Source organism: Crotalus tigris, unplaced genomic scaffold, assembly GCF_016545835.1.
Source record: "Crotalus tigris isolate CLP2741 ecotype Arizona unplaced genomic scaffold, ASM1654583v1 scf7180000017607.2124824, whole genome shotgun sequence".
In the NCBI taxonomy this organism is placed as follows: Eukaryota; Metazoa; Chordata; class Lepidosauria; order Squamata; family Viperidae; genus Crotalus; species Crotalus tigris.
Genome location: NW_024096509.1, coordinates 1,699,091 through 1,804,566, shown reverse-complemented (window position 1 = coordinate 1,804,566; position 105,476 = coordinate 1,699,091). Strand labels below are relative to the sequence as shown.

Below are 105,476 nucleotides of genomic sequence, written 5' to 3'. Positions count from 1 at the left end.
ATGTCATAATTGGAAGGAGCTGGTTGGGATGAAGACACGTACAATTATCACTTGATGATTCATAGATGAGTGAATGAACAGCCTCTGCAAAGGCATATCATAGTTGAGGTGATCTTGGTGATGTGGAAGTTCTTTCTATAGACTTAATTCTTCAACATTCATTTCCAGGTTGTTGTAATTGTCAAGGTCCATCTAGGATTCTTAGTTTAGAGCAGGGGTCTTCAAACTTGGCCCTTTTATGACTTGTGGACTTCAACTCCCAGAATTCCTCAGCCAACGTGCCTGGCTGAAGAATTCTGGGAGCTGAAGTCCACAAGTCATAAAAGGGCTAAGTTTGAAGATACCTGGTTTAGAGAATGGTTCACATTGAAGAGGCAAGAATTTCAAAGATGTAAAGGGATAATGTAAATAGTCATTGTTAGGATTTTCCTTTATTAATTTTTTTTTGGGGGGGGCGATTTGTTTTCTTTTTTTAACTGTGCTAAATGAACAATTTTCATGTGTTTCTTGCAAAACAGCAAAAAAAAAAAAAAAACCAAACAAACCAGAATTAGGCTATGCAAATATATTTTCAGCATGTTTGTGCTGATAACATCTTGATGGTTCCCATACCATTAACTTTCTCCATGAGTTTCAAGATCTTTCAGCCACAAAGTTTTTTCAGTTTTGCAATGCAGGGCAGGCATTTTGTAAGTTAACTTTCTTCTTACCTTGTGAGCCAAAACCTTTGTGAGGAATGGAACTACTTGAGCACTATGGGTTGTAGCAAAAGATCAAGATGATATTTGGAAAAACATTACCTTGAATATTCCTAAAAACATTTCATAAATTATGACTTTTCTGCCTTAGAGGTCTTACTTATTCTACATGTCAGTCCAGTCCTTTGAATATATCCTTCAATGCTTAGCATCAATTATGCTATTTATGTTGATGTTTGAACCACTCTACTACCACTTAAATCCTAAGGATACAAAAGGTTGTGGTTTAACAAGTGCTCTAAAAAACTCGCTAGTGCCTGGCAACCATATCCTATAAGAGGGTGTTTCCAGACATTTAATCCTTAACAGAGGATCATCTGGGATCATCTCCCTGTATCAGACTCTATTCCAATTGGACTAAGGACTCTCAAGAGAGGGGTTTGGGTGTTTCAGAAGAATCAATCTTCATCTCATTGATTTTTGCCACTAGTTTTAAAAAATGTCAATGGAAAATGTGGCAGGAAGATTTATTTGTTTGATCCACTGCACTCAAGAGAATATAGGTCCGCTATACCACATACGAGCTACTAAAATGGGACAAGCATTAGATGGAAGGACAAAAGAGAAAACTCTCTTTGCTGTCTTTCGAAGGTGATCCTTTTGCCTTTATGAATTTCCTACACACTCTAAAATGAGCCACGTTAAAGTGGGTTCCCCAAATTTGGGGGTGGTTTTAAAATCAGCTGAATCTGGACTCTACCATATCATAAGGAAAGAAATTATACACCTTAGTGAACAGAATTGATTAAGATGGTATCATTTTTCTTCCAAATCCTTCTCTTGGAAATACCTGAGCAGCAACATTTAACACTGCTGCATTTTAAATAACGAGACCCACACACTTTTCCTATTTGGAATGATGTCATTTATTCATATAATCCACAAATAATTAGGCAATACCTCAAATTCAATCTTGCTATGTAAGCAATTTCATAACCTACCCTATAACAGTCAGAAGGTTAAAAAAAAATCATGGTACTATGAAATACCATGGTAAAATCAACTGAGTGTAGATTATCCAGGGTGTCAAAGGGAACTGACAACAACCCAAATGGATTTGTTCCTCTGAAATTCCACTTTTTTAAAAAAAAGAATATTTGCATGAATCTCATGGAAAAGGTAATGCATCTACCAGTCATTTCAGCACAATTTTATGATAATGTTCTATACAGAATGTGCCCATTTCTTCCCTTAAATCCCTTTAATTGCTTAATAACCAGTTATGTTTACTCCTTTCACGACTCTTTGTTAATTCCTTTCAGCTAGGAACAAAGCTGATAATCCAAGCCCAAAATTCAGTAATTGAAAAATGAAGAAAATATAGCTTTGTCCCCTTAAAGCAACCAAAAACACACTCGCACACAATCAAATTGCATTCAGACATGCAGAAATACAACCAGTGAATTCTGCATTTTCAAAGTTTAGTTGAATACTGGGACCATAGTCCAGTATAAACCATTAATGAGATAAACCTCCTCTGTTCCTCCTCTCCAAAAGGATAATTTTTTATAATCATGGAGGTTGGAGATGAGAAGAACATCTAATGAGAAGAACAGTCCAGCACGTATGAAGGTAACCAAGTTATATAATGTTGCTGGAGACTTGCTTACATCCATGAATTCTATCAATTTAATTCATTCCCTCAAATTCATTCAAACTCCCTGCCATCATAGCCTCATTATAAATTCTTTATGTATGATAAAATTATTCACACATTTTTATTACAAATCTTACTACTGTTTTTTTTTCACGAAGCATGCATGTCTGCATGAGGGAGAAATTGTTACATGTAATGTATTTTGTCAAGTTTAGGCTTTATAAATGATATTCAAAAGCATGAGACCAGTTTAATGCTAGCATTTTTCAGTTCCCTTCACTTCAGTGCCATTGAGTTAAACAGGACTGAAAAAAGTTAACTTACATCTGGATCGTGCCCAGTTTTTAAAGAAAAGTTATCATAAAACAAAATGAATACGTTAAAAAGTTCTCACAGTACAAGTTTCCAACTAAACTATTCTGTGTATATAAACAACAACAAAAAAATATCCCCCACCCAGCTACAGAAATACAGTTCTTCAATTAAATGAAATATGCAGTAGCAAAGGGAAGAGATAAGAACCTAAAAAGTGTTTTCCAATCATGGCAGCTTTCAGATGTGTGGACTCCCAACTCCCAGAATTCCCCAAGCAGCAAGGGCTGGCTGGGGAATTTTGGGAGTTGAAGTCCGCGCATTTGAAAGCTGCCAAAGTTGAGAAACCTTGCCCTAAAGGAAGGGAAAGAAACACAGGACATCAATTCAAAATGTTTTAACACTGCAAAATATTGCAATATGAGCTCTCTTTGACAGTGACCAAACTCTCCATTGGAGCAGTGGGAGGCGGTTCCTGAAAGAGAGCGTGAGAAATGAATACTGCATCAAAAAACAGGCATGCACTTGCCGTGATCATTCAATACATCAGCAATTTATCTCTAGATGGTGGCGTAACACAAGAACCAGGCAGTGTTTCCAGATCAAACCATGGGGATGGCTACAGGTTGATTAAGCTTTCCGAGGCAGCAAAGTGAGGGCATAACGCCATATTCGGATTCTGCAGCTGCCTGACAATCCGTTTGTGGAATTTCTCTCGCACCCGGTTGAACTCCATTATGTCCAGGGGATCCTCTTCAATCCAGAATTTATGAAATTCATGCATCAAGTAGCCTACGGGGACAAAAAGTCAAAGGATTTGAATTCAAATGAATTGGGTTTTCCTTCGATGCATAAACGGTTTTACTATTCCTCTTCTACATGTAACCTAATCCAAATGTCATTTAATGCTATGACTTTCTTTGGCTATAGTATGGATGTGGGATAATATGAACCGCAAGGAGAGAAGGAAGTGCTGCTGAAGGCAGGACAGCCCAGATGGGTTCTCATAAATCTCTGCCATCGTGCATGCAAGACAGGTGAAAAGGACTAGTTTGGAAAAAGCCATGTGCTACTTTTTTTTTAAGCAGACAGAATTAGAGACATTTTAATGTTGCAGTATTTTAGTGCACACAATTACTTTTTTCACCTTTTCCAAGTGCCCCTTCTTTTTAATCAAAGGTATTTTGCTTCATCCCAAGAAAAAATGTTTTTTCTTATCATTCTTATTATCAGTATCTCTTCAAAAGGCCTTGTGTTGCTTCTTCAGTGCAATTTTTCTAGGTAAGAACAAAACCAAAACTAAATGGCTAAGTTACCTGTTTTAACCATCATTTTAAACTGTGCATATGAACACTGTAATTGCACTAACCTTTAATCCAAGCATATAAACTTGGAAAAGTGAAGTATAAGCCTGTGGCTGGAATGCTGGTACAGAAAAAGCTCAGAAGGTACAAGGATAATTTAGAAAATTAGTTCCTGGTAAAATGAGGCTAGAAAAAAAACAAAGCCTTCCCCCCCCCCCAAGTATGTTTGCAAAGATATTCCCCAGCTTTACCCAAACAGCATTTAAAAAAAACAAAAGCCTCCAAACTTGAGACTAGCAACGTTATCCTCTCAAATGATTTTTCTAGCAGAATTTATATCGAACTAGCAATGTAGGAAGCTTTCAAAAGCAAAGCAGAAGAACCATCTTTTGGGTAAACTATATAAAACCGAGGGTATGGGTGGAAAATGTACATCTGTAGTCAATGGAGAATTGTTGTACAGGGGAATTTTCAGTTCAGATATTGCAGCCATTTCTATCAGGGAAAAAATATATATGTGAATGTTATACCAAAAGTTCTTCCAAGAGATCAAGGGGTACCAAAATATATGATATATATCGGTGTTTCTCAACCTTGGTAACTTGAAGATGTTTGAACTTCAACTTCCAGAATTCCCCAGCCAGCACTGACATTGACAGACACTGACACTCACTCACTCGCTCTCTCTCTCTCACATACGTACACACAATTTTAACAGGTTTATTTATAATTAACTATAAGTATTCCTTGACTTATGATCCATCACTTAGTGACTATTTGAAGTACTGTCAGATCTCAAAAAATCTACTAACAACCCAGATTCAACGTTCTGCTAGCCAGCCCCCCCCCCTCGGAACCCTTAAATCCTTCTTTCCCTTTTCCGGTTCTGCCATTCTATGGGGGGGGAGGGGGCATATGGGCTTTCTGCAGTGTATTTCCTTTGCTTTGTTCTTTCTCTTTGAAATGTGCCATCCCTTTCTTGGGGTGAGAAAGGAATGTACCTCCGCCCCTCTGCCTTATCTTCAGGTGGAGGGAAGACTGTGCGAAGAGACCTGACAACCTTGACAATTTGACAACTTTGGATTGGCTCTATTTGAACCGATCAGATGGACAGTTGGGGTGGGGTTTTGGTTTCCTACTTGGAACCCTCAGATCCTGCCTTACTTTCCTGTAGTCAGCACCCCCAATAAAAGTTCATGTTGAAATGCTGCACATTTCAAGAGTTCTGCTTTCTTGGGAGGTTTAGCTAAGGCAGATCCTTATACCCCCACATGGTCACATGACCATATTTTGAGTGCTTAGCAATTGGCCTGCATTTGCAGCCTTAGGCAGTGTCCTGAACTCCGGTGACAGTATTTATTACTTTTTGCTGGTATTTACTTGTGATTTCTGGCAAAAAGCCTCCCAGAATCATTAATTAAGTTCGGAAGCTACAGCAATTGAATGAATGAATCAATGAATGAATGAAGAATACCCCAGAATGAGGTATGGATTTGTATGACAACAGAAGCATTCATTTAATGACCATGGCATTTGCTTAATAATTGCTGCAAAAAAGGGTTGTAAAATCAGGCTCAGTCATATGGTGACTTGCTTAATGACCAGATTCAATTATGGTCGTAAGTCAAAGACTACCTATATGCATGTTCCATTTTGAAAGTATGCATCAACCCTTCGTATTTAGCAATTTTAGATAAAAAGAAATTGGGGGAACCCAAAACTTTATTTCAGTTGTTACAGATGATGGCTAAGCTTCACATAGGAAAACGCAATAAAAGCGGGTGGGAATGAGGAATGCAAAACTAGTCAGAATTTGACCTGATTACTGCAAAGCAACATTATTTGACATTAGTCAAAATGTACCCAAGGAGACATTTTGAAAAAAGTTTTGAAGTGCATGACTTCTTTCTCTTGAAGCCTGGCTTGTGCTGAAACAACAGAGGAATTCTGCGATATGTTGAAATCCTGAGGTAGCCAAAGTCGAGAAAAAGTAACCAAGAAGCAGAATTAGAAGACAGAGTTAAAAATGAGTGTTTGATGATGGCAGAAATAAAACAGCACCATCTGCTGGCCTTGGCAAATCATAACAACCTTTTGTCCTGAATAATGTTAAAAATTCTCCAATGCTCACAAAGGATTTAATCATCAAAAAATACACAGAAGAGTAGAATCTGGAGGACATTTCAAAACTGTTTTCCTTTGGGGACAAGTCTACTTTAGCCAACATGGGGAAAATGTTCGTTTATTATGCGATTTTGCATAAAACAGATTGGCTTATTTTTCCTGAACCAGATCTATTACTGCCAAATATAGATCATTCTCAGACCCTAATATTAGTTTTAATATAAAGCATATATTTAGTCAATGGAATGCAACAACCTTTTGTATAATTGATCCCTTATGAATTGAAGAAAATACATAAATGCAATCATTCTCTCTTACACAGAGAAATCCTCTCTCTCTCCCCCCCCCCCTCTCTCTCTCTCTCACACACACACACACACACACACACAAACACAAATACTCACAAAATGTTTGCTGGAAATGGGCTAACGTTGGAGCTTCTGGAGCAACATTGTAGCAATGTGTCTTCAGAGCACCACTCACAAGCAGGTTGTATGCAAGTTCTGTTATGTTGATGCCAACAATAGCAAAGGAAAATCTGCAAGAAATACAGAAATGAGATTACAAAGAATAAAACTAAAGCTGAAGGAACTATTACATCTAGAAAATTCACAGTCGTTTCTGTTTCCAAAAACTCATGTTAAACAGATTGATTTTTATGTTCTTTTTTTCAGTTGCAATTGCATGCCATTATGAAAGTCTGAATTTGCCGTCTTTTGTTGAATGTCTACTTCCTGTCTCATGCTTTTTTTCAATATCACAGCATGACTGGCAAAGGAGTATACAGGTAGTCCTCAATTTAAGACCATTCATTTAACAACTGCAGTTATGACAGTGCTGAAAAATGGACTTACAACCAGTCCTCTCATTTACGAACACTGCAGCATCTCTGCAGACACACAATCAAAATTTGGGAGTTTGGCAACCAGCATGAATTTATAATGGTTGCAGCATCCCAAGCTCATGTGATCATCTTCTGCATCCTTTTCAGGGGGTTTTGACAAGCAAAGTCAACCGGGGGGGGGGGGGGAGTGGGATTCACAACCATGCTGATTCACTTAATGACCATGGCAAAAAAGGCCATAAAATTGAGTGAAACTTGCTTAAAGCTGCATTACTTAATGGGAGAAGTTCTGAGCCCAAACATGGTTGTAAGTCAAGAGCTACTTGTACTTGTTAAAAGTACAAAGAAATACACTTTAAAGAAAGGTGAGTAATACAAGGGTAATGAATGATTGTAACAGTTTTCATTTGCTCTGTTTATTTAATAGCAACTTTTACAGGAGTTGTTTAATATGGGACTATATCCCATAAGAATACTTCAGACAGCCAAGAAAACAAATCAATTGTCAGACAAATCAACCCAGAGTTCTCACATCAGGCAAAAATGACCACACTTAAAGTATCCAACTTTGGATGTATTATACAAAGACTTAACTCTTTGGAAAAGGCTCTAATTATAGGAAAGGTAGAAGGAAAGTGAAGAGGTTGACCAGCAGGAAGGTGCATGAACTCAGCTACGGTGGTGATGAGGGCACTATTGGAAGATTTCAACGGAAAGATATCATCATGGAAAGATATCATCATGGAGGAATATTTATGCAGATCCTAAGGGTCAACAACAACTTGATGGCACACAATCAACCAACCAATCCTGAAGAACTATAATAAATCTATTTTCATTACTGGACTGAAACAAACCTAGTAAGTGATTCCTATTGAAATAACAATGGTTGTAATAATAGACATGCCTCTATTGAAAGTTTTCTTGGTAATAACTCATCCTCTCTCAAGTCATAAATAAGGACAAGAAGTCTGCTTTATTTACAGGTGGTCCTCAACTTACATTTAGTGACTGTTCAAAGTTACAACACTACTGAAAAAAATGAGTTATGACCGTTAGAACCATTGCAACATCCCCATGGTCACGTGATCAAAATTGGGATGCTTAGCAACTGATCCATATTTATGACGGTTGCATAAAGGGTTATGTGATCACCTTTTGCAAATTTATGACAAGCAAAGTCAATGGGAAAGCAAAATTCCCTTAACAACGTGCCTCTAATTTAACAGCGGTAGTGATTTACTTAACAACTATGGCAAAAATGACATAAAATAGGGCAAAATTCACTTAACAATTGTCTTGCTTAGCCACAGAAATTTTGGGCTCAATTGTGGTCATAAGTCGAGGACTATCTGCATTAGATCTGCACACTACTCTTTTAACCTGGAGGTAGTGTTTTCTTTCATTGTAAACCTCCCACAACTGTGCAGTGGGCTGAGAGTGAGCAACTAATCCGAAGTCATCTAATGAACTTCTTTTCCATGATAACCATTATAATCATTCCCCAACAGAGACAGTATGGAGCTTATTAAAATCAACATCTAAGCAGAGTGTTCTTACCACATCGCACATCTTGTCTCATCAATGCCTTCAAAAAATAAAATAAAAAAAGAAGCAGAGGTATTTCTGAAAGATAAGAATCTCCTTCTACAATTCTATGGCAAACAGGGTGAGCAGGGATTTAATTACAAAATTATCAGCAAACGAGGGTGACTCTAATGAGATTTCTGGTTTGGAATGCTGCACTTACCCAATAGCTTTATCAAACTTTTTCTTCTCCCATTCAGTCTTGCTATATTTGCTGAAAAAGTTAAATAAAAGGATGGTTTACAAATGAAAAATGTTTGCCCCCTCCCCTACAGTATGTCACCTCAATGGAAAACCTAATCAATCTGATTGCATTTTATTCTGTCTTTTGAGATGGGCTTTTAAACTGTTTATCTCTGAAGCTAATTTAACTTGATTGGCTATCAGTATAATATACTTCTCCTTGTTAAAATATTTCTGAGACTGATCCCCTTGTGTCAGAGACACTGATTCTCCAAGCAGCCTAAAAAACAGAGTACACTGAGAGAGAGAAAAAAAATCCGTGTTCTATATTTCTTTTACATTTTTACAAGTCTGACTGCAGCCTAAGGCAGGTAAGACAAATCACTTGAAAAAGTAAGAGAAAATAACACTACTTATCGGAAGGAGAAAAGCAGAAAATGAATTGCCTTTATGTGGAGTTGTTTTTAAACATCTGAAAACTAGTCTACATGTGACGCCTCACATTCCTGATAATGTATTCATTTGATTTTGACAAGTGAATTCCCTAAATCTGGATGGAAAAATGGCAGTTCTCAGTATCATTAAAAATAAATAAATGGACAAATAACCCATCATCCCTTAAGTCTTCAAGCAAGATAGGTTGTGTCTCAGGAGGCTTCTTATGTGAGAAGGTTGATAAAGGAGAAAGGAGTGATTTTGAATCTATTTTCCTCCCCTCTCCCATCTTAACTTGCTTATGTACAGTATGTATGTATGTACAGTATGTAATTTAATCAATTTCTCTGGATTACTGGAGGAAAGGGGAGACACTAAGACAGAGAATGGTGTTTATATTAATTGCATGACAATTATTCAACACCTTCCTGGAAGAAAAGGTAACTGGGAGTGAAGAAGGAAAAGCTTGACATTGGTGAAATGGTAGAAACTACACTAAGCCATTTTGGATAGTTAAGAGTTAATATTAGAAGAGCTCAGTGGTGCTTCAACAGGGGGTTGGGCTCCAAGGTGCCTTCCAATTCTGTTATTCTGTTTCTAGATTACTAAAATTTCAGTTAGAGGAGATGCATTATACCATTTTCTTTAACTTTTAAACATCAATAAACCCCCAAGAATATTTGCAGCTCAGGACTGAACTGTGAGGTTCTTGGTGCCCTCTGAAATTGGTTATTTCTTGCAGACATTTCATTAGCTCTGATGCTATTACCTAGTTTGGTAATGAAATGTCTGCAAGAAAACAGTCAAGCTCAGAGAGCATCAAGGACCTCACAATTCACTCCTGAGTTGCAAATATTCTCTTCTGTCAGTTTGGTTTTAAGTCATGAGATGTCCATAGTCAACTAGAGTTAGGTGCTCTGCCTAGCTTCTCTCAACTAGAGTTAGGTGCTCTGCCTAGCTTCTCCCTCTCCCTCTCCCCCCCTCTCTCTCTCCCTCCCTCCCTCCCTCCCTCCTTCATGGATGCTTTTTATTGGAGAATTACATGCATGGCTATAAAACTAATTCTGAATTAAAATTTCTAGGACAGAGACATTTAGACAGAATAATAGGAAGATATGAAACTCCTGTTTGTCATTTGGAAGTTGGAATATGACTTTGTCTTGTTATGTGGAAAGAACTATATTCTGCTTTCTAATAAAGTCTAATTTATACTCTAAAATAAATAAATAGGCCAACATTTTCCCTTAAAAGCAAAACTGACAAGTCACATTCCACATTCAATATATTTTTCCAATATAATTTCTATATATTCTATATAGTAAGATTACTAATTGATATATTACAATGCAATGTAGTAGTTGTGGGGATATCTGAGATAGATATTCTGAGGAATCCTCTCTCCTACTATGAACCTGCTTGATTATTTCTACCAATAGGAAAGGTCCTTTTGAAGACGTCCCTGCTGCCCAAAGCTTGCTGATCTAGCACATGGAGAAGAGGGCCTTCTCCTGTTTAGCTCTCATTTGGTCCTCAGGAAGTGCCCCAGAAATCAATCCAACTCTGGGATTTGAAAAATGTACCCCCCCACACCAGGGGACTTATAAACAGTTATGAGAGAAGATCATGGAATCTACTCAAATCTCATAGATGAACAAAATCCTTAAAGAGAAGGATGTTGAGACTGTTGAAACTTCTGTTAAGAAGTTTCTCATATGATTAAGACAAAATCTAGCTTCCTATAACTGAAGTCTATTAGATGAAGACCTGCCCTCTTAGAAATAAGACTTTGCATTTTTTTAAAATCTGGGATATCTTCAGAATATTTACACTTTTACACATACACATACTCAAACTTTCATCATGTCATCACCTCACCCTTATCTATGGTCAACATGCTCATTTCTTTCAATCTTTGTTTCTTGGTTCTTTGTATTGCCTGCCTTTTTTCTTTGTCCTCATATGCAATCACTCCTTTCTCCTTCACCAGGGTCTTCTTGCAATGAAGCCTTCATGATCTTTAACAATATTAACAATAGGCACCTTGGGTGCAATTCCAAAAACACACGGAGAACCACTTGAACACCATCAGCACTGACAAAATCACCATTAGTCAATTACAAAAGCAGATTTACTTGGAACAGCTTATATCCTGGGACAATACTTTTTACATTATTAAACAAAATGGGAGTGACTCGATAGATGAACAAAAATGCCAAATAAACACCTCATTGGCTATGTGACCACCACCACTATCACCAATAGTAATTAATGTCAATGTTATATAATGTCTGAATCCAAATGACTGTAGGAGCCAACTTCTCAGATTTTGTTTTAATTTATCCCTCTGGATCTCCTTTATGTCGGTTTCCAAACTTTAGTTCAAAGCTTATAAAATAGAAAAAGAATATATGTATATATACCTTATTTCCTCTTTAGTGATTTCCCTTGATTGTGAAAGATGAAAAAAGAAAGGAAATTAAGTAAAAAAAAAAGTCTAAATGTGGATTAATGTTCATGATTTGTTAATGAAATAAATATGTAAAATCAAGGCATTTTATCCCATCCTCACCCCAACCCCCAAGTAAAAGAATGCAAGAAAAATGCAAGAGCATTTTATATCAATAATAAAAGGGATGCAAACTGATATTTCAAATGATTTATTAGATGCTGCTGCTAATTCCAGCTTCAAACATTACCTATATTTTGGCTGAAGAGAGTCTAAGAGAATTTGCTGAGCTGCAGGACCATCATGCTCAGCAAAGTATCTAGAAGGGAGAGAGAAAAACACACAATGTGTGCCAATATTGAATGACATCATTACATCACTTCAGGTATATTTTTCAACATCTGGTTATTCTTATAATGAACAGACAAACCACTGTGTGTAAGAAACTGTTCTTTCCGCTACAGTGGAAAGAGGTACACACCTGTTAAAAATGATCTAACCTAGTAATTCTCAACCTGTGTTCTGTGGACCCCTGGGGGGCCATGATGTCATCACAGGGGTCCGCAAAGGCTTGAAGAACTGTTATGATTTAAATCTTGAATTAAATCTTGGGGGGGTCCATGGCCATGGTCCGTGGCCACATAAGGTGTTAAGGGGTCCACGGTGAAGAAAAGGTTGAGAACCAGTCATCTAACCAAATGCATACTAGGAAATATTCTTAACTTGTCTAAAACATATACCAACTGAAAAATCAAATCATGATATATGAGCACCACAGGTGGAAAAGACAGAGATCTGATACTCCTATTATAAACCTGCTGACATTGTAATTGTTGTATTAAACAATTTAAACCCTGTTTTCTTCCATTGTGGGCACTATAGTGTTGATTTAAAGAAATTATCGTCTACAGGGACAGATAGTTGCAATGAACTGAATTCAGACGAATAATTTTCTTGACAAAGTCTGGATATTTAAAAAAAGAAAAAAAAAGAAAATACAATTTTTGCTTTTAAATTCATTACGTGAAAGAAAGAAAAATATACTTACAGCAAGTTATACAACCCCAGAAGCCCCATTCCTCTAAAATCTGTTTTAGGATCATCACCTTGGAAACCAATTTCACACCACTGCTTGGAAATCCGAGCTTCCAAAGGAGAATCAGGTTTCAAGCATTTCCATAGCTTTGGAAGTAAAAGAAAATCACAGGTCTATTATAACACAGGGCTTGTGTGCAATGATATATTTTTAAAAAATCCGTCCTTATTGGCTTTGCCTTTATTGTTATGCATGGCGTTGAAGGATCCTGGGGCAATGTGCCAACTAAAAATCAGCAAGGCTTTCTCCTTGACATTGCATTCATTTCAAACATGGCCCCTGGGAAATCTGATTTGCTTTAATACAGAAATGTGCAAGAATCCGGACCAGGTCTCCATAGTTATTTTCTCTAGCTTGGTACAAACCTCTAGGCAAAGCCGCAAGTAATAGAATGGCTGTAAACATCATTAGCCATAAAGGGAATTTTTTTTTTTCTCCTTTATACTAATTTTGTAAGAGCATATCAGGGCTTGTCAAACTGGAGACTCTTCTGCTAAAACAAAATGGATATTCATGCCTCAACCAGGGCTTAAGATTCAGATCCAGAATGTTGCTAGAATACCAGGCAAGCAAATGGCTATAATGTTTTCAGTTTCAGAGAACTGTTATGAACAAATACTTGGTAAGTTTTCATTTACTTTGGAACTTTGCTGAAGCTATTAATTACCAGCATCTGAACTGTGTCCAGGAGCTGTGGCAACAAGTAGACTGACTGCAAAATAGGTGTTAATCTGCTAAACCAATTAAAGGCAGGCAGGCAGCCACAATTTGTGCCAATGGGAACCTCTGAGTCATCTTCAAGTCAATCCAGTGTTAGTGGAATTGTAGTTATCTAATTGTGAGATGACAAGAGTCTATGTCATCATCATCTTCCATGCTTTCTTTTACTTATTTGAAAATCGCCCCAATTAACTGAGACTCCGAGTAATGTAAAACAAAGTGAGAATAAAACAGAGAAAACTATACAACAAAATTAGAATATCATGATAATGGTTCTCTACAGTTGTTCAAGGTCAAAGACCCAGTGGCATAAAGGAGATGTTGGAAATGGCTAGGCTGAGCCTGAGGGCAGGGTCAAATGCATCATCAGTTTGGAATCTCTATGCCCCTATTAAGGGACGTAAGCCCAGCTCCTCCTTGAAGTCCATTGATTCTTATCTGGCACCAATTTGCCCTGACCATTAGTAAATCAGAATCTTATGTCTAGGTAGCATGAAATAAACTTGTAGTGTTTTTGAACCCTATCCTGGCTTCTGACTTCTTGCACCTGACAAAAACTCTCTTAATGGCCTTAGGAAATTCAAGAAGGGATGGAGCCAAATGGACCTGTGTGGTAGCATGTTCCAAACTGTGGGGGTTACTAATGAAAAGGCCTGCCACTTGACTGTTGCCCTCTCAAAGAAGTGGACCCATGGATGGTCATCTCTGGAAGTTTGGACTGGTCAGAGCTAGAGTCAATTCTGGCACAGAATATATTCTGGCACTCTACTGTATAGGACTTTAGAAGTAATGATCAGCACTTTGAATTCAGTCAGTAAGTCTACTGGCATTTGAGCAATGACTTTAACATTGGTGTTCTTCTGCAAAAGCAGATTTGACCCATATTAATAAATTAAAATATTTTATATGTTGCTTACTTTAAGAGAAAACTTTCAGTTTTCAATGAAAGTTTCAGTTTTCAGTAAAAGTTGATCAGTTGTGGAGTCTCTTTACTATGAAAAGTTGTGGTCCTTGGAGAGACTTTATTTTAGATAGAGGAAGCCATACAGAGTAGAGTAGAGTAGAGTAGAGTAGAGTAGAGTAGAGTAGAGTAGAGTAGAGTAGAGTAGAGTAGAGTAGAGTAGAGTAGAGTAGAGTAGAACAGAATATTTTTATTGGCCAAGTGTGATTGGACACAAAAGGAAGGAATTTAATGTAAGATTCTATATAAAGATCTTACATTGGGGGAAGAAGTAGGATTAGCTCATGGGTGGATAAGTCACAGCATATACAATTCCAGAGCCCAATTTACAGGACTCAGTGTACCTCAATGTTGGTGAGGTCAATTTTTTCAAACATTTGTGGTTGATACAGAGATTTAGGACACCATACAAATGCTCCCAAAAGTCAGGTTTTCCCATTTTATCCTTTGTTTCCCTATTGCTCATAATATCAGATTGAAAATCTTCGTTATACTAATTTTAAGGATACCACATTGTTGCCTGCAGTTTTTGGAAGCTAAAGAAATAAGCAAAAAGCTATACCTTCCCACTCAGTTTAGCAGCTTTGCAATCACTCAATGAGTTTAGGAAGAACTGTACATTTAAATCTTTTTATCAGTACTCTAAGCATGTAACTTTATTCATGGCCTTCTTAAGAGACAAAGCTCACTTGTAAACACAGCTCTAGCACTTACCTTCAGAAGCATTTCTTCATGCTGATCCTCTTCAGAATCATACTGCTCTCGACGCAGCTTTTCCACCTCAGCAATCAGATTTCTGTATCCTACAATCTGCAAAAGGCAGGCTTGCAGGGATATACTTAGCCTAGAATGAAAAGATAAGCACGGCAAACTCAATAATTCAGCTTTGTAGGACTGATATTACCTTAGTATAGAATGGTGACCTATTTCCTTTTTTTCCCCTTCCAGATGATCAGCATTTTTTGAGACAGTGTGTATTGCTCAAAAATCTGACTTTCTAGGCATTCTACATCAAACTGCCTGCTTACTTCAGCAGAAAAGAAACTTTCTGCATGACTGTAAGGAACTTGTGGACATACAATCTTTCAATTCATCTTTACTGATTTCCTTGATGTTTGTCCTTACAGCTGATTTGCATCCTTCTTTAAGAGGTGGCTGAAAAGAAATCTTTTTTTTCTCTTTTGCTGGGGGCAAAAGAATATTTTGACTGATTAAAATAAAAACTTTTCTTTTTAAAAGCATTGCTTTGCTTCGTGAATAATTAAGAACTGAATGTGCACGCCAAGCATTATATATGGAATGATCATTGGATAATAAAGTAGATTGGGAGATAAAGAACTGGTTCCAGGGAAAGATGCAGCTGTGTCTGCTGTCCATCAACAGCTTTAGTAGAGAAATTATTTACCCAAGTTTGTGGCCTTGGTGCTCATGAGGGATCATGTCAAAGAATTACAGGCAGCTCCAGTTTTACGTTGCTACAGTCACAAATTGAAGCAACCTTGTGACAGGACCCCTTTTATGATATTTTCTGTGGTAGTCATTAAGCAAATCACTACTGTGGTCATTAAGTGAATAATGCAGCACTTAAGCAAATGGTAGAGTTGTTAAGAAAACTTCTGAATGGGATTTTTTTCATGAAAAGTGGCCAAATGTGCCCGATGCCGCAACCGGTCATAAAGGTAACTGGTTGCCAAACACCCAAAATGCAACCATGTGACCATGAGAGAGGACAGCCACATTTTACAATGGTCAGAAGTGCTGTGCAGGCCATAAAGCGCCTGTTCTGAGCCTGTCTCAACTCAGAACAATGGTAAGTTGAGCAATACTTGTATCTTTCACAAAATGTTTGCCAAAACCTGAACTATATTGGGAAATGCGTGGTAAAATCAACTTTAAAAGAAATACAAAACAAAGTCTAAAACATTCTCTCCCCCAATGCCACATATTTAAAACTTACTGAGGATTTACATCTGGATTAATCTTTTTCAGTTCTATGATGGCATCGACCGTTTTTTCAATTGCATCAGGAGGAACACTAACGGAATTTTGGAGCAACTGAAACAAAAGAATGATCACATATCAGTTTTCCCAAGTGCACTGGAAATAAATTATTGAAACTATTATGAGAAGTCCTAACAGGGATATTATCCTGATTTACTTAACTCTGATTAACCCTGCACTGAAATATTTCTGGGGGCGGGGGAATGAGATAGGCAAGGGAAGTTTTAAAAAATCAAGATGAGAGCTGTACCGTACAATCAAGGCTTCACTGCTTTTTATAAGTCATGCATGATGCATGTTAAAAAAAGGCAGCCATCATCTTTTTTTGAAAACCTCCTCCTATAGACACTTCTACATCATGGTGTCCAATAAGGATGATCATCTGTGTTATCTTTAACTGAATAACAATAAAAAAGAATAGTAATGAAAATCTTCAATGCACAAAGAACTTTCAAATTTCCATCTCATGAATATTCAACAGCTGTCAAAAGGATAGGGGTGAAAGACCCGTATTTATTAAGGCAAATCAATGAGCATCGATATTATCAGGCAATCAATTCCTGAACCTCTAAATATGTCAGGTAAGTATCTCAGAGCCAGTAAGATATAAAGGTTATATTTCAATTCCTTCCTTTTTACAGTATCATATTTTTCAGGTATCTGAAGATCTTGTTTCCATACTGCTGTTGCAGTATAGATCACAGAGTTAATATTGTTGCATCAAATGTACACAATACAGAGAAACTTTTACCCACCTTGTTTTTTGAATTCCTCAATGATGTCTCTGTTGGGAAAAATATTTGTGAAATGTTAATTTTTTTTACATTTTAGCCTTTTTAACAATGTGGCCAATAGAACCATATAATATTTTATCAATGGGCTTTCACCAGCGAGGAAAAGTGAAAAAGGAGGGATTTTATTAGGAAACAAAGAGGGTTGAATTTTTATATGTATACGAAATATTTAGGGGGAAGCTAAAGATTAATAAAATAAGTTTTTTTTAAAAAAAATAAGCTGTCTCAGTAATGTAAAATATATTTTTATTCAGCAGTACAATCTGTCTAATCTAGAATTTCTAAAGTCTTGAGGTAGGATGGCGAATCGGGACCCCCAAATCACCAAACATCAGAAAATACAATCAAAGTCATATTTAGGATGAACATCAGAACAAGCCAGAAGTTATTGCAGGATAGGTAGTCCTCAACTTACTACCAGAACTGGGCAGGCCATGTTGTAAGGATGCCAGATCATCGCATCCCTAAACAGCTCTTCTATGGTGAGCTGTCTCAAGGAAAGCGATCGCACGGGGGACAAAAGAAGCGATACAAAGACACGTTGAAAGCCTCTCTTAAGTCCCTGGATATTAACAACATCTCTTGGGAACTTCTGGCGCATGATCGACTGACATGGTGCACCTTGGTGTACCAGGGTTGCCAGACATATGAACACAGGACAATCTTGGCACAAGAGAAGCGAGCACTCCACAAAGCCAAAGCTGTAAATGCAGAAGTAACAGTGTCTACATTTCTTTGTTCAGTATGTGGCAGAACATTCTGTGCTAACATCGGTCTTATCAGCCACCTACGGACACATCGTTGATGGCCCATAACCCACAAGATGTCAAGGTCTTCATCGAAATTGATGGACGAAAAACATTACCAGAACTGGGACTGGAATTTCCATTGTAAGTTGATACAGTTGTAAAACATAATATCATGTGAACCAATTTTTTTTACAACCAGTTTTACTGGGGTTGTTAAGCAAAGCACATGTCCATTAAGCAAATTAAATGGTCATTAAGCAAATCCAGCTTCCCCAACTGAGGTTGCTTGCTGGAAATTGGCTGGAAAGATTTTAAATGGCGGACACTACAACGTGGTTGTAAATGCAAAGTGGTTGCCAACTGCCCAAATTGTGATCATGTAACTGTGGGGATGGTGTGACAGTTGTAAATATGAAGATAGATTGTAAATTGCTTTTTCCCAGGCCGTCATCATTTGGAACCATCCTTAAATGAAGGATAGTAAGTTGAGGTCTGCCTGTATTAGATCAAGTACTATGAAGAAAGAGAATTAATGATACGAAGCTACACGCTACACCAGAAAAGAGAACAAGTGGCTTTTGTTCCATTTGCCAGCTATCTTGTTAAATTCTGCAGGAAAAAAACAATAACTACTATGTGTAGTCCAAGGAAAGTTTGTTTTTTAATTATATCAACCACTGTTGGCTCCTAATAAGGAAACTGTTGTAATATGATAAATGAAACCCAACTTGATAAAATGTTTGCTTGCTTGCTAACTTTTGTCTTGTGTTGAAGACTGTCTTCTTGCCACAGATAATCAGAACTTTATGAGACTCTTCAGCGGCAAATTTCATTGCCTTTAATTGCAATTAAGGAGGTAACCTTTGTTTAAATCAATATCTCAGGAAGACAGCAGGATGAGGATGTCTAGGTCACAGAAACATGCTTTCCAATAAAACACAGGTAGTCCTTGACTTGCGACCACAATTGAGCCCAAAATTTATATTGTTAAGTGAAACATTTGTTAAGTGAGTTTTGCCCCATTTTACAACCTTTCTTGTTTAACAGTGTTAAGTGAATCCTTCCAGTTGTTTAGTAACATGGTTGTCAAATGAATCTGGTCTTCCCGTTGACTTTGCTTGTCAGGTGGTCACAAAAGCTGATCACATGTCTGACACACACACACACACACACACACACACACACACACACACACGATGCTGCAACAGTCATAAATATGAGTCAGTTGCCAAGCATCTGAATTTTCATAGTGTGACCACGGGAATGCTGCAATGGTCTTTCTTCCATGCTGTTGTAACTACTAACAATCACTAAATGAACTGTTGTAAGTTGAGGACTGCCTGTATTCTGAAACATCAGTTTTTATGATGATGTATAATAAATCATTTTAAAATAGATTCCATATACAATAAACCAGTCTAATCAAGGCTTGAGCCAATTCATGAACTGTCAACCAACCAACCAACCAAACAAGTCAACCATTTTAAGATTATTACGACGAATGAAAATACATATTAAGAGTTGCCCTAAAGTTGCTTACCAATTTTCAAGGTTCTTTCAGCTCCAGACTTGATATTATAGCAAATCCTTTGCAGCTCACATCGTCCAGTCAGTTTCCGCACCACAAATTTCAGGCAGCGCCATAAGCATTTGCAATAGAAGTACAGGCATACCTGGACAAGCATTCTGTCAAAAGAATCCTTAAAATGAGAAACCAGGAAAGCCTTTTTTTTTATCAGCAAAATGATCCTTGATGGCAACAACACGTCTGAACTTTGCTGAATTTAAGAACGATATCTTTACGACACAACTCTAGGTAAGACTTTCAAAAACAGTTTATCATGGTGAACAAAGCGCCACTAACACGAAATAATAATTCTTGAAAATTGCTAGGGCTACAGGGTCTAAACTAAGTAGGGACACTAATTGCATTGTTTATCACACCCATGACTTAATTTCTGCAGCAGTGCAATTGCTCTATATTATGGAGGAAAATTCTTAGCACATTCATTTATATTTTAGAGCAGAATGGGTAACTCATGAGCTATATTCAGTTCCTAAAACCCTCTTTTTAAGAACTCCAAAAATAATATTTTTGCTAAAATGAAGAGAAAAATAAGATTGTTAAATCTTCAAAAGGCTATAAATAAAAGCTTCCGCCAAAGCTTGAGCTTTATCTCTTCTGTTTTTTTTATCAAGCACTCTTATAAAATCATACAATTGAAGGGACTTAAAAGGTCATCGATTCCAACTTCGCACATGCTGCAGGATTCTCTACACTGATCTGTCTGACCTTGGAAACTTTAAGACTTGAGGCTCCTGATCTAGACCAGAGGTCCCCAATCTTTTGGGCACCAGGGACCAGTTCCGTGGAGAAAGGTTTTTCCACAGACCGGAGAGTGTGTGGTTTTGTGTACTGCCTGCATCCCACACATGGGACTTTGCTTGTTTGTGAGGACTAGTTGCTGGCATGCCATGGCCTGGTACCGGTCCACAGACTGGGGGTTGGAGACCCCTGACCTAGACTACAGAATGACACTACTTCCCAGCTATATTTGCATAGCATGTTTAATTTAACCACTGTCTTTTCAACTCATTGTTCACATGGTACAATAATTATGTAGTTAGTGGGCTGTACAAACACAGTTCCAGTAAGGGAACTGACCTCAATTACCCTATCATGCACCCATACTGGATGTGTTCATACCACATACTAATCCAGAAGTCCCCAAACCCTGGTTCACAACCTGGCACCAGTCCGCGGCTTGCAAGAACCCAGGCAAACAAGTGAAAGCCCATCTGCGCATGTGTGGGATGCAGAAAGTGTATGAAACCACGCCCCTTCTGGTCCAAGGAAAAGCCTCTCTCCACTGAACCGGTCCCTGGCACCCAAAAGGTTGCGGGGCTGCTGTACTAACCAATAGTTTGCCTAAGTATGGTGTAGTGATTAAACCAGAATGAAAGGGGTTCATTAAGCTATAATTACACTATGTGGGTTTGTCAAAATCCTAAACCTCTCAAGGGAATTCCATTTTGGCTTAGTATATTGTAAGGGCATTATAATTTGAATAGAGGAGGAAAGGAGCATTGTGTCTTAATCACTTATTGCAAGTGTGACGTTTGATGTATTCAGTTAACGCAAAAAAAGCTTCTTTCAACATGTAAAAAACAAGAAAAAAGTGAAGGAGATGATTGGTCCATTAGTGGGTGAAAATGGCAAGAAGGTGACAAACAATGGGGAGAAAGCAGAACTATTTAACTCGTTTTTTGCATCTGTCTTTACACAAAGGAAAAAAACAGTCTAATCTATCAAAAATAGTGCCATAAAAACAGTATAGAAACACAAGTTAAGATAGGCAAGAAAATGGTAAGTGAGCACCTGTCCAGCCTAGATGAGTTCAAATCACCAGGATCAGATGGATTACACCCCAAGGTTCTCAAGGAACTGGCAGATGTGATCTCAGAACCACTGAACTATATTTTTCAAAGACCCTGGAGCACTGGGGAACTACCAGAGGACTGGAAAAGAGCTGATGTAGTTCCCATCTTCAAAAAAGGAAAAAAAATGGATCCAGGAAATTACAGACCTATCAGCCTGACCTCAATACCTGGGAAGATTCTGGAAAAGATAATCAAACAACGAATCAGCGAACACCTAGAGGCAAACAAAATCACTACTAAAAGCCAACATGGGTTTGTCAAAAACAGATCATGCCAGACAAACCTTATTGCATTCTTTGACCAAGTGACAAAATTAGTGGATCAGAGGAATGCTGTGGACATAATTTACTTGGACTTCAGTAAGGCATTTGATAAAGTAGATCACAACCTACTACTCGATAAGATAGAAAAATGTGGGTTAGACAGCATTACCACCAGATGGATTCGTAGCTGGCTGACTGGCCGTACTCAGTGTGTGGTCCTCAATGGAACTGCATCTACATGGAGAGAAGTGTGTAGTGGGGTGCCCCAGGGCTCTGTTCTAGGCCCAGGGCTCTTCAACATCTTCATCAATGATTTGGACGAGGGGATAGATGGGGAACTCATCAAATTTGCGGATGACACCAAGCTGGCAGGAATAGCCAACACTCCAGAAGACAGGCTTAGGATACAGGAGGACTGGACAGACTTGAACACTGGGCGCTATCTAACAAAATGAAATTCAGTGGTGAAAAAAGTAAGGTTCTACATTTAGGCAAGAAAAACCAAATGTATAGGTATAGTATAGGGGGTACCTTGCTCAATAGCTGACTGTGAGAGGGATCTCGGAGTCCTAGTGGACAATCACTTAAATATGAGCCAGCAGTGTGCTGCAGCTGCCAAAAAGGCCAACACAGTGCTGGGCTGCATTAACAGAGGGATAGAATCAAGATCACGTGAAGTATTAATACCACTTTACAATGCCTTGGTAAGGCCACACTTGGAATACTGCATCCAGTTTTGGTCACCACAATGTAAAAAAGATGTTGAGACTCTAGAAAGAGTACAGAGAAGAGCAACAAAGATGATTAGGGGACTGGAGGCTAAAACATATGAGGAACAGTTGCTGGAATTGGGTATGTCTAGTTTAATGAAGAGAAGGACGAGGGGGGACATGATAGCAGTGTTCCAATATCTCAGGGGCTGCCACAAAGAAGAGGGAGCTAAGCTATTCTCCAAAGCACCTGAGGGCAGGACAAGAAGCAACAGATGGAAACTAATCAAGGAGAGAAGCAAGCTAGAACTAAGAAGAAACTTCTTGACAGTTAGAACAATTAACCAGTGAAACAACCTGCCTCCAGAAGCGGTGAATGCTCCAACACTGGAAGTTTTTAAGAAGAGACCAGACAGCCATTTGTCCGAAATGGTGTAGGGTTTCCTGCCTGAGCAGGGGGTTGGACTCGATGACCTCCAAGGTCCCTTCCAACTTTATTATTATTATTAAAAATGCTGAGTACGTAATTTATGGTTTCATATTGACTTTTTTCAAACAAACCACAGTTAAGTCTAATAATTGTTTATTGGTTTCAGACACACAGTACATGTAGCCAATCCTTACCCTCATGTTCTTCTGTGTTCTCTGGGTGTGCGTGCAATGTGTGAACTTAAGTTTTACTTTGGTTCAGGGTTTGCAGGCTCAGATGAATTACAGTTTGACAAATGAACACAAGATCTGGGCATATGGAGATGCTGTACATGCAACTTTGTTACATCTTTCACTGCATATTGCTTCCACATGCTCTCCTTTATAAACATTAAGTGCCCTTTGTCATTTAAAGACGTTATAAAGCTTGCTTACATAGGAACTCCATGAACTTTAGAAAATAAGCTTGAGGCAAGGATCCATCATGTTCTATTATTGCACTATATTTACTATAATACTTATGAACTACACAATCCTTTTCTCACAAGTCTCAGTCTTTGTTTATACAACATATTAGGTTAAAAATATGGTTTGGATCATTTATATTCTTTGGGTGAAGCCAGACAGAGTGGTTAATTTATGAATCAGCATATTAGGCATAGAGATAATGAGCTTCATTCAGTATTGTATGAACACTTCCCTACAGTATTTACTGAGGCTTACGCCCTGGTAAAGTGCACAAAGGGTTGCAATCTACATAAATTAAAATAATGTGTACACTTTAAAAGGCATGTACCAACAAGGAATTAGTTTATTCTTTCTATTTACATCCTCTTCTATGGAAGTAGAAAAATGAACGTTGCTTAGTTCTTAAGCATGTAATTCTCAGGGGACATATATGTTTACCGCAATTATCAAGAACACATTCATGTGAATTGATCTGTCTGCAGTTGGTTAAGAAACCTATGTGATCAGTGATGCTGTGTTTTTAAAAGAACCTGGTACAAGCAATCTGTACCCTATAATTATTATTCCTCAAGATCCACATTCCACTATATATCCAATCACATTTCCTAAGACCATTTTATTTCCAAGCTAACATTCAAAGGACTGATATTTCTGATCTTAGTCAAACTGCAAATTAAACTAAACAGAATTAGTAGGAAAAACCACATCACAGCCATAACACCAAAATTGATGGTGGAACATATAACTATATTACAGTGGGATACTACAAAGGAAATGTTACGTCTTAGAAAGGTTAACTGCAGGAAAGTGAACATTCATTTGATGGGTACCTTTAAATGATACACTACTCCTCCATCTTAAACTTATGGCATGGGAGATCTTCTTTAGGAGCAAAATGGTATTGACTTAAATACAGTTAAGGCTGTTATCATTTCAATGGTTTATTTATATATAGTATAAATTCTTGCTTGTAGAAATCCTGCAATAAAAGCACACTATGAAATGGATTAGGTTTTTAAGATGATCTGACTTTCCTAATTTTACCAAGATCACAAGATAATGCCCCTCTCTTTAAAAAAAATAGGAGTACAATTTTAATGCCAAATAATTATATTCGGAAAGGGACTCCTACATCATATGTGTATTGTGTTGTTTTAACCATTTAGTTGTGTCTGACTCTGGGCAACTTTATAGGCAAGTGTTCTCCATGCTACCCTGTCAAGCACAACTTCTTTCAATTGTTGGGATGTTCGTGTTTGTGGCAGATTTGATGTTATCAAGCCAGCGTGGTCTTTGATTGACCCTTTTTCTTCTTTCACTAACCATTCCTAGCACCATTGCCTTCTCGAATGAATCTGAAGACAGGTCATGGCCAAAGTAAATCAAATGTGTATCTAGTATGTTATTCCCTGGACAGATGGGGAGAGAACTGTCACCAGCCTAATTCTACTTCTACTAATTACATTTGAATCAGTAAGACTGATAAGGTGTGGTTTTTTTGTCAATACTGAGTTCTTTTTGCCTGGATGCCATTCCCTAGGAAAAGAATAGCTCTCCTTTTTTTTTTTTAATTGCAGCAAATAAAACTTCAACCTTACTATTTGAGGAACTTTTTAACTTGGGGTGAAAGGAGCAATGTAGTTGTTTCCTTGCATGTTAAAAATGGATTTTACTAAGTATATAAGAAGTCACACTGCAAATAACGTAACTTAATTTATTAAGGCCCTGAAAAACATTCTCTGAATATGTAAATGATGAGCATGGAGACATCATAGTGTTTTGGAAATGGATCCATTTGTCTCGGAAATATCTCTAGGACTCAAGCTTGACTCAGATTTTTTTTTTAACCTTTTATGTATCTGTTATGATGTTATTCTGATTGATCCTGATAAAGATATTATCCAGCAATAGATTCTGGATTTTTTTCCACCTTCCCTATTTAATTTAGAGGAGGTCTACCTATAGAAAGACGTATCTGCTTAGTGTCTAAACTCTAAAGCATAAGTGAAGGTAATCTCCAGTGAGATAATGATGGATTCTGGACTGAATGCAAAAATGTCTGTTAACTCATTACACCAGGGGTGGACAACTATGGTAACTTTATGACCAGCTGGTTTAGGAATTCTGGGAGTTGAAGTCCACAGGTCATAAAGTTGCCATAGTTGTCCACCCCTGCATTACACCCAGCCTTATGGAATACTAACAACAGTTGCTTTTCACAGTTACCAAAATGCAACATATAAATGCAAGCTTATTGTCTGCTAATAGAACCACACATGGGCAGAGACTAGAAACAAGGAAAGTTACCAAGGAAGAGATAAGGGGCCTGAACATTTGTGCAGCTTGGAATACATATTTTATAATACTTAACTGACACATAAGCTCAATAAAAATCCTAACTTAGATTCATTAAAACGAAACCACCACCTTTCTCTGTCTTTCACTGATGCTATTTTCATTCTCCTTGAATTTTCCCCAATAACAGTTAGATCTTTCAGATTAAAACAAGACTGGTTTTTCATTTTATCCATCTGTTTAGATAAAAAGCACCATGGCAACCAGAATTATTATCATAATAAAGCGTTCAAAAACACTGCAGACTCTGTAGATTGATCTCACGATTCAGCAACCTTTAACGATTCATTTCTCTAGATGTGAGTGGAATAAATATCACACCCACTACAGATATTTGTTGTCCCTTGTAAGGAATATATAAAATAGGTGTACAGAATGATAGTAAATGATGGTTATATGGATTCTAAGCATAGGCCCTCTTGAAAAAAAAGCACAATTAAAAAAAGTAGCTGAGTAACTTGGAATGTTATTAATTCCATCCATCAATTCCGTGATGAGCTTAAGTGTCACAAATTTCCCACCTAAAATATGGGTAGAGATGATTAGTAGAATGTATAACTGTTTCCCAGTTTCCCCAAGCCATATGAATTGGACTAAGTCTGTGACTACACCCTCATGAAGCTATGTGTTATCACTCCAACAAAATAGATGTTTTAGGAAACATTTTATTGTAACCATAACCTAAAAGTGCTTATTTAATTATTGAGCTTCAGCTTTAGATATATCCATAGCATTTCAGCTTCAGATCATTACCATTCCCTTTTAAAACGCTTCATTGGTTAGAATCTGATTTTTTCCTATGTTTCTTTGAACAACATAGCTCAATTCTCTCCAGAGTAGCCTCTAGAGAACAAATACAACTCCTCCACAACCTTAAGACTAAATTCTATTTAAAGCTTCTTGGCAACTGATTATAAGGTAAAATGCAACTATTAGCTCTTGTATTTTAATTTCCTTCCCTTTCTAGGCAGTTTTGTTCTGCTCTGAGTGCTTTTTAAAATAAATTAAGAGGCCTGATGGAATAGCTCTCATTTGGAGCTAAATAACTCCTTACTGTAGTTGGCAACAGGACCTTGGAGAGTACCAGAAAGACAGATCTGCAATGAGTAACTGACTGGGTCTGTTTTGCAAGCAACTCGTAGTTGAACACTCTAGACTAGAGACAAGGAAAGTATTTTCTTGTGATGATAGATTGGGATGACCAACTCAAATAGCAATCTCATGCCTTAGGACATATAGCAAATGTATAGTCTTCATTTCCAGCACTGCCATTCTCATATATATCAAATCCAGGATTTATTTCCACCACACACACCCCAGACTCCTGCATGGGTTGGATTTTGCTAAAAGTACTGACTTTTCATGAATTTTTGGTATCAATAGCAATGGCATTGTTAGCATAATGAGAAAGAGCTTGATTCTTAATTTTAACATGCACAGCTGCAGCAGCTGCAGATTCAGGGTCCAGGTTCTTTCTAACTCAATAAAAAAAACCCTAAAAAATATTCCCCATCAAAAACTGTTCCAAAATAAGAAATAATTTCAATCCTGTTGACATGTACAACAGGATTCCATCCATTCTGAATCCTCTCCCCACCAACTCCTCACCAACTACAGACAGCTGTATGGCCCTGAGGCACCAAAAGATTTTCATCCTGACACAGCGTAATACTTTGCTTTTATCATTTAGGTCGTAGCATCAAAGTAGAAGATTATGTATGAGCAGATCATTTCAATATGCCAGAACAAATATTCTTGCTTTGAGATACTTGGAAATAATGCAGCACAGAGGGGAATGTTCAAAAAAAGGAATATTATGACATTATTATAGGAATAATTCATAGATACATTATTTACAGTAATGTGTATGCAGGTCATCCTCGATTTACAACCACTATAGGGAACAGTTTATGTCTATTGCTAAGCAGGTGGTTATTAAGTGAGTGAGTTGCACCCATTTTCACCATGATCGGTAAGTGAATTATCAGAATTGTTAAGTAAATAACATGGTCACTAAGCGACTTCTGCTATTGACTTGTTAGAAGTCATCTAGAAAGGTTCCAAATGGCGATTGTGTGATCCTGGGATACTGCAACTATCATAAATACATGCTGGTTGCTAAGTGCCCAAATTTTAATCACATGAATGTGGGGATGCTTCAGTGTGAAGATTGGTCATAAGTCACTTTATGAGATGGGCAGCATATAAATTTAATAAATAAATATTTTCATGAATGAAAGCAAATAAATATTTTTTTCTGTACCATCATACCTTTGAATGGTCACTCAATGAATAATAAGTGAGGATCACCTGTAGTATATTAGAGGTGGTTTAAAAACAGAATGAGATCAATGAACTGACACTGGGAGGTTGACAATAATTTTGTTCTTTTAAGCAATAGCAACGTGAGTTCTCACTGAAACGAAAGTAAAAATTACCAGAAATGAGCATGTATTAAAAAAAAATAACTAGTGAGTTATGGTGCAAAATATAAATTCCTCAGTTCTAAAATGCCCAGTTCTAACAATAAGTCTTTTCTATCTTGCCCTGGTCACTGGGCTTCTGCATTCTAGTAAGAATAATCTCAACAACCCAAATTAGATCTGATGCTTGTACTCTTCCCAGCAATTTTAATGGTATCTTTCCTCCAGCTTATCAAAGATTACAACAGTACAAAAAAGACCCATAAAAAACAACAACAAAAAACCTTACTTCACCAGAAGCATAAAGTGAGGTTACTCTGGATTCAAGCTTAAAAAAGATTGCATTATAGTATTTTCATTAGTCTAAGAAACACAAGCTGCTTCTTTTTCTTCCTTTCCTCTTTTTGTGCTTGAACAGACTAATTTGTTTTTCCAAATATCCAAATTATGACATGCTTTCAAAATGTCTTAAACTGAGAAATTACATCCTAGGAATTTTACAACCATGAAATTACTTTAAACCCAGTGATTATTTCCAATTAACATCTTAAATCAGTGATATGTGTCAATTGTTTAAAGATGAGAGAAACAGAAACAGTATTTTACTATGGTTAATGACCAGCACAATTTTTAAAGACTGCTCAAGCATCAGAATTATACAGTCCAACAGGTGCACACAGAGACACAAAAAAATCAGAAAGACTGAATTACGACACCTAAATATTTCAATGACTTTATTCCTTCGTTATGGTACAGATCTTTTTCCATTATTTTTTTTGTTGCTTTCAAAATTGTATATTATAATACAATGCAATTTGTATTGTGCAACTTTAATTGTAAACTGCTTAGAAATGTGCCTTTATAGGAAATGCATTAAAAAAATAAAACTGGAGAAATCTTGGAGATTTGGAAATCATATAATCAACATGCTAATATTACACAGTCAGATTTTGCTGCATGCAAAATTCCAAGTAAAAGATATTTGAAATTTCCAGAAATTTTGCCTAAGGTGTAAGGCACAATCAGTGTCTTAATTTGATTTGTTTGCTTTTAATAACCGATAAGAGTCCAAACTAAACAGTAAATTTAGAAAAAGAAGCAATGCTTCTTGAGTTCATCATGCTATCAGTCTAATGCTATATCTGAGGACAGTCATAATCACAAAATCTCTGAACATTTTCATTATTTCTAGCAGCATTGAGTCATTTCTCCCCTTCTGGTTCAATCTTAAATTTCTGAGTCTCTCAATCTTTGTTCCTCAATGTTCAAGGTATTAAACCTCAAGGCTGCAATGATCATCTTGAAAATAAATAACCAATGCTTATAAGGAATTAAAGAATGAATGAAAGAGTGAGATTAAGAATTGTCACTGATTGGGAGATCAGTGCTGCAGTATGCTACAGAAAGGTATAATTGTATGAGATAATGAAATATAGCCAAGCTATGGTCAGAATCAGGTTAAAATTCTCATTCAGTCATGAAATTAATTGGGTGACTTCAACTCTCCCAGAGAATTGTTTTGAGGATAAAAGGAGCAAGTTCAGGTAGTCCTCGACTTATGACCGTAATTGGAATCAGAATTTTCATGGCTAAGCAAGGCAATTGTTAAGTGAATCTCATCTGGTTTTACAAACTTTGTTTTGCCGTGGTAGTTTAGAGATTCACTGCTGTTGCTATGTGAAACACGTGGTTATTAAGTGAATCTGACTTCCCCACTGACTTTGATTGTTGGAAGCTGGCTGGGAAGGTGGGAACTGGTGATCACAGGACCCTGGGATATGGCAACCATCGTAAATATACAGTGGTTGCCAAGCTTTCGAATTTTGATCATGTGATTGTGGCAATGCTGTGATAGTTGTAAGTGTGAGGATCAGTCATAAGTCACTTTCTTAGTGCTGTTGTAATTTGAGGACTACCTGTATGTTGCCTTCACAGAAATGTTGGAGAGAAGTATTAGAAGTATGTACGGTATAAGTTCTATAATACATAAATTAACAAGTAGTGAATAAATGAGGATTGATTATGTAATTTGCTCAACATCAAACAATGATATAATCCAGATTTTCTTGAGCAAACTGATTTCCTTGATGAAATATTTTAGAGCAGTCTCAAACCAACATCAATTGGAACTTTGTCTTAATCAAGGGCTTTCTATAAGCAAAGGGAAATTACCTGAGAAAGTGCTTCATGATGGCAATTTTATATTTCAGCTATAGCGATGATCTTCTGTTAGGCACAAGCAAGCAGCTTCTCCAGAAGTAATTGATGCTACAAAGAGAAAGTGAACATATTTGATCAATGAAAAATAAACAGCATCTTCTTTTCAAACATCATTCTACTGCTGAAGATCAAATATATTTTGCAGAAAACATTTACCTAGAATGTGAGGCACACTATATTAAATGAAGTTCAGTGTCAAATACATGAAGAACCTAACATATTTATTGTGCCTTTGAGTCAACTTTGACTCCTGGCAACTGCCTAGATAAGTCCCTGAAGCTTTCTGGGAAGATTTTTGGAACTGGTTTGCTATTGCCTTCTTCCTAGAGCTGAGAGTGACTTGTCCAAGGTCACTCAAATGGCTTTGTGCCTAACGAGGGACTACATCTGAGAGTCCTCTGGTTTCTAGCCTAATGCTAGATATTTCAGTTCCCAGAATCTTTCACTAATGTGGACTGATTTACCCCATCAGGAGTAGCTGGCCACACATTATCAATCCCTAATGATAAATAGCTGTCAGCTATGATAGCTATGTGGAAGCTCCCTAATTTGATCCACTCTACTTCATGAAAAAGAAATAATGGAAGGTCCTCAATTTTAGGTGCAACTTGTGAACTTGCTTCCCAGATACATTTAGCTAACCTAGCCTGAAATGTAATTACTGTTATATGACCTTACTATTAACCTTATTATTGTTGCTCTTCTTTGCACTCTTTCCAGTTACCTGGTGTCCTTCAGATATTATAATGACCAGAACTGGATCCAACTCTGAGCAATGTAACATAGCCAGCACTATCATTCCCAAAATCTTGACACTATATTTCTACTGATACTGCCCAAAATTGCATTAGCAGTTGCAGAATATTGCTATCTTATGCTTAATCCCTGGCCTACCAAAAACTAGATCTTTCTCACAATTGCTCTTGAGCCAGGTACCTATTACAGCCGAGGTGGTGCAGTGGTTAGAATGCAGTACTGCAGGCTAATTCTGCCGACTGCCAGAACCTAACCAGCTCAAGGTTGATTCAGCCTTCCATCCTTCTGAAGTCGGTAAAATGAGGACCCAGACTGAGGGCAATATGCTGATTCTGAAACTGCTTATAGAGCCCTGTAAAGCACTATGAAGCAGTATATAAGTCTAAGTGCTATTGCTATAGCTATCCTCTACCTGTGCATCTGGCTTTCTGTACCCAAGTGCAGAACCTTACAGTTTAGAAATTACTTAGGAACGTGATCTATAACTTCTACACATGTACAAATAAATGACACGTCCCACAGAAGCACAGAACTTTCATTTCTTATTCATGATAGATCAGCATCTCCTTCAGGCTTTGTCTTGTTGTATACATGTAGTCCTTGACTTACGATGTGTCATTTAGCGACTATTCGAAGTTGTGATGGCTCCCTACAAAGTTATTTACAACCCGGTTTTTAAGTTCTTTTATTGTCCTCCTCCCGTGGTCACATGATTGCATTTTAGATGCTTGGCAACCAGCCCGCATTTCCAGGTGTTTCCAGTGCCCCTGGATCTCTTGAATGCAATTCACAATGGCTTTGCAAAAAAACAGCATTTACTTCTGGTTCGGGCAAAAACCAGCCCATGGCAAACAATGAGTTTGCTTAATGACCACAAAGCACTTAAAATCGGCTTGGGTCATGTGGTCACCCTCTTTGTGACTATTTTGAGTTACAACCATAATTGCCAGTCTCAATTATGGTCATAAGGACTACCTCTATATGCTTACAAAAATCCCATTCTAAAAAGAATGGCTCAGTGCTAAATGTAAAACTGGATTCAGCTGAGTGCAACTTTCTGTAAAAATATTATCTAAGTAAGGCATTAAAAACCAAGTTCTAATCTATGCAGTGTTAATCTAGTCCTTCTTTTAGAATCAATAACAAGCACAGACACTTTCTTCTCAGGCACAGTTTTATTTGAAGCAAGCAGAGACCAGCTTTTATCTTGACACGATTCTAAATCCACTAGAATACATTTCTGTCTGTATCAAAACTTCTACATGCTTTCTCCTTATTACAATGCTGCAATTAAAATAATTTGAATGTGATAACTCATACTTCATAGATGGATTTTAAAGATCGGTTCAGGCAGAGAAATATTTGGGCACACTCAGTGCTAAGGACCCCATGTCATGAGCTGAAACTCCCATTCATTTAAGATTGTACAAACTGAATATAACACATAGCTGAATGACGCATCTCATTGCTCTTTTCAGAGTGTTTTAAAAGACCAATACTCCTGGGGAAATTGCACAATCAGACCGTGCAATCCAGTAAAGTGGGAGATTAAAGGCAAGCCTTTGTTCCACCTACCAATGTCTTTTCCTTTCATATTTTTTTTCAGAACATCTGTGAATGTATAAATTATAATGTCACCTGCTAAAAGCAGGCATTCAAAGAAACTTTTCTGTTGGCAAGTGGCCATTTAAAAACTAAGCAAGGTTTTGGGGCCCCAAGGGTGGCCCATATAACCCCAATGTTCTGAGGCTGTGCTGGCTGCTAGTTTGCTTCCGGGTGAATTCAAAGTGTTGATAATTACCTTTAAAGCCCTTCAGGGCCTCCGTCCAGGCAATTTGAACGACCATCTCATCCCAATGGGATTGGCTCACCCCACCTGTGCCAGCAGCAGAAGCATGGTATTGTGCTGCCCTGCTCCCCTCCCACACAACACTCAAGTCCTCAGGGTGGGATTAAGTAGATGGCACTGATGCAGCCCTTTAAGAGAGGCGAGGTTGCCTCCTCGTGAGTAGTCTAGCTGACCAGAGTTGTGCCTGTCTCCTCTCTGGCTGACATGTCTTTGGATCGGGAGGAGGTGTGGACTCACTTCCTCCTCATTGCAGCTGCTCCTGGTCCTCACCCAGAGCCTGCTTGACAACTTGCTGCAGCTGTGGCTCCCCTTACTCAGCCTCAGCCTATCGCTCGTCCGATCAACCCAGCTAAGGCTGCTCTGTCAGGTTCCGCTGTTTTTTCTGCCAACTCAAACTCCTCCTCCTCTGAATTTGTGTCCAAAGAGGAATCTGGAGGCAGATCCATGACAGATATGGGCCCCATAAGCCGGATTGTTCTGGTGCTGAGCCCAGGAGAAGGGCCTTCTCTGCCATTATGTCTGCCCTTTGGAACAGCTTACCCCACCACCATCTTGAATGAAGTCAGCTCCAACTCTCTTTACCTCCCATAAGATTGGCTCTGCCAGTTGACTTGGGGCTCCAAAGCAGGGATTTCACAGAGGGAGTGGTTGATAGATTGACAACAGTTCCCAACCCCTTCTCATCATATTCCCTCCCTCCCCGACTTTCTGGAAGCCAGGAAGATGATGATGATGATTGCTTCATAAGAAAAAGTATTTGCATATCCTTCTCAACTTATTTTAACTATCCCTCATTCTTTTACTTGGACTCTCCACCCTACACAAGTAGGGAAAGTGAGCTGTCTACTTGTATCCATCTGGTTTCAGGTTATTAGACCAATTCTATTAATAAAAAGTTGGTAAATCTCAGAAATGTGAATTTTAAATAAATAAAATTTATACCCCACTTTTTTTTTAGAATCTCAAGGCAATGTACACAGTGCTTCCACCTCGTATTTTCCCTGTGAGTAGGCTGGTAGGTTGTGTTGAGAAAAGTCTTCCAGTCTCCCAATGTGTTTCTATGGCCATATGTGGACTAGAAAATGACATCACCATTTCTAACTGAACATCTTAACTACTACACCACACAGGCAATTTTTAATCTTTGTAAACTACCTTTCATGTTATATGAACAGAAACAGAAAATTGTCTAGAATTAATAGACTAATCATGGGCAAGCAGATTAAAAAAAACAGTTTCTAGGTCAGCCTTCTCTAAATATGCTGCCCAGCCCAAACACACCTGAGAAGCAGATTGAGGAAAGCTGACTAAGATTCAAGATAAGTAACAGTGTAATCAGGAACAAAAATGGGCCCATAGATATAATCTGCAATGCATGGCAGGCTCTCTGCTCTATCTAACATCATTTGTTTAGGTTCTCCAGGTCTTCAAGCTACAACCAACATGCCACTTTCTACTATTTTCTTTAAGAAATGTAGCTACAACCCAATACTTCCTTTGATAATGCCCTCCCCCCCAAAGGGACAAAGCAATTGATGGAAGGGGTGAGTATGGTAGCTGAAATCCAGCATTTTTATTTATTACACCAATAATGCCCTTGTGTTTATTTCAGGAAGGTGGGTTGTCCTAGTTCTAGAACAGAAATTGGGAGGAGGAAGGAATCATTCCATTTCAAAATCATTCCACCTCTCTCAAAGACCTCAATTTCTCATTCAACTGTGTTACTCCAGTTTGAAATGTACAATCTCACAGCAGCCCTTGACACACATAGGTAAGAGTAAGCAATGCTATTTGAAAAGGCCATTAAAAGTTCCACATTTAGCAAAAAAGCAGGAACAATGCCAAATATCTGTACAACTTTTAGATGAGGCACTGAAGATACTCCAATTGCCAGCTGGAATGAGGCAAATAGTAATGCTCCCCTGTAAGCAGAAGGTTTTTGCAAAAGTGTCAAAGAGAAAAAAAAAACCCAGCCAACTTATGTAGCAACACATTAGCATTTTGCAGCTAGAATGCAGCTTGGCTGTCTAGTCCTATTTTATCTGTCAGCCAACTCCCCAGGCACAAGCAGTAAAGAAAAGGTATGTTGTCATTCGACAGACTTTAAACATACTTCTCTGGATCTTCTGGTGTAGCCTTATTTACTGCAGGCTCTGGTTTGTAAAACCAGATTTCTATGTAGTTCAATTAAAAAAAAAGAAAAAAAGTTTTTTTTCTGTAAATATATATATTTCCATTCATTTCGAAAAAGCTTTAACAATCTTGTGTCTTTCCTTAATAAATAGCACTGAACCATAAAAAAAACATGTGGAATATCTCTTGGGAGGACACAGTAGTTTCAATGACCTTAAGAGTGATCTTATTGGGGTTCTAAGGGGTTCATCTTTCTTGGTAAAGACAAAGAAGGGAACCCAAAAGTGCTTTTCAAAAGGCAACTGCGCTTTCTTGGTTTTTTCCTTGAAAACATTTCACTTCTCATCTAAGAAGCTTCTTCAGTTCTGTCTGAATGGTGGGGAATTATATTCCTTATCAATCACCTCTGAAGGTCGGTTGTTAGCCCTCTGAGAATCATTGAGGGCACTTGGGGCTTTATCTGTATCCTCAGAGCCACCTGAATTAGAGTACAAATGGATGTGGGACCTTCTTGGGACTGCTGAAAGGACTGTGTTGCAGACAGGGGATAGGTAGTGTTGTATTCCTCCACCTCTGTTGTTCAATTTTAATATAGATGGCCTCTTTGACCCTCTTTCAAACCAGTGGTCCTCTCTGTCCAAAATGAGGACTTTGCTGTCTTCAAAAGTGTTACCTTTGCTTTTCAGATGCAGATGGACTGTTGAATTTTGTCCCGATAGATTTGTCCTCCTATGTCAAGAGGGGAAGGGCAAAGCTACCACAAAGGGACTGTGGGCAGGTGACATCCCCTCCATAGACATTGGAGAAACCAACTCACTTAGGACAACAAACTTCAAACTTAAACCAAGAAAAAAAAAAGGAATAGCTCATTTCTCATTTAGTTATGCTACAGATAAGCCTTCCTTAATTTGACATGTTCTAGGGAAATATAGGTTGCTTTGAGAAATACTGATTTGCAAGAAACCAAGTAGTGGTCTTGTCTTACAGATAAATGGATGCATGCATGTTTGTGTGTATAGTTTTCATTCAGTCCTAGAACTGGAAAAAAATGTACAATCCATATGGCATCAAACTCCTCCACCTTCTCTTTTGAACTTTTATGAAAAGGAAACTTAGCAGCTCATAAATTCTACCATCAAGAGCTACAGCAAAATGTGTAATTTTTCACAGGATGAAACAATTGTTCTTGTTCTTAGAAGCTCCTGCTTGCTTGCTTTCTCATAGGGAGACAAACTCTCCCTAGAAGTGGAGCTCATATTTGGTATTGTCATAACTTAGATGGAGGCTGGTTCCATTCTATCTCACTGGAGCTTTTGTTACACACCCATCAACTGTTCCACTTAAGCTTGGAGATGCCACACCATCAGCACAATCTAAATACATCCAGCTGAACAAGATAACCTGGATACTGCCTTACTTACCTATTGCTTCTCTAAGAACATATGCAACTGTGGCTAGGGTGACCTTTGCACAAATTCATCAGATGTACCCTATAATGCCCTTTCCTGGATAGGGAGGCCTTGCTCACATTCACTAATGCCTTGGTCACCTCCCAACTGGATAACTGCAATGTGCTCTATATGGGGATGCCCTTGAAGATCACCCAGAAATTTCACTGGTCCAGAATACAGCAGAGCACATAGCAATGGGAGCTCCTAGGTTTGCCCATGTAACACTTCTGTTGCACTAACTGCAGTGGCTTCAGATTTCTATACGTGTGCAATTTAAGGTGCTGGTCATCATCTTTAAAGTCCTGTATGACACAGAGCTAGGATATCTACAGGACTGCCTTTCCCTAAGGACATCTCCCCGTCCTATCAGGTTAGATAGGACGAGCACGGTCCGAGTCCCTTCCACTAAATATTGCCACTGAATGGGGACTAGGAAGGATGCTTTTTCTGTGGCAGCCCCTGCCTTATGGAACACTATCTTCTGAAGTTTGTCAGGCCTCCGCTTTTTTAACTTTCTGTAAGGGTTGAAGACCTGACAAGCATTGGGAGATTAGATGATGGCACATTAGCATTGACTGGTACTGTTTTTAATGGTTGAATTTTATAATTTTTAAAATGATTTTTGACTGGTACATATTGACATAATTCATAGTGGTGGCCTAGAGGTGAAGATGCTCTCCTTCCATTCATTCATTCTTCTTCTTGTGCCATATCCTTTATCGGATGTTGGCAATCCTGTTTTATCGAAAAAGTGCTGCTGAGTTTTGTCCAAACCAATCCCTTAGATTTTGAAGCCACAATGTTCTTCTTCTGCCTGAACCTAGTTTGCCTTTAATCTTTCCCTGGAGGATTAAATGGACTATGCTGTATTTTTCTGGGTGTCGCATCACATGTCCAAAATATTCTAATTTTCATTTTTTAAGGTTGAGAATTCAATCCTAGGCAGTGACAGATATTTCTGTAGTAGGCCACAAAGAGAAAATATCTGCTGCGAACTCCACGTAGGTGTCAGGAAGGGCAAGTGGCCAGTAAATACTCAGCTCCCGACGTTATAATTTAGTTGGTGTTTGGGGAGAAATATTTCTTCACTATCTTCACTATCCACAGATCCAAGAGAAATTCTGAAGATTTCATCAGGTCTCCTCTGAAGGTCTCGTCATCAACAGATGTGAGGGAAAGTGCCTGTCAAAACTCCCTGTCAGAGGAACAGCCACATCTCTTCTGGGGACACTGAACTGTTGTAACTGAAGAATCCACACAGCTTGATACCCAGTTTTAAAGAACTGTAATATAAATTACATTCACTTCCCATTAAGTTTAATACTGGAATCTAAATTATTTAGGAATGGAATGCTTATAGCAGCTTAAAAAGAAGGAAGGCAGAAGCTTTGGAGGCATAAGTACAGAACCTCTGGCACCCTGCTTCCTGCCTATTCCTCAGCCCATGTCTTTGACAATTCTGGTTCTGCAGGGCTGGCTGTGGCAACTGAGCCCCAAACATCTGGATAATCACTAGATGATAGCAGAGAGAATTCTCCATTTCTCTTTGTTTCCTCAACATAATTTTATTGCAATGTTTAAAAACAAATGCAGAAAAGATCCTCAGCCATACAATAAACCCAGTTCATCACTGTGAACTGTGTACACTGTATTAGCTAATAAGTAGTTAATTTCAGAATAATGTTGCAATGTATATTTTCTGGTTAGACATGTCAAAATTATCACGGTTATATCGTAGAATCAAAGAATTATGGAAACTAATCAAGGAGAGAAGCAACCTGGAATTAAGGAGAAACTTCCTAACAGTGAGGACAATTAACCAGTGGAACAGCTGGCCTTCAGCAATTGTGGGTGCTCCATCACTGGAGGTTTTTAAGAAGAGACCGGACAGTCACTTGTCTGAAATGATATAGGTTCTCCTGCTTGAGCAGGGGGCTGGACTAGAAGACCTCCAAGATCCTTTCCAGCTCTATTCTGATTGATTGATCCTCTAGGGCAGTGATGGTGAACCTATGGCACAGTTGCCAGAGGCGGCACTTGGAGCCCTCTCTGTGGGCACACATGCTGTTGCCCCAGACTTGCCTCTGCCCACGACCCCCTCATCAGCAGCCTCCCTGGAGGAGAGTCGCCCCTGAGCGTGGTCCACACGGAGCAGCGCAACCAAGGACATGGCAACCAGGCAGCGTAGACAAAACTCTGCCTTCACGCCCCAACACACACAGTTGATACTGCAGGGCGTGGGCTGAGGGCATGGCCTCCAGGGTGCTGCTGGGCTGCCTGGGCGATCTGCGGCGTGCCCTGGAGGCGATGAGTGGCCCTGCGGGCAGGCAGGGTGGGGCAGAGTGGGTGTGGGGCAGGGACAGGGACAGTTTTTGGGCACTCGGTCTCTAAAAGGTTTGCCATCACTGTTCTAGGGTTTTATTTGTTCGGGTTTTATTTGCTCTGGTATTATGTTACTTCATAAATAAGTTTTTGCTTCCACACCTGGGAGTCACCTGGATTTCTGCAGCTCATATACTTAGTGCTGGAGTGGATTATGGAGAAAAAGAAACAAGTAGGAGTAAAGCTGCAGTTGGTATTACTTTGCCATCCACAACTGTTCTCAAGTCAGCTGTTGTTTCAGCAAGCAGAGCTCCAGCAGAGGCCAGGGAGGCCTTGACATCTTCCCAGGGATCACTAGTATTGGCCACTCTCTTCTTTTGTGTTTGTAAAGAGGAGTAAAACCAGGCACAGCAAAATTGGGATGTTAAGCAAAGAGACACATTTCACACTGCTTTGGGACCAATGTCAGGCACAAGGAATCAGAATCACATGTTAAGTTCTAGTTTAGAAGATTTATTGCTCAGGCCTATACACAAGAATCTGGTCAGCTAATGGTCAGCACTAAATTGGTGCTAGATAAGAGTCAATGGAATTCAAGGAGTGTTGGACTTGGATTGCTTGTGGCAACATAACGATTCCAGAATGATAACTCTCTTAACTCCACCTGAAGACTCTGCCTCTTCTTCTACACAGAATCTACCTCACTGAAGTTTAATTTATGGGTATGTCCCATTGAAATACACAGGATAGATAAGTTTATATTGTGACCAATGTGGGATTTAATTATCAGTAAACTGCCATAGGATTTAGCTGCAGTCCTACACAAACTTACCCAGAACTCTAGTTGATTGAACACCATTGAGCTAAGTCATATGTGGGATTTGACTGATTTTGGTTTAAGATATTGAGTGAACCCAATATCTTGACTTGTAACATTTTCAACCATGGTTTAGCTAAGTGGCTTACTGCAACATATGAATGCTTTGTATATTGTAAATTCAACCTATGTGGTTGATGTATGGTTCAAAAGTGGGATGTTACTTATCTGAACAAATCATGGTTACCTTACAGAACAATGTATTGTGAGAACACAGCCACCATTTCAGTTCTACAACAGAAGCTCTTCAGAGCCACTGCATAAACAAACCACCCAGAAATCTTGAGATAGCCATTTCACAACCAGCTATGGTATCAAACTATAGTTTAATTAGAACAACTGGATCTGAGATGCAAAATCCAGGAAACTTTAGATAGAAGCATTTATTTTGCTATCAAAATAAATTACCATTATTGGTAATCTAGATTTTTGCACCCCAGATCTGTTAGTCTTAGAACCTTTTCAGTATACTGATACAAAGTAAATGTCCTAAATAATTTTATGCAAAGCATGTCTCTTTTTCTCTTATGGCAAACAGGAGGAGGAGGAAGAAAAAAGATACTCTCCTTTGAGCACTAAAGTTGTCCTTTTTAAAAATCGGTTGAAACAAACGTAGTCAGGAGTCAGACAGCACCTTAAACTCACCTGCCTTATTGTGTTCCTGTCCCAATACCGTATTCTTTCTCTTGATGGGTTTTTAAGTCAGATCTGCTTTCTTTTATTCCTATTTTATTTTGTAGAGATCAAGTGTCACGTTATTTATTTCACAACCCCTCATCGGAATCAAGAGGCAATCAATAATAAATGAAAAACGTATTCATGACACTCTAACCTCCCCTGGCTGGAGGAAAATATTTATGCCACAGTGCTAGCACAGCCCTATCCACAGCTATCCAGAAGCACCTTGCATTGAAGATCAGGGATTTTCTGCCAGGTATAAAGCACGCCTAGGATCGCCTTCCGAAAACGGTCAGTTCTGACAGCGCCCCAGAAACGCAACGTGTGAATTAAACGGAAATAATAATAATAAAAAAACCCACCAGCAAATAATACAAAAAAGGAAGGTCCGTTTTCCCTCGGTACTCACCTTCCTCAGGGCCTCTTTCCCACCTTTGCTAAACGGCGGCGGCGGGGGGGGGGAATCTTTTGGAGGCAAAGTGTAATCCCTTCTTTTCCCCCCTCTCCCCCTAAGCACAGCCACGGTGAAAATCCGCCAATATCCCGGAATCGTCTAGGGAAAACCACTCTGCCACAGCGGGCCGTGCAGGAACGACGGATGCCCCAAAGCTACAATCAATAACCGCAATGCCCCCGCCGCCCCTCCTCCTCCCTTCTGCGGGCTCGGATGTCCAGATGGTGGAACCGGGCGCGGGGTGCACCGTGTGCGCCCCAGGAGCTCGCGCCGCTCCTTATGATTAATTGATTGCTGGTCGCTAGGCGACCAACGCTGGGGTTTAAAGTCCCCCCCGCCCGCCAGAGAGCAACACCATCACCAGCAACAGCAGCCTCAGCCTGCTCGGCTGCTAGAAAGAAAAGGAGGCGAAAGCCCCCCCCCCCCACCGCCTCCAATGCAAGCAACGCCAGCTGCGGTGGGGAATGAAATAGCTTGCGCTGCCCGCTGCAATAATGCACGCATCATTTCGACGCAGCGCTGAGATGCAAAGATGCAAAGAAAAAGGTTTAAAGGGGGGGGGGTATGCCAAGGGTCTGAAATCCAGGATTCAGATATTTCCGCAGCTGCAACGAGAAAGAAGGGGGGGGGGAATCTGAAGGAAAAGTGACCCTACCCCAGCCCCTGCCGCTTACTCACCCTCTCCTCAGCCACCACAGCGCCACCCCACCGCCGTCTCGGGAGCCCGCCTAGCCGCGTTTTCTCGCCGCAACGACGAGAGCCCGGTGGCGCCGTCGGAATGTGGGTCACCCGCAGGCTTCCAGGAGGAAAGGAAACGGCCGCCCCGCAGACAAGAGTCGCCGCGCTGGCCCAGGCAGGTGAGGCGCAATCGCTGCCAGCAGCCTGGGATAACGGGAGCCTCGTCTCGCCGCCTGCCGGCCAGCACGAAGAAATGCGAGGTCAGCGGAGAGCGCAGAGGGTGCCCGGGGAGCAAGGGTCGGGCCTGCTCTAGTGTGAAGGCACCCTGCTTAGGGTTAGGTAGGATCACTGAGGTAAACGGTGTTAGCCAAGGAGAAGCCGGTTGTGCGAACACAGCCTTTGCCGCCCTGGTTCTGAGAAGAGCCTAAGTTTGGACTTCTGTGTTTCCATGCTTCTCTCTCTGAAAGAAATTTCTGGCTGGAAAACAGTTTGCTTGGGAAATGAGTTGTGGTTTGACCTTTTCCTCCACATGATAGTTATCCAAACACCAGATATTTTCATCCTAAAAGCTAAATAGCCTACATTTCCAAGGATTGAACTGAAAATTCCTTTTCAAGGAAATGTCCTTTTCATGTATTACTTTACACAATACAAGGTTGCCCTGTTGGGGTTATATTCCTTTTCCTGAGTACATTTATTTTAAAACGCCCCTACAGGCAAGAATAAAAGGCACATCTATAGTCTGTAATGGGACAGACTCAAAAAATCTGAACTTGGCAGACTTGTCATTGAACTTGCAACGGTAAAACTCTTGACTACAGTCACACATGACAACCATCATGTGAATTACTTATTACAAATGCTAGTGCAGTTATCAAATCTCTAAATGACTCACAACAGCAACATAACGCACAATAAAGCAGTATACATGCAAATCATAATAATCCAATGAATGGAACAATAAGCAATCATAATATTCTGATCATAAAACCACAGAACATGAGTTGTGAGAACCTGGAACTCGTTACATACCCAGATCTTTCTATATGATCTCTGAATGCCCTTCAAAAGTGACAGGTTTTCAAAAAATTTCTAAATTCCAGTAGTAAGAGTGAGAAGCTTCTGTCTAGTTGTGCTTGCTGGTTGCACACAGTTAATTTTAGTATGCCATGTAAACATAGTGAAGGTTAATACAATGTATGAATCCAACCAGTGAATCCAACATTCTGTTACTGCAGCAGTGAATGTGAGTGCATTACGAAAAGTCCTCAATTTATAATCACAATTGCAACTGGAATGTTGAGTGTACCATGATGCCTTTATTAAGCAAGTCATGAACTGACTGGACTTGACTTTATGACCACTTTTACTACAGTTGTTAAGCAAATCATGTTAAGTGAATCCAGCTTCCCCAACTGACTTGTTGGAAGCTAACTGGGAAGATCATAAATCCTGATTACGTGACTGCAAGATGCTGCAACTATTGTAAAGGTGAGCTGGTTGCCAAGCGCTCAAATTGCAATCATTTGGCTATAGAGTTGTGTGACCTTCAGGACAGGTCGTAAGTCGCTTTTTCTAAATCTGTTATAACTTCAAAATTTCAATCCCAATTTTGATTATAACTTGAGTTCTACCTATAATGGGCTCATGTTCACTGCTGCGGGAACAAAATATTTGCTTTAGTAGTTGGGTTCACACATTGCATTAAGCCTCCATTCTGTTCATACACCATACTAAACATTACATTTGTCTATAAAGAAAGCTCCACTTGACATGCTCCTCAACTACCAGAATTCAGAAATTTTCTTGTGAATACCCATAGCATTCTTCTGCTGAGAAATTTAGCCTACATGTGCACATTTTTGCTAAGCCATAATATAGTTTGTTTTCCCTAGGCTTAATGCTCTCTGTGTGGCTTACATCTTTGCATATGATTGACCATACAATATTCCACACATCATGGTTTAGTTTAATGCAGCACGGTGTATGAATACAGGTTTATCCTCCATCAATTCACAATCTTGCAAAGCTTGACGCCTGTTCCATATACCCATACTTTCCTTTTAGTTGGTCCTGTCATTCTGGTCTTAAAAATCAACAAGACTTTTATCCCCATTGCAGTGTTTAAGTAGGAATGCCCCAGTCCTTTAAGTGCTCCACTTAGTTTTGCAGGGCTTCTGCCAACAGAACAGTTCAAGGACTGGGCAACCAATTTAGCACCTTAGAAGAAAAAGCAACGAGGGACTGCTTAACTTCTTAATTAAACTTGTAAGTAAATTAAACTTAAATGCTACTGTGGACTATAGCCAAAAGTACATTGCTCCAATCAATGGGATCTAAGCCAAAAGCCATCTAGGCTTTTAGGATATTCAGCACTTTATTCTTGCCTTAACAAGACCCACTCACGTGGGAACACAAGATAGGAAGGGCTTTCGCTGAAACCCACTCAATTACTTGTAGTACCCATGATGTTATCTCTTGTGACCTCCATGAAATCCTTGATCTCCAACTGCAGCAAGGAATCAGCTGCTAAGGGGAAAATATTAGTAATAAATGTTGCTATGATAGTTCAAACACAATGTTTGAGTTTCCGGAAATGTGGTTTGTCACAGCAGAAACAAAATAAACATAAGCAAAAATAGATCAATTATTCCTTATTTTATTTTAAGCTCTTTATTCTTGTTTTATTAAAGATACTCTGCAGGTGAATTTTGCTACAGGTAGCCCATCTCTTTGTGAAGGGAAGAGCCAGCCCTGTTCTTTGAATAAGGAAGTTGCTTAAGGTAGCAGGAGGTAAGGTATAGAGAAGGAATGCAAAGTGTTAAAAGAAAGGTATGTATAATGTAGGATTTGATTTGTTACCTGTTGCCATCAGGATGTCAGCCTTTTGAGATTGGCTAGGTCAAGAAACAGACACATTGGAATTGCAAGAATGCTATTTTATTTCAAAAATGCATTTAGCAGAATCTTAAAAGGACAACTAGGTCAAGGTGGGGCTGATCTGAGTATTTTTCTCATGCTTTCTACTTTCCCATGATTAATTATTTTCCCTCTCCCATCTCCTTTTCAAGGCCAGAGCCAAATTCCTCCATGCAGGTGTAATGAAGAATGCTATTCTTTTGCTAGCATTGAAGTAAAATTCAGTCATCAGTTTGATTAGTTTTTGCACATGGAATTGGGGGAAATCATGTGTTTTTTTTTCCAGAAATGCACAATATTGGGTTGGTCTTATTTGGGTTGGTCCCTAAAAGTTCTTACTTCATTACACTTTTTAATATCACAGAAGAGGGCATTTTAAAACACTTTACTGGAGAATACTTTTAATATTGTAATTAGATTTAATTTTGACTACATTTGAAGTAAACCAAAACAAATTTCTTTATTCAATAGAATTCAATCCATGAGCTTAGAAAAGTCGCACATCTCGATTTTACTCCATAAAAATGACCATCTCTTGATTTTTCATCTTATGTGGGTATTACCTACAAATCACTCTGATTGCCTAAATATCACCAAAGTGTTCTGAAACAGGATTAGTTTAACTTGCTCCCAGAAAGCAAGAAAATTGTAACTATTCACACTTCTTAGGATAAGATGTTCCCTAGAGTAGAAGCCACCATCAAAAGCCCTGTTGATTTGTCCATATCCCATGTACTTATCTCGTGCATTTTGCCTTTAGTTTCCTATTCTTGTACCTAACATTATGATTTTAATATTTATTATTTTAATTGTAAGCCATCCAGAGTCACTTTGCAGAGTGAGATATGTGTCATATAAATTTAATAAATTTATTTATTTATTTATTGAGAGGAAAGGGGCCCTCAACAGCTTCTCTAATGTCTGCAACAAATAGGCAGATTTTGTTTGGCAAACAATAATATATCATTTTGCCAAGCTATAATATATCATAGCCAATTGCACAAATGACACTAACCCATTAGTTTAACTGTGGTTAATTGACTAAATCAGAGATGGTTGCTAAACATGCATTTTTTAAAAAACACACATTGTTAAACATGCATTTTTTAAAAACACACATTGTAATTTTTAAATATGTAAATCTTGTAATACATTTCTATCAGACATGTCCTTGAATTCAGATGGCATAGAGAAAGATATATGTCATTCAAATACTTAACTTGTAGATTATCTCTCCCAGTGCTTTTTATAGATTTAGTTTGTAGTTTGAAACATCAGATTTAGAGTGAAAATGAGTCTAAACCATTTTGAATTGTATTATATTTCTATAGAAACCTTCTATAGAATAAGCCATAAGGCTTGTGTCTATTGACTGGTGAGATCAAGGTCAATGGAAGGAAGCATTGCTCTCTGCCCATTTATTGTGTGTGATAACATGAGGTGAAAGCAACTAAACAGAGGGGCAACAGACAAAGAGGGAAAGAAAAAGAAGGGGGCCACACATCAGGAGAGCAACTGTTGGAATTAGGGCAGCAGTTTGCCAGATTCAGCTGGGTATAAGCACAGATCACAAAGCTGGTCCATCACAGATGCTGAGATCATTGGCTCTAGACTGAGAAGAAATTGGGACTGTGTTCCCAGAATGAATGGACCAGGAAGTATCTGCACTTGAAGCCCTGCATTTAGCTGGAGTCACAGACAGCACAAGGGGTGGACCAGCTCTTTATCATTTAGCTATTACCCTATCATCACACCAATATGCTAAGTTTAATTTAGAAGTAGTCCAGAAACAAGTGACATAGAGTCCTCCCTCCCTTCCCATTCTTAGTCATGATTTTATTGCATTAACCACTCCCTGAGATTACACAGTCCACTCTGAACATCAACTCCAGTGACTGGACTTGCATAACATACTGAACTATAAACTAGATTATTTTCGTGTGAATCCATTCACGTATTTCTAGCTCTCCATTATATGTTTTATGTTAGCCACTCATAATTTTGCTTCAGGAAAACTTCTGTCGTAATAAATTTGGGTGTAAACTGTCACATATCTACTTCTTTAATAATGTGCTCAATTGATTCAAATAAATCTAGTTTTGAACAAATTCTTAGCCCTGAAATTCTTTATTCTTACCATAACTAACAGTTCTTATCAGGCAGAATGTTGTTGTTGTATTGTACTGCAAATACTGTCTGGTTGATGTCAGAAAACATACCAGTTACTATCCATGTCCATATGCTGGGGTGGGCATGGGGGGGGCACATGAAAAAAACAAGGTTGGAAGGAGGCGATGGATGAAAGAAGGTTAAGAAACACTGGACTAAAAATACAAATTTCCTTGCTCTTCCTAATTATGAGACAATGTGACACCTTGTTTCTATGATTAAAGAAGGTGAGAGACTCTCAAAATCCCATATAGTTCTTATATAATCTTCAAATGTGAAAGACAGCATGATGGAAATGTAAAATCAGGTGCTTTATTAGAATGGAAATTATTGGTATTATTCTTTCTGGTATTCATTTTTCTTTTATCTCTGTGGATTTTGTATGGAGAATTTGCCTTTCTTTCCTTCCTTCCTGGAAGCAGAAATACAATTTAAATAGGTCATTGCATATTTATTAGACCGCTTTCTACCTAGAACATAACTGTACTCCATAAAGAATTCTGTTACTTCCCATAATTTACATAATCCTGTAAAGTAGATCAGGGAACCATTGATTTTAATGAACTGTACCTGACATTATCTTTCCCAATTAAATTAATTTAAATCAGTGGGTTTAAAATAGATAATTTGAGGTAAATCATGCAGGGAATTCAACTGTTTTTGCAATCAAATTGTTTTAATGTGAAGTTTTAATGAGGAAGAACATCTATCTCAGGTGGATTTCGGATGCTGTAAATGTTGATATCTTATACACATGTACAGATAGACTGTGTAAGAACATTCTAACTAGGCTAAAACAGGTTTTGTGGTTCATAGAAAAAAAGGGTCTTGAACTCCCTTGAGTTTAAAATTCAATAATATCCCCATATTGCTTGTTCAGACTTCTAATCGAAGTCTTCTTTTCTTGCAGCATTTAATCATCCTTAAATGTTATGCCCAGAACTACTCGGTGTATTTGAGATGGGGTCTGAATAATGTAAGATACAGTGGAGTTCTGCATAATTATTTCTGCTTTGGGCTCACAACTCAATGCAGCTTAAAATGATAATTTCCTTTTTGGTAGGGAGATCACACTTTTGAAACGTATTAGCATATGATTAAGCACAATTCCAACACCTTTTTTACACCAAGGTGAGATAACACCATACTGTACCTATACATTTTGATTTTTCTCCCTCAAATGAAGAATTTCACATTTATATGTGGCAATTTCATGGTTATTTTTCATCCTAGATTCTTGATTGATCAGTTTTTTTGATGTATCAGACTTTCTTGTTTATTTGACACAGATCTATAGTTCTGAGTTATCTGCTAATACTTTGGGTTGGAAATGAAGAACTACTGATAGCAATGTTCTTGAGAAGCTTGCTTGCTCCTGCTGCCTAGCTCAACACAAGCAGAGGAAATTTTCTAATCCATCAGATGCCAAGTGGGCTTTCCATATGGGTAGCTGCGTTGCAATAAACAGAATAAAGAATTCGGGCACCTTAAGAACCAATAGATTTATATGGCTCAAATTTCCACCTGGCTATTTTTATGCCTCACAGAAAATAGGATAGGTGGGTTAGAAGGGCCAATTGTTGTTCTCTTGTTAAGTGTCAGAATAATTTATTTCATTTAGTTTTAGAATATTCTTTATTGGCTAAGTATGATTAGATACACATGGGATTTGTCTCTGGTGCATAAGCTTTCAGTAACATACAGGTCGTCTTCAACTTACAATAGTTCATTTAGTGACTGTTCAAAGTTACAACAGCACTGAAAAATGTGACTTATGACTGTTTTTCATACGACCATTGCAGCATCCCCATGGTCATGTGATCAAAATTCAGATATTTCACAACGGGTTCATATTTATGACCCTTGCTGTGTCCCAAGGTCATGTGATCACCTTTTGTGATGTGACCTTCTGACAATCAAAGTCAGTGAGGGAGCCAGATTCACTAAACAACTGGGTTACTAACTTATCAACTGCAGTGATTCACTTGACAACTGTGGCAAGAAAAGTTGCAAACTCGGGCAAAACCCACTTAACAAATGTTTACTTAACAACATGAATTTTGGGCTCAATTGGGGTTGTAAGTCGCGGACTACCTATAATCATAAGTTACCAATAGGAGACGAGAATAGGAAAGATGAGAAATATAATAGTAATACAGCCCTACTACATGGGTAAATATCCTTAGACATAAGATAGTGCTGGGGAATTAGGTGTTAAATGTTAAATTACGTATTAAATGTTTCATTTAATTTTAGTTGGGGAAATTGTCTGTCTGTCTGTATGTCTGTCTGTCTGTCTGTCTGTCTGTCTGTCTATCTATCTATCTATCTATCTATCTATCTATCTATCTATCTATCTAAAATTTGTATAGCTGTCCATCTCACTGAAGGTAAGTGTGGGCAATGCAGAAAAAATATAGATATACTGTACATAAAAATGTATAAAATCACATTAACAGTAAATATAAAAACAGAGATACAAATCTTAGACCAAGAGGAAATAAAAACAGATGGTTCAGCAATGGAATTATCTAACAAAATAATTTTGTTTCTCTGCTGTGGAAATAGATGATTCCGTTTCCAAAACATGAAATCGGAACACTGGATGTGTTTAAATCCAAGCTGAACATCCATCTCTTAAGGCAGGGTTCCCCAATCCCCAGTCTGTGGACCAGTACCGGTCTATGGCATGCCAGTGACCGATCTGCACAAACAAGGAAAGCCCCATCCACAGGATGCAGGCAGCACACAAAACCACGCCCCTTCCGGTCCGCAGAAAAATCTCTCTCCGCGTAACTGGACCCTGGTGCCCAAAAGGTTGAGGACTTCTGTCTTAAGGGATGTTTTCATTAGGGTTCCTACACTGAGTTGGACTCAGGGACCTAAACAGTCCCTTCTAAATTTGTGCTTACAATTTTAATTGGAGATAAACTCTGTTCAGTAGCAACATCCACAATTTGGGTACAATGTGGGATGTGGTATCTAGTGTGTTAATGATTTTATTGCTACAGATAGGCAAGAGGTTGGCAGTGTTTAATTATGGTTACTAGATATGAGCTGAAAAAATAAGATAAGCAATAGAGGTAGTAGAGATATGAAAAAATGCTCAGTTTTTATCATATGGATTTTTACAGCCCAGATTTGATAGATTTGGTTAAATAACTTTTGAATTTCAAGTTCATGATATTTTTCTTAAAGGGGCAATGCTTTAAATATATTATTAATTCAATTGCCGTATCCTTAATGATGTCACACTAGAAGATTGTGATTTAATTACTGTATATTAAAAATTTGCAGTTCAACCAAGAGAAGCAATGGTTCAGTAAATGAAATGTGTGGGAAACCCACTTTGGGTTCTGTCCATTTGATATAAGGATTAATTAGAATATTCAATATTTTAATTGGGGCTTTCTCCCTACATATGAGGCCCTACATATGAGGGCAGCCACAACTTAAGCTCTGGCTGTAACATGTACTTACTTTCATTTGATGCTAATTCCAAGTGCTCAAATAGAGTGCAAAGATAAGCCTAAGGGCTTGTATTAATTTTTTTAATGCAAATTTTATTTACTGTTGCTAGCCATTCACTAACTTTAAAGACATATACAAACCATTAAGTTTACAGGAATTTCCTTGCATTATGGTGTAATTAATAAAATACTCAGCTATTTCCGAGGAGGTTCTGGTTCAAATTCAACTTCAGCTCTGGGTACCTGGTGACTTTGTCTTTTAGGCCAATGTACCTTAAAGCAGGGGTCTCCAACCTCAGCAACTTTAAGACTTGTGGATTTCAACTCCCAGAATTCCCCAGTCAGCATGGAGACCCCTACCTTAAAGGCTTATTGCAGGTTGAAAAGAAGGAGATTTTTGTGTAAGCTACCTTGAATTCCTGGAGGAAATAACTAATTGTACATTAAATTTTAAACTTAAGCAAAAGTGTATTTCCATCCATCCAATCATCCTGTGGACAGTTAAGAAAACAAAGCAGTGGAGCATCAAATAAATAAATGCAATGTTCTTATTTGATGCACAAATTATCAAGCTCAAATTATCTTATTTTGGATACCTTATGCTAAGATCTAGCTTTTTGGAAAAGGCTCTAATACTGGGAAAGATGGAAGAAGAGATGACCAGCAGCAAGTAGAGATATGCACTATTGGATGTGCACTACTGAAATGCCAGGTTAGGGATAAGTCGTCATGGAGAAAATTTACCTATGTAGCTGCTGAGCTGAAAATGACTTGATGACACATAATCAATTAAAATCAATATTTGATAGCAACTTAGAAACTGATATACGGGAGAAAAGGAAGGACAACATCTAATTTTTCTCTATTAAAAAAATTACCTGTAAGTTCATTGAAAAAAAACCCCAGCATTAGTACGTTTTAAAACCAGGGTATACAATGAGTATTGTACAATATAAGCTTCAGGAGACTTCTACTAAGGGGTTAAATAGCTGGGCGTTCATAAGCATGATGGGAAATGTAGGCAACGAGGTTCATGGGAATTGCAGTTCTGCCCTCCAACATGGCTGCCTTCTGCTAGGTAAGGGGATCCTTATCTGCTGTGCTCCCTCTTGAATATTTTAAAAATAACTGAAAAAAGTTACTTTTTTCAGGGTAAGGGATAGAGTTTAGTTTAGGGAGATTTCTGTCTCTGACTAAAAGCCTGTAATTGCATCGGAGCTTTTGCACAATATATGTTGTATTTCAGTTACTGGAAATAGAAATATTGGCCAAAGCAGTTCCTCCAGATATCTGTCCAAATTTCTTAGCTCATCTAATCTGGTGTGGTTGAAAATTGTAATCAACTGTATCTGAAAGACTGAGAAGAAATAATCTAAGACGAAATAGTGAGTCTATCGGTACTGTGCTTGTTACAATAGTTGCGCTAAGCATATTTATTTACGGTAGTTAGAGGAAAAAGTTTCTCTTCTTTCTCTATAAAATACCCTTAAACAAGGATGTGGTTTTATATGGCCATGGTAAGGCACAAAAATTGAAAATCCTTATTAGCAGTCATAGAATGCTTGCAACACAAGTCTAATCACGTGTTGAGGAAGCATGCAAATACATCCCATGGAGCTCCTTGAGTTTCTATTTGTTTTCTGACATTGGCTGGGTTTGTCATGTTTGTTCTTCTTTAGCTTGTTTCTTTCTTTATTCACAGTGTACTGTTTTGCTATAAAGAGTAATTGAGAAGTTAGGTGGTGCCTAAATCAAAACTATGATGATGTTTGAAGGGAAAGGACTGAAAAGCTCCTGAAAGGCTCTTTGTTGCCAGGTATTATTTCAGCGGGGTATTTTTAATAATATATGCTGCTCGATTTCCTCTAGCTTGATGCTAATCATGTTTCCCCGAAGATCTACTTAATATAGCAGAGGTCTCCCATTTTTTTCCCTCACTGTAAATTGTGTTAATGATATATATAAAGCTAAAGATTGGTCTTTTCCCCAGGGGGGGAAAAAAATCCTGAAATTCAATAGTGGTATTCGTTGATTAAAATGTGTTATTTAGTCACCTGTACATAGCAACATGTACTATAAATTTAAAATCTTTTGTTCAATATGCGTGTTGACACACAAATAACACTCTTGATCCAGATGTCAAGGAAGCAAGCTGTATTTATTGTTCTTATCTGAAAAGGGATCAATCAAAATTTTATAACCAGTATTTGCTCTAACCTCATTTGAAAATAAGTTTTTAAAATCTGAGTAAAGTTAATAAAAGGCTGTGTTTATACTGAATTGTTTGTTCCCTCCAATTGTCAATTGCCTCTTCATAATTCTGTAGTAGTCTTTTCCAGACCTGCTACAGAAGAAAGAACATACTGGCCACTGAGTTGTTTGTGTTATGTTATATGTTTGTGTTATGTTTTTATATAAGAATCTAAATGCTAGTTATGTTTTCTACTGAAAATTACCCATTTATTCAACTACACTTGTCTTACTTATTAAATAATAGTGAAGTATAACAAGTAAAGCTTGAATTGTTGCTAACAGAAAAGTTACAGAGGCGTATTTATTTATGTTTAATCATCTTTAGCCTTGAAACTAAATGTGTAGAAATGAAATTGAAAATGGTTAGGTGAGAAATGATAAATAGTGGCATTGCACCATCTGCTGGTACACAAAAACAGTCTTTTAAAATGCTTTGAAGAAAAAAAGTTATTTCCTAGTGTGAAACCTAACCATATATGCATTTGTTATATGTTCAGTGAGTCTTTCTCACAGGTAAGCAACTAATTTTACTGTATTATAAAACACCAATATTATAAAACACCAGTTTTATAATAGGAATGACATGTAAGGAGCAAACCTAAAGATTTTTATAATAAAAAAAATGATTTTGCATCCTGAACACATTGCATAAATTAAATAGATTTGATTCTTTGAATGATTTATTGAGCTTTTATAATTTGTAATCAGGGAGAAAGCAAGGAACTGGCATTTTCATCATCTGCAAAAAGGTGTTTAGAGCTAATATTTTAGTTTTAATAGATTTTGTTTATAAACATATCTTTTTGTATGTTTTATATACATACATAATTTGTCTGTTGCAGAATATATTCAGTTTCAATAAATCCTAAGGTATAAAATTCCTTAATAAATACTAATTTATAATATATGTATGTGCACATTAATCCTTATAACAATCCTATAAAGTATGCTACTATTTTTATAAATATGAAACTTAACAAGTGATAAATCTTGTAAAAAGGTAAAATATCTGAATCAGCTTTGATTTCTAGTCACTTCAGGGAAGAATCCACTTTGTTTTCTTGACAACAATACAGGAACAGTTTGTCATTATGTTCTGGGATGATTTTTCGATTTTCCAGCTTAGAAGATAACTGTAAGACTTCCAGGGGTCTTCTATCCTAATGCTAACCAGATAAAACCCTACTTGGCTTTTTAGAATTAGCCATGATCAAACCTGCTTCATTTTTCCAGATAGATCCGTGGTCTGTTCGGTCTTACAGAATTGTTTAGGTATTAGCAATAGTTGTAGTTCAGGGTTGAAATTAGGGCCCTTGGATTTTAGAGAGCACCAAGGATCTCTTATGCTTGGCTATAATCTATATCTTGAGTGGGGCCATTATATGCATATTCTGATGTCTACAAATTCTGCTTCAAGTAGAAAAAGGTAGCCCTTGAGCTATTCTTATCCCAAAATAGCTAGCCACTTGTAAATCAAAACTGTTATTACAATAAATGGAAATAACCTGTGTTCACAGTATGGTTGAGTTTTCAGTAAAAAAAAATGGAATTATGTTTTTTTTTCTGTGCTGTTTCATATTTTTTTTTTTTTTTAAAGGAATCCCATTTTTGGCACTTCCTACTTGTTCCTTTCAGTATGGAACTAGATGACATCACTCTACAGAACAAGAAAATAAGCAAAGTAGAAAAAAAGTTGCGACAAAAACAGATGAAGGCCAGATACACCTTACTAAGGCATGAGGGTATTGAGTGTGTATCATACCCTACTAAGGTGATTAGAAACTGTACTCTTTATGAGAGTGTGCATTCTGTGGTTGAATTCACATATTGCATTAAGCATAGCTTATGATTTTACACAAAATAGGATTAAAGCATAGTTAGCTAGGTTTGTATAGCATCCTAAACCAAAACTCAACAAATCACGTTACTTCTTAGTAAGTTGCATGAACCAAGTCTGGAGCATGGTTTTAATTGACTATTTACATGCCATTATCTTGGTATCAATTCTTATCAAACACATGGTAGATCTCCGGAATTATATTTCTCCAGTCTGATTCTTAAAGCCTTTCAGTACCCATCACCACTGTAATCAAGTCTATCCCCCTAATCTATTGTGATCTATCCAACAAACTATAGCTTATACTTTGATATGTGACCCCAGCTGATGGTTCAAACTGATGCATATCCTAAATAAGCCATTTTTAATTGAACAAGTGATGATAGTCTTGTTTGCATAAAACACTAAGTTGGAAAATATGAGTTTGCATGAATCAATAAGACACTGTGTGAGAACCAGTGTGATGTAGTGGTTATGATGTCTTACTAGGACCAGAGGCCATTGGCTGACTTGGGCTGATTTGAGGTGATTCTCTCAGTCAAAACCTATGTTCTAGGGTTGTTGTAGAGCAGGGGTGTCAAACTCGCAACATCACGTGATGTAATGTAACTTTTTTTCCATTGCCGGCAATGGGTTGGGTGCAGTTTCGCCATGACGCATCCAGCTCGCAGGCCGCCAGTTTGACACCCCTATTGTAGAGGGAAAAATTGTAGGAAGAACAGCTATAAATGCTGCCTTAAGCTCTTGAAGAAAAATGGGATACAAATCTAGACGCTAGAAACCAATAAACCATATTGTGATCATGTTATGTGTGAAGAAGGCCAGTAACTTAAAAGATGCCTACGCAGATGTGCACAAATTTCATTGAGTGCATGAAAATTAATTGTAATATAAGACTATTTCAAATCTGAAGATTTTATATAGATATTTAGAATTGATCAAACAGAAGTTCTGGGCCAGTGGTCTCTTTTTCATTTGTAATTACTGTATTTACAGAATGCTGTTTCCAGATGAACTAACCAGTGTTGATTATTCATAGCTGTGTCTCTCTTACTCTCTCCTTCATTAGAGTCTGGTTATTGCCAATGGAGGTCTGGGTAATGGTGTTGGCAGATGCCAGTTGCACTCTGTGGTAGAAGAATGTGGACAAGTAGAAAGCCTCTTAATGCCTCCAAATAAACCCTATTCATTTGTGCAGTATGGAAGGATAGCTTACTCCAAGCAGGCCTATGACTCCCTCAATGGAAAGGAACTAATATTAGACAACTCCAGCCAAAAGGTTGTTCTGTACTTCAACTATATAGAAAAAGGTATTACTGAAGAAGCTTGCTTTTCTACTCTGTTTTTCTCAACATACTGTTCATGAACTTAGTTCATACCTCTTGAAGCTCAGGGAGACATTGATTAGTTTTGAAAAATTAGCCTGATGAAGCCAACATGAACACTTCTAAGGGCCATTTTATCATGAGATTTTCTGCTAAGCAGATCATAGATCTTCTTCACAACCAACAGTGAAGTAATAAAAGTTAACTTTGGCCAGCTTTCTTAACTTTTCTTCCACAGATGTGTTGGACTGCAATGCCTATAGCATGGGCACTGGCAAGGAATGATGGGTCTTTTAATCTTCCAATTTTGACTCACCTTTGGCTTAATTAATGATATAATTTTGCTCTGTATGGATATTTTTTTCTTTCTACCTGCATTACTTTACAGTATTTGTTGCCTATTAGCCACAGGCTATCAACAAATGTTATGTGTAATTGAAAGAGACCATTGATTGCAGTTGATTTCTCATCTGAAACAAATGTCCCAAGTAATGAACTTTTCTTTGAAAGAATGATCACAAAATCAATGACATCTTTGGGCCCCAAACAGAGAATATTTTGTGTAGCGCAGCAATGGAAACCAGTCTTGTTTCCCGGAGATCTTTAGTATGTCAAAAATTGTTTTGGGTATTACTATTTAATTCACCTAAAATTAAACAGGAATGTTGTTTTCCTGAATGTTTCCAGTTCCTTGGGAAGAAATGAGCCCTCCAGTCTTGCCCCCTGGTTTGAGAATAGTTGAAGAATTGGTTTCACCTGAAGAAGAAAAGATGCTCCTGGAAAACATTAATTGGACAGAGGATGATGTCATTCCCCTTGGTATGTTATTCTAACCAATTCTAACAGTAAGTAAGCCAGACTGTGGGTATTTTGCTTGTGCCTTAAGTTCTTGAAAGACAGGTAATTTTACACACACACACACACACACACACACACACACACATAAGCTATGATGTATTTATGATAATCTATGATGTATAAACTTAATAATAATAATAAATACATCATGGAGTATCATGATGTGTGATCTCAACAGCAATTGCAGTGGATGATAAAGTATTCTTAGGCACAGCAGAATACCTCCATGAGTAATCCACATATTTAGTCTAAAGTACTACATTACAAAAAAAAAAAAAAACAGCCTTGGGTATTAAACCATCCAGAAAACGAGGTGGAATCAGTGCTTTCCAATCTATCCAGGTTGCTTAAGTGTAACCTTTCAAGTGCAGCCAATAACTTGGAATAGTTGGTCCCAGCCAATTGGAGAGTTCTGACTTGGGGGAAGCTTAAGTGGCCAGGTGCAAGAAAACAGATCAAAAGTAGTTGTGCAAAACCAAGTGAATAGGGAGACATTGCAATTGGGCTGAATTGGATTGGAATCAACAGAAAGAGATTGTGTCATTCCCCAATTTTGTAAACACTTTCGTAGCAAAGTTGAACACTTTGCTATTTGGCCAGAGGTAGGTTTAGTCAAAAAATTCCCTGCTGCCTCTGGCTGTTATGAAAGTTGTAGTTTTAGCTGCTTTGGAGCTAATAGGCAGCAATGTGAAGCAAACATTGGCTCAGGCCATGCAAATGGGATGATTGGAATAATTGGGAAAAGAGGTCAGAATTATTGTGAGGATGAGGGGAAGATGGAGAGAACCAAGTATGCTATCTTGAAATAAAGGGCAGGAACATAAATACACATGTATACTAGTTTAAATTTTTAAAAGTTTGTTTAAATGGAGGTGGGTTATAAATATTGCAAAATAAATGTACTTATTGTGATTGGCAAATGTGAAATTCATCTCTGCATCTTCCACCTGCTAGTAAAGCAATTTGCAAAAATCACTGACTTTTATGATTTTAACAAAGCTAGTTTACCAGGTCAACAGAAGTATGAGTCAATCTTTCCTGTAGGCCCATGTGTCCAAATTTATCCTTTCAGGTGCTTGGAACATGCTATATGCATCTTTATGGCAGACAAATCTGTTTAAAAGGCAATGTCTCCTTTGAATTGAGCTGACCTTTTGTATTAGCACAGTGTTTCTCAACCTTAGCAATTTTAAGATGTCTGCATCTTAGTTCCCAGAATTCTCCAGCCAGTAAGGCATTCTAGGAATTGAAGTTCAGACATCTTAAAAGTTGCTAATGTTCAGAAACACAGCATTAATACATGCGTGTAGCTTTCTTGGCAACAATATGAAAAGGGTTTGTTGTTGGCTTCGGAGATTTTTTCTGTTTTCAGTTGATGATTATACGTTACAGTCCTGGGATTTCCTTGTTGCTTCCCATCCAAGTGCTCTCAGATCTGACCCTACTTAGTTTTTCCAAATCAACTGAAGTCCACCAGGTGTTGATTCTTGCTATAATAAGCAGATAGTTTCCAAGGATCTTTCAAGGATTACTTATGACCAAGAAGCAGGTTATCTATTCATATCTGAAACTGTATTACAGATCGTCCTCAACTTACAACCATTTGTTTAGCGACCCCATAAAAAAGTGACTTACGAATATTTTTCACACACTTTCAACCATTGCATCATCCCTTTGGTCACATGATCAAAATTTGGACTGTTGGCAACTGGCATGTATTTATCAATGTTTGCATTGTTCTAGGGCAGGGGTAGGCAACCTTGGCTCTTTTATGACTCGTGGACTTCAACTCCCAGAATTCCTGAGCCAGCACAGCTGGCTCAGGAATTCTGGGAGTTGAAGTCCACGAGTCATAAAAGAGCCAAGGTTGCCTACCCCTGTTCTAGGGTCATGTGATCACCTTTTGCCACCTTTTGACAAGCAAAGTCAAAGGGGGAACCAGGTTCACTTACCAACCATGTTTCTAATTTAATAACTGCAGTGATTTACTTAACAAGTGTGACAAGAAAGATCATAAAATGGAACACTTATCAGCTGTTTTGCTTAGCAACAGAAATTTTGGGCTCAATTGTCATAGCTCGAGGACTATCTGTAAAAGTCAGGATAGGGTAAAAAGGAAAAAATGGTCTCTGTTTTCATCTCAGGTTCCTTGGGAACAAGAAAAGACTTTCTTGGAAGTCTTTCTTGAAAATCAGAATAGAGGAATCTGTAGTCCTCCAGCTGAACTATATCTGCCGATGATCCTAATTCATCTACCCAGTAGAAGGGAAAACTGTAAATAACTTCTGAGGAGCTGTTGGTTACCCTTAAAGGTGTTGAGAGTATTCAGCTCCAAGGATACAGCAATCAGCATGCAATTCCACTTTTGCACTTATTACTATAATAGTAATGTTTACCACCAATGTAGTACTTTTAAATATTCAAAGCACCAGTTCAGTTTCATTGCAGATGTTAGAAGCGGGAAAACATGACTTCCCTGGGACTACATTGTGAGCTTATGGCAGAATCAGGATTTGAACTGAACACTGATTCATAAGCATAGGATTACATAGGCTCATAACCAATATTGTATTTACAATTATATTTTTAATCCCTTGTTTCTTTCTATTTCATAGCTCAGAAATCTTTAAAACATAGGAGGGTAAAACATTTTGGATATGAATTTCGATATGATAACAACAATGTTGATCGAGACAAACCATTACCTGGAGGTGGGTTATCTAATCAGAATCTCTTTATCAGTCTTCCTGTTTCTGTGAAATGGTTTTCATGCAAATGAGTAATAATTTCATTATATCTATACAAATGTGGCTGCATTTCTTTACAGTCCGATTGAAATCACTGAAACCTATAGGTAGTCTTTAACATGTGACTGTAATTGAGCCCAGAATTATGGTTTTAAATTGTGCTGATAAGGGGGTTACCCCATGTCACATCTAATTTTACAGCCTATTTTGTGGTAGTCGTTAAGTGAATCCATTGTCTGCAATGGGCATTGTTTGTCGGAAACAGGAAGTAAAAGTCATGGCAGTTTAAATATTATAGAAAGCTGTAAATAATACCCGAATACATTCTGTTTTTCAACTCAAACTTTATTGTATGTTTATTATACTGTATATTGTTTCTGTTAGGAGGAATTTCTGAGGGGACAAAAAAAGGTGGCAAAAATTTATCTTTGTTTTGAAATATCAGGTCTCCCAGATTTTTGTAACACAATTCTTGCAAGATGTCTGAAAATGGGATACATTAACCATAAACCTGATCAACTGACTATAAATCAGTATGAACCTGGACAAGGTATGTTCCTAGGTTCTATATCATTCTTACCTGATCTTCCAAGTTCAGATTTTCAAGCACTGTAAATGCAGTGTCGGGGGAAAATATTCAGTGTGGAAATGTAAGAAAACTTAGGGGAATTGGCAGTCCTTAGATATAAAGCAGTGGTTCTCAACCTGTGGGTTGGGACCCCATTTGGGGTCGAATGACCATTTCACAGGGGTTGCCAAACAACGCAGTCCACCATTTTTTCCCCCTTTTCCTTAGCTATGCTACTCCCTTTTATTCTGTTGGCTTTTGAAAGCCAATAGAATAGACTCTCTTGAATAGAGTCTAATTCTATTGGCTTTCAAAAGCCAATAGGAATTGTCCAGGCTGTCTCTCCCTTGCTGAGCCCGCCAAAAGTCCCATTCTGCAAACGGTGCTGCACCAGTTGAGTAGTCTTCGACTTACGACCGGTTGAGTAGTTCTCGACTTAGACCAGTTGGGGGTCGCGGCATTAAAAAGATTGAGAACCACTGATATAAAGGATAAGTTCCCAAGACTGTAACATAAAAGCAAGTATTCTGTATTAATAAGATCATAGGAGTGCTACCTTTTATCAGTTCAGATCAGCCAGCATGAACCTTGAACTGTGGGAGTTTTAATGCTGTACTTTTAGGCTGACATTGATACAGACTTCATATCTTTTACAAGCCTGCATGTTCTTTACTGCAAAGCTAGAGTTTTTGATCCCATAGAAAGAAGAAAGAAACAAACATATGCTCTGCATTACTGGATGCTAAACATATGACTATATAATCACAATAATGTGGTTTGAGTGAGAAATCCATATCTGCTTTATAAGATCTATTTCCCTATTTCATTTTGTGTAACTTTGTTCCCCAAATAAATGTCATCAGAGTAGCTGTATATTCTTATGTACTACGCTAGTATACTGAAGTAGGACTAATGATGAATAAAGGCTGATTAATTTCACTTATTTTTATGTATCTGTTTTTTTATTCATGTTATAGGAATCCCTCCTCATATTGATACTCATTCTGCTTTTGAAGATGAAATAATATCTCTAAGTTTAGGAGCTGAGGTAATTTTTTAAAAATCTTTTAAAGAGCAGATACGTTGCATTTCCTCTAGAGGTTGAGAGCACATTAATTTGTATTTGTTGCTTTATCTTGTTACCTATTCTTTGCAGAGTTTGCACTTTCAATGTGTAGACAGTTTTCTTGAAAATACATTTTCTTCTAGACTTGATTTTTCTGGAGTGAACACGAACAACTAGACAAATAATTTAACTTATACTGTAGGGAAGTGGTGTTTATAGTAATTCAGGAATGTTCTTCCCCAATGTAGTATCCTTTGCAAATTGTAGCCCCAGCACACCTTGAAAGAACAGGTTTGGGAAAACTGCTGTGAAGAACAGATACTGATTTCACCTCTTATTTAGCCATGGTTTCTTGAGCTACTGTGAGATCGCACCATCATTTTTACTAAGGTCAATAGCGCTTTAAAGTAGGATTTGTATACCTACATATATGGAAGTTAGCCCTTTTTCAACTCAGTGGGATCTTCTTATAATGTACATTATTGTCTGTCCGTCTATCTATCTATCTATCTATCTATCTATCTATCTATCTATCTATCTATCTATCTATCTATCTATCTATCTTGCTATCTATCTATCTATCTGTCTGTCTGTCTGTCTGTCTGTCTGGCTAGCTAGCTAGCTAGCTATCAAATGTATATTTGGAGATTCTACCAATGTCTGGAAAGGACTCGACTAAAAGACGGCACTGAGGCATTGATTATTACAGCACAGGGAAAGGCACTAAGCACCAGATCCATAGAAGCAGAGATCTGCCACGCTAGATAGGACCAGAGGGGCAGTCTGTGCAGATACAGCCCAACATATAGTGACAGGGTATAAGATGTAGGCAGGAACAGCATACACTGAAGGGTACAATCAAGTGGCATTGTGCTGGCATTGTGCACTTTTCCCAAATTTTCTTGTAAGACATGATTGTCTTAGTTTGAAATGAGAGAGCAAACCCAGATTGCAGTTCTTGGATTTGCTCTCAGGACATCAAAAAATATACAGCTTTCTTAGCTTAGCTGCTAAGCCAGGGGTTCTCAACCTTGGCAACTTTAAGACTTGTGGACTTCAACTCCCAGAATTCCTCAGCCAGCTTTGCTGGCTGAGGAATTCTGGGAGTTAAAGTCCACAAGTCTTAAAGTTGCCAAGGTTGAGAACCCCTGTGCTAAGCTATCATGGCCCCATAGCAAATTAGGAATTCTGTAAGTTGCAGCCCCAACATATATATAGTGTATTCTGTTGAGGCAATACATTTCTATTTCATATATTTGCTGACAGCTCATTTGTGAGGGGAAAAAGTTCTGCTGTTCTTAAAAATAAGTTGCCTAAGGAGGAAGATTTTGCTTTTGCTCTTGTCTTCACCCAGGAGCCATCCTGCCTCTCTACCTGTTGAATTTTTAATGCAAGATGAGAATTTCATAGAAGTAAATCTGCTGCCAGCAGAGCTCTTGCAGGGAGCCATGCCTAAGAAGCCTTTGTAAATGAGAAGTTATTTTATTCTGCTATTTTATTTATAAAATATTCCTGGCATTGAAGCATGTATAGAAAAATAACTTGAAGTGCAAAAGAATATTTCAAAGATGAGGTACACTGCAGCCAAGCATTGATTTTAAGTTGAGTAAGTCTTGTCAAGTTCCATTTCATCCTGTCTCCAGCCTTCCCTTTTGGGAAAGATTGTTGAGAAGGTAGTCACACTGTAGCTTCAGAGGAGGAAATGGATTCAGTTGGGTTTCAGGTCTTGATATCGGACAGAAATGGCATTGCTCATGCTTTTTGATGATCTCTGGCAGGAGTTAGACAGGAGTAGTGTGGCTCATGCTCTTCTTGCTCTATTTGACCTTTCAACAGCTTTTGCTACCATCAATCATGGATTAGCATTGGGGGTTGGGAGGGAAGGGCATATTGTTGTCTAATTTACCTCTTTTTCAGTGGTGATCTGGAGCAAGAAGTCCAATCCTTGGCCTTTGCTTTGTGGGGTTCCACAGGAATTGGTGCTCTGTCTGCTCCTGTTTAACAGATACCTGAAATTGCTGGGTGAGATCATCCGTCACCACTGGATGATGTAGCATCAGTATGTCAATGATACTCAGCTATACATCTCTGAATTTAGCGATGACGTGACTGTGCTTTCCCAGTGTCTGGAGGTAGTTGAGATCAGGACGTGGAACATCAGTTTAAAAACTGAATCTTAGAAAGATGAGAGTAGCTTTAGTTGTGTGGCTCTTTGGTTCATGAGGAATTACTATCTTTGGTCATGGACGGGCTTCATTGCCCCAGATAGATCAGGTGCGTAATTTGAGTTTCTGCTGGACTTACAACTCCTGCTTGAGGAGGACCTTTGTACAACTGTGTGTTGTGCACTAACTGCACCATTCCTAGACCAACGAGACCTTCTCCCAGTCACTATACCCTGGTCATCTCCCAGTTGAATTATTGAAATGTGCTTTATATGGGGCTGCCCTTGAAGGATATCTGGAAGCTTCAATTGGTCCAAAATACATTGGCTCACAGTTTGCGCAAACCTGTATCTGTGCATGTGTCACCTCTTCTGGAATAGCTGCACTGGTTTCCTATTTACTTCCAGGTGCAACCTGGTCATAAATATGGTGGTTAAGTGTGAAAAAGTTACTTTTTTCAGTGCCATTATAACTTTGAATGGTCACTAAATGAATGGTTGTGAGTCGAGGAATATCTGTAATTGATGATTTAAATTGAGTTTAAATAAAATTGCTTAACACTATTCAACTCTTAATTTTGGCCTATACTTGCAAAGTTGAATAGCAAGCAACCTTAGATCAGGTTAGACTGTTGATCCATCTGCTTTGGATGCAGTTCAGGTTTACTATCCCTCTGTGATAGTAAACAAGCCCTTCCATTAAAAGGTGGTAAAAAGCACTATTTATCCTCATGTCAGAGAAAAGGAACATGAGAGTAGTTCAACAACTTTGAAGAAGTCTTTACGAAGGTAGCATATTATAGCTAGACTTGTCTAGCTGGTCATTATGGCACCATCAGCAAAAGCAATACAGGTGGAAAGAGAATAGCATTTAAAAAGAAATCTTCAGCTTTAAATTAGTGGTTTTCAGACCATTTGCCTTTAGGAAAGCCTTTATAGATTCACTGGCCTGTCAAATCAAATAACCTCTTCAAGCCACAGTCTGTTCTTAGAAAGACTGCTCTGGCATTTCAGGCTGATTATTATCCTCGGGGAATTGGGATTGTCAGTGATGAGCAGCGGTTTAGGTGCCCTTGTCCAAATTATTTTCAGTGTGACATCTTTTGCAAAGGGATTAGAACATGCTGGTTAAGAGTTCTTGTATGCTTCCTGCTAACCTCATATAGGCTGCATGAAAAAGAATAAGCCCGTTCAACAGTTTTCAGAGCAGAGTGCATAGCCCTTCTCAGCAGTCTATGAAATTAGCTTTGAAAATGAGATTGAAGATTAGTTGCATGAAATATTTTTTCCGTGGCAGCACATAAAGTCCATGGAACATATGAAGCCCCTGGAAACTTTGCTTGAACAACACAGTGTTTGAAAACCTCTTGAAATGTGTTACCAAATTGTAATTTTAATACAGCAGCAGAAGAAAATGATAAATTACATGCATGAGAGTAACCGCATTAGCCAGTTACTTTTAATGTATGTTAATTACTTTTAAAAGTATGTTAAGTTAATGTTAAATTCTACTAATTGTTCAGCCACAGAGGATAACTCCAGACACATACTCAGTGCTGGATGCATCTCTCTGTCCAGAAAAAAGATGCACATCTCTTTTGTAAGAGTTGGTAACTCTTTCAGGTTGATAAGTCTTTTATATCGCATAAAATAACGTCAAGATTTGTCATTTCACGTACCACAAAGCAAGATGCGAAATAATGTATTTAAGTTATAGGAAGGCAGGTTATAGTATTTTTTTTTCTAATAGAACAATTTATTCATAGCATCAATTATTGAGAAATGTAATAGGTTTCTTTTCATTGGATATGCCCAAGTGAAAGTTAGACTACCACTTAGGAACTTCAAGATGGGTGGATTTCAACTCTCAAAATTCCCCACCCCACAAGCAGGAATTAAAGTCCAACCATCTTTAACTTCCTGAGGTTGAGAAATATTGATATATTTACTGGTTTCTTCCTTATTTCCATGATGCCACAGAACTGTAGAATTAATTAAGACTATGAAAGAGACTGAAAGTACTTTGTTTTTCTTCCAAAATTCAGTTTTATTTTGCTATATATTTTAATTATTTTTACTACAGTGTAGGTAAAAAGTAGTTTTCTGTTGCTATTTTTCTTGCTGAAATGGGCAGAAACAAATCTACAAATGGTTTGATGGATTGTATTGTTTTTGTGGGAAATCCATAGATTGCTCTTCGCATGTTTCCAATTGCACAATTTTCAGAAGGCCAGAATTATTGAACAAACTCTCTGATCAAGGCAACATGACTCACTGAATTCATTGAATTTTTTAGCATGCTACAATTAGAAAGTTTACTTTTTATTCATGTCCCAAACTAGAATATCAAATATGAAGCCCATTTTTTTTAAAAAAGAAAAAAATAACCTGGAAATATTTCAACAATGGGTGACCTTCTGGGACCGAGAAGCCATTTTGTCTTTTTCTTTTCCTCTCTGCCTCCAAGCTAAATAAACGTTAAATAAGTATTCATAGATTAATTGATTTATTAGCTTAACACAATGTTGCCTTTCACTCACTTTGGATTTATTTCTGTTGTCCACTTCCACTTACTACACCACTGTTTGTCATATTGTTGATTCATTCTTAAAAATAGGGGGTTTTATGTAACATTCATCCTGTGCGTGCCTTCATCTTTGGTGACGCTAACTGTATATAATGAATATACATCATATGTTAATTACAAGCTTTTCTGCTGCCAGTGTTGGGGAAAAGGAGCAGAAAACATTTCTAGTTTTCCAAAGATAATTGACTACATCTTCATTCAAACTTGTCACTTTATCTCTTGTGGTGGGTTTGTATGAGGGACTGTATCTTCTTTTGACTAAGATCTATCCTGGGGTAGAAGAAAAGCAGGTATCAGTTGCTAGGCAACTATTGGATTCTATAGTAAAGATGGGTATCAAATGTTTCCTAGCAACCATGGTGTGATTTCTCCTCTTCATCTAAGACATGTGTTTGACTGAGTGTTACCTTTATTTGTTACCTCCATTTTGTTCCTCAGAATGATTTCTAAAAGTACTTTTAACTTGGGTGGGGAATCTGTGACCTGCAGATGTTGCTAACCTCCAGCTTCTCACATCTTTTACTGTTGGTACTGCTGATGGGAGTTTTTTTAGCACCAACTGAAAGACCCACCGTATTGGTCTAATACTTCACCAATTAACATTTAATTGGCCTCACTCTTTTCTTCCCTTGGTTTCATTTGACATTTTAAATCGCTCTCATTATCTCTTTCCATATTACTTCTGTGTTTGCTTTATTCTTAAAATAAAAGACTAAAACTTCTGATATCTGATAATCTTATTTCTAATGGATCACATTTTCATTTCTTTGTCCTTCCAATTAGTCCCAAAAGTTCTATACCAATGCCTCTTCAGTTATGTAAACTGTTTTTACAAATTAAGGGGATTTTTTTAAAAAAAATCAAAAATAATTTTAATACATTTTTAATTATAATCCCCTTTTGCCATCTATTTTGGGAAGATCAATACATGGAGCATGAAATGAGACTGCTGGTGCTTGTCAGAAATTAACAGCTGCCAAGGTGAACTGTGGTGCTTTAGCAAGTAATTTCAGTAATAGATCTACTTGGGAGTTCAATAAAGGGGGAGTAATTTCATTTAGCCTGTGATGTCATTACCCTTTTGTTATAGAAGTCTATTTTAAAGCTTGCAAGTAAGTCTCAGTCGCAAAGTTTTCTGCCTGTAGATGAAGCTGTGGTATAAAAATGCCAGTAGGAGGCACAGTTGGTCTTTCAAACAGTGTAGTCAGAAACCAACAATTATTGCAGTTCACTGGTAGTCTCTCTTCTGGATGCAAAATAAACCTTGTTAATATCTCAGCCCCCAAAACTGGCTATTCCTATTACTGCATGATAGAGAGTCCCACAATTTTTTAAAAACTATGCCTATTACTGTATTTGTGCAACTAGCCCATCAACATATTTGTATATGCATCTAATTGTTCTACTTTCTTGGAAGTACTTCTCTACCTCAAAAACTACTATTGTATTTTCTTGTTTTTCCAATATGCCATCACTTTTACTTGTATTAATCGAGAAAGGAAAGGAGGTTATATATACATAGGTGAACATAATGCACAGTTCTAGAACTCATTTTACCTTACAAAGACTGTAGTTGTCTGAAGTTGCAGAGACTACTTTGCACCTTCATGATCGTTACAATCAATGGTGGGTACCATTTGACTCTATTATTAATGTACCAAGATTGAACAGCTATGATACGCAAGTATTTTCTCTGATTTTTTTTCCATACTTGTGAAATTTATTTCATACAGGTCTGTGGGAATATTATTTTTTTCTGAAGGAAAAAATATGTTGATTTCTGTGTTATAGTTTCAAATATAGACCCTGTCCTTATGCCATCTATACCAGAGGTCCCCAACCTTTTGGGCACCAGGGACCGGTTCTGTGGAGAAAGGTTTTTCTACGGACTGGAGAATGTGTGGTTTTGTGTGCTGCCTGCATCCCACGAATGGGGCTTTGCTTGTTTGTGTGGACTGTTGCTGGCATGCCATGGCTGGTACTGGTCCACGGACCAGGGATTGGGGACCCTTGATCTATACAACATTTAGAGTACATCGCAGTAATTTTAAATCATATGAACAATGTAAATTATATGTTTAATTTTAAGAGACACTAAGCATACAGAAGCATGGAACAAAAAAGAAAAACAACCTTAAGCAAAGGAAAAGCCAATAAAAATAGAATGGTCTTCACTATTCAGCATAAGATGAAGAGAAGAAACCATAGTAGCAATGTGGAAAGTATTGCATTGTGTAGCCTCAGATCCTGAGGGCACTTTGTTTCATGTTACTATCAACTATTTTCTCATCTCCCCCCCCCCCCAAGGCTGAGGTACTGCAAAGATTTGTCCTTCTGATCCCAGAAAGTAAGTTACCATGGGACGAGACAGTATCTTTAATACTTGTTCAAAATGTTTGAGTAGGGTAGGATCTGTTTGCCTGCTGTGTCCTAGAATTGATTTAAAACCCTTGATGAAAATCACAAAGCAAATTATAAAGAGAGATCCTGGTGACTAGTTAGTTCTAGCAAACTTTTTATACCCTTTGGTCCAAATTGCAGTTTTCAGGGCCTGCGCTTCCTGAAGAATTAGAAGTCAAAGTTGAACTGCATGAATCTTTTGGATTCAAAAGACTGGACAGCCGTAAAACACAATGTTGGTATTAATAAGAAGTAGAGTCATCCCAGTGTACTTTTCTTTGCATTACAAAACTTTGCAGAATCCCCATATTTTGAAAAGACAGAATACTTTGGCCTCATCCCTCACTGTGAATTTGTTTTATTTGCCACTTTTAACTGCATGAACCATTTGGGTGGGTTCTTCCTAAGTTTCTTTCTGTGTCCGTTAAGCCACTGGGGGCTTCTGCCTCTCTTCTCTGATATTTTCCTAGGTAACATCTCTTTTCCTTGTTCCCTGAGGTGCTCAACACATTCCAGTGCATTACCATACTTTAAGAGCAAAAACAGACATATTGTTTCAAACATGGCATGATAAGAAATGTGGAAATGAAGTCTTACATATAGGGACTAAGAAGTATTTGATACGTTTATCCTTGAGAAAAGGCAACTGAAGAGCAATATGGTAGTACTGATGCAGTGCTACAGAGAAGGTTAAAACTGTTATTTGTTACCTTGGAGTGCAGGATATAGAATAAAGATCTTAAGTTGCTGGAAACTTCCTAATAGTAAGATCTATTGGATGGTGGAACTAATTGTTGCTGTCAGGGTGGTTAATTAATATTTCAAGAGCTATGGTATGATTTTTTCTCTTTTGTAGCTTTTTGAGCTGTTTCTGTTATATGTACCACCAAACGTTGCTATGGGGATTGATTTTATTTAATAACTATCAAAAGAATTGGTGAACTCCCATTTAGAAGCTGATTGATGTTGGATATGCTTTAATTTGGATTCTTGCACAGAGCAGGTGGTTGGGTGGTCTGTATAATCCCTCCTAATTTTCTGATTCTATGATTCATCTAATATTTAATCAAAATTTGCTTCCCTGCAGTTTTTACACTGTTTTTAATCCTGCTCTTATGATAATAACCAAGAGGTCTGTTCCATTTTTGTGTGAAACTCTTTCAAAATTTTAAAATTGTAAGTTTAATTTGATTTTTTTACCCAGGTATAATAATAATTAAATAAATTTATTTCTAGAGCAGCGGTTCTCAACCTATGGGTTGCGACTCCATTTGGGGTTGATCGACCATTTCATGGGGGTCGCCAAGCAAGGCTGTCCGCCATTTTTTTCCCCTTTTCCGGCGGGTGCCTTACTTCCCTTGGGCTGGGCCAGCTGGTGGCCCAGCCAGTGGTCGGCCTGCTCCATCTCTGCCGCTTGCCAGCTACGCCTCGGCCGGTGCAGGAGGCGGCACCACGCATGCGCGGCGCTCCTGGGCAGGGAAAGACCTCGACTTACGACCGGTTAGGTAGTCCTCGACTTACAACTGGTTTAGTCCTCGACTTACAACTGGTTTAGTCCTCGACTTATGATCGGTTTAGTCCTCGACTTACGACCGGTTGGGGGTCGCGGCATTAAAAAGGTTGAGAACCATTGTTCTAGAGGTTTAGCAATATCAGTTTCATAAATCATAAAGGAGGTGTTGTGAGATTATAAACAGGAATAGATTCATTGTTGCTTTTGGGATTGTATTCTAGTCATGCTGATAGGAAGGGGTAGGAGTTATTGTTCCTGTACAGATTTGTTGAAACCTTTAAAATATCAGGTCAAGTGAGAGGTTTCCTATCTCTCTGCTTAATTTACAACTCAATATGTGTTCCAGTATTGTTAAAGCTTTAAAAAGACATCAGCCCCCAAAAGAGACTAAACTGCATTAAATAGTTCTTGCTTGTAGAAATAAAGTGAGTTAGGCAACTATGAGAGTCTTTTATCTGGAGCAGAACATGGGCAGTTAGTGAAATCTAATAAACCAGACTATGCTGCAAGCCTAAGTGAATCATTGGTCTTGTAATCATAAAAGGTGCCCACGGCCTGCATTACTTTTCCTAGAGGGATTAAGTTCCTGATATACCAGTCAGCTTGAAAGATCAAGAGACAATGAACACCATTAAGTTCTCTGCCCCAGGAACTGAAAGTTCTTGGCAATAAGCTTGCAATAACAAATATTTTGCATTGTAGGGAAACTAAACTCATTCTAAATAGGTTGGGAAGGGAAGAAAGAAGGAATAGCTCTTAGCCTGCCATAATGGAAATTTTGGACAATGGATAAAATAATAAACTGTATTGAAGTCATGTGGAGGATTACATTCCCTTGGCAGATATAATTTTATCCTTCCAATTGGGAACTATTACTTAATCAGAAGGAAAGTGATAATACTTCAAAAATACATAATTACTGTATGGAACATTCCTTAGAATGACCGCATTACTGTGAAACCCATTTGGTTAGATTTTTCTACCTAAGATCATTTCTCTTATGCTTTGGAACTTTTTAATCCTAATTATGTGATTTATTGCATTTATATCCACCTTTTCTTTTGAGCACAAGGAAACACTTAAGTAGGTAATACAAGCATACCAAATGTCCTCCTTTAGGTTGGATTGTGATAGGCCCAGAATCACTCTGTAAGATAGATGGTCCAATGGAATCTTGAAATTCATACCCAATCCCCCAATTCATATCCAATTCCATATCCACTCCACTTTACTCTGCTGGATCTCAGAAACATCATGTTATACTGTGTATTGAACTTACACCCTCAAGAACATTTTTTGGCCTACCGAGTCTTGTACTTTAAAGACCCCCAGGCCCTTAGCACAACAGTTAAAACAAAGTTAATGGGAAAAATATAAACTGGATTATATTTTTCTCTTGATCAAGATGAATATGTAGTGCAACTTCCAAGAGCAGGTACATCTTTATAGAAACTACCTATATTAGACTATGGTTGAATCATTTGATTGCTATATGAGTCTACCATTTTAGGGCCAAATTATATATTACAAAGATTTGGGGATTTTTCTTGGAAAATGATTCCATCCTCTATTTTAAACTCATTGTGATAAGTGTTCTCTCTCTGGGTTGCCGCTAGTTCCTGAGACAAAATGTAAATTGGAATAGCATTATGACAAAATGATTACATACAGTTGGAAAGATATGGTAATGAAAGAGAATTGGAGAACTTTTGGATAGTTAGCTCTTTTTGAGACCAATCTAAAAGCAATAATAAGCAATGATAGAAAATGGAAAGATTTACATATTTTCTGGGTTTGTGTGTGTTTTAAGTTGTGTAAAAGCTATTTTAAGGCTTATATATATATTTCCTGATTCATAATGGTTGGAAAAATATGCTGCTGTATTTCAGAGGCAGGTGTAATTCTCATTTACTGACCATACTTAGGAATGGTCATTAAGTGAAGTGCTTGCTAAGTAAAACCATGATTATGCTTATGATATTCAGTTTTCTGTTGTATATTTGCAAAAGTAATAAATATGAGAATTGGTTGCAAAGTTTCTCATCATTGTCATAACTGAATAGTTCCCGTACGAGGCAGTCACTACCTGTATTTCTGTATTAAACCTGTCATTGTGTGTTTTTTTAAAATAAATCTTCAAGTTGCAGTTGGATGAACAAATGCTATATAAACTCTACCAAACAGATAAAAATTTGAAAGAACATCACATCTAACTAAACTAAACATTAACTAAAACTATTTAAGTTACATTTAGCCTGTCATATCATTTAGTGTTACTTACCGTATTTTCCGGTGTATAAGACGACTTTCTAAACCATGCAAATCGTCTCCAAAGTTGAGGGTCGTCTTATATGCTGAGTCGTCTTATACGCCGGAAAATACGGTAATTTCCGGCGTATAAGACTACTTTCTAACCATGCAAATCGTCTCCGAAGTCGGGGGTTGTCTTATACATCGGGTCGTCTTATACACCGGAAAATACGGTATCTGTTTGATTTATTCCTGGCCTTTCTGCCAGAGTTTAAAGTGGTTTATATAATTCTCCTATCCTGTGATAGGAGGCTTTGCTGAGAGAGAGTAATTGGCTCAAAGTCATCTAGTGAGTTTTAATGGCTTATTATGGACTTGAACCTGGGCATCCCCAATCCTAGTTCAACACTTTAGTTGCTGTACTGCATTGGTAGTATTCCTAGTCTTATTTTTTTCTTTCAGTGATTGGGTAGGGAGGAAGAAGTATGCATACATGCATGCATTGTGTGTAGGATGGGGAGGAGAATCAGGCTCTAGTTCTACACTTGAAAAATTCAATTGAGCATTACTTGTTGAGGTCTTCCTGTGCTTTTCTATAGACTTGGTTGTTGCAGGAGTTTAGAAGCATTTGAGCACGATCTGGATGATGGGATGTTGCAATGCTTCCCAGAATTTAAATGGTTTTAAGTTTTTCATACTTGTTTTAAGGGCCTTATATCGCTTATTCTCTATGCTAATATTGCGGTGGCTCTGAACATCATTAAACAATGACTCACTTTATATAGTGTCTTTATAGCCTCTTCAACAATTATTTCTCTGCTGTCTCTTCTGTGGCTCACCAAATCTAATTTCATCTCTGAGCAAGCAGCCTTGCCTAGCTTTCATACCTTTAAGAAATATCTCTTGTTCCCTCTGTTCTTATTTGTAAAGTGTCCCTCCCTCCCCCCCAACAACAGATGCTCACAGTTTGCTTGTATTATTTGGGCTGTGTCTCACACAGCAGGAGCAGCATTCAAAATGCAAGTGGTGGCTTAGCTGTCTGAGCATTTCTGAAAGACCATCACACAATCCCTCGTCACAAACGTTGGCTCCAGCGTCATGTTTTCCCTGCAGAGTGATATTATTAGCTTCATGTGTGTTCCTCCCCCTGCTTAAAGTTGCAGAAAAAAAAGATGGCAAAGGATTGTGTGAGAGTAACACATCTAATTTCTTACTCCCCCCCCCCCTGTTTTTTTTCTTTTTAAAAAAGAATTATTATTATTGACTGCAGTCCCTGATGATGAATTATAGGCAAGGTAGAAATTTGATCTTTATTGACTTTGCCACCTCTGGGAATAAAGCAAATGGATAAGAACAAAAATAGTAATTGGAAATAGCTTCAGTGGAGGGAGCCTGTCCTGAGATGAATTGATTCAGCAATGGCAGAAGTAGCACTATTGATTGGGAGCCTTTGGTGAATTAAAAAGAGGGCCAGGCATCTAGCAAGCCTCTTTCTTTTCTTTTGAATCTATGGATGTGCAAAGGAATGAAACAAAGAAGTGGAAAGATTACAAAAAGGCACAACAAGGTCATCTCTGTCTCCTTTGGCATCTGATTTTTAATAGGGAATGGGATCAGGACTTTTCCCTATTGAGGCAAGATGATGATGATGAATTAATGGCAGACGTTTGAAGATGAATGTAGAAGCTGCAAATGCTGATTTTCAAGCTGATATTTAATTTTTTTTAAAAAGGGGATGGGGGTGGGATTAAAAAAAACAGAAAAAAAAAGCTTTAGCTCAAGAGCCACAACATTGAGGTTGCACTGTGAAAGCTTTGAATTGTAGGCTTGTAAAGTTGGAAAGGATCACAAGAATAATCCAGTTTAACCCTTTGCAAGGTGCAGGAAGCCAGTTAAACCATCCATGAGAGATGGCTTTCTATCTTCTTCAAAGCCTCCAATGATGGAGAACCTACAATATCCTAAAATAGACCGTTCCATTGTTGCAGTTTGACAGTTATGCAGATTTTATATAATAAATCTTTTGCTTAAATTTAAATGAAATATAGACCGTTGCAACTTAAACCTGTTATTTTTGGTCCTCATTTCTGTGACCATGGACAATAGTTCCTGACTATCTTCTTCCCTTGTGAACTAGTGCATGGATATCATGATCCCTGCTCCTGTGAATACCAATGTGTCTCTCAGGGCTATTAACTTATGATATGATGCAGAAAGGGCATTAGTGTGTCTCTCACCAAGTGATCTCAATGGTAAATCTTGCATCTTGGCAACTTTCGATGGCAAGAAATAACTATGGATTCCATTCCTTTTCTGCAGATTGTTATGGATTTTAAACATCCTGATGGATGCACAGTTGCAGTGTTGCTGCCTCAGCGTAGTTTGCTAGTGATGTCTGGAGAATCCAGATACCTCTGGACCCATGGGTAAGAGCCGGTATTTCCTTGCAGTCAAATTATAAATTGGCAGTGTATTATAGTGAGCCTTTAATTTTTGTTAGCAGCAAGTAATGCAAATAGCTTATTTAACCTGTTAGTAATATGCGTAAGAGACAACTCATCACCTTAAGGTACTTATCATCTGAATTTTGATTGACTGAGCGAACAATTATGAAGGAAGAGGTATTACACATATTAAGCTCAGTTTTCTGTTCAGCGGACAACTAAAGAATTAAAGTTTTCATATAGGACTTTTTTGTTGAGGAAGAAAGCAAACAGTGATACCGTATAGGTGAAGGTGCAGGTATTTATGATGGATGACATTTCTTAACCCTATCCTTCATTCAAGGAGCTTTTCCAGATGTACATTTCATTTTCACATTAACTCTGTGAGGTCATGATTTAATCATCTGCAAAGCTTTATGACAGATGAATGATTTGAATTTGAATCTCCTTCAACCCAATTGAGCCTGTTAATCAGTAGAACACCTGGATTCCAGAGGTCTTTAAAAAGAGCACGATATGTTAGCAGTTCCTAGAAACCTTAAGAAGTAGGAAACTGATACAATTAAAGCAGCTTCCCTCAGTTTATTGTAAATAGCATGCTAGCTGGGAATTTGGAGTGTAATTGCAACATTTTAAGATACCAGCTTAAGAATAGTGGGCTAAAGGAATAAAGCAGACCATGCTGCATTCATATGTAACAATGAACCAGGAGATTTTGAAGTAGACATTGCAAATGAGGAAAGTAAGCACAGATGATTCGGTCAGTTCTTGGGTTTTGGGTTTTTTTGTTTTTGTCAGCTTGTATCCAGAAAAGAGTGGAACATAAAAGCAGGCTAGAAATTATGATTCTGGTAAACTGCATTTAAAAATAAGCCGTGATTTGTGAACTAACAAATCAGGGCTTCCATTTATTTTTTAATCCATGCATCATGACAAATTAAAACAAGCCCCTTTGCGGCTTAATACAATTTTAAGAACTTAGAATATAGTAAATCTCACTGCAATCTAGTACAGGTAATGCTCAGCTGACCATTCATTTAGTGGCTGTTCAGAGGTACAATGGCACTGAAAAATGTGACTGACAGCCAACCTCGTACTTATAACTAATATGTTAACAGTCACATGTTAAAAAATAGGTTGCTTGTCATTCAAATGGTTGCAACATTCTGGGTTCACGTGACCATCATTTACAACTTTTCCCACTGACTTCCTGCAAGCAAAGTCAGTGGGGAAAGCCAGATTCACTTAAAGACCACGTGATTCCCTTAACAACTGCAGTCATTTTCTTAACAGCCATGGCAAGAAAAGGTCATAAAATGGGGGCAATTCACTTAACAACCACCTTGCTTAACAATAGAAATTCTGGTCTCAGTTGTGGTTGTAAATCGAGGACTGCCTGTAACGCACATAAAATGTTCATCAGTTTGCTCAGTTGACACCCATTTTGTGAAAGGCAAAGATTATGCTTCTGACATTTATGAAATGTGTACACAAGTGTATTTGTGTTTGGTTTTGCTTTGCTTGCCAGTTACAGCCACCTGTTATTTGCTCTCCAGTAATATTTTTTGTCTTGTTATAGCTCAATTGACAAGAATAAACTCAGGTCTCCAGCATAGATGTCAATAACGGGCAGAAAGCTTATCTTGTTGGAAATGAAATGCTGATGATCTTGAAAGTTGGAATTGTGAGGGTTTTTCAATGCAAGCTGGTCCGTGCAAAACCAGGCTAGTTCCCAGAGGCAGGTTCCACACTGAAGTAGCTGATTATCAAACCGAATTATTCTGAGCTCCTTCAGTATTATTCAGTATTCCCTTTCCTGCCATCTTTAATATAAAAGAGATGCTTTGGAAGTAGCCTTTTGCCGCTTGGTTCCTACCACCTCATCATCTTTGTACTGTCCTCTCAAGATAGTCTTCTGTTCATGATCCTCTCCTAAGCTCATACATTATTGGCTATTCAGCGTGTATATATGCATGTGGATATATTTCTACGAGGCAAGCCTTTTTATTTTTATTATACTAAAGAACTATTATTATTTGAAAAAATGCCCAACTTTTTATATTAAAAAGCTATATAAGAAAGAGAAACAAGCTCTATACTAAACAGAATCAAAGAGAGAAAAGTGGCAAAAAAGAAATCTAAAATCAATAAATCTAAGATTTAAGCAACAACAAAAAAAAAACCCCATCTGAATCTTGTCTGAGCATATAGCAACACGACACTCCACTGTTGTAAGGAAGAAAAGCAGCACGCACCTGGACAATTAGATTGACCTTTGATTTGTTGTGTGCTCTCAGAATTGCTTTACTTATGAGAAATCCCACTGGGGAGAGTACTGCAATATAGAACTTGTTCTTCTGATCCCAGAGACGACTAATTTTTCTGCCTGCCTACCTTTTTTTTTTTTTCATGCTGGCTCTTTTGATTCTCCTTTTGACTCTGGATCTGCTCTGTAGGGACAAGAATGGTACTAGCAGGACTGCCTTTGCAAGTGTTTTGCCTTTAATAGAAAAGCACTGCTCTCCTGTCTCTTTTTAAACATCCTGATGAACGTACAACAGAAGCTATGCTGCCTCAATATAGTTTGCTAGTGATGTATGGAGAATCCAGATACCTAAAGGTTTTAGCTTTAGATCTGTATGTGTGTGTGCTTGTTTGGTCATGTCATTGATTGTCAGATGTGTGTATTATTTGAAAGAGCGGGGGGGAGGGGGGGATCCTTTACTGAAGGAATTTCAGGCATAGGCTGGTCTCAGTGAGAAAGTTTAGATGGAGGTCCTTGGAGACTTCAACACTGACACTATGTCAGGTCTGCCATCTTTGCCTTGGCACCTTGCTGGCATCCTACCATCAAAGGCTAGAGGAGAGGGGGCATGGGGGGGGGGAGAACAAATGGGCAATAAACCAGTATCAGGATAGCGCTGGGAAACTGGAAGGCGGGGATGACAGTTGAGGAAGACTAGGGATGCTTTGAACCAGTGTGTGCCAGTCTTCAAGGACACCGAGAAGCCAGAGACACTTGGGAATGGAATACTGATTGTTCCAAACACTGGACGTTCCCGAAACACCTAAACATCCACTTATTGGCTGGAAATAGTCTGGTTAAGATGTGGGGGCAGGGACGGATTGAGGGGAAAAGTCTGTATTCTTTTGCATGGGAAATTTAGTTCTAGCCTGACTCTACTGCAACCCCCACTCTTTAGTAAGAGAACCTATCATTTCAAACCAAATGGAGTCGAGGGTCTTTCTTTCCTAAGGGGGTGATTCGGCTGAGGCAGGCCTGACACACTTGCTTTGATACCCATCTATAGGGCTCCCTAATGCTAGTATTAACAGCAATAGCATTTAAGCTTATGTACTGCCCCATGGCACTTTACAGCATTCTCTGAGTGCTTTACAATGTCAAAATATTATACAGATAGTCCTCGACTTATAACAGTTCATTTAGTGACCATTCAAAGTTACAACAGCACTGAAAAAAGTGACTCCATTTTTCACACTTATGACCGTTGCAGCATCCCCATGGTCACGTGATTTACATTTGGATGCTTGACAACTGACTCACATTTATGGTGGTTGTGGTGTCCCGGAGCCATGTGATACCCTTTTGTCCTCCTTTTGACAAGCAAAGTCAATGGGGAAATCAGATTCACTTAACAGTTGTGTTCCTAATTTAAGAACTGCAGTGATTCATTTAACCAATGTGGCAAGAAAAGTCATAAAATGGGACAAAACTCACTGGACAAATTTCTCACTTAGCCGCATAAACTGTGGTCGTAAGTTGAGGACTACCTGTATGTATATTGCCCTCAACAATCTGGGTCCTCATTTTACTGACTTCAAAAGATAGAAGGCTGAGTCAATCTTTTTTTAAAAAAAATATGTTTTATTTATTTTTTAACATAGTCACCTTAATATTTGGTAAACTGGGTTGTCTGGGTTTACATATAAAAAACATTCACTAACTGTTGGTGTCTATAATCTATAATCCACATAATAACTTCACTTGATTTCCTCTTTTTCCCATAATGTTCCCTTTTACCAACCTTAAGTTAATACAATTCTTGTTGTTTTGGTAAATAACGATTGAGTATAAAAATTTTTCTAATATTTCTACAGATAATAATTACATCAATATAATATTTCTTTTCTATGCCTCCTCATAGATCCTGTTTACAGTTCTTGTTTACATTTGTTTTTCCCACAATGTTCAAAACATTCTTATTGGTTAAGATTTTCACAAAGTTAATTACATTTAAATATTTAAGTCTATTTTTTCTCATGTAAGCCATCCCAATACTTTTACCTTTCTTAAGGAATAAATAAGGCTAAAAAAAGAAATAAGAATAAAAATAAAGAAAAATAAAAGGATAGCATGCTATTTAAAATCCATGTTTCCTATAAGCTAATACATATTTATTTCCAAAAGTTTTTCATTCTTTTTTGCCATAATTAAAAATATATTTAATCTTTAAATATTCCATTTAATAAATCTAGTCCTCTAGTCTTTTAACTCTTATTCAAAACATTTTTAATCCATTGTAGTTTTCTTAAAGTCAATCACCTTTAAATATCTAAAACATTTCCTTTATATAAGCCATTCCAACTCTTTTATGTTACTCGTATCAAGAAATAAAATAAGAAGAAAGAAGAAAAAGAAAGCATTATGTTACTTGAGGGGCTCTTCCCTCTTAAAATAAAATTCATATCCAAAATCTTTCTAATCTGTCTCTCCTCACCTGGAGAGAGAGAAAGAGAGAGAGAGGAAAGAAAGAGAAAGAGAGAGAGATGAAAGAGAGAAAGAGGAGAGAGAGAGAGAGAAAGAGAAAGAGAGGAAAGAGAGAGGAAAGAGAGAAAGGGGGGGAGAGGAAAGAGAGAAAGAGATGAAAGAGAGAGAGAAAGGGAGAGGAAAGAGAAAGAAAGGGGGAGAGGAAAGAGAAAAAGGAAAGAAGAAAGAGAAAGAGGAAAGAGGGAGAAAGAGAAAGAGAAAGGAAAGAGAAAGAGAGAGGAAAGAGAGAAAGAGGGGGAGAGGAAAGAGAAAGAGATGAAAGAGAGAGAGAAAGGGAGAGGAAAGAGAAAGAAAGGGGGAGAGGAAAGAGAAAAAGAGGAAAGAGAGAGAAAGGAAGAGGAAAGAGAAAGAAAGGGGGAGAGGAAAGAAAAAAGAAAGAAAAAAGAGGAAAGAGGGAGGGAGAGAAAGGAAAGAGAGAGACCCTTTTGATATCTAAAATGAAGATAACACTGCATATATCCTTTTTTACCTTTATTTTATATACACACACACAAACACATACATACATACATACATATATGTATGTATGTACCTATATGTGTTTGTGTGTGTATATATCTTTCTATCTTCTTTTATATATAAATAAAAATGTAAATGTTCATTTGTTCAAAATCTTAAATCTCCGAAAGTTCTTCACCGATTGCTTTGAAATTTTGACACAATGTTGCATTTGAATACGCAGGTGTTTTTATATACCTACTAGATATCACACCTATAGATGTCACACCTGTGACAGGTAAAAACATGCTTTTTTTGAAAAACAGCGCCGGCAAACCAGACAATCTCTATATCTGCACAGACAATGGAACAACAAAAAATATTGTATACCCACAAGCATTGTGAAATTAAACATATTACAAACGTGCGCTTTTTCTTTTCTTTCTTTTCCATTTAACCAGACTGAGCCACAGCGGCGTGTAGCTGGGTACAGCTAATATATAATAAAAGTAAAAAAGGATATATGCAATGTTATCTTCATTTTAGATATCAAAAGGGTTTTGCGGCTCCCAGTGTTTTGTTTTCGGTGGGAAATGGGTCCAAGTGGCTCTTTGAGTGTTTTGGGTTGCCTACCTCTGTCCTATACATATCTTTGTTAATATTATTATTGTATATTTTTAATTAACATTATTTATTTTACTTGGGTTAAATGTTTTATTGTTATACGGGATATGGAAAACTCACAGATTCAGAAACAGATTATGAAGTTCTTCAGAATTTTTTTCTTGAATTTAATGTAGAGTTTTGCACATTCCTTTTGTTGTAATAATTTTCTTCTATTTAACATCAAGCTCTGAAGTCTAAATCTAAATATTCCCCATTTTGTCCTTTTTATGGTATTATAAGGACATTTTTCTGCTACTTCTGGATACAAATGGGATCAAAGGTTTTGTTATGGAGTATTAACTAACCTTTCCTCTTTGTCACTATCTTTTTTGGGGTTACTCTCCTTTGACAATCACCCCCTGAATTAATTGGGAGGAAGAATTTAGAGGCAGATAGAAAATATTCTGTCTTTGCTGAAATTGTTCTGGATATTCATATAATTCTTCAATATTTCACAGACCTTTTAAAAAGTAGCTTGAAACGTGTGACAAAATGTGATATTTAAGAAATATTAAAAAAGGGAGCGAAATCTTGACCTCTGTTTTATTTTAAAGCATTACACCAAGGAAATTTGACGTCGTTCAAGCATCAGAAGGAGAGAACATTGGAAGCATCACTGCTGACATCAGAAAGTTAACCTTAAACAAAAGGGGAAAGAGAATATCTTTCACTTTTCGGAAAATAAAGAGAAGTCCTTGTTGCTGCTGTAAGTTCCGTGCTACATGCAATTTGAGTCTCTTTCATTGGGAATCTTTTTTAGAACAGTGAGATTTTCAGTAATCATTTTATCTTTTGAAAATGATAATTATATGTTCCTGTTGCAGAATTTTATTTAAAAAAATTCCACCCAGCACTACTCATAGAATCTATATTGACTTAAAATTAGTCTGGTTATTTGGGAGTTACATCATAGCCTCACTCTACTTTAGTAGAGACAGGTATGCTACTTATATAGCCATCCACCTCAGAGGCGACTGTAGACAGGCCACAGAGGGTTAACATAAAACAACAACATAATTATTAAAATAATTACCCCAAATTGTTGTTGTTAATTGCGAAGTCGTGTCCGACCCATCGCGACCCCATGGACAACGTTCCTCCAGGTCTTCCTGTCCTCTACCATCTTCTGGAGTCCATTTAAATTCACACCTACTGCTTCAGTGACTCCATCCAGCCATCTCATTCTCTGTCGTCCCCTTCTTCTATTGCCCTCAATCTTTCCCAGCATTAGGGTCTTCTCCAGTGAATCCTTCCTTCTCATTAGGTGGCCAAAGTACTTGAGTTTCAACTTCAGGATCTGGCCTTCTAAAGAGCAGTGGGGTTGATCTCTTCTAGGACTGACCGGTTTGAACGCCTTGCAGTCCAAGGGACTCGCAGGAGTCTTCTCCAGCACCATAGTTCAAAGGCCTCAATTCTTTTGCGCTCAGCCTTTCTTATGGTCCAACTTTCACAGCCATACATTGCAACTGGGAAAACCATGGCCTGGACTATACGCACTTTTGTTGGCAGGGTGATGTCTCTGCTTTTTAGAATGCTGTCTAGATTTGCCATAGCTTTCCTCCCCAGGAGCAAGCGTCTTTTAATTTCTTGGCTGCAGTCCCCATCTGAGGTGATCTTGGAGCCCAGAAAAATAAAATCTGTCACTACCTCCATTTCTTCCCCATCTATTTGCCAGGAATTGAGAGGGCCGGATGCCATGATTTTGGTTTTCTTAATGTTGAGTTTCAAGCCAACTTTTGCACTCTCCTTCTTCACCCGCATCAAGAGGCTCTTTAGTTCCTCTTCACTTTCTGCCATTAGAGTGGTATCATCTGCATATCTTAGGTTGTTGATATTTCTCCCGGCAATCTTAATTCCAACTTTTGATTCATCTAGCCCTGCCTTTCTCATGATGTGCTCTGCATATAAGTTAAATAGGCAGGGCGACAGTATACAGCCTTGCCGGACTCCTTTTCCAATTTTGAACCAATCAGTGGTTCCGTGTTCGGTTCTCACTGTTGCTTCTTGACCCGCATATAGGTTTCTCAAGAGACAAATGAGATGGTCTGGTACTCCCATCTCTTTAAGAACTTGCCACAATTTGTTGTGATCCACACAATCAAAGGCTTTTGCATAGTCAATGAAGCAGAAGTAGATGTTTTTCTGGAACTCCCTAGCTTTCTCCATGATCCAGCGTATGTTGGCAATTTGGTCTCTAGTTCCTCTGCCTCTTCGAAATCCTGCCTGTACTTCTGGTAGTTCTCGATCCACATACTGCTGGAGTCTAGCTTGTAGGATTTTAAGCATAACTTTACTAGCATGTGAAATGAGTGCAATGGTGCGATAGTTTGAACATTCTTTGGCATTGCCTTTCGTTGGAATTGGAATGTAAACTGACCTTTTCCAATCCTGTGGCCACTGTTGAGTTTTCCAAATTTGCTGGCAAATTGAGTGTAGCACTTTTACTGCATCGTCTTTTAAGATTTTGAATAGCTCGGCTGGAATACTGTCACCTCCACTAGCTTTGTTGTTGCTCAGATTTTCTAAGGCCCATTTCACTTCGCATTCTAGGATGTCTGGTTCGAGGTCAATGACCATCTCATTGTGGTTATCTGGGATGTTAAGCTCATTCTTGTATAGTTCTTCTGTGTAGTTTTGCCATCTCTTCTTAATCTCTTCTGCCTCTGTTAGGTCTCTGCCATTTTGGTCCTTTATCATGCCCATCTTTGCATTAAACGTTCCCTTCATATCTCCAATTTTCTTGAAGAGATCTCTGGTCCTCCCTATTCTGTTGTTTTCTTCTATTTCTTTGCACTGTTCATTTAAGAAGGCATTCTTGTCTCTTCTAGCTACTCTCTGGAATTCTGCATTCAATTGGGTGCATCTTTCTCTTTCTCCTTTGCCTTTCGCTTCCCTTCTTTCCTCAGCTATTTGCAAAGCTTCCTCAGACAGCCATTTTGCTTTCTTGCATTTCTTTTTCTTTGGGATGGTTTAGTTGCTACCTCTTGTACAATGTTGCAAACTTCCATCCATAGTTCTTCAGGCACTCTGTCTATCAGATCTAATTCCTTAAATCTATTTGTCACCTATACTGTATATTCATTAGGAATATGATTTAGTTCATACCTGAGTGGCCTAGTGCTTTTCCCTACTTTTTTCAATTTAAGCCTAAATTTTGCAACGAGAAGCTCATGATCTGAGCCACAGTCAGCTCCTGGTCTTGTTTTACTGACTGTATAGAGCTTCTCCATCTTTGGCTGCAGAGCACATAGTCAATCTGATTTCTATGTTGACCGTCTGGTGATGTCCATGGGTAGAGCCGTCTCTTGGGTTGTTGGAAAAGAGTGTTTGTTATGACCATCGTATTCTCTTGACAAAATTCTATTAGCCTGTGCCCTGCTTCATTTTGTACTCCAAGGCCAAACTTGCCTGTTATCCCGGTTATCTTTACCCCAAATAGTAATAATAAAATACAGACCAAGGGCCTAAAAGTCATTCCCTTTTCAATCAGTGGGGATAAGAACAAGACAAATCTACTCACAAAACTGGTTTAAGATTCCAGCAGCTGAAATGCCTGAGAGAACATTCAGAACTCTTAATACTTTACAAAAGGCCAAGAGTTCTAAAATTCTGGAAAACTAAAAAGCTACTTTTTTGTTTTATTAATTCTTAGCTCGAGGGTCCCAACTCTCTTTGTCCTGATGGACTCATTTGGAGTTATGAGAGTTTTACTTATTATTAAATTTATATCTTGTTTTTTTTTTTAAACTCCAGGTGGTGTTCATAAGACTCTGTATTTTCCTCATAACAGCAACTTTATGAGATGAGTTGGTCTGAGAGAGAGTGCCTGGCCCAAATTCACACAGCCAGCTTCCATGCCTAAGAGTGAACTAGAACACATAATCTTGGTTTCAGCATCTTAATCTCTCTAACATATTGTGAATATAAAGGAAGTTCTCAATTTATGGTCGCTTAACAAAGTTACAATCTATTTGATGAAGGGGGACTTATGACCCAGATCTGAAGTTCCAATGGTCGCTCCTTACCCCCACGGTCTAGTGACTGCAATGTGGCCTCATTTTTGGCTGTTTGCAGCATCTCAAGGCCACATGACCACATTTTACTATGGTTTTGCTGAAAACTGGCACTTACTTCCAGTTTTTGGCAAAGCCATGCCATAGCAAACAATGGGTTATGACTTTGAAATGGACAGGCACCATTATGGCCATAACTCGAGGACTGAGAAACTTTGCCAAGGTTGAGAAACACTGCTGTAAATGTTCTCAGAGAAAGTCTTTGGGAGGGATCTCCAAACTTGCTTTAAGATTATGGACTTCAACTCCCAGAATTCCCCAGCCAACATGGCTGGCTAAGGGATTATGGGAGGTAAAGTTCACAAGTCTTAAAGTTGCCAAGTTTGGAGACCCCTGTTCTATGATGAGCAGCTGCCTTGAGGTAAATTACCAAGCATCACCCCCAGAAGGTTTTCACTGCCCTTTTTCTGTGCAGATGGCACATTTCCAACAAAGCTAAAAGGCCAACTATCCGTTCTTTCTATCTTCCAAGAAATGTAGATGAGGCTATAAGCTTTGCTTTCCAGCATATTAACTTCCTATAATAGAAGTTAAATTGATGCTATATGAATGTTAAAAAAAAAACCCAGTCTGTTTAGCATAGTCACTTGTAACAAGAGTCTTGGGATAATAGCTTTGTTTTCCTCTTTCAAATCATATACATGAGATTCACAGCCAGATTTCTTATGTTTATTTTTGTGATGGTACATTAGGCTACTGATGAAAAATTTTGTATGGAAATAAATCGGTTATGTTGAAATGCACCGTATAGAGTCTGGGCCATTAAGACTGGTATCATTGTGGAGTCATTATACATAATTATTAGCCTACACAATAAAGGTCAGCTTTTCCCCCCAACGTAATTCTGTTTCTGTTGTTTGGCCTTGTATAAGCTGACTAGAAATTCTGGGTATTACAAGCCTAACATGACTTGTTTAGTACCAGGTTGCAAAAAGCAAAGAAAAATATTGTTTGCCTTCATTGTGCCTTTCTCTCTTCCTTTTGTTTCGATCATTTCAAAATCCTGGATGAAAATCTTGGATGAAATGCAAGAAATAAATAATCCCCTCATCTTACTGACCATTTTTTTCTAATTAACTTTTTTTTAAAAAAAATATGTGTCCATAGGTAACTAAACTATGATTAATATTGACATTTATAAGTGCTAGGAATCAGAGAAAATGAATAGGCAGACAGAGGGGACTCTTTGAACTCTCAGAAAAGGCGCTTTTCTTCAAATTAAACCCTTTGATGTCTCCAGAAAGGCCATTCCAGAAGGTTCTAAGCCGCTAGAACAGTGGTTCTCAACCTGTGGGTCGGGACCCCATTTGGGGTCGAACGACCATTTCATGGGGGTCGCCAAACAAGACTGTCCGCCATTTTTTCCCCTTTTCTTTGGCCACACCCCTGGCACCCGGTGATGTATAAGTGGTTGGGGGTCACCACAACATGGGGAACTGTATTATGGGGTCGCGGCATTAGAAAGGTTGAGAACCACTGCGCTAGAAGATTACAGGGACCTGGAAATAGAAGAGGAGGTAGCTCCAACATACAAGTGTCCAGTAGATGGCAGCACCAAACTAATTTTGGCCATTCTCGAACAAGCTAAATAAGGTTGGATCTGTCTAATCCTTGGTCAGAGAACCAACAAAAGATACTAGAGTTGTAGCCTAGGCTGGGAAGTTGAAAAATATCCTTGAGGGATATAACAACAAGCTTCATCCATATTGTTGGCCGGATAAATGTGTGAATGTCACCAGCCACGAGCCTGACTTTTTTATTTGCTACTATATTAATAGAGAAATGCTTGGGGTAGATTGGATCCTAGTCATACCATTTACTGCATATCATTCCTGGAATATGATTTTCATAGCAGCTAATTCACAGTAAATCGCTTATTCACTTTTATAGCAGGGCTAAGCATATTGCCAATTTTGGGAGCATATTGTAGGGACTTACCCTAAAAGGTGTGGTCAGTTTCATTACCAATTATCCAGAATGACAATCTGGTAAGATTATTCTCTAATTTCCTCTTTGTCTCCTAAATTTGCAATATTTTCAGTTTCTAAGAATGCCTAAGACATCTGTTTGAGGTTCAGAGGCAAATAAAAAGACTTTGGCCAATTGGCTAAAATTATATATATTGTGTTTAACTTATAAAAAAAGTATTAGGTGGGACAGGAAGTTTGTCAGCTGCCAAGAGAGATATCTCCAGACTTGTTGCTTACTCTAATCCTGTTTAATAATGTCCCAGTTAGTGATGAATACCTTTTGAACTTAGCAAATATTCTAATTTAGGAGGAAGTCTGCTCCTAAGCATCAGACTGGAGGGGGGGGGGCTGGCATTCTTATTATTGAACTATGGGTGAACCTCCCTTAACAATTGTTCAGATTTAGTGTGGTACTGAATAATTGTTAGTTACAACTGGTACTTGCACATATATTGGTTGGAGTGTTGTGCAGTCATGTGATCACCATTTAGGACGTCTTTTCTGGCTTCCTACAAGCAAAGACAATGGAGAATCCTGCAGGACCTTGCAAATAGCAACCTCATGATGCCCTCACTTAAAAACAGTGCAGGATTCATTTAATGTCAGCAATGCCTTAATTTCTTTGCAAAGCAGCACAATCATGTGATGTCACACTTCGCAAATGCATCACTTAGTAACAGAAATTCCGGTCCCAATTGCTGTTGTTAACCAAGGACTACCTGTAATTAAATTTGCAATAAAAATTAAGATTGAAATTTGCAGTTCAATTGGCAACTGTCTGTATTCTCTCCATTAAGGCAATAAAATAATAATAAAAAAGATTGTTCTGGGTCTAAACTTAGCAATTAAAAATAAACATGTCTTCTACCTTTCTTCTCCCAATCCCCTTCCCCCAGCATTTCCTTCTGTATGCGACAGTCGGCATAAAGAGAGGGTACGCTCATTTCACGAGAGCGACAAAGATGCCTCTGTGCTAGAGCAGAAGTACGTCCATGAAGTGTATGAAGATATTGCCAGACATTTCAGCAGTACCAGGCATAGTCCGTGGCCACGAGTGCTTGAGTTCCTTAAAGGATTGCCACGTGGGGCTATTGTGGCTGATGTTGGATGTGGCAATGGAAAGTACTTAGGCATCTGCAAAGACTTGTATATGGTAAGATGATATATTGTTTGCGTTTCTGTAAGTTTGTTTATGCGAATGAAGGCAAATATATGCGTCCCAGGATAATGTGGCAGGATCCAGAGCTTTAGTCTTCCAAGATTTCGGAACTTCTCTCTACCAGAATGTGTTTGTTTATGTGCTACATTTATATGCCATTTTAAATTTAGAATAGGTAGTCACTTTTCATTGTTGGAGTCCCATCAAATCATAGCAGTTTACTTTTTTTGCTTTAGAGGCAAGAAGCAAATGAAAATTATAGTGCAATCCATAAATAATCAAAGCACATGAATGATCTTCAGGGAACCTTCACAAGTTGTTTCAATGCTTAAACAAATCCAACTGCAAAATAATTTTGGCTATGTTAGATATATGAAAAATCCCCCAAATTTTTTATTAGGGCAGACTGTAGAGGAGGACAAGTAGTTCTCTATTTACAACCATTTGTTTACTGACCGTTCAAAAAAAATGACTTCTGAAATTTTTGGACACTTAACGATTGTTGCAGGATCCCCGTAGTCACCTGATCAAAATTTGGATGCTTGGTAACTGGCGTGTGTTTATGATGGTTCAGTGACTTGGGGTTATGTGATCGCTTTTTACAACCTTCTGACAAGCAAATTTATTTAACAACTGCAGTGGTTCACTTAACAATTGTGTCAAGAAGGGTCATAAAATTGGGCAAAAGTCACTTAAAAACTGTCTTGCTTCGCAACAGAAATTTTGAGCTTAATTGTTGGATTAACTGTACTGAGTTGGCCTTGAAGAAGGTATCAGCAACTATTAAATAGCCATAGCTTAGCCCCAAAAGGTAAGGGGGAGTGAAAAAGAAGCTGAATATCGATCAGCCTTCACTCTTTTTGGTACAAAATCAGGAAAATATAATCTCTGCCAGGCCTTTAACATTATATTATTATACGGTTTAACAATAAAGTGGAATTCCATAGTTCTTATAGTGTTTATTTTCTGATCTGGCCATCTTGACTGATACATACCTGAAGTATGCTTTTAAAACTAACCATACATAGTCCTGGATAGATTTTAGGCCTATTCTTAATATTAGATTGCACAGTTCCTCACAAGGAATCTTCTGATTGTATTTACCAATCCCATTTGTTTTCTTTCTATGACTTTCACATTTTCCCCTTGAGTATGTCTGAAACTGCTAACTTTCATTTTCATAGAATAAATCAGACCACTGGAAAAAGAATAGATAATACAATAAATCAAACCACAGTCTGGCTTGCTATGTCCAGATTCACATTAGTTATAATATCAAATAATGTCTGCTGGAAGCATCATGTAATCATATCCAAAAAAGTCAAGAAAACGTGAGAGCACAGACATTGAAACAATAGGTTTTCAAGCTACATCCGAAGATTAAAACCACAGGAGAATTTGCTTAGCTTTAGACTAATTATTTTTTTTTCACAATTGCTGTTCAAAGTGTTAGGGTTGATGGATAGTAATCTGTAAAGCAAATGTATTGTCCTCCTTGGCTTCTCTATAAGTTTATCCTGCCTATCAGGTCATAGTTTAAGAGGTTTTAGTTGTTTGTTGCCAAATTGCCCAAACCAAATATTGATGGTGGGGTCATGTGGGGTTAAAGTCATTACCATCTAGGTGTAAGAGGTTAGGTCCATATGGTGGGTATAATCAGGAAATTACATCGTTCTCAGTGGTATATAAAATTAATTAATGTGAATTAATTAAAACTGGATAGCATTTTAGGAGCTAGATGAAATTACTTTCAGTTAGGGGCTGCTAGAGCTGAATAATTGTTTCACTGAACTGCAGATTGCAAGTCTCCTAAGTCATTTTCCATAAAGCCTCTGTCAATTTCAGATGATTATTGGATCTTTTCAGATAGTAAGAGTTATAAAGGACTTCTTATTGCAGCTGAACATTTTCTGATTATCAGGTTCTACTGACTTTAAACAAATGAGAAACCCTTGATACTTTGAAATGTAATTAAAAATGCACAATAATTATTTTGCTTTTGTGGTTTCAGACTTAACATGGTTACCAAATTAGAATTGTTTGAGTTTTTTATTTGTTAGAATTATATCTACCACGATTTCTTGGATCATCATCTACATTAGCAGTAGCATGTAATATTGTCCATAATATGGGGTGACAGGAGATGTGAAAATAAGTTCTGAGAGAAATAAAATGTAGGAGATACAAAGAGTGAGGGATACAGGAGAGAGTTTACACTGTCAGCCCATAAAGCAGTTGTGACTATAGCACTCTTGCTTGGTGATTAATGTAGTGTGTTAAATGTCCTTTGGCTCCATATAATCTATGGGTACAAGAATGAAAGAATTTGTTGACTTTTAATACAGCTGTTTCAAGGGGAAATGTGTCTTTGTAGCTATTTTTCTTAAGAATGGCCATCTTGAGATGGTTTATAGGGACTGTCTTAGAAGAAAAATCTTATTGTATGAGAATCTATTTTGTTTTTCCTCTGTCTAATCTATTTTCTTTGAAGGTAATTTTAGGAAATGGGATTATTTTTGTCTAATGAATAATAAATCTAGATTGCTTGCTTTGTTTTAGGTAAAAACTATCAGGAATTTTAAGCTACAATCCAGTGGATGCTTTACCTGACAGTAGATTCTGCCAAGCACAGCAAAACCTATTTTTTAGTGAACGTACACTGAATTTTATTGTCAGTCAAGCATTGTTATCTCATCACATATTGAGACTGTAACAAATAACTGCCTGTATTATTATAAAACCTGTTACACATTATAGTTTATGGATGATGGCAAGCTTTAGTATTGACTCTTATGCTCATGGCTGAATCAGAGGTTATAGCCTGAAATATGGGTGCATCCTCTTGTACATATATCCCTATATATCATAAATGAGCATGTATGTGTACCAGTGTAGAAATAATCTTTCCCTCCCCCTCTTTAAATGTTTTTCTACTTTCACTGGAAGCAGGAAATCAGTATTCTGGGGTCTCAAATGATCAGTAGCTGGTTTGAACTACATTGCTAGGAATCTCTACTTGTGCAGTTGATAATGTTGATCAGATGACCATCTACCTTCCTTCCAAGTCCAAATTCATTATTTTATTCAATTCTTGGATCTTTAACAGAATAACAGAGTTTGAAGGGCCCCTGGAGATGCTCCAATCCAACTCCCTGCGCAAGCAGGAGATTCCAGACAAGTGGCTCTTCAAACTCATCTTAAAAACCTCCAGCGATGGAGCACCCACAACTTCTGAAGGCCAGCTGTTCCACTGGTTAATTGTTCTCACAGTTAGAAAGTTTCTCCTTAATTCCAGGTTGCTTCTCTCCTTCATTAGTTTCCATCCATTGTTTCTTGTCTTGCCTTCTGGTGCTTTGGAAAATAGGTTGACCCCCTCTTCTTTGTGGAATCCTTGAAACTAAACTTGTTTTCTTTGTTAAATTTTGTTAATGTATGTTAAATCCTTGAAATTAAAAAAAACCCTTACTATTAGTTTCTATAGATATTTATTCTCAATAAATCAATTTAATTTGGTGATGCCAAGAAATGAATGGAATAATTAGAGATGTTTATATTTTGTAAACAGTGGGAGAATGTTTTAATTTCTATAGCAAGAGTGTCAAAGGATCTCAGGTTAACTTCTCATATTTTTCTTATCTTTTCAGTAGATAACTCCACTCTAATCCATATCCATATCTTTTCAGTAGATAACTCCACACTAATCATAGGCATCCATTGTGGTGAGCAGGGGGAGAAATTGACATTATCATGCAAGCAACACAAATTACACACCTGTTTTTGATGTCATGATGCAGCTGCACAATTCCATAATTTATGTAGCACTGTCCCGATGCTCAGTATATTTTAATATCATTGTGGCTTGTTATGGATGCCTGTAGCCTGAGGTATTGTGGTATTTATTTGCAGCAAATCTTATATTCAGTCATAAGTCCGATCAACATACCCAACATTTGTAGGCAGTGGGCATCATTGCATGATATTGCAGTAGCCAAAAATCAAAATCAAAATAATGTGTAGGCTGAAATCTTATAAGAAAAAAAGGCAGATGTTCTAAAATCTCATCAGATGAAGATCTGGTATATAATATTTTTTAAATGAGTACATTAGTTGTCAATTCTCATGTATAGGTATTGTCAAAGACAGATTCTCACAGGCTTACAGCTTCCCAAAGGAAAAAAAAAAGGCCAATCTTAATATCAACTTATTTTTGGAGGAAGCAAGGGAATATTACATCTTTTAACTTTCTTTTTGTGGGAATCTATCATTAAGATGCTCTGATTTTTCAATCCAGTAGATTTTGCTCAAAAATTGGAGTCTGCAGTGTAACTAATAATTATTTCCAAGCTACATCTTTCAGACATAAAAATGCCTATTCATAATTCAATAGATTCCTCATGATTTAAAATAAATTGCTGAAAGCAGATGCATTGTAATAGCAGAGATTTTAATAGCAACTTACATTTTGTAAATGAATGGAAATGAGATAAATGTATCTGCCATGGATGATGATGATGATAATAATAATAAACCTTTACTCTGAAAGACTCCAACATTTTTATAATATCAATATAGAGAAAAAGTTAAAAAAAAGGGGGGGGGGGGAAAACGGGCACACCTAAACTTCTGCTAATACAAAATGTGGCAGCTTTTAATTGTATATAAGCAGTATATAAATCATATTTTTTAAAAAAATAAAAATATGTTAATTTTAAGCTTAATTCAAAGTGCTCTAGGCATTACAGGTCCTACAAAATCCTGTGTGGTGCAATTGTTTTTTTTTTTTTTAAATTATGCCACCCATCTCTCCTACAAGGTGACTGCTGATTACATAAGGCAGATTTTTCAAACTGTCTTCTTGGTATTCTGTGACTTGAGGGAGACTATGGACATAAAAGGAAATTGGTTGAATGCCATCTACTTTCTATCTCTAGAGCAGAATAACAGACTTGGAAGGGACCTTGGAGGTCTTCTAGTCCAGCCCCCTGCTCAGGCAGGAAAGTCTATATCATTTCAGACAAATGATTGTCCAATCTGTTCTTAAAAACCTCCAGTGATGGAGCACCCACAACTTCTGGAGGCAAATCATTCCACTGATTAATTGTGTCAGGAAATTTCTCCTTATTTCTAGATTGCTTCTCTCGTTCATTAGTTTCCATCCATTGTTTCTTATCTTGCCTTCTGGTGCTTCGTAAAATAGATTGATCCCCTCTTCTTTGTGGCAGCCCCTTAGATATTGGAATACTGCTATCATGTCACACCTAGTCCTTCTTTTCACTAGACTAGACAAATCCAATTCCTGCAACTGTTCTTCATATTTTTTAGCCTCCAGTCCCCTAATCACATGGACTTCAACTCTCAAATTCTAGGAGTGGAAGGTCTAGAAATACTGCTGTAGACTGTGTCTCTTTATCAGGAGTTCTATTTTTTTTTCCTAACGAAGAAGTTATGTGGTCTAAAAATGTTTGAAAACCCCTAATATAAATATTCACCATGTACAGAATGAATCTAAGGCGTGTGAAATCACCCCAGCCCATTACGGTTTATTTGATAAACCATGGCTTAGTGCAATATGTGAATTAGTTATGTGTCATCAACATAACTGTAGAGGTCCTTCAGCAAGATTGTCTCAGTTCCCTGTCCATGAGCTGATTCACCACCATCATCTCTCTTTGTTGCTACTGAATGTTCAGTGATCCTTCCCTCTGAGTTGATTTTGAATTGCTTTGCAGTAGGAAAAGTCAAGGGCAATTATAGCTCCTTCTTGCTCCCTTGCAGACTGCAGATGCAAGTGAACAGGAGACAGCAGAAGGGGGAAAATATTCTTACCTTCATAACAGGAGCCTTTTCAGGTGCCCAACTCTTTTGTAATGCCCTTCTAAGCACCTTGAAATACCTTACTTTTCAGATTTGATGAAATGAATCATGGAAAATGGTCCTGTTGTTTTGAAATGCCTTGGAGGCATTCAAGGCAGTCATTTGTAGTAAAAACCGCTGATGGATTTCATCTCTGCTCCACAGAATACCAAGGGCTTGCTTGTGGGAAGCTTGGATACTTAGATTTTATTAGCAGTCAAGAAGCTAAAGTATCTTGGAGATTAAAGACTAGAAACAGCAAACAGCAAAAGCTTAAAAGTATAATGCAAGTCGCTGGAAACACATCTGCCAGCGAGAGATAGGCTTCTCATTTTCCACATAGCATCTTTTCTCCCAAAAGGTGGTACGGCTTTTTCTGTGGAGAAAACAAAGGTTTACGTGAAGGAAATGTTAAAGGCCTGATTCAGAACAAGTAGACCAAGGGAATTTCTCTCTCTTTCTCTGCATGCTGTCATCCTTCTTGCTGTGTTTGTATGCATTTGCCAGAATTTAATTTGCTTTCTCAGGACTCTCATGTTATTAGTTATAGCCGAGATATTTCTCTGGGGAGCCACATAATTTCATTTCAAAATTAGATGTAGTTCTCTCTTCATTAGATTTCTGATACATTACATCAATCAGATTTCAATGGACTTAAATGATTTAATTCCACCTGGTGGAGTTAGTTATTATGAAGTAAAGCTAAATGCCCACAGCATCTCACGTTCCTTTTTGTTCCCTGAACTTGGCTAAGTAATTAATCTCTCCTGGGTTGCATGCTCCCTTACAATTACTCTCTTCTGCATTTTCTATCTTAATTGCTACTTCGATAATAGAAATAAATGGGGCTACTGCTGAAATATGGCTACTGTCTAAGATGAAACCATAACATTTTGACTTCTTTCTTTTCTGGTCTAAAGAAATGCAGTCACTTGATATGGAAACCAAAAATGGGGCAGAAGCTATTCTTTTACATATTCTATTCTCTATTTTATTGAAATCTAAGGAAAAGAGCTTTTCCATTATTTTTTCATCTACAATTCATTAGATTATTTTTAGTAGTTGTTATCATGTAAGGGCATGAGTTCTGAAAGCATCTCTTTATTGATGAGATTCATCACCTGGAAAGCGATTGAAAATGGCTCTTTACCGCTATTTAGTAAATGCCGCTTCCATCATCTGAGAGGTAAACTAGAAATCACTTTCTCCTCAAGATTGTATTTTAATGTTGTGGTTTTGGATGGTCATTTTAGAGCCAACTTCTGTATAGATAAAATACAGGTAGTCCTCGACTTACAACAATTCATTTAGTGACTGTTCAAAGTTACAGTAGCACTGAAAAATGTGACTTATGACCGTGTTTCCTAGTTACGACTTTTGCAGCATCCTCATGATCATGTGATCAAAATTCAGACTCTGGGCAACTGGTTCATATTTATGAACTTTGCTGGGTCTCAAGGTCATGTGATCATCTTTTGCGACCTTCTGACAAGCAAAGTCAATGGGGAAGCCAGATTTACTTAGCAAACAGGTTATTAACTGCAGTGATTCACTTACAATTGTGGCAAGAAAAGTCGTAAAATGGGGCAAAACTCTTTTAACAAATGTCTCACTTAACAACAAAAGTTTTAGGCTCAATTGTGGTCCTACGTTGAGGACTACCTGTACATGAACAAGATTCAAATGTTAGTCATAAAATAATAATAAGATAACAATGAAGTAGCAGTATTACTAATATCAGTAGCCAACCCAAAATATCAATATATAAATGAAAACATATCAGAGAAACACCTGTCTATCTCAGGATTCTTAGCATGGACAGTAATGCAACATCTGGAAGCAAGAGTATTCCTAAAGACACATCTCCAAATTTCACACTATGCAGTTGATATTTTTGCCATGATCGAAAAAGAACACACACAAAACAATGATAAATATATTTCAGGAATTAAATTCACAAGAGAAAAATGAAATAAGAGCCTACCCTTCTTGGACATACTCTAACTGAAGAGTGAGCAACTATGGCCCCTTATGACTTGTGGACATGGTTGGCTCAGGAATTCTGGGAATTGAAGTCCATGGGTCATAAAGGGGCCATAGTTGCCCATCCTTGCAGAGCAGTCCACACTAATACTGAATTATCTCAGCAACAACCCAACGACATACGAAACAAGCTATGTAATAACCCTCTTCAGGTACGCAGAAGCATGCTGCAATAATCCCAAATTCCAAAAAAGCAGAAATACACACAAACACATGCAGCCAGATGTTTAATAGAATGAATTGCCATACAAATTCATCAAAAGTGTCTGACCACACAGCCAATCACAACACAATATAACACAAAAGAACAGTTTTGCCATACATTGAAAATGTCTCAGAAACCACAGTTTATTGCATCCATTTGCCATCATAGTAATCCATAAACCAACAAAATCTAGCCAAACCATCCACACAAACCCGAAGACCCTACAGCAAAAATAAGCAAAATAAGACATCACTTGCAACATACAATGCTGGGAATGTGAAAACTACCATCCACCGTAAACAGGTCTATAAACATCAATTGGCAGTGAATAGGCAGGATGAAAACGCTTTAATTTTCTATCATGCGGACAAGTTGAAACACAATTTCAATTGGGCAATGTAGCTCTTTCAGAATAAGTCAGATTTTAATTCTAGAGGTACGGTGACAAACCAACCATTGAAATGAATATCTACAAACCATTCTGAATAGGAAACAGCAAAAATCAAGGAAAGGGAAGACAGCCCAAAGAATATTCTTCCTTAGTAACACCTATTGGCCAACCGCCAGATAAGCAGAACTACCACCAGATAAACAGAACCAATCAAGGAAGAAACAATACTCTACTTAAAGAGCAATCAAGGAAAAAAACAACCAAAGGCTGGTAGGAAAAACTGTTGTATCTAAAATCACCAAATTTCACTCTTTCATCCATTGATACTATCTAATCTGGGAATGAAACATCTGGAAGAATAGAAGCTCAGAAAACACCAAAAAGCCAACAGTTCAATCCTGAGCTATATATTAAATGCTATTAAATGAAAGTAAATGTTTTCTAACACTGTGTCAGCATAATAAAGTCTTTCTAAATCAGCAGGACTTTAAGAATTCTCTAAATGCCTGCAGAGATGGAGTTTTAAGTATCACAGGAGTTGGCATTATTTCCCAGTGAAATTTACTTAATGAGTACCTCCAGTCATATTTTTACTTCTGAAATGAGGTGGAGGAGACAGAGCATTAAGTCTCAAACCTGTATCTTTCCTTCAGGGCCAAACATATGATATTAGTAGTTTGCTGGCTTTTCCAGTGGAGAAAGGATGATATGGATCTAGTTTTAGAATCTAGACTCCTGCAGCAGCTACCCAGATGTCACATGTTTCCATTTGTGTAGACTTTCCCTCCCTGCAATTTTGCCATACTGTACTTTCTATATTTGCTGTATCTTGATAAGGTACAAGTAGTCCTTGACTTACAACTCTAATTTGTCTGGCAGTTATGGTGGTAAGTCATGATGGTCATAAAACAGGTCATGTGATTGGCCCAATTTTAAAACCTTTTCTTGCAGTGGTTGTTAAGAAAATGTATCAGTCATTAGGTGAACCGATTGTTTACTATGGGTGGGTTTTTGTTGCAAACTGGAAGTAAGTGCCGGTTTCTGGGGAATATGTCATAAATTGCAATCATGTGGCCGCAAGACGCGCAAACCGGTGTAAATGTGGGCTGGTTGCTGAGCACCCCAAATGTGTTCACATGACTAGGGGGCTGGCTGTTGGAACTTCAGAACCAGGTCATAAGTAGCTTTTTGAGGAGACTGTTGTAAATTTGAATGGTCGCTAAGTGACTGGTTTAAGTTGAGGACTATCTGCATTGAATTCCCCCTCAGAGGTTGTGCTAAGCTCAAAAGTTTCTCATTTTTCCCTGCTTGGGGAGGGGTCTTTACCTCCTTGCTTGAACAATGAATTTCTCCACTATTCTTTCACAAGTTGCAGTGTGACCTTTCTCAGCTGCTGGTTTCACCTGTCCCCGTTACAAGTGGTATCTTCCTTAATCTCATAGCCCAGGAGTAGGCAACCTTGGGTTTTTTATGACTCGTGGACTTCAACTCTCAGAATTCTGGGAATTGAAGTCCACGAGTCATAAAAGACCCAAGGTTGCCTACCCCTGTCATACCTGAAGCTCTTTTGCATTCCGTGGACTTCCTGCTTTTCTGTTCCCATTTGTTCAAATGGGCTGGTTCAAGGTTGCATCTGTCCCTTCTGTCTTTGCTGTACATTGAGGCTATGAATACAAATAGCATACCCAATGCAGAAGATCTTGTTGGCAAGCCGGGTGATTGTACCACTGTCGGAAAAAGCTCATCGGTATTCATCTGCATTATTGCACATGCCCCAAAGTTCAGCTTTGGCATTCCAAATCTGTTGCTGGACTGAAGTTCGCCTCTGAATCAATCCTGATCACAGAAGCATGTCGAGAGAGGAAGAAAGTTAATTAGTTAGAAAAATGTTAAAATAACCTCTGATAATCTGAATGAGATCACAGCACTAGTTGAGAAATGATAAAATGCAAGTTTGCAGTAATTATCTCTTTCCAGTTTCCATGGACATGCATCCAGTATTCATCACATTTATACTAAAGGGAAATTTTCTCTGGAGCTGCCATATCTTTTGTATTTTTATCACACTTGAAATAATTGATGCTCTGAAGTATTTTTATTTTATTGCAAGATCTAATCTTTTTGCAACTGATTCACTTTGCTATATAGGACGTTGCAACTAAGCCTGATTTTGCAATTATTTGATATAATTTAGATGCAAATTAGGACTTCATATTCTGACTGTCATATGCTTTATTCCTCTTGGTTAGCTAAGCTGTTAGCTCATTACATTTTATCACAGTAGGGTGTTGTTGTCTCTTTCAAGGTCATTTCAGGGTTGTCTGTTTGATTGAATTCCTGCTTCTCTGTCCATTTTTACTGTTCTTACTTGGGACAGCAGAAAGTGATTGCAGTGAATGGAATGTTGTCTCTTTATAAGAGAACCAAGTTTGCCTCTTGAGTCTCTATTTAGTTGCTGAGATGTTCATATGAAGGTCCAAATTCCATCCCTTTCTCCCAGCTTTAAAGTATCTAACAGAGCTCTTTGTTAGAAATTGTTTTCATCACTTTTTTAACATTCTCTTTTTCACCCAGTCATGAAAAATTCTTGTAGTCCTTGTAAACACCAGAATGGACCAATTTGTTTGTTTGGAGAACAATCTGTTCTGCAGATGGTGGGCTCTGGTGCTGTAAACGTTCTTAATTAAAATCAAAGTCTTTACGATGATACCCAGTAATGAAATTGGCATCATTAGCAATAAAGATTTCCCAGTTACGGCAAATCTATAATATGAATAGCATTATGTGCAATTGGTGTACACTTTACATTTATCCTAATCCAACAAAATTGAAATGTGGGATATCATTTTTTTCTTACAGCTCTTTCCCTTTAATGAAATGGAGCAAATTTGCTTTGAGAATTAGATCTGGCATATATTCTGTCAATAAACCACTTTGTAACTGGCAGCTAAAACTGACTAAATTGAGAATTTAATCTGTCTTGCCTGGAAACACTAAAATAAATAATCTGTTGTTTAAAAATTCCATTTAGGTTAACACAAATGAGTAAATTGTTAGAGTTACCAAAGGAAACTATTTATTGGTTTTTGTATGCCCCATCTTTTGACTTTACATGACATTATTTTCATTTGATATATGCAAGTGCACGAATCAAACCTAGTTTATAGCTTTTGCATTCTGTTTTTTTTTGCTTTCTAGTAGCTAATCCATCAACTAAAATTAGTCTTGTAGATCAACATTCATATTCATAGCAAGCAATCCATGGTACAGATTTGCATGATTCCCTCTGTTGTTGTTTTTTTACTGTAATAAACTTTTTATATGTAATTTATTTCCTCTTTGCAAATATAATATTTTGCCTGGAAGCAGACTGATTCCTGGATTGCCATGATGATTATGAATAGCCATAATTTTTTATAATCTATGAATAGAAAAGTATTTTACTCATAAAGTTGGGCTTTACCCGCTCACATTGGCAACCTCTGAAACATCGTAAGGTGTGTAGGTGTGTATATTTATATGTTACCTTTCTGTTCAGAAAGCATTGTGGGATTCTTGGAAATAGTGTGATATATTGCAGGAGAGTATAAATCAGGAGTCACAGCTGATGGAGAATTAGTGGATGTTCCTAAATTTTGAGATCATATTATATGCATTCTCACAATAGGCTGCCATGGGGGATATGCTTAGTCACAAAATACCTATTTATCCAAAGGCAAAATAGTGAAGTTTCCAGTCTCCCTTTCCAGCTTTTATGGGTCCATGTAGAATAAACATTATCTGAAATAAAGGTAATGCTTGAGCCTGACCGTTTGCTTTGCACAATGTTAGCTGTCTGTCTTTTTTGAAAAAGAATCTAAAAAGTACTAAAACCAGATAGGACAGTGGTGGCGAATCTATGGCACGGGTGCCAGAGGCGGCACTCAGAGCCCTCTCTGTTGGCACGCGCGCCTTCGCCCCAGTCCTAGGCCTTCAGCTGGGTTTTATAAAATCTTTTCGCTTTAGGCCTCCGCTGCCGTGTGCAAAAAAAAAAAAAAGGTTCAGTTAATTTCAACTTCTCGTGGGAAAAAAAAATCTTGTAAAGTTGGAATTGATTGATTGAACTTTTTAGTCCCACCCAGTGTGCCGTTACCACCTCAGCCACGCCCAGCCAATGGGCCACACCCACCCGGCACTTGACGATGCATAAGTGGGTTTTGAGTTTGGGCACTCGGTCTCTAAAAAGTTCGCCATCACTGAGATAGGACATTGCACCCAGCAGGCATTGCAGGAGGTATCCCTGAGGACCATACTAGAGTTTTAAGCTCTAAGTGTGAGGCAGAAATATCAAGCTTGTTTGTTTCTTGCACCAATGCAAAAACTACTTGGGATTCAGTCTGGGGCTTCCTTTTCAAATCTCCTTCATTCTATAGCTGCTGCTGTCAAGTTGATAGTAATAGTACAGTAGAAATTGCTTCTGCTACAATCCTGCTGGATTTCCAAAGCTATCCACAAAGTCATTTGATGCGATCTGAAGGTCAAATGAGAGTGCTACAGTGCTCCTTTTCTTGAGGTTGAAAATTAAATTGATCTCTCCTGCTGTGTGTTTCCATGCTATTTGAACTGGGCTGTCATAGGAAACATACAGTTGGTAGTAAATTAATAAACCCAATTCAGACTGTCTCTGAACTTTTTACTGATTGGAAAAAAAGGGAGGAATGCAACTATATAGCTGTCTAACAGCAACAGTATAAATGCCCTTTTCATGCCACAGATTATTTTTTATAAAAACCTCTGATTTCAGACCAAAAGAAGATGTCTCAGATGGACTGCTCTGTCTGTTGAGACTAGCTCGTTCCAAAATGTGGATAAAGTTTGTTAGGTGTAGGAGTTCTTCAGTATTTACAACTCCTGCCAAAAATTACTCTTAGTAATTCTAGGAACCATGGTTTATATTCCTCATAAGCCTGAATACCACCCTACCCAATGAGGACAGTCTGAAGGAACTTGTGGTTGTCAGCAAAGAAGATCTGTATACAGATACATTACCAGTGACAAATAGTCTCTGTCTGAACTTGTCTCCTATCAGTTGGCTGGTAGCTAATTATTATATTTTCAGTTATAAAATAGTCTTGTCAAAAGTAACATTAGAAGGTAGGCAGTAAGAGCAGCTAAGTGGCACCATTAAAAGGTAACCTCGATCCATTTTCAGAGTACTGTTCTCATGAAAGATGCGTTAAGGCCATCTGCAGTGGAAATTGGATAAGACGGTGGGTGGAACTATGCTCAACCTAGCCTTTTGCGTTCAGCCTAGCCTACTCTGCCTTGTATTCATTGTAGTTCTGATGTCTTCCGCTTAATAACCGTACATGCATTGATTTTATTCCAAGCTGTTTTGAGTGTCTTATGGAAGAGACCTGGGGCAGCAGAATGTATTTCAAATATACAAGGTCAGAGCTAATATTGCTGCAAGCATTCCTAAGTGAATTGTCTAGTTGGAGAAAAAGAAAATTAAAAGGGGCAGAGGTAGCCATGTTTGCTCTCTTTGCTATCCTTCCCCCCCCCTTTTTTTTTAAATTTGGCAAATTGACAGAATGTATAGTGGGAATGCAATAGATGGAAGATGTGAGAAAATACTACCTTTCCCTGGGGGAAACATGGAGCACCGGGTCAGTCAGGATCCATTTCCTGTTACTTTTGTGCATATCAGATGATAATGAAAAGTAGAATTAAAATGTAAACCCTACTTTGGTTATGTCAGTTGGATCCCAGATGGGGTGTCTTGATGGCAGGAATGTGAAAGAGAATTGATTTCTTAATGGTACTGAGGGATCAAGCAATAGTTTGTTTTTGATACCATTTAGACAGAGTTGGCAAGCTCCCCTTCTATGAAATGCAGCTAATATTGAACTATTCCATAAGTCTTGGTGGGGGAAAAAAGGAGGTTTATAAATCAAGGCAGTCAGTGGGGTGGATTGTGTTAAAAGAACAGCATAAAAGAGAGAAACTTAAAAGCTTTGATGCCTGCAGGTGCAATTTGGAGTTTAGAGTCCTTCACATCTGGGCAGCCAGCTGTTACTGTTCCTTTCACTGAACAAGTATGCGTGTATGTTGTTAATTCAGCACTTAGATAATCTTCCCTAAAGAGATAAAAATTAATCAACATTTCAATATTGGATCTAGAAAACTGGGTCTCTGTTGCTTATTTCTGAAAAACTGCATAATTTTAATGTTCATTCTTGGTTTCTCACACTTTTTTTTTAATTTAACAGTTTGGCTGTGACCGTAGTAAGACTCTGGTAGACATCTGTGGAGAGAAGGAATTTCAGGCTTTTGTGTGTGATGCGCTCACTGTGCCAATACGGAGTGGTTCGTGTGATGCTTGCATATCCATTGCGGTCATCCATCATTTTTCAACACTGGTAGGTTAAAACTGCCTAAAAGTGGAAAGATTGTAATATAGTTTGTCCTTCTGTTTCATGGTTGTTGTTGTTTTTGTTGTTTTCATTCCAGGGATTAGTTAGCTGTGACTCCCAGTTCTATTTTTGCAACTCCTTCCAGATTGCTTCTTTGATTTTTACATCACAATTAGTGGCACCATTGAATTAAGGCCTATTGTGCTTATTTTTTCTATCTACAACTATTTTCTGGGGTTGGAGTGGGGGCAAAAAAGAAAATGGAAAAGAAATTCTGGAGTACCTTCCCATCCTGTGAAATTCCTATCCCGCTAAATTCTGTTTCAACTTCACTGGAGATAGGTCTATTGAAGCAAATTATGAATCCAGCGTTGTCTTGTGATGAGAGATTCTTCTGAATCTTTTTTGTAAGACTTTGCTCTCCAAGTTAACTTTCATAAGTTAGTTTTTCACCAATATGGCATTAACCTTTCCTATTCTGGATGTGAACAGATCATAGCACTTGCATGCAGTGGTTCTCAGTTTTGCTAGTTACAACACAACCAATAGTTTTTTTTTTTTTTAAGTGTCAGAACAGAGGATAAAGGATTTAAGCTTAGCTACTGGAAGATCTCTTTTGCCTAATTAGACCTGCCGTTATTTCCCTTTCAAAGGAAATTCAGTTACGTGTCCTGTTAACATTTCTAATACAATTAAGGAAGTTCACGGGGGCTTCCTTACTATGAGAGATCTATTTTGTTATGTTCTATAGGTAGTCCTCGACTTACGTCGGTAATTAAGCTTGCAATTATGATCATAAGTCAGTCATTAAATGAATCCTCATGTGACCGCTCCTGGTTTTATGATCTTTTTTGCAGCATTCGTAAAGCAAATGCCTCAGTCGTTAAGCAAACTATTATTTGCTATGGGTGTTTTTTTTCTAGAAACTGGAAATAAATGTGTTTTCCCACAAAAACATAAATCGTAGCCCCATGGCTGCAGGATGCTGCAAATGGCAGCTGATGCGGGCGGTTGCTGAGCACTAGGGCACGGGCAGCTGTCAGAGCTTTGTATGTGGGTCGTAAGTTTATTGTAACTTCAAATAGTCCCTAAGCAACAACTGTTTGTAAGTCGAGGACTACCCGTAATTACAGTGGTTCTTAATTCTTTCTTTCACTAAAGTACTCACATGTTATGGTAGCAGTTACTTGTTCTGTACGTTTGGCTATTTTATTGTTTGCTGATTTTTTTTAAAAAAATCATTGTATATTAATTAATTATATTAATTTCATTGATATATAATTCTGTTAAATAACTGAAAGGCCCGAAAGATGTATAATTTAAAGAGTAGAAATATACAGACTAAAGAATAGTACAGTGTTTCTAATTCTCTGAGCTCAGTTTTGTATTTTGTTTTGTTCTGAAGTAAAATTTTTAGTTTGTTCCCTTTTACCTTTAGAATGACTGTCTGTGTTTCTCCCCCTTGAGTAGGAGAGGAGGCTGGCTGTCCTCTGTGAACTAACTCGGCTGCTGAGACCAGGTGGGAAAGCACTTGTTTACGTTTGGGCAATGGAACAGGAATACAAGGAGCAGAAGTCGAAGTATCTGAAAGGAAAAAAAGCTAGTGATAAAAGTCTTGGCAATGCTGTCAGCGACACACTAAATAAAACAGGTAGCACTGAATGCCATGGTTTAGCACAGCCCAACAAGGACTGTAATCAGCCTAAGGGGACGAGCAACAGTCCAAACCAGGTGGTTCCTGCCAGCTTGCCTATTCATATAAACAGAACTTCCTTTGAATCCCAAGATGTCTTGGTCCCTTGGCATCTGAAAGATGGAATAAAGAAAAAGACAAGACATGCCAAGCTTTGTCAGCCTCTGGATGGCTCTACAAATGCTCCAGAACCCAACCCTGTTTTTCACCGCTATTACCATGTCTTCTACGAAGGTGAACTGGAACAGCTGTGTAAACAACTAGATTGCATAAAGGTGCAAAAAAGTTATTATGATCAAGGAAACTGGTGTGTTGTTCTTGAAAAGCAGTGACATCTTCACAGCTCCATGGAGGCAGTTGTGTCTTTGATGGATTTATTGATACAATTATTTCTAAAACATGATTGGCTATCTTGGCATTTGGTATTGTGTGTATATTTAAAAAACAATAAATATCACTTTTACATCCTCCAAGGAGAGAGTGCCTTGTTTCTGCCCCGATTTATGAAATTTTACCCTGATGATCAGATTTCATGAACATCCTTGCAGTTTACAGATCTGTTGGTTCCAGGAGATGTGATCAAATTTTGAAAGTTTCTGATTTGATGCTCCCAAATGCAGAGGAACAGTAATTTCTTGAGAAATGTCAAAGTTATGAAGGATATAAAGGACTATTTTATTTAGCAAAACTAACAGGTTACAGTGAATTCTGGTCCTGTGCACCTGGGGCAGGCCAAAACAAACATCGTACGAATACCTCAGACCATCATAAGGATTTGATCAAAGAAGGACAGAGCATGTGCTCAATATAATGAAGCAAAGTAATGTATTTGAAATTAATGCAGGAACAGAAGAGAAGGCCTGGAATGGTTTCAGAGTAGGAGAGGCGACAAAGGGATATTTTGAAAGGTAATATAGAATCCTTGGTTCAAGGCAGTGCCAGCACTCTATTATTGTTCTAGCAAGCTTGCCCATTGTCTCCTTCACCACAATTGCAGAAAAAGAGAAATAAGAGGCCAACTGGCACATTCCCAAGTACTTAGCAATCTCCCACAACATTAAACTTGGTCATAAATTCTAGAAGGATTTGCAAAAAGGACCTGTGAATCCTTAATTATATACAGCCCTGCAATTATACTTGGCTGGTGATTCTATAAGATACAAACATCATTGGCATAGAAATCAATCAATATACAGTGAGGGAGAGAGAGAAAGGGACTGATACATAATATTTTCTAGCGAATATTCCACTAATTTTCATTATTAAAAATGATTCTGTGTAGAGATACCAAAAAGGTATATAAAGATTGTTGTTGTTGTTAATTGCGAAGTCGTGTCTGACCCATCGCGACCCCATGAACAACGTTCCTCCAGGTCTTCCTGTCCTCTACCATCTTCTGGAGTCCATTTAAGTTCACACCTACTGCTTCAGTGACTCCATCCAGCCATCTCATTCTCTGTCGTCCCCTTCTTCTATTGCCCTCAATCTTTCCCAGCATTAGGCCCTTCTCCAGTGAGTCCTTCCTTCTCATTAGGTGGCCAAAGTATTTGAGTTTCAACTTCAGGATCTGGCCTTCTAAAGAGCAGTCAGGGTTGATCTCTTCTAGGACTGACCGGTTTGAACACCTTGCAGTCCAAGGAACTCGCAGGAGTCTTCTCCAGCACCATAGTTCAAAGGCCTCAATTCTTTGGCTCTCAGCCTTTCTTATGGGTATATAAAGATACAGAGTATCAAAAGTTAAAAGTTTCAGAATACAATTTCCATTTCTTCCTCAGCTTTATATTTCCACTAAAACTTCATTTTTAATTGATAA

At 37.9% G+C, this 105,476-nt stretch overlaps 2 protein-coding genes across 8 annotated transcripts; one reads left to right on the top strand and one right to left on the bottom strand.

Annotated features, from left to right (window-relative positions):
• Positions 1-1,600: 1,600 nt before the first annotated feature.
• On the bottom strand, positions 1,601-41,720 carry ELMOD1 (ELMO domain containing 1). 5 transcript variants are annotated; one of them, XM_039322190.1, is made up of 13 exons: positions 30,173-30,268; positions 27,849-27,993; positions 24,053-24,201; positions 19,452-19,597; positions 17,124-17,152; positions 16,325-16,422; positions 15,082-15,211; positions 12,639-12,772; positions 11,841-11,909; positions 11,565-11,588; positions 8,690-8,740; positions 6,500-6,633; positions 1,601-3,459 (listed from the first exon to the last, which is right to left on the bottom strand). In XM_039322190.1, the coding sequence occupies exons 4-13, from the start codon at positions 19,594-19,596 to the stop codon at positions 3,287-3,289; spliced, it is 987 nt and encodes a 328-aa protein (XP_039178124.1). In that variant the 5' UTR covers position 19,597; positions 24,053-24,201; positions 27,849-27,993; positions 30,173-30,268; the 3' UTR covers positions 1,601-3,286. The 5 variants fall into 5 exon arrangements, with proteins under 5 accessions (XP_039178124.1, XP_039178108.1, XP_039178116.1 ...); XM_039322174.1 differs by lacking the exons at positions 24,053-24,201; positions 27,849-27,993 and adding an exon at positions 41,419-41,720; XM_039322182.1 differs by lacking the exons at positions 24,053-24,201; positions 27,849-27,993 and adding an exon at positions 40,696-41,055.
• Positions 41,721-50,997: 9,277 nt separating this feature from the next.
• Positions 50,998-104,136, top strand: ALKBH8 (alkB homolog 8, tRNA methyltransferase). 3 transcript variants are annotated; one of them, XM_039322143.1, is made up of 13 exons: positions 51,012-51,054; positions 51,679-51,792; positions 53,827-54,000; positions 55,136-55,376; positions 56,079-56,210; positions 58,865-58,960; positions 59,442-59,546; positions 60,542-60,612; positions 73,864-73,970; positions 80,436-80,587; positions 86,821-87,077; positions 101,827-101,976; positions 103,441-104,136. In XM_039322143.1, exons 3-13 carry the CDS (start codon positions 53,866-53,868, stop codon positions 103,993-103,995), a joined length of 2,001 nt encoding a protein of 666 aa, XP_039178077.1. In that variant the 5' UTR covers positions 51,012-51,054; positions 51,679-51,792; positions 53,827-53,865; the 3' UTR covers positions 103,996-104,136. The 3 variants fall into 3 exon arrangements, with proteins under 3 accessions (XP_039178085.1, XP_039178077.1, XP_039178096.1); XM_039322151.1 differs by lacking the exon at positions 51,679-51,792 and having other exon boundaries at positions 50,998-51,054; XM_039322162.1 differs by lacking the exon at positions 59,442-59,546.
• The last annotated feature ends 1,340 nt before the right edge of the window (positions 104,137-105,476 follow it).

Coding starts and splice junctions, on each gene's coding strand:
- ELMOD1 (XM_039322174.1), bottom strand. Junction 17,153..19,451: donor TGAAAGAACCTTGAAAATTG/GTAAGCAACTTT, acceptor TTTTCCCAACAG/AGACATCATTGAGGAATTCA. Junction 15,212..16,324: donor AATCCAGATGTAAATCCTCA/GTAAGTTTTAAA, acceptor TTTTCATTCTAG/GCTAAGTATATCCCTGCAAG.
- ALKBH8 (XM_039322151.1), top strand. CDS start 53,866: ATGGAACTAGATGACATCACTCTACAGAACAAGAAAATAAGCAAAGTA. Junction 55,377..56,078: donor CTTCAACTATATAGAAAAAG/GTATTACTGAAG, acceptor GAATGTTTCCAG/TTCCTTGGGAAGAAATGAGC. Junction 101,977..103,440: donor TCCATCATTTTTCAACACTG/GTAGGTTAAAAC, acceptor CCCCTTGAGTAG/GAGAGGAGGCTGGCTGTCCT.